The 144,179-nt window shown below is 39.2% G+C and overlaps 8 protein-coding genes and 1 long non-coding RNA gene across 14 annotated transcripts in view; 5 read left to right on the forward strand and 4 right to left on the reverse strand.

Moving 5' to 3' along the window:
- LOC122661452 (tubulin beta chain-like) overlaps positions 1-232 on the forward strand; it is a 4,389-nt gene extending 4,157 nt beyond the window's left edge. The window contains exon 3 of the mRNA XM_043856838.1: positions 1-232. This exon is cut by the window's left edge and continues 634 nt beyond it. Within this exon, the coding sequence (XP_043712773.1) occupies positions 1-49 (49 nt within the window). The 3' untranslated portion in view covers positions 50-232.
- A 10,047-nt stretch (positions 233-10,279) lies between these two features.
- On the forward strand, positions 10,280-11,211 carry LOC122662812 (transcription factor MYB1-like). The gene is made up of 2 exons (XM_043858526.1): positions 10,280-10,415; positions 10,520-11,211. The coding sequence occupies exons 1-2, from the start codon at positions 10,280-10,282 to the stop codon at positions 11,209-11,211; spliced, it is 828 nt and encodes a 275-aa protein (XP_043714461.1).
- Positions 11,212-21,474: 10,263 nt separating this feature from the next.
- LOC122661099 lies at positions 21,475-22,995 on the forward strand. 4 transcript variants are annotated; one of them, XM_043856419.1, is made up of 5 exons: positions 21,475-21,868; positions 22,058-22,120; positions 22,226-22,300; positions 22,407-22,642; positions 22,673-22,995. In XM_043856419.1, the coding sequence occupies exons 1-5, from the start codon at positions 21,500-21,502 to the stop codon at positions 22,893-22,895; spliced, it is 966 nt and encodes a 321-aa protein (XP_043712354.1). In that variant the 5' UTR covers positions 21,475-21,499; the 3' UTR covers positions 22,896-22,995. The 4 variants fall into 4 exon arrangements, with proteins under 4 accessions (XP_043712354.1, XP_043712351.1, XP_043712353.1 ...); XM_043856416.1 differs by having other exon boundaries at positions 22,407-22,995; XM_043856418.1 differs by having other exon boundaries at positions 22,428-22,995.
- Positions 22,996-35,117: 12,122 nt separating this feature from the next.
- On the reverse strand, positions 35,118-68,268 carry LOC122660810 (translocon-associated protein subunit alpha-like). 2 transcript variants are annotated; one of them, XM_043856044.1, is made up of 8 exons: positions 68,098-68,268; positions 67,333-67,497; positions 67,201-67,251; positions 66,777-66,865; positions 38,008-38,085; positions 37,672-37,875; positions 35,773-35,844; positions 35,118-35,532 (listed from the first exon to the last, which is right to left on the reverse strand). In XM_043856044.1, exons 1-8 carry the CDS (start codon positions 68,153-68,155, stop codon positions 35,479-35,481), a joined length of 771 nt encoding a protein of 256 aa, XP_043711979.1. In that variant the 5' UTR covers positions 68,156-68,268; the 3' UTR covers positions 35,118-35,478. The 2 variants fall into 2 exon arrangements, with proteins under 2 accessions (XP_043711979.1, XP_043711980.1); XM_043856045.1 differs by lacking the exon at positions 35,773-35,844.
- Positions 68,269-70,747: 2,479 nt separating this feature from the next.
- Positions 70,748-87,384, reverse strand: LOC122662605 (E3 ubiquitin ligase BIG BROTHER-related-like). Its single transcript, XM_043858283.1, has 7 exons — positions 87,039-87,384; positions 86,566-86,851; positions 86,250-86,290; positions 73,510-73,551; positions 72,175-72,299; positions 71,975-72,083; positions 70,748-70,912 (listed from the first exon to the last, which is right to left on the reverse strand). The coding sequence occupies exons 1-7, from the start codon at positions 87,222-87,224 to the stop codon at positions 70,865-70,867; spliced, it is 837 nt and encodes a 278-aa protein (XP_043714218.1). The 5' UTR covers positions 87,225-87,384; the 3' UTR covers positions 70,748-70,864.
- Positions 87,385-104,750: 17,366 nt separating this feature from the next.
- On the forward strand, positions 104,751-118,088 carry LOC122661285 (triosephosphate isomerase, chloroplastic-like). The gene is made up of 9 exons (XM_043856642.1): positions 104,751-105,067; positions 108,623-108,649; positions 110,436-110,505; positions 110,866-110,989; positions 113,159-113,243; positions 114,850-114,982; positions 115,072-115,245; positions 116,441-116,523; positions 117,908-118,088. Exons 1-9 carry the CDS (start codon positions 104,828-104,830, stop codon positions 117,962-117,964), a joined length of 993 nt encoding a protein of 330 aa, XP_043712577.1. The 5' UTR covers positions 104,751-104,827; the 3' UTR covers positions 117,965-118,088.
- On the forward strand, positions 116,567-117,419 carry LOC122661286. Its single transcript, XR_006332857.1, has 2 exons — positions 116,567-116,967; positions 117,055-117,419. It is a non-coding gene; the product is annotated as an uncharacterized LOC122661286 (long non-coding RNA).
- Positions 118,089-125,997: 7,909 nt separating the features above from the next.
- Positions 125,998-134,054, reverse strand: LOC122661284 (calcium-dependent protein kinase 18-like). Of its 2 annotated transcripts, XM_043856641.1 has the most exons (13): positions 133,666-134,054; positions 133,432-133,629; positions 131,246-131,376; positions 131,000-131,041; positions 130,300-130,411; positions 130,116-130,194; positions 129,827-129,996; positions 128,662-128,788; positions 128,328-128,443; positions 128,103-128,210; positions 127,857-127,919; positions 127,210-127,383; positions 125,998-126,576 (listed from the first exon to the last, which is right to left on the reverse strand). In XM_043856641.1, exons 1-13 carry the CDS (start codon positions 133,792-133,794, stop codon positions 126,430-126,432), a joined length of 1,596 nt encoding a protein of 531 aa, XP_043712576.1. In that variant the 5' UTR covers positions 133,795-134,054; the 3' UTR covers positions 125,998-126,429. The 2 variants fall into 2 exon arrangements, with proteins under 2 accessions (XP_043712576.1, XP_043712574.1); XM_043856639.1 differs by having other exon boundaries at positions 133,432-134,054.
- A 9,168-nt stretch (positions 134,055-143,222) lies between these two features.
- LOC122662471 (translation initiation factor IF-2-like) overlaps positions 143,223-144,179 on the reverse strand; it is a 20,325-nt gene continuing 19,368 nt past the window's right edge. The window contains exon 5 of the mRNA XM_043858104.1: positions 143,223-143,565. Coding sequence (XP_043714039.1) covers positions 143,235-143,565 — 331 coding nt within the window. The 3' untranslated portion in view covers positions 143,223-143,234. The remainder of the gene's footprint in view (positions 143,566-144,179) is intronic.

A 144,179-nucleotide genomic window follows, 5' to 3' on the forward strand; every position in this document is an offset into this window, starting at 1 on the left:
CGAGGAAGGTGAATATGAGGAGGGACTCGAAGATAACTACGAGGGCTGAATGGGATGATGGTAGCAACTATTTTGAAATTGGAATCAGTTCTTTCATATGATGGGCTTCCCTACCCATCAGTGTGGAAGGTGCTTATTCTTTTCCATTGTTCCTTTTCTTCTTGTGCTACTGCTATTTTTCTGCTCTCATATGACAACATAGTGTGCTACATTTTTAAGCTGGCTTTGAATATTTTTAAACCGTCTTTAAATAAGGAATTGTTAGGCTCTCTTTGGTATGATTTACATTTCTATTTATTAATTGTATTTCTATTTTTCCAGGTATTTGGTATGATTTTTGTTCCTTATTCCTGTTTAATTAAATTAAAAGTCATAAATAGTTGAGTTGCTCTTTATGATTTATGATCACAAAATCAATTATTTTGATTTATGCACAAAACCATCAATGAGCACTAGACTCCTTCCCCTCAAGTCGAGGGACATTGCAGTCATTTATTCTTAAAAGAAAAATATCAATCCCCAATTCCCATCTTTAAATTCTTCCACGCAGAATTTTCTTCTTCCCTCTCCCTCCCCTCAAACTGCCATAACCAGGTCCCCCGCTTCCTGACCCTTGCCGACCCCCACTCCTACTTTGGTGATTGCAGCCACCACCACCACTAGAGCCTTAACCATTGTCAGGTCCTACCACCAAGTCTAGAACCATGACCAAAATCAACACAAGGAGAAGAAGCTATATCGATCAATGAGTTGCATGATCAAAGATCGAGAACGAAGAAGTTGTGGCCTGATGCAAGGATCCATAGATGTCTTCCCCTTTCTGGGGAGAGACATAACTCCAAAGAGAAAGCCTTCATTTTGTTCGAAGGTTAGGGTATGTGTCAGGTGATTGACTGGGAAGGTGTTAAGCATCCAGTGTGAAACCGGTCTTCCTAAATTGCAAGCTTTTATAGTATATTATTTACAAATATAAAAGGTGAGAATATATGTATAATTTTACCTGTGTTTGCATTAATGTGATTTTTTTTTTTGCTAAAGGTCAGCAAAATTGTATTAAAATGAAATAATAGTGGTACAAAGAATGGTTGAAAGGGTCCTTAAAGAGTAACCAACGATCCAAAGGATCCTGGCAATCTTACAAAGAAAGCATTACTAAAATCTGTAGTTTGGTCGCCCAGAAGCTTCCCAGTTAACAGAATTAGCAATAAGACTTGGTGCAGTATTCCAAATAGATGTTGTCTTTCTTTCGGCTGCCAAGTTTGTAAGAGCTTTAGCTGTCGAGTTTGCTTCTCTGAAGCAGTGTGTAACCCGCCATTGGATGGAGTCCAAGAAAGACTTGGCTGACCAATTCCTGCATGAGATACCATGGGAATGTCAAAGAGAATGGTCGCAACTGCTGCTTGTGAATCACTCTCGATCCATAGGTTCTCCGGCTTCATCATGCTGGCATGTCTGACGCCAGCGAGAAAAGCTTTCATCTCAGCCATATAATTTGTGCCTATCCCAAGGAAAGCCGCAAAGCAGCTCTTCACAGCTCCATAATGGTCTCTAAACACACCTCCTGCCCTCGTAGCTCCTGGGTTTCCTAAAGAGGACCCATCAATATTCAGTTTCAACCAGCCGAGAGGGGGGTGTCTCCATCTTACTTCAGAAATGATCTTAGGGGGGGGGGGCCTAGAGATCGCAACATTAAGAGCTCTTGCCAAGGAAAGATACTGGACCGACCGAATAATGGTTCCTTTACCTCTAGTGCAATCAGCCATCTCAGCAAAGCAAGCTCTTGCAACTTGAGTGGGAGTTCTCTGCAGGTTATCATAGCGCCACCTATTGCGTTCCAACCAAATATGCTTACAGCTAATAAGGAGCAAAACACGCCAGGCATGCGGCAAAGGAACCACCTTGGTCTTTCTTCGCCACCACGAAAAAAGCCTTTCAATAGAGGGGAATCCGCTCCAAGTCTGATTAAACCCATACAGGATCTCTCTCCATACCTGTGCTGAAAAACCACACTCCAAGAAAACGTGATGGCTTGAATCACTAGCTGCAAGGCAGAGATCACATCGAGATACTACAGGAACTGCTTTGCGTCGCACATTGTGATCAGTTGGAAGGGCATCGGGCACTACACACCAGCCAAATACAGAGGTTCTAGGGAGGAGGTCTCGATCCCAGAGCGTTGAAGTCCAACCCGGCCGAGTCGCCTTGACACTTATGGATTCCCAGGCAAATTTGACGGTGAAGTTTCCAGAGCTGGTGTGCGCCCAAAAACGCCAAGCTTGTTTGCATTAATGTGATTATCCCAGTCAAAATCCTTTAAAAAGTTCCATTCGGGCGACCCTTGATGGCTGTTGACTAACCCAATCATTTTATAGCATTCCATTAAAGCATTCATCAGAATTCATTTTTAGTCCTGTTGTTCAAGGATGTACAGACATCCAGTAGAGCCGAATTCCATCCGGTATGGTCATTTGATTATCTAATGGGATCTTGTGGGAAATCCAGCAGCATAAGGACGTTTTAGGGTTGGATACTTTTGGATGGACCGGAATGATATATAATATATAAATTATGGGAAAATGTTCTCTGCACTGGGGTTGCAGGCTGTGCCTAGACACATGGGGATGGGTGAAATGACGGTCCTGCCCCCTTGAATAGGTGAAATGATGGCCAGACCCCCATGTGTGTAATCCAGTGTGCTGCGGTGCAGAGAACATCCATCCATATATTATACATATGTCTTGAACAACCAGACTATAAAAGTTGTAGATGACAGAATTTCTAGAGATGACCATAATGGTAAATAAAGTTGTAATGCACATTACCTTGAACCCAGGCTATTTTCCTAGATAGCAGTTTCCCATGCTTCCCCATCTGCAGGTAACCAAGCAACCACGCATCATTTGCTCCCGAAAATTTTTGTAGAGTACTTGCAGTGAAATTTACTGTGCTTATTAGTTGATACTGAATAGGGTTCTCTTTCCTTCCTTTCATAGTATTGTATTGAAAGAATCAGTCTGTAAGCGGCAGAATTTGTTGATGGTGGGTGATCGCGGGAGATAGGGTTTCTCCGACTCGCCAGTGCCGACTTTGTCGACATCTTTCTCTCGAAATAGGGTTTCAACGCCGTTGCCTTATAGAACCAGAGAACCGCCCTAAGAGGATTTCGATTTGGCACCTCTGATCAATTTGATCGTTGCAGGGGTGAATTTCAAGGGTGAATGTTTCAAGCTTCTCAATGATTGAAGCATAATTTGATTTCAGCAACACTTGAAGAGTGTGTTCCGTCGTTGTGCGTTTTAAGGTTTCTCCGCTGTTGTGCGTGTTAGGTTTTTCCGCTGTTGTGCGTCTTAGGATTTCTCCACCTTAGTGCGTGTAATTCATACTTCTCTTCTCTTTCTCTACTCCTTTCGTCATGATCCTTGGAACTGCCACCAGTGACGATGTTGATGACGCCGACGACGATGACGACAAACTTGCTTGGATCAGCACCCCCTTCCGCCCTACTTCAACGCCCTCTATGCCCGCCTCCATTCTGCCTTGATCCACCACCCTCTGTGCCCACACCCCTTTCGCTCTACGCCACCGCCCTCCACGCCTGCTTTGGTTCTCCGTCCTCTGCACCCGACCCCCTTTTGCCCTACTTACCATGGCTGTCACCGCCAAAACACCTCCCCTGAAGCTCCCCGTTGTGCCCTATCTAGCCTCAGCTCTGTGGTTGGTTATGGTTTTTAGTCATTGTATTGAGGGGCTCCCAAACAAGGGGGGTTTTTCTTTTTTCTTTGTTTGTGTGTTTGTTGGTGATGTCGACCCAGGTGCTGGTGGCATCGAAACTATCATCGGCTCTGAAGCTCCAGTAGTCGTTCAGCCTTCACCATCCCTCCCCTGTCGCCAGACGAAGCTCCACTCGTCGATCCAGCAGATCCTTGTAGATCTGTTCGGAAGTAGGTTGTGGCAATGCTTTTGGTGGTCTTCTTGTTGTCGGTCGAAGCTCCACTCGTCGATCCAGCAGACCTTTGTCAATCTGGCAAGTCTGTTTGAAAGTAGGTTATGGCAGTGTATCGGCACGCGTGGGCAGTTTGGCGATGGACTGTTCGGCACATATGGGGCTCCCACTATTGGCACGCATGTGTATGCGCTTAATTTTATCTACATCCTTCTTAGTAGCGGGGTCCGGGGAAAGAATAGGAAAAGAGATTTCACTATATTTCTGACCAGGAACGGGACCTGTCACAAGAATATTTTTTTTAGTAGGTCGCATTTATATACATAAAAATTATAGAGGAACAACTTTTGAAAAAATGCAAATGGATTTCTTTGGAGTAATAAGACTATTCCAATTACGATACTCGTAGAGAAAGATTCGCAATAAATGCAAAGAAGGGGCATCTTGTACCCAGATGCGAAGGGCTTGCACTAAGATTTCCGGATGAATGAAACTTGAGTTATTTATTAGTTCTTATCAATGATTGAAGAAATGAAAGGGATTACAAAGTCTTAAATGAAATGAGTGGACTGGATTGAATCAACGGTATATAGATCCAAAACAATAGATAGTATGGTGGCTAACGCGCCGCGCTAGCAGCAAGAAAAGCCTTACCCAGGGTGGTCGTAGATCAGCGGCTTGCACGCCTTACTCAACCAAGCAACTCCAGAGCGCGCTAGCGCGCCAGAACAACAAAGACAAGGCTTTTGTGCCCAATTATTAGTAAGCTGATCTACGAGCACCGTTGCGCGTTAGTGATTTACGACCAACCTTTTCTTGCTGCTGATCTAAGACCACTCTCCCCCAGTGGTCGAGTTGATTTACCGCTGGCGCTCCTATTGAGTTTTGGTTTGGAGTGAGCCGGTTCAATAAATCTTTCCCGTCTGATCTCAGGATCAAATCTTCAGTCTTTATCCCAAAGCTCCGTTCAGTAATATCCCGCCCGCGTCCTTCCATTTTTCCAATTAGGGCAAGGAGTGTTAAGGGTTCTTCCATCTATGGTTTGGCTTCGAAAGGCGCTCGAGTATAAGGACCTTTCATCAGTCGCCACCTGCTTCCCTCAGAGCTATGCTCTGAGCGCCAGTCATTCAACTAACTTGGTATCGCGCCTAGGAAAATCATTTCGATAGAAGAACGCGCGAAGGAGGCCGCTGATATCTTGGCTGATCTTCGCACCAATTCTCGAAACAACGCATTCTTCCAAGAAATCTGGAAGAGGATTTGATTGCATATTTTTTTTCCGGTATGCCGCTCCGCAAGCAAGGAGCGAATGAACATCAATCTTCATATCAACATATGAATATCCTTCACCCATTAACACGTTCGACTCAATATGCCCAATGTGAGATCGGTCACTCGCTTACTAGCTCATTACGCTCCACTCCTTCACCATGCAACATGCCCATATTTGAGTCCATTGAACCAACGATTCTCTCTTCTTAACCGACTTGACATTGTGAATTGCAATATTTGGAAACGTAATTTTTTGCAACTCAAGGTCCGGTGGAATGATGAGAACAGCAGACACCGACGGTTACTCACCGAAATTGCGAAGGGACGGTGCAGTACACAAAATGGTGGCTATAGTTTTTTATCTAAGGAAGTTGTTGTGACCCATCCCCTAGTCTGGATGACCCAGTCAATGGCATATGAGACCGGGTCAATTTTCGCTCTTTGGTTTTGGATACTGTATATCCATACCTTATGTTTATCATGCTCCCTATCTGTTCTATGTCTCTTGTTTTCCTTTGTTTGGCGTTGGGCGCGCATGAATGAATAGCCCTATTTCTACCCAAAAAAAAATGCACATCACCTTGACAGGCATAGCCAACTTCAATCATTCAGATGCTAGTCCAAAAAGAAATATGTATATACAGTAAAAAAGAAAAGTGTATATAGATATAAGGAAAAATGACGTTGTTTGGTCACGTGGTTCCTGTGCTTAGACACATGAGTGTGCAAAATTATGGCCCAATTCTTTCTGAAATAAAAAAAAAAAAATCTCATCTGTGTTAAAATGCCTCTACAAGCATTCTTACTGGCCCCCACGCAATGATCTCTTGCCCATAGATATATTATCATAGTAATCATCGACCTACAATTCTAAGGAATGCCAGAATACGCAATGAGAAAAGAAAGAAAAATGGGGGAGGGAAATGCAAAGTGTAGCCAAGTAGTCATCGACTTATCATACATGGATGTTGTAAAAGAAATGCAAATATTTTCGGTGTAATGTACTTGGGGAAGTTTTCCTTCACCACGGTAAAGGTAGTCACAATCTTAGCTTCATTAATATCTGAACTCCCTATAAACGGGGTGGATTTTCTTATTAATTATTTTGGACAGTAGGGGAGGTACACGTAAATATCCAAAACTTATGGGTGAATCTATAATTAAGCCTTACCTCAGGGGAGGTAGGCATAAATTACCCTTACATTTATGCCATGAACTCATCCATTCTAGTGACATACAATGTTACAAACCATATAAACAGAATGTCCAGTCCTATCCCTAGTCGACCTATAATAAACCCCGTGAAACAATCTTATAAGCCCGCAATTGAATTCATACAATATTATAAATTAAATTTCAAATTCGCCTTTGATGGACATACTCCAAAAATGGCAAGATGGCACATCTCTTCGATAGGCCACCAGTGAAAGGGAATTATTTTTTTCCCAACTATTGCTTTGGAAAAAAGAGGGGAAAATGCACTTTTACTGCACTAAAAAAGAAGTGTTTTTCCTTGTGGACTCTGTTTCTCTTAATCCATGTCAAGAGAGAATCCCTTCATCCACCATATAGACCTTCTTATTGGACTGGAGAAGGGTATTTCGTATCTCCAATTAGGACGAGAGTGAATAATAACATTTACTCTTCCTAGAGTTAAATCATAATATCAAATCACCATTGCTTCTCCTTTTTGGGGCTAATGAGAGCATTGTTTCAATGCACAGTATCTGATTGGGTATTGATCACCTTTAAAACCGTTTTGATACGAATATTGTATCAGCACATATCGATAGTATCGAACAAGTTTACCTCTGGTTTTTCTTAAAAATGTTTTTTTTTTAAATTATTATTTTACCCCTTGTCTATACCATTTTATCGATACGATATCAGCCAGGTATTGATATCGGTCACTTCAAAATCGTTCAGTATCTGCCATATCGAGCGATCCGATACCAATACCTCAAACCATGGGTGGGAAGGGGTGGGTTGTTACCAAAGTCGAATGAATTTATAACTCATCCTCCAAAGGACATGAACTTCTGAATAAAGGGACAAAATCATTTGGGTGACAGTTGTCCCACAGCCCATACACAGCGCGACCCACTCTCTTCTAGATTATGGGCCGGCCCATTTTCCTGTCTTTGAGTAAATTTCACAGAAACCTGAGGAGTGAGCTTTATCTGCACGCAAGGTCTCAAATAATAGTAGTTTAAACACGTAGGGTACATACATAATACTCCCACTCTCTCACCCGTTAACAGTCCAGAGTTAGGTTTTTGTTATAAAGATCTGCACGGTCTCAAATTTTAAGAATCCTTTTTTCTCACTCTTCCCTATTCTTTAAGGAATAATTATCACCTCCAATTCGCGGGCACCTTTAATTCCTTCAATTCCTCTAATAGAGGGAGTGGATCCCACCTTGGGCAGTGTTTTCAAGCAAGGGGTAAGATGATCACTTTCGCTTTAAGAAACCTTTTTTTCTTGCCATAGTTGTGTGGATGCAGCTTGCCTATTTAGTACAAAATTGGCAAAAAGTCATCTCAAAATTAAGGGCAGTGGTTGCCATTGTTTGGTGGATGCACGTATCTTGCCCAGTTCAGTACAAAAAAAATAGGACATAAATAAATTAGATGGATAAGGATCATCTCTTCATGACCTCTAAAAGTGGGACCAATGGTTGCTATTATAGATCTTAATTTCTCACCATTTTTTTGTTATTTAAAGGTTCTCCCGCAATAGTTTGGTGGAAATAGCTTGCTTATTTTACCTAAATTGTCCCAAATAGAGCCAAGATCCTTAGGATAGTTCTTAATTTACCATTCTAAGCCCCTATGTGAAATTTTGTTCAAATCTGGCATTTTTTTATGAAAATAACTAATTTGTCTCCCGTATTTTTTTCTCAATATTCAAACCGCTTGAGACAAAACTCTTTATTTAGTCTCACATGACTATTTCAAACATACATGTAAAATTTCGTTCAAATCCTACATTATTTGGTATTTTTTTTAAGTGCAAAATGATTGTTTTGCCATCGGCATTTTTCTCGATATCCAGACCTCTCGATTTGGCCCTAAACCTTTTCAGGTGACCTTTTTTGTGCTGGGGGGTCTTGTCCCCGGGTTGCTTGAGGTGTTGCCTATTACTTGTATGTATCTTTTAAATTTTTTTTTTCTTCTTTGTAATAAATTGATATGATCTATCCAAAAACAGAAACAAAAAAAAAAAAACTTATTGGAGGGTTCTTGGGTAATTTAGGGCAATCCTTGGAGGGTGTTACCTATTTGCAAAATCTAAGTTTCACTGTCTCTGGTACTGTTGTGTGTTATCCTTCTTTGTTTTCCATTAAAAAAAGTTGTGTTATCTTTACAGGCTTTTTTAACCTTGTAATCTTTTCTCTCTTATCCTTGGGTTTGTTCTCACTTCTCAGTACTCCATGGTACCATGATCATTGGCCTCTCTATTCTATTTAGTTTATGTAGTTTTTGTTGTTTGTGACCAACTGGTCCATCCACATGAATGTGAGAGAGAGAGAGAGAGAGAGAGAGAGAGCACCAGCCATTCAACCTCACGTGGGAAAGGCAGTTAGATAGGGTTAACCTAAAAAAGAAATAAGAATGGTGGATGAATGTGATGGTTTGATTTCACGATGCTGGTATATATAATTGGGTCGTTCCTGCTTCGTGGGCCCTGAGAGTGATGCTGAAGTGTAAGAACCCAACTGGAGCTTTCAAGGGAAAAATAATTATATTATGCATGTACAACCACATCAATCATATATATCTTCATGACTTGTAAGTGTTAGATTATTGTGAAGGAATATTTCTCAACGCTCTAAGTAATCCTCTGCTGTGGCTTGCCCGTGCGGCCAGCGTGCAGTCTCACATAGGCAAGGTGCTCTGGCAGTAGGTAGGCGATCATTTTTGCCCCTACCTGTGTGAGGCGGCACACCAGCCGTACGGCTAGCAGAGGATCCAAATTGGTAGTTACTAGTTAGTCCTCACACCCAAACAATTTGGATCCTCTATGGTCGACGTGCGGCCTCACACAGGCAGGGTGTGGATTCCACCTGGGTAGTGGGTGGGCGGTCATTTCGGCCCTATGTGAGGCCGCACGCTAACCGCTCAACTGCTCGGTAGAGGATCCAAATTGATTGGGTGTGAGAACTAACTACCAATTTGGATCCTCTGCTACCGCTGGCCGTGCAACCTCATATAGGCAGGGGAAAAATGACCGTCCTACCCACTGTCCGAGCATCCTGCCCAGGTGGGATAGGGTAGTCGTTTTGCCCCTGCCTGTGTGAGGCTGCACGTCGGCCGCTCGGGCAGCGACAACAGAGGTTTACTTAAGAGCGTTGAAAAATATTCCCACACCCAAATGGTCACGACGACGAGGAAAATTATCTCCTCTAGTTCTCTACTCGGCCCAGTTCACTAATGCCTCAAATAAAGGGGGGTGGACCCCACCTAGGTAGAGTGTTCGGGCAGGGGTAGGGTGGTCATTGTGCCCCCCGGTATTAGAGGCACTGGGGAACTGGGTCGGGCAGGGAACTAGAGGGGACAAAGATCCCGACCACGACTCCCGCGAGTCGAGAAGCTCGAGTTCCTTGGATCTTTATCTCCTCCAGTTCCTTGCCCAACCCAATTCCCCCAGTGCCTATAATACAGGGGGCGCAATGACCACCCTACCCCTGCCTGAAAACTCTACCTGGGTGGGGTCCACCCCCTGTATTACTGGTATTGGGGAACTGGGCCGGGTAGGGAACTGGAGGAGATAATTTTTTCGAGTTCCTTAATGGGTCTATTGTAATTTTGAAAGTACACAGCCCTGTCACCTAAGGGCAAAGTTGACATTTAATATATTTTTCCTTCTCCTTTTAAAGTATCAACTGTTTTATAGTTTTAATGGGTCACTGGTGGCAGCCACGAAGCCAGAGGCATACAATATTAAATTTTGTACAAATTATAAGGGACACTACTTCCAACTCATGAGTCCTGACTATAAGAATGGCTCCCCCACTAGACATCCACATATGTGAAGCACAATCAGAGAGAGAGAGAGAAAGAGATGGGTAGAAGGCCATGCTGTTCCAAGGAGGAAGGCTTAAACCGAGGAGCTTGGACTACCCCTGAAGACAAAATCCTAGCAAGTTACATTAAAACTCATGGCGAAGGGAAATGGAGAAACCTTCCAAAGAGAGCAGGTGTGAATAAGCTGGCAACACTACCTTCTTCTTTTTCTTTCTTCAATATAACCACCCATGTGAGTTCAATTGAGTCTTGTATGTTTTCAATCTCAAATATGCAGGTCTCAAGAGATGTGGAAAGAGCTGTAGGCTTCGCTGGTTGAACTATTTGAGACCAGGAATCAAGAGAGGAAACATATCCCATGAAGAAGAAGATCTCATCATTAGGCTTCATAAGCTTTTGGGGAACAAGTGGTCCCTTATAGCTGGAAGGCTTCCAGGGCGGACAGATAATGAAATAAAGAACTATTGGAACACTAATTTATCAAAGAAGGTGAAAGGCTACCAACCCAAGGTTTCAACTCAAAAGCATTTGAACCACTCTGAAGAAGAGAAATTGAAGAAGCAGCAGGAGACGAAAATGGTAATGGACCCACGTGTTGTTCGGACCAAGGCTTCAAGGTTCAACCGGGTTTTTCTCACTCCACAACCAACTAGTAATTACCAAGTTAATGAAAATAATAATGAAGCTACATTCTCAGAATCCGAACCCTCCAAGGACAAAACAGTGGAATTAGATCAAGTGGAAGAAGGGGATTCACTCAATCTTATGGTAGATCTCGATTGCTACTTCTCTGATGTTCTCAATTCAGATTTGTTTGAATTTGGTAATGGAAAAGATGGGGAGTCATTGCCATCTTGGGATCAACCGGTCCTGTGCCCTGAGGTCTGGACCGGAGGTCATAGTATCGAACCGGATTTCCAATCCATCAATTCTCTATTGGGTCAAGTAGAGAGTTGGTTAGACGAATAACTGAAATTGAACAAATTCTTTATTTTTTTTATTTGGTAAAGGAAATTGAACGTAGTACTTGCTAGTTAGATATATCCATATTACTTGATTGGATCTTTCTCGTTACGTAAAAAAGGGCTTTTGTGACATGTTCTTCTACTGATGATAATGTTGGGGGTCATATATGTGGTATAGTTCAGTCACATGTGAGTATTTCTTTTGAAAGCAAGTATCCTCTCTCCATTCATACCATCCATGGGGTGTGGGTCTAACATGTTAAAAGTGAATCTCGTATCCTATGAATTAGAATAATGACTGTCTACAACATGAAGAGTGAATCCAAACTCGTGTCACATGACTATTTCTTCTATTGATACAGTAGGTGATCAGCCTATGGCAACCCACACTCACATTTAGTTTTCTCACAGTAGATTCACTCAAAATCTTAGGGTCATTATTACTACCCCTACTAGTTGAAGGTCTAAAAATATCTTTGTTTTTATTATGATACCCATCCCACCCTATCATGACCTATGCAAAGGAATGCTTCCTTCACCGTACATGAAGGAAAACCGCCCCGATTTTATTTTTTCTTGTTTAGAAATACCTGCATTTTCTTTTAACTAGGCTTGGCCATTGATGGTTTGTTTCTAAGATTGAAGGGATTTTTTATGGGTATATATGGTGATCTGCTGCTGCCGGCGTGCAGCCTCGCATAGGTAGGGGCAAAATGACCGCTCTATCCCATCCGGGCAGAGTACTCAGGCAGTGGGTAGGCGATCATTTCACCCTTGCCTATGTGAGGCTACACGCCGACCGCACAATCAAACTACAGCACAGAATCCAAATTGCATCATATACCGTTATACTCCTTATCACTCATATTTAGACATTTTGGATAAAATTTAGCCATGGTTTTTTCTAATTGCACTGAAATTTTACACATGGATAAGGACTGCTAAACTTTACCAGAATTTAAACTTTGAGCATCAAGATGCTATCATTGTGACTGCTTTTAGTATAATTGGCATTTGCAAACCCCTTTCCATATTAAATTACCCCTAAACAATCTTTTCCTCATTGACTGGATAAAGACGTAGGTCCTCTCAATTCCAAGTGGAGAGAGAGAGAGAGAGAGAGAGAGTATAACTGAGTAGGGGTGGGCAGTTTCCGAGGGTTATCAAAACTGGCCCGAGCCCAGACCCCAAAAAACCCTTTTATTTTTCTATAGAACTCTAGTTGGAAGGTTAATGGTTGGGTTAGGCTAGGGATGAAGCCCTGTGTAACCTAAAACCCGCCTAAGCATAAGCTAGAAGTGAACCTTAACCTTTCGTATATATATATACACACACGTATATACATAAATATGGTTAACCTTTCGTATATATATATATACATGTATATATAATGACCTTTTCATCTGCAATTTCAAGATTGAACAAGATATGTTTTTCACTGTCCATAGATGATCTCGATACTAATTTGGCTCTCCTTCTAAGCAGTGGCGGGAGCTGGAGGGTTCAGCTTAGCAAAATAAAGGTGATTTGGTCATTTCACAAGTGGGATTCAACTGGGCCCCCTATAAAATGACCATATCCCCCTGTTTTTGGGTATTTTTGCTGGGCTGGACCCTCTAGCTCCTTCCACATCTGTAGATCATTACATCTAAGGGTAATTTTTTTCCTAAACTCCCATTGTATCTCTAGACTGCTTGGAAGCCTCATTGGAAAAGCTTTTCTATTCAGATGTGTGAACAATATTGGTAGTATTGTCAAGCTTATCTGGAAAATTGCATCTACAAAGAAAAGCAATTGGGTAGACTAGTGTATTCTAGATATCTCAAATATGATTCTATCTAGTTAGTTCCTTGCCCTTTGAATGGGGATATGATTCAGCAGGTTGCTAATCCGTCAAAAATCGACCATGTGGTTAAAAATATATTAGGGAGAATGTTTTCTATACCGGAGGCGTAGGCTGCGCCCAGACACATGGGGGTGGGCGAAATGACCAACCTGCCCCCCTAAATGGTAGGCCCATGTGTCTGGGCGTAGGCTGTGCTGCGACACAGAGAACATCAGACCAAGATATTAATACTTAATTTTAAATCATTGAAAAATATTTTTTAAAAAGAAAAAAAAATCTGACAGCCTGGGGGAAGCGACCCGTGTGGCCGCACCCGCCCGCCTTGCCCATGGACCAGCCCATGCCTTAGTCATTGATTGGACTTGACCCTGCACCATTTTAGACCCCCTTGGCCATTTGTTGCTTGACCCTGACTAAGCCCACGAATCATGGACCTAACCCATGACTTGACCCAACCCATTCCCTTAAAGCCCATGTGTCACAACTCACAACTCTGTATGGCCTAACGGGCCAGCATGCTTTGGAAGCTCATTTTAGGCATAAAATTCAGAGAAAAAATCTCCCTTTTTGGCTATAAAAGAGCCATCTTGTGCAAGCCAAGGGGAGAGCTTAAGAAGCTGAAAAGATTCATGGTTGAAGCCCTCGTTTTTCTCTGCAATATCCAACTCACGGATCTGCAATACCGCTTTCCTGTGATTTTAAAAAAATCCTAGAATACTACCATTTTACCATTTTTGCCACTTGGAGTGTCCACCATTCAAGGCGGTTTTCGGAAGTGATTTCAGGCCATCCAAAGTGAAATATATTGGTCCAATACTTCTCCAAGTCCAGGGTAATTTTCTTGAAATTTTTGAATTTATTATATTTATTGTGATTTTCTTAACGAAAAATTGATGTTTCGGGTTTAAACAAAAAAATCCAATAAATATTTCTGATGTGCTAATGTTCTGAAACAAATATATAACATGTCTCTCACTATTTATAATGTGTACTAATTTTCTTGAGTCCCAAAATCTTTTTATTTCAGATACTTTTGACCCTGTAATTATTTTAACTCCAATGAAATATAGGGTTTTGTGACGTTATTTGGCCTCTGTCTTCTTGCTGATGTTACAGAGCATATTTCATTTAGCATTTATAGGATTTGGTTTGAGCCAATTCGGATTTGATGATATGTGTTTTGTAATTTTCTTTGTGTTACTCCTGTTTTATCATATTAGAAAATTATAAAAAATACATAAAAAGTGAAGAAAAAAAAAATGTGGGATGTTCCCTCACTATACTTGAGCTTATCAGCCCAAAATCCAACAATTTCATGCATGCATTATATCTCACATGCTTCCCAAACCCCCTCTTAAGACATAGATGTCATTTGTTATTTTTTTTTTCTAAAATCAAGAAAAATGCAAAAAAAATATATATCTTTAAAAATTATTTTTGTCATGTTCACTATTTCCAACAGCAGAATACACCAGAAATGTTTTTTTTTTTTTTTTTCTTTCTAAATGTTAGTATGTTTTTTCATTATTTTATATAATTTATGTATATTTGTCAAGCCTATATTTTATTTTTCATAATTAGGGATAATATGCATCATTATAATACCATGCCCATGCCCATGATGTGTTCCGGCCATCCCATTTTTTTTTACATGACATTTCAGAATCTAGGACCATTTTACATATTTTTTTATATTTATGGATGCCTATAATATTTTCTAAAAGTTATTTTTTTATTTTACACTTTATGTGTACTTCACCAAAAAAAATCATGAAAATAGTTATAATATGTTTTGATGTAAGGAAAAAATCAGGGGATGTTCCTTATGACATTTTACACATATCACATTCTCCCCTAATAGGTTGTGCCATCATGCATTGTGTCCAAGAAGTGGAGCCTTTGGGTACCATATTTGACCCCTTGTGGGTCCCCTCATTGCCTCCTTGTGGGGTCCTGTCGAGGTTGATGGCTAGTGGGCCCTTGAATTGCACCCAAAAAAAAAAAAAAAAAATCATGCATTGTGTCCATGCATTTCTTTCTTTTAGGACATAGTGGTAATTTCCATAAACAAAAATCCAAAAAATATAATCTGAGGAAATTATAAAAACAATATTTTTAATGCACTATATATTATTCTAAATGATTTTAAAAAGTTTTCATGTGTATGCATACCCATTCAAAGATTTTATGCATAAAAATGCATTCTCTTGCCCTAAAGGGGTATTTTGGTAATTTTCCCTAGTCGAGGCCAAATGTGGACTGTGATGTTAGTATATTGCATATTTTGTTAAAATAAAATGCTTCACAGCATGCATGGGGCTTTCCATCCCATTTTAAAAAAGACTTGTCATATTTACTATTTTGCCCTTCAGGGAAATTTCTATCACTTTGCATTTGATCTTTTGTTTAAGATCTTTGGGGAGGGGGGGGTTTCATCATGTCATTTCAACATAAGTATGCATGTTTTAATGTAACATTTGTATTTTATGGAGTTTTTGGTACATCTCGTGCATTGTTGCCATATAGGGGCATTTCAATAATCTTTTATTTCTCACTATTTGATTTCCATAAAGTCTGTTATTAGATTAATTATGTGTATTAATTTAATATCGTTAAATAATATTGTGGCCATTTGGGACATCTTAGTATAATTCTATACATTCCCATGTATATTGGCCTTCTAAGGGCAATCTTGTCATGACAAACCTAGATTAGGTGTTTAATTAATCTTTTAGCAGACCTTAGGACTTTGGCCATAGAGTTAGAATTTCTAACTTAAGAAATGCATTAATTAGATTAGTTAGGATTCATAATGTACTTAATAACCTAACCTAGACTTAGTAAATATGATTAAGACATTAATTTTGATTAGTCTAATTAGGTTTATAAATCTTAACCAAGACAGGTTAATCTTTCAAAATCAGTTTAATTAGGTACATAATAAGTACAACCAACAAGTGTATAGCAAATAGTGTGGTCTAAGAAGACCGGCCTTCAGCAGGGGTGGTTGTTGGGTACCTAACACTTGCCCAGTCCGTAACCTAACACTTACCCAGAGATCTGGGGCAGACATGTCATTGAGTCTTGGAGTTAATCTAGTGTCCCTTCTGCCAAAGAGGAGCACCATTCATGGGTTCTAGACCCCAAATCTAGGTAGCGACTCCCTATCACATCATCCCTTCTTCCCCTAATTCAAGTGCATTAGAATCATTTCTGATCCATTGTACCCACAAACTCCATATGTTTTGAATTGACCACTCAATTGCTACTCCTTGTCGTGAAATACTTTAGTCCCACATATGTTGGATATGTGTCCATCAAACTCAGTTTAATAATAAAATATTTATTTCTTTTTACGCATGATATATATTTTTATTGGACTTGTTAGTTGTTCCATGGGTTTCCACCCAAAACGGTTCTCGACTAGGGCAAGATGGACATCTCGTTCATATGGTCGTCACATTGTAGGTTACCAAAAATGAGTTTTCGGTGCATAAATGTGCATTGACATACTGCGTGTATATAGAAAAGAATCTGGTAAGAATCTCGCATGTGCTACTACTAATTGTGTGAGAACAATATTCGAACCTGTCAATTGACCTTTGATCCTATTCATTGCAATGTTAGGTCATTTGTTTTGGTAAGCCAAAGGTTGATGTCCTACAAACTATATATCGGTGCATTAGACATGTGATCACATGTTGTTAATGAAAGAGATTCTCAACAAGGAATCTACTACCGTTAATTCAGGTTCATCAAGGAGAGAGAAAGTCTATGATGGATCAGACATAAATCTGGTACCATTGTCGTTTTTGTAAATTATTTATAAAACTATTTTGTAATATGAAAAATAATTATTTATGTATTTAAATTTATTTGTAATATTTTTTGGGCGTCCAATCACGATCACAAAATCTTTGAAATGGATTTGTATAATGAGTTGGGGGTTGGCAGTATATCTAATTACATGTTCTATAGCTCATTATGGGATATTGGATTAGTGGAGGTTTTGTTTGCAAATTAAAGAGTTTAATTGTGCAAGACAATTTTTAAAAATATTAAATTGATTAATTATTTTTTTTATTTATGAAAATAAATAAAATATACTTAGATTATAAGGTTGGATATAATTAAAGAGATAGCAATCCCATTAAGATTCTACCTCTTCTCACTTTAGAAACCAAAATGCTGAACAATATGAAAAATGGACAAGATCTCACTAAATTGGAAAGTCTATGATTAGGAAACTAGACTTGCACAAGTCAACAACCCAAAAGAGGGTTTATATGAAAAAGGGGAGATGGGAGAACTCTCAACGTTTTTTGGAGCCTTCCGCTCTCTCTCCAACGTTTTCTCTCCCTCCCCCCTCCTTTGTGTGTGTGAGGTGCGAGTGCTTTTGAGGTTTATGAAACTCTAACTGGGTGGTGAGTTGTGTCCCTTCTAATTGTGTCTGATTGGAGCATTCAAAGAATTGAACAAGCCGATCTATCTTCGGTATGAGTGTAGAAGAACAATTATCTAGAGGAGGAGCTTCGATTGTGGCTCTGAGGTAACCAAAACTTTCCCATATTTTTTCATTCACCGTGGTTTTTCAAATATGAATGCAAAAGCAATATTCTTTGATCCATTTCCGTTGTGTTATTAGTTTCAAACCAGCAACATATAATATAGATGAGTATGCAGATATCCTTATTTGAAAGTATATACGTGTCTTTGATAAACCTCTACGTAGAGATATACCCATTCAAAGGGATGTACCTCTGCATAAATATACAACTATATAAAGGGGTGTGTTTATATACCTTTGTGACCTGGAATCATTACTAGACACATCTTAACCATTCATTTTAGAGATATGTACCCATTTCAAACAGGTATATCTAAAGGGGTACATCCCCGAATTTTTATCGTATGCGGTTCCCTAGTGCCTCTCACAAGAGGAGTGTGGACCCCACTCGGGCAGAATGTTCGATCAGGTGCCTCAGGTGGGTCCCACCCCCCTCTTGTGAGAGGCACTAGGGAACCACACCAGTCAGGAAACCATAGACGATAACGATTCGCACACCCCCTCTATAAATAGGCATGGTGGCCAAGCACTTGAACTTACTTCAATCCACTCTACACATCCAAGACTTCTTTTCTCATCCTCTCTTCTTAAAAATCGTGTATACTCTCTCTCTCTCTCTCCTTCAAAGAGGAGTGGTGCTTGGGAGTGTTTCTCAAATGAATGTGTGTTCTCATAGCACAACATTCCATCCTCCCTTCTCATATTCTAAGTATATTAGCCTGATGGTTTGCCAATTGCTTTTAGTTATGCTTTATTTCAATTTGAACACAAGAACGAAGAACAAAATTTTGCAGCTACCAGCAGCCAAGGAAATTGAATCTTAAAAGGTTTTTTTGAAAATACTAAAACCTTGGAGGGTAATTATGAATTCAAAGAGGAAGTGAATTATTCAATTTCTTTGGCTACCCAGGTAGCAACAAAAAATTTTCTTCAAACAAGTGCATGGCACAGTTGGAAGCCAAAGATTAATATACATTGAAGCCACTTTTACATACAACTTGGCTACACCACAAGGGGTAAATACTGACTTTAGGAGAATATCAAGTGACACATCTCAGCCCTCCATCATCGTCTTGGAACAACAATTCAAAGTCGATGCACTCTTCTACTGCATCACTATAGACTGATAAGTTCATGTAATATAAAGTTTTACTCTATTTTAACAACACTTTCTCAAAAAAAATCACTAAACTGGATTATTCTAGATGATTGAGTCGAATAAGTGTGAATCCAAGTGGGACGATGCATCACATAGTTCATATCTATTGTTTCATTTTTTTTTTTGGTAATTTATTGTTTCATCTACTTAGGGGAAAGACCTCTCTCTAAGATCAAGGGTCACCAGAGTAGGGGTGTCAATTTCTGGCCCGGCCCGGCTCGTTTAGTAATCAGGCGGTCTCGATGTGGGGTCCTTATCCGTCAAGTACCTGATCGGTCTGATCGATTTCAGGCTCGACCTAGTATGACCCTTTAGGCTTTTTGGTTTTTCACTCATTCTCAAAGGTCTGTGAACCCAACCATCAAGTTTGGAAAGATAAACATTGTTTGTTCCAACATGATTCATCCCATGGGATCCTATTTCTGATTTCCATCCTACCATTGAAGAAAACTCATCTATTGTTTTAATCTATATACCAACCATTCATGAATCAATATCAACCAAACACATCCATCATCTCGTTCTTATCTACACCAAATTTGTTGCCCTGTTTAAATTTAAACAGGCCCCCCATAACCAAGTTTTACACAAATTAAGGCCCGATTACAGTGGTTCGATTATAGCCCGATCAGACCCGACCCGAATGCTTAAACGGGTGGTCATAGTGTAGGCTTTAAGGACCGTGAGGCCCGGCTAGACTTGACCGAACCTGACCGGTTGACACTCCTACACCAAATTGTACAAGATTTACAGTATTTGATATTCAGTGTGTTCATCAACCGAGAAAAAAAAGGAGAAGATTCTCTGAGCCAACAAGTTAGAGTGGAATCTCCCACATTATTCCACATTAGCATCTTATTGAGTGTTGGATCCCGCTTCTTTCCATCTAAGTCGTTCACTCCCCTGTTGGTACAACCCCTCTCTCTCCATCGACGCTGCATCTTCTCTTTCTTCCTCTCTTTGCTGTTGCACCTTCTCTTCCTCCCAATATCTTCTTTAAATGGTGTAGTTCTTTGGTTATGTCTTTGATTCTATTTCTGGTTCTATCCAATTTCTCGAAAAGAAATGGGTCTATGGTGTTCTTCATCCATCACCATATCTCCTATGTTGAACAAGTACTTGCTTTTCAGTTTTTTTTTTCCCAATCTCTTTCATTAGTGCTTCCCCAGTACTTGGATGAGATTCCAATCTAGAAAACGAGGCTTCAAAGTTACTGTCTGCCCACAATTTTGCTTCCAGGACAGAATCTCGGATTCTCCTCTCCTGCAAGTCCCGTGCACAGGGAATGCCCAGTGAGGCATCTAATGGCACTTGGCTATTGGGCACGTTCGGATGCACACTGAGCCTCACACAGACACATATCCCTACGCACCCAGCAGTCCAGTGCTGTTAGATGCCTCACTGGGCATTCCCTGGGTGCTGGGCTTGCAGGAGAGGAGTCCGATTGCAGAATCCCTCTCAACCTTTTGCCTTCATCAATTTTTTGCCTCATTCCCTCATCACTTGCGCATGCCGGTGATTATATGTTTTCCACTTTATCCTGTCAGCTCAGAAAACCTGATCCCAAAAAAAATGACAATTTTCACCGTGTTCGTGCGGAAGTGGGATCAAGATTTTTAAAACTCAGAATTGGAAATGGAATCAATCAGAGAGGATTCTGATGGATTTTCATCTTTTCAAGTGCGTCGCACTGTCCAGTGCACATTTAAAGTGCATCTGACAACGGCCACTGCATTTGAGAATATAAAAATCCAAGCACATGTTCTTGGCTACCGTTGGATGCAATTATAGGTGCACTTGAGAGGATAAAAATCCGGATTCTGCTCCGAATCGACTTGACAGAAATCAGGAATCTAAACTATTTTATGTCGAAAATCAAATCAGTTTAGGAATCGAGAATTGGCCCATGAATCGGTCTAATTCAAGATGAATTATAAAGAAAATGACTAGAAATCAGCCTATCTAATTCTTAATCAAGTTGCACCGACGGATTTTCCGATTCTGATCCACACCGACGGATTTTCCGATTCGGTTCCTGATTTTTAAAACCATGAGTGAGACTATTCCACCAAAAAAAAAAAAAAAAAAAAAAAAGAGACTAGGAATGGATTATTAGAAATAGAAACTATAAAAAGTTGGTTTTCTCATAGAGTAAATCAACGACCACCAATTCACCAATCGCCGTGTTTTTTCCAGATCCATTAAACCGGAATCAAATAGACAACCCAAAGATCTCACTCGGCCAATCCCGAGTCCCGACTCTCTTTCTCTGAGAGTGAAGAGGAGTAGAAGAAGAGTCAAGAATATAAACCCTAGAGTGAACTCAATATCCATCTGTCTCATAGAGTAAATCAACGACCACCAATTCACCAATCACCGTGTTTTTCCCAGATCCATTAAACCGGAATCAAATAGACAACCCAAAGATCTCACTCGGCCAATCCCGAGTCCCCGACTCTCTTTCTCTGAGAGTGAAGAGGAGTAGAAGAAGAGTCAAGAATATAAACCCTAGAGTGGACTCAATATCCATCTGTGCGACACGTGTCATGAGCCACAAGCGCGCAATAGGATTTCCTATTAGAAAGGGCGACCCCTGTTCTAAAGCACAATTCTTCTGCTCTCAAATCCACTCGTAACCATGATGTCTATCGTCGTTCTTCTTCTCCAATTCTTCTTCTGCTAAAAGTCTTCTTCCTTCTCTGATAAACCTTCTTCACTTCATGACGGTTACGCCGAAGTTATCGAAGCAACAGAAGATGAAGAGGAGCTTTAGCAACAGCAGCTTCTTCGATGATGACGAATTTGAAGCCGCTGAAATCCTGCTTCAACTCCCGCAGCTGATAGTCCAAGAGAAATATGGATTTGGTTCTCCGTTTTCGTTCTCTTGGGGTACTAAAAGAAGGCGATCTGCAGCCGATTCGAACCCATTACCTCCTCATCTTCCTTCATCTCCACCTCTGCTTTCTAACTCCTTCAATAGCAGCAAATCGAGCCTCAAGGTCGAGTCTTCAAGTCCTGTAACCCCTCTTTCCTTCTCGCCTAGCGAATCCGATTCCAAGCCGGTGATGGTATATAACAGAAAGAAAATGGTAAGTTGACTCCTCTTCTCCGTCCCTTTTTTGTTTTTTTTTTTTTATCTTCCCAATCGTTCTTTGCTGCGAACATCCGCCCTCTGGTTCCGCTTCTTTAGTTTCTTGATTTTAAAGGGTTAGGGTTTGCATCCCCCCTGTTTTTATTTCATATATCCTGTACTAACTTGTTTTGGATTTATCTTGCAGACGAAACAGGAGATGCTTGAAATCATACAACATTTAGGAGAGAACGTAAGAATACTAAAACAGGTAAATTTGTCGGTTACCATTACGGAATAGACTCTTTTCTTTGAAGTTCGCTCCTTTTATTCTGTTAAATTCTCCCGAGTTTTCCTTTTCTTGGAATTTCATCAGGAACTGCCAAAGACGATGGCTCACTATGAAATGCTGAAACGTACAAATTCGATGTTAAGACAAATGGAGGGAGAGGTATTTTACCTAATTTCATCTCTCACTCCTTTCTTTCAACCCTTCTTTTTCAATTTTCCATGGTGGTTATCTGAAGGGTCTTCCTCATTTTCTGGGTCATTGACAGCTAAGTTCTTGCGAGAAACAAAAAGAGCATAATTTGAATTCCACCCCAAGATCAATCACGGGTCTTGCGTTGGAAAAAGTTCCCCTTTCAGTTCCAGTTGAAGCAACAGAAGATAAAGAAAATGAGGATAAGGGTGAGCAGCAAGAGGGAGAAGAAGAATTTCCAGTGATGAATCGACAGGCTGAGGTGGTATTGGAACGTTTGACATCCGGATCTGAAACCATGGAGAGTTGCAGTTTCAAGGAACCATGCGAACTGAAATGGGTATCGCCTGTGATGTCATCGGGGATTGGGTTCGTGATGGCGAAGCAGTTGAGCCCGCTTGGTCTTCCTGATCTTAATTTCTCAACAGAGGACTCTTTGGGGATTGATTTTTCTCACTATTATGAGCTTAGCAAGGCAGCCATTGCTGCTCAGGCAAGGAAGAGAAGGATTGAGATTAACAGATACAAAAGCTGCACGGCCTCTGTAAAACCACGTTTCAGATGACGATCTCTCTCTGTCTCTCTCCCTTGCTCTGGTTTCTTTTTCTTTCTTTTTTTCGATTTTTTATTATATAATATTAATTAGCCGCTTAAGCTGATAAAGAGCGCGAATGCTGAAGGTCTCTTCTGAAGAGAAGAGATTATTTCTTTTTTTAGGTTTTTTTTGTTTTTTGGTTGTCTCAAAATTCATGTAAACCTATCAATCAAGAGGTTTTGGTATCTCTTTTGATTCTGTATTAATGAGTACAAATGAAAGAAAGGGATTTATGGGGGTATTTATGTCATTTTAAAGGGATCCCTAATACCTATGTCTTTGAGATTCCAATCTGAGAGTTGACATTAAATCATAATCCATTCAGTGTATAACGTAGAGCCTTGGGCCCCAACTCTTCTTTGTCGCAGTGAGTACATAAGAAAGTGCTTTTGGAATTAAATGAAATTAAATGTAGTGAGGGTAGGTAAGTCAAAATGGGCTCAAGTGAGAAAGACTCTTCTTAAGTACTACCCAAGTTTGGTGGGTTTGTGAATGCGCAATTCCGGGGATTACCTACTCCCTAAGTAAGGAAAGATGATTGGAAGTGAAATAAGTTTTAAAAGGCCAGGGAAAATTTTGTGATCTACTCCAAATTCTTGCCAAATATGGCAATTGACCTAATTGGTAATCTAAATTTTCAAATACAACTTTGGAGAAACTAGTATGGGAATACTCCTTTAACAAAAAAAGTATGGGGAGAATCTCCCATGCTACATCAAACAGGAAACAATTTTGTCAACAAGAGAAGAGATCCACATGGACAAAGGATGTCAACGGATATTCAAAAATCCGTATTCGATCCGTGCTGGTATCTATTTAGGAGAATTCGAATCCGTTCAAAAATTAATCGGATACGAATAGGATAATCCCTCTATTCGACTAATTATTATCTAATTCGTTTAGTAATCCAACAGTAATAAAATGTCTGAAATAATCTTTGTATCCGTCTCTCCGATTAAATTACCTTATTGGATTTTGTTTTCTTATTTTTATGATTTTATAAGTTAAGATAATGTGATTCTTTTTCTAGATTTTTTATTGATTTATATATATTGTTTTATGCGATAAAATCAAAAGTAAAAAATGTAAGAAAATCAAAGATTAAGAAGAGTCGAAGAAAGAGTAGTTACTAAACTCTCAAGTCTCAATCCTAATCCCATATTCAAAAAATCATTAACTGATAATGTGATTCTTTTTCTAGATTTTCTATTGATTTATATATATTGTTTTATGCAATAAAATCAAAAGTAAAAAATGTAAGAAAATCAAAGATTAAGAAGAGTCGAAGAAAGAGTAGTTGCTAAACTCTCAAGTCTCAATCCTAATCCCATATTCAAAAAATCATTAACTGAATATTATCTGGATCCGTCCGAAAACTAATAGGATATTATTCGAATTTGTCCAAATATAATCAGAAACGAATATGATAATGTCACTATCCGATTGTCGATTCGTTTACATCCTTACACATGGTCATAGATGAAAAAAAGTGTCAGTGTGGATCTCGCATGATCATGATGTCAAAAGGGTGCGGGAAAGGATATGCCCACATTATGGCGTGGGATCTTTTTTCCAAAAAAATTATGGGAAAATAAAGTACACACTATCGTTGGTACACCCCCTCTCACAATCTCTCATCTTTAACCATTGTGACCCCCCTAAAATTAACGGTGGTACACATCCTCTCACTCTCTCTCCTCTTTGACCTTTGTGCATCCATTGGCTCATCATGGAAGATGCCAATAAATGCGAGCAATATGCAGATATCTCCCACCCCCCACCTCCTCTAATTTTTATTTACCTTCTTAAATTCATGGATTTTGTTCACATAATGAAGTAAAATTTGAAGGTCAAGGGATAGTTGGTTTACTTAGACCACAATAAGGGGGTATGTTTGGCCTTTTTGGGTGTTTTTGGAACAGAAATCATGGGTTTAGCGTATTTGGGGTGATTCATATACAAGGGCACGAGTTTTATGTGATTTCAATAATTTACTATTTCAGACCACGGATCCCTTCCATTTGTTTCGGCGTAAAATTTTACTCCCTTTAAAAAATAAATTATATGTAAATTTTTAAAAATTATGTATAAAATTTTAAATGTTGATAAGTATTCCAAATATTAGAAAATTTTTCAACAAAGTAAAATTTTATGCCGAAACAAACGGAGCCAACTTTTGTCTAAATTTAAAATGTTTTAGAGTTACACAATAATGATGGGTAATTATTACAAAAATTTCCATTTAATTTTGATTTAATTTCATCTTTCCTTTATTTCCCTCCTTCACATGAGATGGGGAAAGGATCATAAGGGAGTTTTTATCAATTCAATGTGCTTTTATTAACATTGTTGTGATAATCCACATCAATCTGGTTAGAACCATAGTTTCTAATAATAAATTGGACTAGCATTTGAACCAGAAAAAGGCCCAGTTCTGATTCCATCTAGTTTGACAGGTTGACTGATCATCAACTATTTGTAAAATTGATTAGAAATAATTACAATTTTTAAAAATAATAAAACTATTAACTCAAACCGTGTGGTTCTTTTAAAGATAGGAAGTTAATTAGAACATGTTTTAGCATGAAAGTCGAGGGTGTTTTGATTAATTATATATTTTTTTATTTTAATTTTTTGTGGTTGAGAATAGAAAATTTTATTAGACAAAACAAGTTCTGGAGAAGCTAAAGCATGTAAGATTCCTATTCCAAGTATTCCACCACCTCAAACATGGTAGATTGAGTGTTATGCGACTCAATCGATCTAAACCTCTTAAGAAGCTTCCAAATCATGGTTATGACATAAGGAATCATTGTGGATTGGCTTGTTATATCCTAAATAGAAACCCTCATAAAAGGACCAACCTCTTATCTTTTGAAGTTTTGCATGGAAGCCTGGAAGGTAACCTACCTTAAAGTAGTGAAGGTTTGGGGATGTTTAACAAATGCATGTAGGAATACCTAAGCCTACGAAAAGGAAATTAGAATCCAAGACATGTGATTGTGTGTGTTCATTGGGTTTGCACAAAATAGAATAGTTTATAGGTTTTTGGTGATCAAGACCATAGAGCTTTTTTATTCCCAACACCATCATTGAGTCAAGGGATATTGAATTCTTTGAGAATATATTTTCCATGGGAAAGGGTTTGCCTAATGTGGATAAATCTAAATCTTATGAAAATGATAGTCAACCTAGTGTTAAAGATCCTTAAAGCCACTAATTGGGTGATGATATGATTGTCTATTTTATTAACAAAGAGAGGTAGCGATTTCTCCTGATTATATTTTTTAGAAGAAAGCTATTAAAAGTGGATTAGACTCTATAATAATGCTAAGGCAAAGCTTGAAGTCTAATGGTTGAGAAAACTAATGTCAGATATTCACTTATGGCCAAAACTTGTGTCATTTATATCAGTCCAATATGGTGGTCAGGCTGCAATTGCTAAGGCAAAGAGTCAGGTCTATAATAGGAAGATGAGGCATAATCTGGTGAAGCATTATATCCCTGGAATTAGGTTCAAAAGGGATAGTACTACCAATTTTTGGCTTATTCTGGTTGGATGGGAAGATAATACCCACCACAATGAAATGATCATGAGTTTTAAACTCTTAATTAGTTATAGCTTACAAATGGGGAGGTGTGTTAAGTCTGTTGCACAATGGGTTGACCTAAGTGGTGTAGGAACTGTAACTGCTTCCGATGAGAATTTTAAAGGTAAGTTCTCTAAATGATTATGATTTTAATATGGAGACAAGGATAGATAAAAATGTCCACATATTAGAAAAGAGATACAAAAAAGAATGTTATGATATGGATGATAAGTTAGTCGACTACACTGATGAGGAAAGATTCAAGAAGTATAACTTCGGCCATACTTTACAATATAACTTATCAAACTCAGTGTAGATTCAAGTATAAAAGACATCATAACAAAGCATCCTAGTATTTTTATTTGTTCAATTACCACGTTTTTTTTTAATTAGCATGTATTTTGTAACTAATGAGGAAATTGTTGTATTAAATGAATTTACAAAAGGAAAAGAAGTTTCAAAATATTTCTTTTTGGTTTTTCTTGTTTTGTATCTAACAAGTTTTGAATGTAAGATCTCGATGTTGCTTCTTGTAAAGCAAAGTAATAGGAAATCTTTAGTCCCACATTGGTTATTTAAGAGAATAGAGTGATGCTTATATTGTATAATGGGAACTACAAGAGTAAGATTCAAGTATAAAAGACATCACAACAAAGCATCTTAGTATTTTTATTTGTTCAATTACCACATTTGTTTAATTAGCATGTATTTTGTAACTAGTGAGGAAATTGTTGTATTAAATGAATTTACAAAAGGAAAAGAAGTTTCAAAATATTTCTTTTTGGTTTTTCTTGTTTTGTATCTAATAAGTTTTGAATGTAAGATCTCGATGTTGCTTCTTGTAAAGCAAAGTAATAGGAAATCTTTAGTCCCACTTTGGTTATTTAAGAGAATAGAGTGAGGCTTATATTGTATAATGGGAACTACAAGAGTAAGATTCCTTAAAAGAAAGACTCATTATGCTCTCTTGTCTGGGGGGGGAGGGGTTATTTTCACACACGCGTAAGTATTGAACCGAGCTGGGCCAAGTCATGGTGAGGCCTTGTATGTGTGTAGTTTCTTTTTATTGGCAGACAGACTTGTATCCGAAATTCATTTTGCTAACATCAGATAAAATTTTTGACATCAATGGCCTTCTCCCAAGCCGGGTTTTATTCATTAAATGTCAGATAGAGCATTCTATACATCGCAAAATAATCATCTTCAGCGCGAATTGGACGGCTAGAGCTGTCCTTGGGGCATGTGTCGGACAGCTCCAACCATCCGATGTGCACTGCATTCACTGGCGCATTGGAAAGGATCCGGACTCCTATACGTCAGGGTTTGTCAAGAACGGGAGGCTATCCAAATTTGGACACAGGTCAGTGGCATTCCAGACAACTGTTTCAACCCTGGTTTCATTCGGCAAGCCATTTCTTGTGCTGGCACGGCAGTGGATTTCCAACTTAATTTTGAGGAATTGGGGTTGCCTAAGGGAACTGCAAGAGTGAAAATACTGTTCAAAAAGAAGAAACCAGATTGTATTTCCTTGAAAATTAAGGACATCCATGGCATAAACCAACCAGTTTCAATCTCCTATGAAGTGATTCTCTTTTGTACATGTTGTGGTCACATCTGCCATGATCTCCCTCATTGCCCAATGTTGAGAGGCCCACCGGACCCTAACCTCCCTCCGATGGGCTTTTTTAGTAAAGCAGCTATTCCACGTATTCTGATCAACCACATTCCTGCTTTCCCAAGCAGCCTGAGTGTTCCCCATTCTGATTCTAATTCCACATCGGCTATGGATGTCTCTTATGGCTCTGAAGTGAAAATCCCTGGACTCCAACACTTTGCTTCTGAACAAGAATCTGCCACCCCTTGTGCCACCACCTCGGTTCCTGCTTCGGAGATCCATGGGGGTATCGACCCTGGTACTTCCTCTGGTAGTCCAATTTTTTCAAACCTCCCAGATATTAATGTGGCACAACAAACAAGCATGCCCAACCTGTTCCCTTTCCCTGGAGATACAAACTGGAATTTCTCTGACCCATTGGCACCCATGTTCCCATACCCTGAATGCCAAGCCCCCCCCCCTATGCCACCCCTTACCGCCCCCCTTGTCCAACACACTGCAGTAAGCAATACTTTCTCTAGCACAGTCATCTCTGACATGGGAACCTCTGGGCAACATTTCTCTCATCAGGCCTTCACCACCTGTTATACCCGCACCCCGGGAGTATAATTAATTATTAATTCTTCCCTGTGACGTGTAGTTATCACTGCCACGTATGCCGGTGAGTTGTTCTCACCGGTGGTCAAACCCACTATATTGACCATAGTACGAGGTTGCCTGTGGAAACTAGTCGGGACCACGGAGGTTGCACCTTGACGTGTCGGGGTAAGTAGTTGACCAAATTTTGTTGTGTGCTTATCGCCCTCTCAAAGCCCTCGAAGTGTGGTCCAAGGCCCCGACCTCTTATGGTGGGAACCACCTTCCTACTCGCACGGAGGTAAGGTTACCGTGCCTCCGACCCTACATCCAATGCGCTAACAAGGACCCTTGTGGGTGAGACCCCGTGGCTAAGGTGCTATTGGTGCCCCGCCATGTTTGACCCTACCCAAATAGACCCTAGGTTACACTTATGAGGCCTTATCCAAATAGGCCAATAAATGTGATTTCTATATGAGAGAGAGGGGTAAGACTATTCCTTAGTCTTTCTTTTTTTCTTTCTCTTTCCTAACCTAATCGTGAAAGGAGAGGAGAGCTTTGAAGAGAGGAGGCGGCAAGGAGGAGAAGAAGGAGAAGGAAGGGAAGAAGAAGAAGGAAATGGCTGTTGGGTTTGGAGCTTTAAAGAGGGTACATCGTGTGTACCTCAAACCAGGTAAGCCAAGTGCCCTTTTCCCCCATTTTTCTCTCTTCCCCCTTGCTCGTTTGAGCTTGGGTGGTTCGTTGGTTGCAGCCCCAAGATGGGGATTTCTTTTTGGAAACCCAAAGGGTTAGCTCGAGCCATGTGTAGTTTCCCTTGTAGGATGCTATCCCATTTCATTACAATCCTATAAAGACCTCTATTTGACCTCTTGCTGAATCTATTTGATTCTAAAGCTTCAACCACCAAAGAAAACCCCAAATCTGGATTTTTGAGCTTTTGATCCTTTAAACCCCTTAAATCTTTGAATGTTGGGTGTTTCTAAGACCCAAATAGACTCCAAGACACCCCTCCCTTGTCCCTTGAGGCTTAGAGAACCAAATGGGACGACCCGGGCTTTTAAAGACCTTGAAATCACACTTGGGTTGCATCGGAGGCAAGGCTGCGTGAGTCCGATGTTTGCCTCCGATGTGTCCCGAGCTGCAGGAAGGTCGGAGGCAAGGTCGGAGGCGGCTCGCGAGTCCGACGTTGCCTCCGATGCAGCTTTTAAGGCTTATAACTTATGTAAACGGTGGGGTTTCTCTATGAGGCCTCCCTACACTTTCTCACACTCTTATTCACTTCCATAGGCGCCAACATATGTGCAATGGGGTGATTTTGAGCGGAATCGTTGCGCTTATACAAACTCCATTTGAAGTAATTGGTGAGTGGGTTTGGGTGACTGCTTGAGCTTGTTTACTATTGCTTATTCATGCATTTATGAATTATATTGTGACATTATCATTCAAGCATGATTGCATATTTGCATTTATTCTTATTCGATGATGATGATTTGGATGATATGGATTTGTGTTGGGTTACGTGTCGGAAGTATTGGCACGGAACCCCGTGATACGTGGAATTGTATATTGCATCTCATTCTTGCTGTATGCGCCGTGTTTGCTTGGTACCGGGTGTTAGATGGAATGGGACGTTGACACACCCGGATGTACCTCTCAACACGATAGGATTCATGTAGTATATCCGTGGTTAGGCTCAGTCCTATGCTACGACCCTTACCAACGGGGTTTAGGTGTTGGGTAGGCGAGCACTCGCGCTGTGTGGAGAGTTAGAGAGGCCAGGCCGGGGTAGTAATGGTTATCGGGTCCGCCTCGGGTGGTGATGACTACGACCGGCGCGGGCTCCATAGTAATAATTGAGGTTGCATTGTGGTGAGAATGGAAGGATCCACAATGTCTTCCCGAGTTATTGCGTAGCATATACCCATTGACTTAGCATTGTGTGTTAGGTGGTAAATGGCTCAGTCCCTATGCTACGACCCTTACCAACAGGGTTTAGGTGTTGGGTAGCGAGCACCGCCGCTCGTGGAGAGTTAGAGAGGCTAGGCCGGGGTAGTAATGGTTATCGGGTCCGCCCGGGTGGTGATGACTACGACGCGCGGGCTCCATAGTAATAATTGAGGTTACATTGTGGTGAGAATGGAAGGATCCACAATGTCTTCCCGAGTTATTGCAGTAGCATATACCCATTGACTTAGCATTGTGTGTTAGGTGGTAAATGAATTAATAATAGCATGCACCATGGACTATTTGTGATTGTGTGATTGTGCATCCCCTTTTCTCTCTCACTAGCTCGGTGGAGCTAACCCCCGTGTACACATTCTTTTTAGATTTTGATGCAGATGATTACTGTGGAGCCAGAGACCGTGACTGAGGATCATGGCGATGGTTGCCCATGATGATTGTGCCTACGGGCTGTATTGATACTTGGGACTTGTTCCCTTCTTTTGTTTTTTTTTTTGGGGCCACGTGCCTTGTATAAATATTTATTATTATACTTGTTTTGGGGTAGTTATGCTATGGTCATTCGGGATATCCATCCAAACTATTTATGTATCACTTAGCCGTGTGAACATGAGGTAACATCAGAAACGCTTCCGCTTATTTTATGATCGTTGGAAATGTAATATTCCTTTATCTTTCGTGACTCGATATTATTGTATTGTAATATTGGTTTATGACTGTGAGTTGGCCATCTGCATCGAGATCCTGGCGGTGAGGTGGGATGACGCGTGTCACCCCAATCATACCCTGATATTGTATTTTATCCCTTGTCGGGATAGGGGTGTGACACCACCAGTGGACTCTTTGTTGGGAATCCAAGTAGCATTCATGTAGCGAAAAAAAGGAAAGTAACCTACCCTTCTGAACCGTCACCTATCCTCTCTGATTTCGAGAAAATCAAAGCTATCCTCTCCCAATCCCTGAACTCTTCATCCGATCCTCAAGTTCTACTCTCCATGATCCAGAATTGGCTCGCTGCGATCTCAGTTTCCCCTCTAGAAGAATCCTCCTCTCCTCACTTGGAACAGCCCGCCCCAGCACTTTACACTGTGTTTGACCCGGATGAGCCCTATGACGAACCACAGGTTTACCTGTCAAGGCCACTCTCTCAAAATGGATATCGATCGAGCCTACATGTGTTTTCTATGGTGCTCGTGATGAATCCCACTGGCATCTCTTTCTATCTTGTGAATGGACTAAGCGTATCTGGACCTGCGGTCCCCTCGGACTCAGAACCGAGCACCTAAGCAGTTCTAGTCTGACACAGCTTTGTGCTTCCCTCCTTATTTCAAATGCCATGGACAAACAAACAACCTCTTGGTTTTTCTCTATTGTCATTATAACATATTATTTTATTTGGATTGTAAGAAACAAAGTAATTCGTGGTCATGCCACGACGGACCCCACCCCTGTCCTTTTAAATGTTTTTAGATGGATTATAGACCTGAATCTCACACCACCGCACTTCAATAATCAAATTCTAGATTCCCTATCTTGCACACATAGTATAATTGAGCAAATTTCTAACACTAACCATGAAACAAACCTACCTGTCTTATGTTGCGCAGGTCTTTCTGAACCATCCATAGGCCTAATAGGATGGGCTTATTGCTTTTTGCTTGATGGCCAGAGTGTTTTAACATCTGCAGGATTTGCTGCTTCAACCGATGGAGCGGAGGCTGAGCTACTTGGAATCTTGCAGGGGTGGAAACACGCTGTGACTGATAAAATCCAACTCAAAGAAGTATGGATCAATAACCAGAATCTACACAAGTTTTTGGTGACCAAACAGGCTAATATTATTCCTGTTCATATTATCCCCCCCCTTTTTTGAACTAGCTGAACTGACTTCCAACTTCTCAACGGTACAATTTAAGTACAAAAACAATAACATGTTTTAAACTTAGTCTGATTTGCAATAAGATTTTACCTACATCAAATGAGCATCGCCAATGCCAGTGAGTTTGTGTTGCATGCAGTCCCAATTTCATCGAACATTAGTAATGGCTAGTTTTCTATCTTTTCTCTTCGAGAAAGACACCTTTTAGACCCTCTTAGATAGGTGATTCTAAAGGGTATCACTCCTCTATAATTAGAGGACATCCTAAACACTTCATATATGCTTTTCTAAGCGTCTCTATGTCTTTTTGTTTTGCCTCTTGTACTATTTTGAGAGTTTTCTACATTTCATTTCTTTGGTTGATTGACCACACCTAAGTGTATCCCAACATAGCCCAATAAGTGAGTAGAACAACTATTGGAAGGCTTAAGGGGACGTTTCATCTTGGAAGTCGACTCACAAAATCTTGCATTGCACCATATAGGACGACCACGATCTTAAAGAGAGTGACTAGTGGTTCGATTCAACCCCACCAAATATTCATGATTATTTGTTTGTGTATAAAGCTCACCTACAACATGTGATTGCTTCATTTCAAGTGTTAAAGTCATTAAGTATATATTCTCAATTTATTTGGTAGTATTTCCAGCAAAACTGCTGAATGGATTTTTAATTTGGCAGATAAAAGCATCTTGTTAGCAACTGGACCACTGTGGATGTTGCACTGATCATCAGAGAGGGGCACCAAAAGTTGCTGTTTAAAGAGGCCCTGAACCATGGTAATGCAGATTTGTAGGGTCTAAGAAGAGTTGAAGTCTAGGACTCTTAACTGTGAGGTGTTGGTCCTTGCCAACTGAACTACCCCCATGGGCATATGGACCAAGTTTTTCTAAGCCATGCATCTACTTCCATAGCTACTGTTGCATTGCATTAGGAAAGGATATGTTCAATTTGGAGAAATGTTATCTGTGGGAGAGTGTACCCGCTGCACCCAGACATATGACAAGCAAAATGATCACACCGTCCCCCATGAAAAGCAGTTATGATCGTCTTGTTGATGCTGCCCTATGCACTCCCATTGGCCCATGCGGAGTTTCCATTGGCCCCACGCACGCAACGGCCACTCTCTCCCACAAAAGACTCTAGCCCTTTCAATTTTTGTCAATAAAAGATGAGTATAATGGTGATCCAAGAGTCCAATCACATTATGACATTACCAATGGAAAGAGATTCTTTACTCCACAGGTGAAGGAAAACTTTCGCCAATTATTTCATTACCAAAAAAACAAAAAGAATGGATTCTTGTACATAAAACTGTCTTCGAAATGTTAAGGGAGGATTTGGTCGTTACTTATACTTACCATAGATGGAGCACCTTGGATTGCCAACATGTCTAAATCAATGACCAGTATGAACCTTATGGGTTTCTCATTAAAACAAAAAAGTATGAACCTTATGGGTGCACCATGGCTATTTCTCTTATTTATCTAATGGTCCAACTTATCTTTAGAAAACAGAGAAAGTCTTCTTGAAAGAATTACATAAATTAGATTTTAAGAATAACCTTATATCATTGGAAAATTTACCAAATGATTCGTTGCTCAGAATCGAACTGAGAAGGGGAAAACTTCCCTGCAAAAGAAGGTGGAAAAATATTACAAGCTGCTATTATACAACATCTGCTATTTCCGGATTCAGGGTTTTAAAAGAGAATAGGCATGGTTTACTGAAGAGGAGGAAGCAGAGGACGAATCACTGCAGCAGGGAAGAAGAAGAAGAGGTAGCAGGTACTCACTGAAGCAGATGAAGACAACGGTAGCAATGAAGTTCAAGTTCATCGCTCCTCTTCAAACCAGCCTCCATGCCTTGTGCGATGAGATGGGTTGTGTTCTACAAAAATGCCGGGCTTCCTTCAATTATTTGTTTCATCATTTATGATTCTAAATCATGAAATCATTTTACAAATGTTCTGTAAATAGAGCATATATATTTGGAACCAATTTAATTCATGGGAGCATGGAATCAGACCGGACATATGCGGCATTCCGCTCCCAAACCGCTCCCCGAATTAAAAAATAAAATAAAAAAAAACCTCTGAAATCACTTTTTGAGAGTGTTACCAATCAGCCCCTTAACCAGCATTATCCCTGACCATACAACACTGATAACGGGATTATTATCCTCTGCAATTCCTTAAGTTCCTAAAGTGTGGCATTACGGCAGTGCTAGGTGGAGATGTCGACACTTGGCAACTGTTGCATCCAACGATCCATATCAATGAGATCGGACTGTTGGATGCAGCAGCTGCCAGGTGTTGACATCTCCACCTAGCACTGCCGCACTGCCACACTTTAAGGACACTTTAAGGAATTGGAGAGGATAATTTTCCCACTGTTAACACGGCCACTACTGTCTTTATTTTCCATTTCCTCATTTTCTGTGTAAAACCCAATTGTAGCCCCATAAGATCATGTAGACTTGTGGGGCATTCTGAAATGGGCTATCTTGAAGTTGCCAGCTAGCACACTGGCAAGGGCCTTGACGGTAAATGAATAGTAATCATCATCAAATGGAAAGAATAAACCAGGAGCTCCATTAGATTGAATTGAGCACCATTCTAGGCAGGGAAGAAATACCATGAGGAATCATCTAAACAGAGAAAAGACTAAATACCTAACATGCATTAACTTTAACAAAATTGTCATATTCCTCCTAAACCTTTGTGTGCTTTAGAAGCCCTACTCTAAGCAGTACAGACAACTACTCCAAGGGAAGCCCAGGAACTTCCTCCACATGCAACAAATGCCAGGCGGGCCTCATCAGCCATTTTGCCTCAAAATTACCTCTATTAAGAGCACAAAAATGGCAGAGCCTAGCACGAGTTAAGAGTTCATGCATCTTCCTCGGATCTAAATGCATGTCAAACTAACATCAGTTCTTCTTGTTGTTTACTTTCCTGGGCCGTGACTGAGTAAAGGCAGTTCCCTGTCAAAAAAAGGACAGAAAATTTTGGGGGGGGGGGGGGATAGGACAGTCAGCCAAGTGTATCAAAAGAATATTTTAATTGAACCTAGGATTTCATGCACTAGCAGGGGCAGAATTAACCAAACATCAGAACATCATAAAGGTCTGGTTGTTGGAATTCTGGAAGGAAAAGGATGGTGCACAAGCGCAAATTGAAATAATCATGCAAGATTTTTTGTCTGCAAGGTACAAATTACAAACCTGCAACCATTCATCCATGGAGGCATCTGTAGTCCCAGTACCCACTTCAACCTTTGATGCCCTCTTTGTTTTCTGGAAAAAGAGTTATATTAGAATGGTTATATTTTGTTTATGGAAGAATGCATGGAAAAGGTCAAGCCTGTAGAAAACTAACTTCCTATTCATCACAGAAGAGAAATCTTTACAGTAAAGTAATATTTGATACACAAATAAACTCCAATTTCAAAAGAGGGGGGGGGGGGGGGATCAATCCCACGGGTCTCCTTTTTTTCGATTAACAAATTTTATTAAGAAAACAATCAACCTAGTGTACAACAGAGGGAGAAAACTCCCGAAAGCCCAAAAAACTGAAAACACAATTCCAAAGTCAACAATCCCCAAGCCCCAGCTACAACCTCAGAGAAAATTCCTGGGATCTTTTTGAGATGCAGGGGGTTCAGCTCTGCAACTTATTTGTAATTGTCTAGCATGTGAAAACAATCAAGCTACTGTACAACAGAGGGAGAAAACTACCAAAAGCCCAAAAAACTGAAAACACAATTCCAAAGTCAACAATCCCCAAGCCCCTAGCTACAACCTCAGAGAAAGATGCAGGGGTTCAGCTCTGCAACTTATTTGTATAAGTCTAGCATGTGAAAGCTTTCAGCCCTTGGAGCCATATTGTACGAAAAATTTTACATGGCTTGATCCTTCATTTTGATCCACAAAACTAGTGGGATACAAAAGTCCCCCCCACCCTGCCATGTGATAGCAGTTCCAACATAGTTCTTTCACTGCATAGCTAGAGTTCACTCAAAATCATGCTAAAAATATCTGTTGTAGAAGAGATTCCTAAATATACAGAAGTCCCCCCTAGCCATTTTAGTAAAGAGATGTCACCAACCTAAGAGCAAGGATTTAAGTATCGGTAAAAGATGTATCGTATAGGAGAGATGCAAGAAATGCTAAAGATACATATGGAAACGGTCAAGAAATAAATGGATGTAATTCTGGTACATATAAAATACAGTTCTGAAGTATAAAACACTTTATTTTGCAATATGTAAATATATATCAGCTTGATGCAAGGATTTGAGTCGTTTTTCCCTAATATAATGAAGCACAACAAAAACAAGCGAAAGAAAGAGAGATTTGAGCACCAAATAAAAAAGAGATCTACAATTTTACCTCTTTTTAGCCCAAATATGTGTTAATCTGGTATTTGAGCATTGTAACACACTAACACCCCAATATTTGTTGAAATGGTGAAGATTAGGGTCGTTATTCTATGTTAGATGATTTCTCCCAACTCAGATCAAAGAGAAACAAGTTTCCAAGGCCCTTCAGTTGCTCTCAGTTTCGTATCTCACTCACACTTTCTGTTTTACAGGTTTAAAGGAGGTGTATCATGTGTATCTTACTTGTATCGGTCTTGTATCAGACCGAATCGGTACCATAGGGCTGTATCGATCCCTGTCAGTCAATCCGAATTTTTTTTTGAAAATAAAGTATCATATCAATACCCACCAATACGTAGATACGATATACACCGATACTTAAAGCCCTGCCTAAGAGCACACTGAGCAACTATGCAATAACATATTACAGGGTACACAATGCTCTGGGAACACCCTAAGGCCATAAGAATTAAAGACAAATACAGCCCAGTACTCTAGAGCAAGAAATATATGCAGGCAGCCATCATCAGAAAATGAAGTGGAAACACCAAAAGAGGGAAATATTATATGCTAGGATCTGATTAAACATGAAAGTAGCATAAAGAATCCACAAAGTTCAATTCATCACAACTAAACAAAGATCAAACCAATTGCATCTCCACAGATATATATATACAAAAATTTATCACAAGAAATAAATTAACAAAAATGCAACAAGCAATGCATAACATAGTTAACTAACCTTTGAGAGGTGTTGGACTTGACCATATATCCACAACCCACAAAGGCCAAGAAGAGCAATTCCAAGGGTAACAAGGAAAACAGACTCAATGCTGAGAAATCCATTGGCCTCAATAACTTCAATAGTTCCATTATAGAATGTGCTCTGGTACGGTTGCTCATCAATCTCATAAGTAATTGTACCCACAAGATCAAATGATCCAGGCTGCAGCCAAAAAAACATATCATGCTTAAAATCAAGCTGAGTATGAACGTAGAATAAAGGTCAATGCTGATCATGGAACACAAGAACGGACTAATTGAAAAATGTAAATGCCCCAACGCCACTGGCACATACCTGCAAGTACTTGTTAACAGCGAAACTATATGGAAAAGTAGCCTGAGCTGAACGTGGTACAGATGCATTGTTGAAAACCTGAAATAACAATGAAAATGTATATTTTAAAAAAGGAACCATGCCAACCAAGATCTTAGAATCACCTAACCAGATTGAATTTCTAAAGTGAGACCTCTTACAAAGGATCTCCCCCCCCCCCCCCCAAGTGAGATAAATCTCTTACGCCACAAGTAAGATAAATCTCTTAACCAGAGTGAATTTCTAAAGTGAGACCTCTTACAAGGGATCTCCCCCCCCCCCCCCTTCAAGTGAGATAAATCTCTTATGCCACACAATTTTACTCGTGTGCAGCAAGAATATCCAAATTTGAGCATACCATGAATATTCGAGAGACATATCATCTCCCACAGAATGTAGTACTTGTCAGAATAAAGTGAAGGTTTACCAGAGGTAGAAAAGTCATTTTACAAATAATAAAAGGAGATGAATGCAGAGGATGCAGGTGTAAATTCATCAACCATCATTGACCATTTCATGATGAGGACGAATTGGCCTACACCAGATATTCACCCTAAGACTACAAAGATACCCTTTTATTGTCTATTACTTTTAGGATGGTCTTGGATGGTCAGGATGGGCACCTGGGATGCTAAACGATTACCCAGAGCGTCCAGAATTAAAAAATGTTTTTAGAAACAGAAAATCTAAGTTAGGAAGATGAAGGACACCCTTAATGAATTAATATGTACCGCAATAAAGCCCAAGTATTAACTCCAAGGAAGGGATAGAAAAACATAAATGGAGAATGATTCTAGAAAACAAATCCCAAGTCTCTTAAAATACTATTGATGTGGACCAGAGGTTCCAGCAGAAATATGTCTGCAGGAAGAAGGGACCAGTCCTTTTTTTGAGTGAGTGATTTAGTTTGTTCTCCTTTTCGGGTTGGGGTAAGGTGGGAATGCCACCCCCCTTGTATTTATTCTATTTGATTGATTCTGATTTTAATAAAATTTTAAGGGCCAGCCCGGGTCCTAGAGAATGTTCGGGATTTTTTTTTAAAACAAAAAAACAAGGGACCAGTCATCATAAGCCCAGGTTTAGTGGTTTTCTTGGGCCAGGCCTAGGTCAAATATTTAGTCCATGCGTGGGAGGAGTTTCTAGATGCAACCAGCATATACCTTGCATGGAGATCTAAGATATAGCTTATATTTTGCTAGTTTCTATTGTGTGCTTTACTTTTATTTTGTAGTTTCTACTTTCATTACCTTGGCTAGCGAGTTAGTTGTTATTAGTAAAGTTTCTATTTTTCTTTACATCTTTATTTTAGTAACTCTCCCTTAGCCATTGAGTTACTAATTCTTGTAATACCTCTACATTGTTATAAATAAAGAAGAGGCCTCCATAGTGGCCACGATTTTTTTCGGCCAAAAAGAATGTGCTATGTGCATGTGTGTGTGAAAGACATTCCTGCTGTATGGGAAAGCAACCCTTGGTGAGATCCCAATGTGAAGACTGGTGAGAGGCCTAATGATATTCTCCAAGATCCTGATATCCACCACATCATGGAGAACCACGAGGATTTCCAGACACACCATTATCTTGATGGGTCCTACGACAGCGACACTGGTCCAGATACTGATTAAGATGGTTTGGTATAGTTTGTAAAAGTAACTATGGTTGTTGTGTGTGGTAGTTGTAATAGTAACTATAGTTGGTGGTTGTAATAGTTATTATGGTGGTTGTAATAGTGCTCAGGTATTTGGCTATTTATAGCCATCTTTCCTTCATTGTAAATCATCACTTGGCTATCAATACAAATTCCTGGTATCAGAGCCATGTTAGCTTAAACTCCTCTTTTGCCTTATCCAAGGGAGCTCTGCTCTTCTAGTTAGATTTTGGAGTTCTTTAGTCATCCGGTGAGTATGCTCTGAGATTGCCTCTCTGAGGATCCTCCTCATCAACAAACTCTGGATTGACAGACCTGGTTAACTAGGATTCTTGCCGATAAAGTTCCTTGAGATTCGGTGGGTTTTCAGGCGAAGGGCCGTCCTATACCCTGTTTATCTCGTGAAACCTTCAGCAAGGATACTATCTACTATAAAATGTTCAAACTCAGTTATCTACCCTTTTAAGCATCTCTCAAGGATATGGCTCCTCTTCCATCATGTTACAGTCACCACGACCAAGCAATGCTTCCTCAAGTACAGAGGTTACCCTCAAAACTTCCAAGTCCACTAAGGTTGATTATCTATATGAAATCAACTACACTCCAGATTCAGAGATTTACCCGACAAACTTCCCTGTTGTCAACCCATAGAGTGTTTTTCCGAAGAACCAAACTTCCCTCACCCAAAAAAATCAGGTCTATCATTTCTCCTTCGAAGACTCCAGATCTGAAGGAATATGTGCAGGATTCTCCTTTCTCTCAGAATCAAGTCACTGTTTCGGGAAAAGAGCAATATTTTCCCATTGACATAGCCCCAGACCTCATCCGCCAGTGGATAGCTCTTGGCTATACCCATCTGCACTTTGGTGCCATTAGAATAGCCCTCACCTTTCATGGCGGAAAGGGTTACCTATTGCCTCTAAAATTGATCTTCTTGATACCCGATTCAAGTTATACCCTCATGCCACCATCACCAATATTCAGACCACCCTCACTCCAAAACAGTATTCTTCATGTTTTACCCAAATTACAACATCGCCCTAAGTGATCTTAAGCTTCCAGATGCATTGCAGTTTTTGGTGCAAATCACGGGTGCACCACAGGTAGCAGGAGATTGTATTGATTTCCAAGTGATGATCTTACAATGAAGGAGAGATGGCTATTTATAGCCAAATACCTTGACACTATTACAACCACTATAGTAACCACCATAGTAACTATTACAACAACAACCACCAACTATAGTTACTATTACAACTACCACACACAACAAACCATAGTTACTTTTACAAACTATAGTTACTTTTCAAACCATAGTTACTTTTTCAAACCATAGTTACTTTTACAAAACATAGTTACTTTTTCATATCAAACTAAGCCAAACCAAACCAAACCAACTTAACCAGTATCTGGACCAGTGTCGTAGTCGTAGGACCCATCAATATAATGGTGTGTCAGGAAATCCTCATGGTTCTCCATGATGCGGTGGATATCAGGATCTTGGAGAATATCATTAGTCTCCCATGCATTGAAGGTGGTGGTAATGAGGCATTCCGACAGGCAGATAGGGTCCACCTGGTTGTGAGAACACATGTTGCACATGAATCGAAGCCATTCTTCTTTTCGTTCTGTGCGCTGGTCAAACAGGTAATATGTCGCAGTGCATAGCAGCTAGAAGGCGGGGGAGAAGACCATGTAATGGTTCGAGGAGATATTAGGCTCAACAAAGGTGGGGTGAATATGATCTGGGGGTTTGTGAACAAGGATGGTGACAAAGGTGTCATCATCAGAGAGAGTAGACAGGATATTAATCCACCGGGAGATAAGAGCAAATAAAGTAAGAAGCTTAGCAAAATAAGGAGATACCTGGAGACCAGGGTAATCTCCACGGCCAGGAGGAAGTAGACTACTATTGTACCTCACTAGAGAGTGATGAAGGATAGAAATGGGAAGGCACAATGCTATATGGTGAACAACAAGGAGGTGCCAGAAGAAGACATAAAATTCTTTTTCAAAGAGATAAAACTGGTTGATGGTAAAGGGGTGAGGTATGGATAAGAAGGGTGACATACCATCCATTTGTATCGTATACTGTATTGGTACACTAAGAGAGGGAGGAGGTCCTAGTAGGTTTGTCTATTGTATTCAATCATGGTGCAACCAGAAATGTCGTTGTAGATTTCTGGGGGAAGTGCAGGTAGGAAAGGAGCTGTATCGAGTTCTTCTAGATCTTCATCATCAGGGGGAAAGAGGAGGATGAGGATGCTCCAGGAGTGAGGGGCATACAGAGGGGAATGACAGGGATAAAGGACTAAATTGATTTTTTGGGTCAGGATAGGAAATCTGCTGGCACATTATCTTTTCCTTTGATATGTTTGACCTTAAATGACCATTTGGAAAACCAATTTGCCCACCTAAGAAGTTCTGGCTCTGGGAGAGTCTTCTTTTTGAACTGAAGCATTAGGAGGAATGATGACATGTCCATTTCCACCTGCAAAGTGTGACCAATAAGGTAGAATGGAACTTTTCGATGCCTCTTCGGATTACAAGAATTTCTTTGAATGTGGAGTGGTAGTGTTGTTCAGAAGGTTTGAATTGGGCACTGCGGTATCCACAAACATGTCTCTTTCCCTGCTTTTCTTCAAGTAGGACTGTCGCCCAATGTGTATCACTGGCATCTGTTTGGAGAATCCGAAGACTGGTTGATGGGATCTGATGAGGAGGAAGCTTCTAAGCAATAGCTTTGAGATGATTGACTGCTGTTGTATGCTGTAATGACCATGTCGGGGGGTTCTTCTTGAGGAGGGCATTCAAAGGGCCTGTATACTGAGTTTGATTGGGGATGAATTCAGTCATATAATTTATAATCCCAAGGAATTGTTGGAGTTGTTGAACGGAAAATGGTCCATCAGAGAATTATAACAAAGATTTTCCAATATGAGGTTGGAGCTCATATTTTCTTTGGTTAATGGTGACGCCGAGAAAGTCTATTTTGGGGACCCCGACTTGCATCTTTGAGGAAGAGAGCATGATTCCATATTTCAGAGTGATTTCATGGAACTGATGGAGTAATTGTTGATGCTCTTCTTCTGTTTTGGAGAACAATAAGATGTCATCGATGTAAATCAAAGCCTAAGACTGAATTGGCTCATAAATCTTCATCATTGCTTTCTGAAAGAGTGAGGGAGCTACCTTCAATCCAAAAGGCACTACCGTCCAATGGAAGTGGTATCTTGAGATGCAAAAGGCTTTCTTTGCCCTATCTTCCGGATGAATTGCCAATTGCCAAAATCCTTCTTTTAAATCAAATTTGCTGAAGATGGCAGCTTCTGAAAGCTGCAACATCAGTGAGGGTCTGGTAGGTAGGGAAAATTTATCATCAGCAAGGAATGCGTTAAGGGGTTGGTAGTTGATAACCAGACGCATTTTTCCTCAGTCTTTCTCAGCTCTTTTGTTGACATAGAAAGCTTCACATGCCCACTGAGAAGAGGTATGTTCAATAAGTCCTTGACTTTGAAGTTGTAATACTTCTTCTCTTGAGAGGAGGGAGGATTCAGGAATGACTCGCTTTGGAGGTTTGCATCTTGATTCTTAATGGTAGCGAATGAAAATTTGAGAATTCGCCATAAAGGGTGATCACATTTGTCCAAAAATTCAATATGAGAATTTGCACATGATCTTGAAAATATCCGCAATGCGAAAAAGATCAAGAAAAGATTAGAAATGGTTGTCCATGGCAAGAATTGTTTCTTGTAGGTCAAGCCTTCGAACTCCATCTGAGAGAGTGAAGTTGGCTGAGAAGGTCAAAACCAAGAAGAAGATCTCTACCTGAGAGAATTGATTCTAAAACTCTATGGCTGACCACAAGGGTGGGAAAAAGTTTTATCAGGATGGGTTCTTTAGAAATGAGGTCAACCGTAAAAACTTGACCATTTGCCACTTGGAAGTGCTGCTTGTGGGGTTTCCAACAATAAGAAGGAAGGATTTGACGGGCTAATATGGTAAGCTCCCGTGTCAAAATATCCAATTACTTTAATCAAGCGGTCATATGAGGTTGGGACAATGTACACAGGGGCTAACGGAAGGGTAAGGTTAGAGGTGGATAAAGCTGGCAATGGCAGGGCTATGGGTGGTGGAGAAGGTAGATGAGAGGTAAGTTGGTAGAGGGGTTCAAAATCCTCGTACTCATCTGATGTTTCTGATTCTCCTTCTTCTGGGACTTCAATTGCGAACAACGTATTAGAGGAGAAGTTATCATCAATGGAGTAGAGGGACTCAATATCTCCATCATCATCTGAGGAGTGAATGGATCAATCATGGAGATAAACTTCTTCCGTTTAGATTGATCAGGGCAACTTTTTGCAAAGTGTCCTTTTTTTCCACAAACATAACAGCGGTCAGAAGTATTTCCTCTAAATTTCTTCTTCTTCAGATATTTCCATTTCTTCCGATATCCCTGCTGGTGCTTGCCTTTTCTCTGAAATCTTAAATGATGCTTATGGTGCCTGCTTACCGGTGAGAAATGTGACTTCTTTTTAGTAGGACAACTGCAGTTATTGTCCTTACATTTGATCTTCAGATAAGAAGTGTTGCAGACATTGCTTAGTTTTCTGGTGGTCTTTTCCCAATTTTTCCAGAATTCTTGCTGGCTGCATAACTTGGACAAGGAAGTCAAAACTTCTTGGTACAAGCATCCAAGAGAAGCCTGTTGGATCTGGATACCTTGGCCCGTTAAGAGTTTTGCTGCTTCTTTACCAAGTGGTTCTGGAAAAGAGTTGAGAAAAACCTGCTTCATGTTGACATTCCACCAAGAACGTAGAAACGTTCAGACATACACACATAGTGCTTGTCAAGATCTTTTCGTTGAAATGAACATTTCATTTGAAAATTTTCTTCTCTGGCCTTGGTTCTGCTATTTTCCACCGGGCCTAGAAATTCATTGTAGAAGGCAACAATGAATGCTGAAATTTCCATCTGTACCTATTGCATTTGCCTATAGGGACCCAAACTCATGTACCATTCTCTCAAGTTTCCTTGAGTACGGTCCAAGAATTTAGTCAATGCAATCTGGGAGGAAGACCCTTCTTGGGATTCTTCGGTTGTGAGTCAGGCATGGAATTCTGAGAATTTTTGGGGCCATTTTGAATAAGGAACATCATCTAAAGTAAAAAATTGCCTCGGTTCTTGGTTAAAAAACTGTTGAGTTGGAGGATAATCAACCACTGGAGGAAGATTTTCAGCCATTTCTTCTTCATCAGTGAGATTCTCAGTTTGTTGAGTATGCTCACTCTGTTTCAGGGTTGCAAAGAGAGGAGCTAGGTTTGGTGTGTCTGATTCAGTCTCAGAATAGAGAGAAAGGAATGGGAGTGATCCATGAGAACTTTGAGAGGAATGGATAGTCAGATTTCTGAGGAAAGTACTGAGGGGATTCAGATTTTCTGCTGCATGGAAGGGATTACATGGTGGCAAGGAGGTAGCGGTTGTTGTAGTAACCGTTGTGGTAGTAGCTAGTGGCAAATAAGGCTGAAACGGAGGGCGGCCTTTGCTGAGGAGACAAAGACTGGTGTCTGTGTTGCCTTGATTTAGCCTTAGACAGAGCCAACTTGCGTTGGTTCTGCTGTAGATTCTTCAGCATTTCTGTGGGAAATGTGTAGAGCGTATCTGGTGCAGGAGAGATTGGAATCTGGATGGTTCCCGGAAAGTCCAGAAAGAATAGAGTGTAGGTAGTCATGGCTGGTGTTTGGGTTGGGGAAGGTTTTGGAATAGGGGCCTGCAATTTTGAAGCTGATTTTCAAGCTATTTCTTTTCTTTTTCTCGAACAGAGAAAAGAAGAGAAGCATGTGCCATATCTTTCACAGTAGTAGCAATGTGCAGTAATTCATGATGTAAGACTTCAATCCTTTGCTTGAGATAGCTGATGTTCAGACTAGATTCTTGGAGCTGCAATGTCGTGTGCTCCTGATATGAGGCAATCTTTTGCAAATATTGATTCTGAATAATAGCATTCTCTGCTTGCCAGTTGAGTGCTGCTTCAAGTGAAGAATTGACTGGCCTATTTCCATCTTGATCAACAGTGTTTGGTGGTGTTATTTTCTATTTATGCATTCTCTGATCATGATCAAGATAATCAACGGCAGGCGGAAAGTTCTTACTGACGAAGGAGGAGGAACTGGATCTTGAGGTTGATGAAGACGATTGATTCATCATGCAACAAGGAATGGGTTGTGCCATCGGGAAGGCTACTACTGATGGTGGCACAGGTGGTATTGGAGGAGATGGAGGCGGAGATGGAGGAGACTACCCGCCACTTCTATCCTTCATCAGTATCTAGTAAGGTACAATAGTAGTCTACTTCCTCCTAGCCGTAGAGACTACCCTGGTCTCCAGGTATCTCCTTATTTTGCTAAGCTTCTTACTTTATTTGCTCCTATCTCCCAGTGGATTAATATCCTGTCTACTCTCTCTGATGATGACACCTTTGTCACCATCCTTTTTCACAGACCCCTAGATCATATTCACCCCACCTTTGTTGAGCCTAATATCTCCTCCAACCATTACATGGTCTTCTCCCTCACCTTCCAGCTGCTATGCACCACGACATATAACCTGTTTGACCAGCGCACAGAACGAAAAGAAGAATGGCTTCGATTCATGCGCAACATGTGTTCTCACAACCAGGTGGACCCTATCTACCTACCGGAATGCCTCATTACCACCACCTTCAATGCATGGGAGACTAATGATATTCTCCAAGGTCCTGATATCTACCGCATCATGGAGAACCATGAGGATTTCCTGACACACCATTATATTGATGGGTCCTACGACGGCGACACTGGTCCAGATACTGGTTAAGTTGGTTTGGTTTGATTTGGTTTGATATGAAAAAGTAACTATGGTTTGTTAAAGTAACTATGGTTTGTAAAAGTAACTATGGTTTGTTGTGTGTAGTAGTTGTAATAGTAACTATAGTTGGTGGTTGTTGTTGTAATAGTTATCATGGTGGTTGTAACAGTGTCAAGGTATTTGGCTATAAATAGTCATCTCTCCTTCATTGTAAGATCATCACTTGAAAATCAATACAATCTCCTGCTACCTGTGGGCACCCGTGATTTGCACCAAAAACTACAATGCATCTAGAAGCTTAGGATCACTTAGGGCAATGTTGTAATTTAGGTACAACATAAAGAATACTGTTCCGGAGTTGAGGGTGGTCTGAATATTGGTGATGGTGGCATGAGGGTATAACTTGAACTGGGTATCAAGAAGATCAATTTTAGAGGCAATTGGTAACCCTTTCCAGCCATGAAAGGTGAGGGCTATTCTGATGGCACCAAAGTGCAGATGGGTATAGCCAAGAGTTATCCACTGGCGGATGAGGTCTGGGGCTATTTCAATGGGAAAATACTGCTCTTTTCCCACAGCAGTGACTTGATTCTAAAAGAAAGGAGAAGCCTGCACATATTCCTTCAGATCTGGAGTCTTCGAAGGAGAAATGATAGACCTGATTCTTTTGATGAGAGAAGTTTGGTCTTCGGAAAAACACGGTATGGGTTGACAACAGGGAAGTTCGTCGGGTAGATCTTCTCTGAATCTGGAGTGTAGTTGATTTCATACAGATAATCAACCTTAGTAGACTTGGAAGTTCTTAGGGTAATCTCTGTGCTTGAGGAAGCATTGCTTGGTCGTGGTGACTCTAACATGATGGAAGAGGAGCCGTATCCTTGAGAGATGCTCAAGAGGGTAGATAACTAAGTTTGAACATTTTATAGTAAATAGTATCGTTGCTGAAGGTTTCCCGAGATAAACAGGGTATAGGACAGCCCTTCGCCTGAAAACCCAACGAATCTCAAGGGACTTTATCCACAAGAATCCTAGTTAACCAAGTCTGTCAATCCAGAGTTTTCTGATGAGGATCTTCAGAGAGGCAACCTCAGAGCATACTCACCGGATGACTAAAGAACTCAGAAATCTAACTAGAAGAGCAGAGCTCCCTTGGTTAAGGCAAAAGAGGAGTTTAAGCTAACATGACTCTGATATCAGGAATTTGTATTGATAGCCAAGTGATGATTTACAATGAAGGAAAGATGGCTATAAAATAGCCAAATACCTGAACACTATTACAACCACACAACCACCAACTATAGTTACTATTACAATTACCCACACATGACACAACAACCACCGAGTTGGTGGGAGACCAACATATCCCTGTTCTTATCTTCAGTTCCTCATCTTCAACTGCAGAACTCAATCCAGCCAGTGTTTGATACTTCCTTCAATTAGTAAGTTACTTCTTTATCAGTTTCTCTCATTAGAAACTGATTTCTATTTTCCATAGATCAGTTCTCTTCCTTCTTTTGTCGATTGTTATTCCAGAGTCTTTATTTCATTGTTGATTGAATCCAGCTTACTAAAGTTACATATCTGTGCATGTTGCTACAGGACTGAAATCAACAGCTACTCTTTTGTCCAACCCTCTTCAAATTTAGAAACTTTCTAATTTCTCAAATCTTCTACTCGGATGTTGCATGAGTCTTTAAGATTTCTAGGATCTATCATCCTTGAGGCTAATAATCTCTGATTGCAGTTCAATTTCTGACTTTCTAGTTTTGTTTTGGATAGTTTCTATTTTCTATCATAGGCCGTATCTCTTAATCCGACAATTTGATTATTCTGAAACTTTGAGACTTTATTCCAGACCCTAGACAAGCACTTCGACCAGAGTTTCTGGTCCATCTGATCTTACGATTGAGAGAGAGGTTTTCTCCCTAATCTAGTCTTTACTTGTCCCTGCGGTTCTGGGTTTTCCTTTGGATTCCTAGTCACTATTGTTAGTGTTAAAGTTATTAGTTCTCATGTCCTAGGGGTATTTCTGGAACTAGATCTTAACTAGTTTCCTTATTATGTAATTTCTTCTTTTTCTTTCTTTTTACCTTTTACCTCCCTAGGGAGGTTGGATGTAATATGTCAAGAGTTTATATTTGAGTAATATAGGTGTGGAGAGATAATCTCCAACACACAACTTTACAACCGAAACATTCTCTCCTTCTTCTCTTCTTCTTCTCCTTCGTCCTCCATCATCTTCCCTTTCTTCTACTTGCTCTCCTAACCTAAATCTTAACTTGGTATCAGAGATAAGGGTTTGAGAGTCGTATCCATCCTCCTTGTCCCTATTTTTTCCTCTCTTTGGAATCCGAGAACATAAGGGATTCCAAGGAAGAGGCTCTTATGTAAACTGCTTGTTGAAGGAGTCTGAAATAGGTTCTTTTCAACCTATTCAAGTGATTGATGCTGTTCCTTGAGCTACATTGAAGCCCTTATGAAGTTTTGGAGCTCACCCAGCCTTATCTAGGTTTTCCGCCAAGTTCCTGCTGCAGGCCTTGTATCTCCTTCTCTCGGGCTGTGTTTGGATCATGGAGTAGCTCTTTAAGATCGTATCTGAGTCCTATTTATGCCTCTGATGCTTGCACTTGATGGATATGAAGCTGGTTGGAGTATAACTCATTCTCGTGTGACCTCTGTTTCTGCCCAGGTAAAGCTGAGACTGATATTTGGCCCTTTTTCTCGCATTTGGAGTACAATAGGCTCCCCTCTTAGTTGAGAAATAATTATGGACATCTTGTTTGAAGTCTTGCAACAGTATTAAGTGTTTTTTTTTTTTTTTGTTGCTTGGAAAGTGTTTGGGTAAAGGCTGTTCCAGCTTATACTACTTTTCTTCTTGCTGGAATTTCTTTTTTTCTGTGTTGGAATCATTTCTTGGGTTGAGTGTGTACTCCCCACTTGCTGTTGGGACTCTTGTTTATGGTCAAGTGTTCCTTTCCTTATACTATGGTTGATTCAGCAACATCTGGCCTTGGTTCGGCTGATTCACAGCCCACTCCAACAGCTCCTCGGTTGGTTTATGAGAACACCCATCTACAGATTTCCTTTGTGCAGCTTGATGGCACTAATTACTTGGACTGGTCACACTCTGTGAAGCTTTCCCTTCGAAGCAAAGGGAAGCTTGGGTATATTACAGGTGCTATTAAAGCCCCAGAGCCTAGTTCACCTACCTATGAGAAATGGGAGACAGAAAACTCTACAGTGATGACCTGGTTAATCTTCTCCATGAAACCCGAGATTGGGAGAAGGTTTATAAGAAAAGAAACTGCCAAGGCAATCTGGGACAGTGTCGCCCTGACCTTTGACAGAGTGGGTGACTCTGCCAAGGTTTATCAGCTCCATCAGAAAATTAACTCAATGAGACAGGGTGACAGGACCATTTCTGAGTACTACAGTGCTTTTCTTGGTCTTTTGGAGGAGTATGACCACTACAGGGACCTTCAATTGACTAACCCAGAGGATGAAGCCAAGGTACATCGGACTCTTGAAAAGGAGCGTGTCTTCTCCTTACTTGGTGGTTTGAATCCTGACTATGAGCCAATTAGGCTTCAGATCTTAGGCCGGTTTCCCTTTCCATCTCTTAGTGAGGTCTGTAGTTACTTACAGAGTGAGGAGACTCGGCGTGCTGCTATGGCACCAACATCTGTTCCATCTCTTGAATGGTCAGCCCTCAATATGAGTTCCTTCCGAGACACCAGTGGAGGTGGTGGAGGCCAAGGGCCTAACCATACAGAAGATAGAGCAGTGGAGCCAATTGGTGCCAGTGGAGTTGGTCGCGACAGGTTTACATGTAATCATTGTGGGAGGACAGGACACACCAAGGATAGGTATTGGTCTCTTCATGGTCACCCTCCTGGCACTCGTGATCATGGTAGCCGTAGAGGGGGAGCTAGAGCACATTCTGTGATGACCAAGACAGATGTTCCACAGGATGACTCCACTTTGGCAGATGCGGTGTTTCTCAGGGTTATGTCACAGCCAAGGAATTAAGTCTCGGAGCGTATCGTATCGTCTTGGCCGATACGTCTCGATATCAGTCGAGGTCAATACGATACAGGTCGAGACGTATTTTTTTTTTAAAAAATGTTAATGTCTCGACTGTATCGAGACGTACCGAGGCGATACGATACGATCGATACGTATCGATATAGAGGAGAGTTTTAAAAAATTTTATTTTATTATATTTTTAAAAACGATACGACGAGACGACTCGACACGTATCGTTAACTTAAAAACACATGGCCATTTCATTCTTGTCACCCAAACTCGATTTCTAGCAGTCCTGGCGGAAAAAGCTCTTCCTAGCTTTGAGAAAACCTTCCAAAAACACATTTAAACTTGCTTTTTGGGTAAGATTTCTTGAGTGCTTTCAATTCTTTGCCAAAAACGAACTTAGAGGAGCTGAAATCACATCATTTGGTGGATCTAACAGCCCACATTCGAATTCAAAAGCTGTTCTTGAAGGGTTAGCTAAGTTTTTTGAAAAAAACTTGAATCTTTTGCTTTAATCTTTGATTTTTGGTATGTTTTTTGGTATGAATCAAAGAGAATATGTTAAACTAACATAGAAATTGCATTCATTGTATGCATTTACAAAGATTTGGTTTCAAATCCATGTTTCTTTGGCCATTTTTACCCAAAACTGAAAATTCCTTCTTTAAAATGATTTTTTTTTTTTTTCTTCTTAACTTTAAAACAAATGGTAATGTTTATAATATATGGAGTACATTATGTATAGATGTATGACATCCCAAGAAGATTATACATTTACCCTAAAATCTGTATTTTTTTTTATTTTTTGGGTATTTTCTGAATTTATAAAATACTTTAAAAAATGTAAAAAATTTGATTTTTCCATCTATACTCTTTCATTATAGTTTGATAAAATGTATAATTGGCTGAAATAGAATCAAAGACTTAGATTCATATATGTAGTACATTATGTCATTTTTTTCATTATTTAAAAAATTAAATAATGTGTAACTAGTTGTAGAAAATATAAAAATGTTTAAATATTGTTTAGGGCAACTTTGCTAGGTAGTAAATACATGAAAATGATGCAATGCATGACATGCATCATAATGTCTGTCTATACTTGTATAAATAATAAATTATTGATGTGTGGATTTGAATATTGTTTAATATATATCTTATATAGTTATCTACTTTTGTTTGGTATTTAGGACGATGCCGCGACAACAAGACATTGGGTGATCTTATTGTACCAAGATAAACAATAATAGATTGCATACACAGTCAACTTCGTGACACCCAACATCTGGAGGTAGGGTAACTCGGCAAAAAGAGCACATGGCAGAGGATATGGAAATATTGCCAAGTGTACAAAGTGCCCCGTAGAGTTAAGCAGGCAATGCAAAAACACCTTAGAGATTCCAAAAAAATCCAAACAAGCACATGATGATGATGATGCATTGGTGGAAAATTTGATGGAAGATTTTGAAGATTATGAAGGATCGGATATGGAAGCAGAGGAGGACCCAGAGTTGGCATGGGCGATGAAATAATCAAGAAATGAAGCAAAAGAGCAACAATGCAGAGCCGAGCAATTGATTAGAAGTCAATCAGCTCGAACCAGCCAGGCCTCGCAGATATTGGTGTTGGCTCCTCTTGTCGTCCATCTCTAAGTAAGGGTAAGTAGCCCGTTGGCCTTAGTAGAGCAACCAGTGAAGGGGATGTTTGACCGGTTTACAAAGAGTGGTAAGGGTAAGAGAAAGAAGAACCCGGATATCGAGACATGGATCCTAATGTCTATAGACCAAGGGATCGCCACGAGGATTGAAGAAAGCTTTCAACCCAAAACACTTAGTAAAAGGATAGGCAGAGCAATCTCCGGATGGTTCCACAGTTCTATGATTCCACCACATAAGGCCAAAGATCCCCACTTCAAGGCCATGGTAAAGGAGATTCATGGTGTGGGAAAATGTTAAGCCACCCACACCTTATGAGATTGTTGGGCCTTACTTGGATGATATTGTCCAAGAGGTGCATGAGTATGTGGAGAGGTTCAAGGAGAAATGGCCACTATATGGAGTGACCATCAGTGTGATGGATGGATGGACCAACAAGATTATCCATCATCAATTTTCTTATCCACTGTGATGGAAGGACGATCTTCCACAAGTCGGTCAATGCATCTAGTGAAATCAAAGATGCTAATTACTTGTACAAGTTAATGGATGTAGTTGTGGAGGACATAGGAGAAGAAAATGTTGTCCAAGTAGTAACTGACAATGCAGCAAATTTCAAGAAGGCTGGTCAGTTGCTTATGTTAAAGAGGCAACATCTATTTTGGACACCATGTGCAACTCATTGCATAGATTTGATGTTCAAGGACATAGGAGAATTGCCCAAGGTCCAAAAGTTGGTTGGTAATGCAAGGAAAATCACCAACTTTATTTACAACCATAGTTGGGTTTTGGCATTAATGAGGAGTTACACACAAAGGGATTTAGTGAGGCCTGCAACAAGAAGATTTGCAACAAATTACATTGCAATTGATAGCCTCATTTCCCGAAAGCATGGGCTGCTAAAGATGTTCACTCTCTACCGAGTGGTTGACTAACAATTATGCAAGGTCCGAAATGGGAGATTTGTTCAAGATCTTGTCACCTCCTCAAAGTTTTGGGCTGCGATGGGCCGACTTTATAATGTTATGATTCCACTCTTTTGTCGCTTCGAGAGGTTGATGGGGATAAAGAGCACTATGGTAAGATGGTAGAGGCCATGGGATGTGTGAAGAGAAAAATATAAGAGAATAACCTAACATCAAACAAGAAGTATTTGAAGATTATATCCGATCGATGGGAAAATATGTTGGTTCAAGATGTTCATTGGGCAGGTAATCTTATAAGTATATGACTTTGGTTTCATTTTAAATACTTAGTAGTTAGTAAGTTACTATTTATTTATTTATTATTAGAATTTCTAGGTTTCTAACCATCCATTACAAACCATGTGCAGCATATTATTTGAATCCGGATATCCAATACTCCAATGATATAGGGTGTAAACCGGATCTATTGCGTGCCCTAAGGAATGTTGTAAACAGATGTAGCGAAGGCCACACTTGCCATGGATGAGGTTAGAGCTAAATTAATTGTATAAATGATTGAAACCAAGAATAGAGTGATTGGTGGAAGTGGAACTAATATTTTAATTTTTTTAATACCTCTCTAGGCTAAGTATTTTCGGGAGGCCACTCGTGGTTTTGCTTATAGAATGGCTATCCATGCTAGGAGCACACAACGCCCAGGTAAGTTAGGTTTACCTAATTTATTATATCATTTAAAATTTGTTTTAAGGTTTTGTCTTTTAATATTTCATTTATTATTGTGCAAACTGATTGGTGGCTCAATTAGGGGGTACTAGTGCTCCACACTTAACCCGAATTGCAATTCAAGTGTTATCCCCGACGGCATCCTCTAGTGGCTGCGAACGTAACTAGAGTACATTCGGTTGATACACACCAAACCCCGAAATCGTCTCGCTTATTCAAAGTTGGAGAAGCTAGTGTATATCCATTACAACATGAAGAGCTTAAATATTTAGAGCTGGAAAGAGAAGGAGATGATGTAGATGTCAACCCAATCGACATCAACCACCTACTTGATGATGAAGATCCGGTTAGAGCATGGATAGAGGATACCGATAAGGTATTGGTGATGGATCAATTAAGTGAGGATCGCCGACAACCAAACCCGATCCAGTGATAGAGAGCATCATTCAACAGATGGATGAGGATGCAACACGCCCACCATCACAAGATCCTTGTCCTAATGTTAAAGAAAATGAAAGTAGCTCTGAAGAAGGTTTAGTTAGGAGGACAAGGTCAGGTCATCCGTATGGAGGAACTCAACAACATGTTGATGATGAGGATGAAGACGACGATGGTGATGATGATGATGATGGTGATGGTGATGGTAATGGTGATGGTGATGGTGATGGCGATGGTGATGGTGGTGGTTTTGTTGATGGTGATGATGTTGATGATGATGGTAGTGGTGGTGGTGGTGGTGGCCCTGGTGCCGAGGTAGTGGTGGTGGCCATGAGGCTTCACAACATCGTGCTTGGGTTGCTTACATGTGAGGCAGATACACACATACTACCCAAAATATGGATCATGGTCCGGCCGCCATAAGACTTACTGGAAGCCGCATAAGGGCAAGTCCGCAAGCGCTCCCACAATCCATATGATAGTGATGTGCTTATGAGTGGCATGGAGTCACTTAGCATTAGTTCTCGATTATGCTAGTGCTTCATCAGGCCATGGGCATTATGCATCAGGTTCTTCTTCAGACTATGGACATGGGGCTTCTGTAGGGTATGGAAGTTATGGATACGGAGAGAATCAAGCACAAGCACAACCTAGTGCTTTCGTGACATTAGCCACTCCAAAGCAAGACACACGATTCTACTATGAGTGGGAGAGTCACTACCATCGATTTTTGACCGGGCTCGTATTGTGCTTATGTTGGACAAGACACAACATCATCCTAGTCGCTCCTATTGTTCAAGACCCTTACAGACATGACTTTGATCTACCCCGACATTCTTCATGGCAATAGAGTGACTCTACATATAAGGAATTTCATCTTTTAATCTTTTATAACAAGTAAAAGTGTCGCACTTGTCTGGTTATTGATTATTCACAATTCTTAGTATATATGCATGATATATGACACAAATTGCTTGTTTATATTGTTTTTTGTGTCCAAAAGTGTATTTTCATGTGTATTTTGATCATTTTCATACGTTTCTACACCGATCGATATGTATCTCCGATACGATACGATACGTCTCTTAAAATCGCCTAACCGATACGATACCTGATACCGATACTTAAATCCTTGGTCACAGCTGAGCACATCTCCTGCACCCACAGTGGCCAGTTCTTCCTCATCCTCAGCTTTGCAGGTCTCCACCTCAGCTTCTACTGCAGCCCAGTCTTGGGTCATTGATTCCGGTGCCACCGACCACATGACTGGTACGTCCCATTACTATGATTCCTATACCATTTGTTCTGGTAAGGACAAGGTTAGGGTAACCGATGGTTCCCTTTCCTTTATCTCTAGTAAGGGCAATATCCCTGTTACACCGTCTATTTCCCTTACTTCTATTCTCCATGTCCCTAACCTTACTCTTAATCTTTTATCTGTGAGTCATTTGACTAAATCTCTGAATTGTTGTGTCACCTTTTATCCTTCTCATTGTCTTTTTCAGGATTTGGTGACTAAGAGGATTATTGGTAGTGGACGTGAGGAGCAAGGCCTTTATCTCTTTGACCCTTTTTTGCCCACAGCTCAGTCCTATGTGTGTGGACGTGATGATAGTAGTTTTGTGGAGTTTATTATGTTATGGCACCGCTATCTTGGCCATCCATCTTTTGTTGTAATGAGGAAACAATTGCCTCACTTATTTTCTTCTGTTGCTTCTTCTCATGTTTTTCAATATGAACCATGTATGTTTGCCAAACATTGTCGTTCCCCTTATCCATATCATGGTAATAGAACTGTTGTTCCCTTTCATATTGTGCATACTGATGTTTGGGGACCTTCTCCTACTACCTCCTTATTTGGCTATCGTTACTTTGGGTCATTTATTGATGATTTTTCTTGTGCTACTTGGACTGTTCTTATGAAGCATAAGACTGATGTTTGTGATGCATTTAAAATCTTTTATCAAATGATTCTTACTCAGTTTGACACTCGGATCAAAATTGTTCGGTCCGATAAAGGGGGAGAATACATGTTTGGTGGCCTCCAAACCTTCTTTTCTAATAATGGCATTATCCATCAGCTAGCATGTGTTGACACACCCCAACAAAATGGGGTTGCTGAGAGGAAAAATCGCCATTTATTGGAGGTCACCCGTAGTCTCTTGTTTGGCATGAATGTCCCCAAGACCTTCTGGTCTGCTGCTCTTCTCACAGCTTCTTTTCTCATCAACGCATGCCTACCAAGCTTCTTGATTTCAAATCTCCCTTGGACATTTTATCTCCCAAAGTTTCTGCTTTCTCTCTTCTTCCTAAAGTCTTTGGTTGTGTCTGTTATGTGCATGTTAACAAATCTGCTCGCACTAAACTTGATCCTAAAGCCCTCAAGTGTCTCTTCCATGGGTATCCTTCTACTACCAAGGGTTAAAAGTGATATCACCCTTCTTCTCGTCAGTGCATTATCTCCAAGGATGTCACCTTCCTTGAATCTATCCCTTTCTTTGCTCCTTCTCAACATCCTCTTCAAGGGGAGCATTGTGGAAGTGGACAGGCTGCTGATTACCTTTACTCCCCTCTCCCTATCTCCCCATTTATGTTTGATATTGGAACACACAAGACTGTGGAGACTGTGGATGTGGGTAATATTGGTGATCAATTAGGTGTGAATACAGAATTGGTGGTTGAGAGTGGTTCTGGTAAGGAGAAGGATTACCACATTACCTACAAAAAGGGTAAAGGCTTGCATAACAGAGAAAAGCAGACCTACCAAGAGTCCTCTTTGGATCCAAATCCACATCCTGAGATTCATCCTCCTCAATCAGGTGACATTCCTTCTCCTCCATCTGATTTAGACCTTCCTATTGCTGTTAGAAAAGGGAAAAGAGCTTGTACTAATCCTATAGCCCAGTTTGTCTCCTATAATGCTCTTTCTTCTACAAGTATTGCCTTTATTACTGCTCTCTCTACAGCTTCTATTCCCAGGAATGTTATTGATGCTATGTCTGACCCAAAGTAGAGACAAGCTATGTTTGAGGAGATGATGGCTCTTGAGAAGAATGGCACTTGGCAGTTGGTAGATCTTCCCAGGGGACGTGTCCCAGTTGGATGCAGAATGGTCTATACAATCAAGTATAAATCTGATGGTACTGTTGAGAGATACAAAGCAAGGTTAGTAGCCAAAGGGTATAGTCAAGTCTATGGGATTGACTATGAGACATTCGCTCCAGTAGCTAAGCACAACTCCATAAGAGTTCTTTTATCTCTGGCTGCCAATAAAGATTGGCCATTGTATCAGTTAGATGTGAAGAATGTCTTTCTTCATGGTGACTTGGAAGAGGAAGTGTACATGCAACCCCCACCGGGCTTCAAAATACCCTCAGCTGAAGGGAAGGTGTGCCTCCTCAAGAAGGCACTATATGGACTCAAACAATCTCCAAAGGCATGGTTTGAGCGCTTTCGACAAGCTATTCTTCAGAATGGATATTCCCAGAGTCAAGCAGATCACACTCTCTTTACCAAGCGGGGCAATGGTACCATCACAGCTCTCATTGTCTATGTTGATGATATTGTAGTCACTGGAGATGATATGGCTGAGATAGATAAACTGAAAAGCTACTTGGCTAAACAGTTTGAAATCAAAGATCTGGGCCCCTTGAAGTATTTCTTAGGCATTGAAGTATCAAGGACCAAGAAAGGAATCAATATATGTCAACGAAAGTTTGTGCTTGATTTGCTGACAGAGACAGGGATGTTAGGTTGTAAACCAGCAAGTTCTCCTATTGAGCAGAATCACAAACTAGGAAAAGATTGTGGTTCTCCTCTTGTTGATGCGGGAAAATACTAGAGGCTAGTTGGGAAGCTTATTTACCTTTCTATGACACGCCCAGATATCTCCTATGCAGTGGGAGTAGTGAGCCAATTTATGCATGCCCTCAAGAGTGGTCACTTAGATGCTGTGTATCGTATTCTTCGGTATTTGAAATCATGCCCAGGGAAAGGATTGTTGTATGCCAGGCACAACCACCTGAGAGTGGAAGGTTTTACTGATGCTGATTGGGCTGGATGCATCACAGACAAGAGGTCTACCTCCGGCTATTGTACCTTTGTGGGAGGTAACTTGGTTACATGGAGAAGCAAAAAACAGCCGGTTGTAGCTAGATGCAGTACCGAGGCAGAATTTAGAGCTATGGCTCATGGAGTGTGTGAACTCATATGGTTGAAAAGACTTGTTCAGGAATTGGGTTTTGACACTGAAGGTCCTATGAGGCTCTACTGTGACAAGGTTGCCATCAGTATTGCCCACAATCCTGTACAACATGACAGAACCAAGCACATTGAAGTAGATCGACACTTCATCAAGGAGAAGATTGACTCTGGCTGTATTTGCACTCCTTTTGTTAAGACTGGTGATCAACTGGCTGACATCTTCACCAAGCCCTTGCCTCTCCTCAGTTTGGAACTCTTCTATGCAAGCTAGGAATGCATGATATTTATTCTCCATCTTGAGGGGGAGTGTTAGAGTTATTAGTTCTCAAGTCCTAGGGGTATTTCTGGAACTAGATCTTAACTAGTTTCCTTATTATGTAATTTCTTCTTTTTCTTTCTTTTTACCTTTTACCTCCCTAGGGAGGTTGGATGTAATATGTCAAGAGTTCATATTTGAGTAATATAGGTGTGGAGAGATAATCTCCAACACACAACTTTACAACCGAAACATTCTCTCCTTCTTCTTCTCTTCTTCTTCTCTTCTTCTTCTCCTTCTTCCTCCTCCATCATCTTCCCTTTCTTCTACTTGCTCTCCTAACCTAAATCTTAACTGTTAGGTGATTAGATACCATCAATTTGGTATCAAAGCCACCGCCAGCATTGGCTCTAGGACCCCTGAGCACCCACCTGAATCTTATGCACAACTGTTTGAGATCATACAACATATGCCTCACAATATGCAAGCAATGACTCAAGAGATAACTGCCCCATGGCCACGTATGGAACTGTGGATACTCTCTCTCACACACCAACACCTGAAACTAATGATGATTTGAGGATAGGTGAGAGATTACCAGCCCCACTCCACCACCAAAATCCTATCCCTGGAGTGATAAAAGGGACCACAAAGACCCCCAATTCCCCAACCCCCATTGGAAGATGCCCTTTGTAGCCTTCTTACTACTGGTGGTACTAACAGATTTAATGATGACTCCCAACGAGTGAGGCTTGAGTTGAAAGAATATGGCAGGAAATTTGATCCCTAAGTGTTCCAAAACTAGCTGAACTGTTTGGAGAACAATTTTGAATGGTTCGATTTGTTAGAGGCTCAAAAGATATGCCTTGCTCGGGCCAAGTTAGCAGAACCAGCAAAAGAGTTGTCGGATCATCATGAATGACAGATGCAAATACGAGGAACAGTCATCACCACATGGGCTGAGATGAAAGGAGATATGACGAGCAAGTAGATGCCCACTAATTACAAAGCTCGTTTGAATGACAAGCTCAACACTTTCCGTCAAGGTAGCTTGTCTGTGGAAGATTATATGGAGCAGTTTGATGCTCTCGTTGCAAGCACAGGACTCTACGAGGATGACACACAATTGATATTACAACTTTTAAATCTGGTTTGAATCCTGAGATACGCAAAGAATTGAATGTACATAATATTTAGGGAAAATTTCACAGACACCCCGTATAAGTATATCATATATCACCGACACCCAAACATATCACAAAATGTCACAGACAACCCTTACTTTATGAGTTTATTTCAACTTAGTCCACTTTGTTACGTCAGTGCAGTTAAGTCGCTGTTAACTCTTTTATAATGGCGAAATTACCCTTGCCACAGGGTGAACATCCCATAATACCCTTAAGGGTAAAACCCCAAATACAAACCATTCTCTTCATCGTTGGAGACCTGCAACTCAGAGGGAGGCGACCATCACGCACCATCGACGACCTGCACCCTCCCTCCTCCACCTGCGGCAAACTCATGCCGAATATATTGACAGATAGATAAATATACTCTAGAGAGAGAGAGAGAGAGAGAGAGAGAGACTGGATTTGTCGGAGAGGCATCAGAGGAAGCTCAGAGAGAGAGAGAGAGAGAGAGGTGCAGAGATGGAGAAGGATCGGAAGGAGGAAGACAAGTTCGACGAACAGCCGGAGGAAGAGGAGCTGGGTTCAAGTCTCACCAGGGAAAGAGTGGCCACGGCCAAGCAGTTCATTGAGAACCACTAACGATCGCATATGAAGAAAATACAAGATCGCAAGTATTAAATTTAGTTCAATTTCTAAATTTGAGCACCCAATAGTACTAGATTCATTTCTTTGGAGAGAGAGATTCATATTTGAGTGGCTGACAGGGGCAATGACTACGAAGTTTAATCAGAGGGCACTATTTTAGTCAAACTGTGTATTTGCTATGTCAATCCTGCATGCAGCAGAACGCTTCAACACCTGCAAGGACTGAACAGAACATAAAATATTGTCATTTTTCCGTGCTTCCACTTGTAATTACAAACATCAAGAAGTGCCAATAAACAATTCCTAGGGTGCACACGATGTCTATATAGAATCAACTGTTTAGTTCTAACACATTTGAATGAGGAGATTAGTGGATGCTGGGATAATGTTAGATTTTTAAGGCTCCACAATTATCAAAATAATTGATGAAATGGTAGGCCAACATGTAAGAATGCATTTTTTTTCTCCAAGGAATTGCTTCTGATGGGCAGGCATATAGTTAAATAGGACTACATAATCATCAGATTGAAGAAATTCAACATTCCAAAGATTAACCATGTTAGAACAAATTTCAGATAGCCATGACTCATGAGATCCCAGCTTTTTTCAATGGTTAACTTAAAATTGATAAGTGTTGCTTTTAATGACAAATTCATTGATAAATTCCTTGGTGGAGAGGTGTATGAAGCTTCTTACAGTTCTGGACTACGATACTTATAGGATATACTTGAGTATGGAGTATCTAAACTGAAGCTCACAAAGAAAGTACATTGATTGAACAACAGAATAGGGAAAGAAGTTTAATGGAACCCTAGGTCACTTACATTTTTTTGTTTCACTTTCTGCAGATGGATGATGATGAATTGCCACAGGTAATGGTCGCCGGAGATGGAATTGCCGCAGGTAATGGTCGCCGGAGCTGGAGCTGGCGCAGGTGATGGTCGCCCAAAATGGACTTGCAGCAGTTCTCCAACGGTAAGAAGATGCTCCAACGGTAAGAATAAGGAAGAAGATGAAATGAGAGTTTTTTATTTAAATAACTAAGGGGGTTAAAATGGACATTTCAACTTTGGGTGCTAACTTTGCTTAACGTCAGGGAGAAGGTTGATATTTTGTGATATGTTTGGGTGTCGGTGCTATACGATATACTCATAGGGGGTGTCCATGAACCTTTCCCTAATATTTATAACTTGCAAGATTGCTTCCAGAAGGCATTGCAAGCTGAGGAGGTTCACATCTCAAGCCGGGGAGTACCGGAGGAACCCTACCACTACTAGACCACCTATCCAGCAGCCATACACACCTCCTACTACTGATAAGGCAAGACCCCTATGGGTAGCAGCGGCAAGACGAAACGTTATCATTATCATCAGTATGGGCACTTTGCAAAATTTTGCCCTAAGCGACAAAGGAGTACCAACACTATTGTGGCAGCTTATGAGACTAATGAGGAGACCCAATTTTATGATTGAGTTCCACTTGATGAAGAGTTAGAAGAGCTACTAGACAATGATATTGATGAGACGGAGGAACAGACCGCTGAAACAAAAGGGGAGGATTGGCGACATAATTGTATTTTTTTTGCACCCGGATGAATAGCGGGACCTAAAGTGGCTCAAGTGATCATGGACAGCTGCAGCTGCATCAATGTGATATCAAATGCCTTTGTCAAAAGGGCCAGGGGCCAGCCTTCAGCCCGAGAAGCATCCACAACCTTACTGTGTCTCTCTTCTTAATGAAAACATCCTTGAGGTTGACCAGCAGCGTTCAGTACCACTCAAGTTGGGAGAGTATGAAGAGCTTGTTTAGTGCGATGTTATTCCCATGCAATTGATAGATGTGTTGTTGGGATGGCCTTGGCTTTTTGATAATAATGTTGGGAGGTGGAACAAAGAACCAGTATATATTCACCTTTCACGAGAAACCAATGATTTTCAACCCCATCAATATTCCATCCGAGAGAGCACAACAGAAGGTCAAAACCAGCATCTATAAGTAGGTGATGAAACCAAAAGATAAAGAGAGAGCACAACAGAAGGTCAAAACCAGCATCTATAAGTAGGTGATGAAACCAAAAGATAAAGAGCACCCTAGTGGCAAAATAGTGTTGTCATTATCCCACAAGCAGATCATTGAAACCAGCAAGGAGTCAGGTCTTATATTGGCTCTTGTCACACGGAAGGTGGCCCCTCAACCCCAAGTCAAGCTTATACAAGACCTGATTTCTGATTTTTCAGACTTGGTACCTGACGATGTGCCGGACAAGTTATCGCTTATACCAGGTTCAATGTTGCCCAACCTTTGAGCTTATTAGTCCAACTGAGCATGCCGAGTTGAAAAGGCAAGTTGATGACCTACAGAGACAAGGGTTCATACAAGAAAGCTGGAGTCCATGTGCAGTCCCTGCTTTGCTCACTCCAAAGAAAGATGGTACATGGTGGGTGTGTATCAATAGTATATCCATTAATAAAATCACCATCAAATACCTGTTTCCCATTCCCCGATTGGATGATATGCCAGACATGTTGTCCGGTGCTAAGGTCTTCTCCAAAATAAACCTTAAGAGTGGCTACCACCAAATACGCATTCGGTCAGGGGACGAATGAAAGACGACATTCAAAACAAAATATGGATTGTTCAAGTAGAAGGTTATGTCATTCGGTTTAACCAATGCACCTAGTACCTTTCTGCGTGGTGCGACATAAATTCGGGGTTGGTGCTCCTGATCGTGGTTGCAGTCGAATCATTGTATTGTGCATTCTACTAGGGTAGGATTTAGGTAATAGCCCAAGCTACCATTTGTACTGTGGACATAGACACATTGTCTAACCACGTAAGACCTGTCTTGTGGGTATGTTATTGTGTATTGCTCGTACATTATGACCCTTCCTAGACCTCGCGGTGGCGGGAGCCTCGTGCACTAAGTACATCCTTTTTTTCTTGTGGTTGTGTAGATGTTTGCATATCTGTTGCAGGATGGTTTGTGGAGGATGGGCTATATGATGTATGACTGGTGATAGCCGTATATTTGTATATGCATGCGGTCGAGTGACAGTAACCCCAACGAGTGAGTTGTAGAGACGAGCATCTGGGACCGATAATTGGTATCAGAGCCTCGATGGAAGTGGATAGCTTAATAATAGCTTTGGCTAATATAGTGAACTTAGATGGAGTCAGAGTATGATGAAGAGATTAAGGCAGCGGTTGACTTAGAGGGCGAGCTAATTTCAGATCTTGATGAACTGCGGTCCGAAAGAAGAAACAACAAGAAAACCTCTAAAAATTTGAGAGATGTAACAGAGCTCATAATGGAGCTGAGAGGACCGGTGAAAGAACCCAAGGTCATCATGGAAGCACTAGAAGCCCAACTCATTTTAAAGAATGAGAAATGTTGTAAATATGAAGAAGAGAGCACAAGCTTGAGAGTGCAAGTAGAAAAGTCTAAGAAGATTGTTGAAGATTTGGAAGCACAACTCACCTCAAGTGTCGAGAGCTACAGTAGATTTGAAGAAGAAATAACAATATTGAGAGCACAATTGGCACTATTAGTAAGACAAAGTCAGATGAGCTAGTGAAGATAAGGCAGAAGGTCAAAGGCACAATTGAGGATACTGTGAGAGTTGCAAAGAAGAGAAGACAGCAAAGACAAGGGAGAAAGACAAGTTCATGGCAGACAAAGACTAATAGTGCATGGCAAGGAAAAATGGTAGACCATACTGATTACAACAGGGTCACCCCTCAAAGACCAGAGAGATAAAAGTCACCACCAAGGGCTAACTCTCACTTTTATGGTTATTGCTTTAAATGCAATACCTTTGATCACTAGAGTGTCAATTGCAAGTACAACGTGAGAAATGAAGAGAAGAGAGCTCAGCACGGCATGTGAAGAAGGCAGAAATGCAAGGCAAGCAAAGAGGGTAAACCACAGTGGCTACAAAAATTGGCATAGTCAGGAGCCAAGGAGGTGCATGTCCCCCCCCCCCCCCATAACATTGCAGAGACCATAACCCAGTTTCAGCAATTACTATTTCTCGGGTTATTGCTTCACAGGAGCACAACATGAGGTTATGGGGTTTTGGAAGGAAAAATATTATTTCACCTCCAATGGAGCATTCTATTGAATGCTATGCATGTCACAAGCATGGGCACATGGCCATAGACTGCAAGAGAGTGGCTCTACGCAAGCAATGACAAGGCAGCAGGAAACAACATCATGTGGCCAGTCAAAGCAAGAGGACTTCTAAGTGGCAGCCTCAACAGAAACATAAGCAGAGGCCTCCGACAATTGGACAGAGGATGTGGAGAGTGAAGCATACAGAAGAGCATGTAGCGCACATCACTACCCAATCATTACCCAAGTTGGGATGTGGCGGGGCATTTCTCCCACGCATTGAGACGCGTATGATAAGGGGAACATTTTTTTATTGTTATATTTCTTGCTCCCAATTGGACTTAGAAGGAGTCACTTGAAGTGTTCTTTAGTACTGATCCCAAAGAAGGAGTTATCATATACAGTGGGAAGAAAAACCTCGAGAGTAGAGACATCTTGACAATGGCAAGATAATCAAGAAAGGGGAAGAATGCTCAGAGAAGATATGTGTTGCAGGGGGTTTTGGAGATATCACATCCTAGCTCCAGATGAACTCAGGGGGGAGTTCACTTGAGCCTTTTGGTGTTGTTGTCAAGGAGGAGAAATATATGAGTGATTGAAGGGCAGTAGATATATTGCTCATCGTGTGTTGACAGCAATTCCAAAGGGGAAGTGTTGGGGGTACAATGTCTTGTATTCCGTTGCTTGGTTTGTGGGTTGATTCTGAAGGGCCGTTAAGAGGACTATATGGGGATTTCAGTAAAATTCTTGTATAGGGTTTTCGCTATAAATATGTAGCGAGGGTTCTTTCTCTGTAACGCAATTTGAGAGAGGTGTGAGGACGAGCGGCTGTAACCTTATTCTCCATCGATAGTGAAACAGATCTCACCTCACCGTGGATGTAAGCAATCTTGCCGAACCATGTAATCCTTGTGTTCATTTGTGTGATTGTTGTTTGTGATTTCCATTCTTTTTTGCATCATTTTAGGATTCGTTTTCAACAAGAAGAATGTTGGGCATACCAGCAGCTGTTGTTGTCAACACACCGAGTCAGCAATGTTAGATGGTTGTGTGGAGTATACAGTTCAATGGGCAGCAGCAGACAATGTCAGTGAGATGGTTTGAGGATTGGTCAGCGAGGCATAAAGATTGCAGAAGCTATGAAGATGTTGCAATCATCATGGATGGTATGAGCAGCTACATGAGGGAGCCTACAGATTAGTTGGACTGTCATCTTGGCAGTGAGCAAAACTTCCATAAGAGTTTTGAGTTGTCTTTGATGGAGAATCAGTTGAAGCTAAAAACTGAAAGACTAGATCTATGAGTAAGCTTCGTAATGCCCCAAGAATCAAGTCAATCTGACTTTGGACAAGGAAGCTACGATCTTGAACGCAATTGTCACGCATGGTGCCCAGAATCCTGTTTCTGCACAAAACGTAACTATATGATAACGTCAAGGAATTTCTGCTCAACAAATAACTGATATTATCAGTCAAACAATCTAGGTAAACAAAAAGTTGTTGTATATTGTTGGAAATCCCCCACATTTTAAGGAGGTAGTTGTTAATGTATTAATCACCCACTAATCCAAACCCTGTTTCCGATATTACCTCTATTAGTTTGGCTTATGTAATAGAGGGAAACACTATGACAAGTGAATACAACAAAAGTATGGATAATTAAATAGGGTTATTATGAGGAATCCAACAAAACTTCATATCTTGGTTTTTAAAATGGACAAACATTTTGGGGCAGTAAAAAATCTCAAACAGGACTATCTTTGTGGGATGGAGGGAGAAATAGTATTCTCCACATCATTTGAGAATACAGCCAAAAACACTTTCCTACCCTTTAGGATTTCACAAATCCAACACTCCACAGTCAAGTGAATGTGATACTTGCATCCAAAAATTTCCAACAAACTGAACTACACGAATGGCACCTTCAAAATTGACCACATGCACCTTTTAAGGTACACAATGAGCAAGATTCTACACCCACAATCTTTCATGTAAAACCAAGGTGTCTAGGTACTCCAAATTAGAAATACATAATATGCTTTAAAAAGTAACCATTAGTAGACAAATGTAGCATGTCAAGGAGTTTGTATGTAAATGAAAATGTACAGAAAACTCATGTAAAAGAAAGCCTAATTTTACCTGTCCAGTCAAATTTTGGACCAGCAAATGATGATCATAAGGAAGATGAACACTGGCCCGAATAGCAATAACATTCACATTTGAATCCCCTGTGTTTCCACACACAAAGCAATCATTATTGAGTTAAATAATACCACAAAGTGGATCAATGCAATAGCACTAAAAGATAAAAAAAACAAGATTGCTAGCTACATACAAACAGAAGCACCAAAATAAACAAAGGGAACATGAAGATTGGGATAAGAAACAGGAAACGTGCATATGATAAATTTGTAACACAGAGAAAGAACGATCATTGGGACATGGGATCGGACATTAACATAAATACAACCTCAAGGAAACTAAACACATCAATACCACCAAGATAATAACATATCCAGAACTCGACAATACAAAATTGACTAATAAAAGCATTGTCTTGTACCTTCATTATTCACGCCAACAAGTACTTCAGTCTCTTCCCCGGCAAGCACCACTGCAGAACACAAAATAAAGTTTAAAAAAGATCAAAAGGTTAATGTCCACGAAAGGAATGAAAAGTTATACTAAATCTTACACTTTGCCGCATTTTTGGGGAAAACGCAGACAGTGTCAATTCCTGGAGCTGGACTAAAACTTCCATCGCCATAGTCGTGTATGTCATCACCGACAATCCCAAGATCACCTCCTCCTTCAGCAGCTTCGGCAACTTCGACTTCTGAATCCAACTGACACCTAACAGCTACCCAGCAAAACAGGAGAACAGTATATGCTTAGAAAATATAAAGAATGGTCGAAATGAAACCACATGCAACCAATTAACTCGATTGATTTCCCCAAAACATTCCAGATAAAAACATGCAAACATGCAGTTATCAAAATTAAAAACATAACAAGCTCAACAAGATTTAACGGAGCCAAATTATTGAACGATTGCACAACTGAGATCCGACCACAAAGATATCAAACGCAGTGGCAACTCGTTGAGACAATAACTACATAAAGAAGAACCTCACCTCCATAAAGATTTTTGTGGGGAAGAGGGAGGGAAAATTACATACACAAAGCATCATCAATATGTTCTGCTAAAATTGAGTTTTTGTTTAAAACTATACCGAATTCTAACAAGAAAGAAAGGCAAAACCCTGCTAAATTAGTCTAGGAACAGCGTGTCTCACTTCAGGAGACCGACACAATGAAAGATAGTCTTTCCTCGTCGCCAACTGCAATGAAACTGGAATTGATCGATCCAAAAACGCCCGACCAATTCGGTAAGTTCATGCGAAATGAAGCTCTACATGCAGATCCAGATCTAAAGATCGGGAAAAAGGAGAGTAAATACCATGAAGAAAAGGAGAAGCCAGGAGAAGAAATGCGAATATGAAATCCCTAATCGCCATGAGCCCGATCAGATGGAGAAGAAGCAGGTAGTCGAAATCGAGATACAACACTGAAAACCCAAAGACAACTGCAGGAGCTTCGTTTCGATACTACCAAACAGTGCAACAACGATAGTGATTCGGTGACCGTTAATTTCAGAGCCATCTAAGTACGGCGTCTTTGACTTAAAAAAGACTTTCGTAGTTTTGGACTTTTGGGTGTCCCATGGGAATAGTGTAGGATTGGTACAAGCCCACCCATTATCATTGAATGGACATCCTTCCGTGCTAAGGGTTATTACTGAAACACCCATCTCCACTTTTCTTGTAATAGACAAATCAACATCCTCTAATGTTTTGAAAATAAAATGGGAAGAAGCGTGCTGCCCGGTTGCGTGGCCCCTGCACCAGTGTGGGAGCCAATGAGGGGACACACAAAGATATTGATAAGGGGATTTTTCATTTTATACGGGGTAGGACGATAATTTCAGAGGAGGTTGTGTTTGGGCGTAGGGGCCACATGAACATGTTAGGAAAAAATATATATTAATATTTATTTCTAATAAGAAAGCTCAAGGGTATTTTCAAAAATTACCTAAACTCTGTGTATGGCCTCTCTCACTCTCTCTCTTTACCAATTTGAGTGAGTGATAAGGTTTTAAGAAAACCTCGTTGATCGTGGAGGAGCTTGCATTCAAAAGAACGCAAAGCTATACGTGTGCATTAGACTCATTTCCAAAGGGTTAAAATCGTGTGGAGGTTTTTTGTCTGTGAAGTTTCAGGTAATGATCGAAACCCTATGCATTCGCTTATGAGATTGAATGGTTTTTCCCAATGATTGCTTCGATCCGTTTCGTTTCTGTGGAATCCTTTTAGTGGTATCAAAGCTCACGTGGGAAAATCTCCAATGATTCATTTCCGTAATGCATGTGATCCTCTGTTTTCATTCCAATTTTTTTTTTAAAAAAAATTTGCACATGGGAAAGCTACCACCCGCCAGCCATGGCCAGTAGGCATCAATCTTCACCATAGTAGCAAACACCACCCACAGCCTGTAACCATGCTCCCGTGTACCCACAAGAGAATAGTATGCGCTAGCTAATCTTGAATTATGAATACAATATAGTTTAGACACGTGGCATGCTAAGTGGAATCCCAATGGGATCCTACCCCTTTCCTTAAGTTCAACCCATATTAACAACACTTTTGTTCATGAATTCTTTTTCATGATCTAACATTTTAGATCCTCATATGAGATAAGACCTCATATTAGGATGGAGGAGATTGGTAGAAAAAAATCATATTGATATCTATTCCTAATAGGAAGCCCAAGGTTTATTTCAGAAATTACCAAAACCCTGTGTGCAAGGATTAAGCCCTTTTTATAAATACGTTGTGAAATCCTGGCAGACAAAAGAACACGAAAAATCGTGGCCTCCCACCAGGAGCCAAATCGATAAGATGTGCCATATGCAGAGCCAAAATCGACATCGTAGACCCTCAGCATCCCTCTTCCTCCCCACCATCCCTGTGACCTCCATTCTTCCCTAGCCTATGCCACATCAACTGGCTCCCTCTCCCTTCTTCATAAACAAAATCAGTTTCCCCCGAATCCTCCATCCTGGTGCTCACCAGTACAATACCAGTTCGCTTTGGGTTGCTCTGCTATGTTAATTTAATGGTGGAAACAAATTCAGTTTGGGAAGTAACGGAGTAACTCTAAGTAAGGCAATCACACAAACCATACACCAATCCCAAAACAGTAAATGTGCATTACCCCACATTTCAGACCTTTTTCTATACTAACAGCATGACGGTTAAGGGTTCGGATCGATTGGATGAGTTGTGGAAAGTGGGGGGTAAAATTGTCCTTTTACATTTCAAGTTTAACACCATCAGCCGGACATAGACGGATGCAGTCTCTCGCATCATTAGGATGCATTCAAGGTATAGTACAGGGTAGGTACATGTAATTTCCTATTATGCATCACATTTCAAAAAATCTGAATTTTCCGCAGGCTTTTACAATGGTTTCAAACTTTCAGAAGAGGTTCTTTATGGGTCTGTTTAAGGACTGGTATAAAAACAATTTGAAATCCCTATCATTGTTCATGATCTCGGTATCCCCTGGATCGGATCGGGATCGCCCAAACTCAGGCAAATATGACACTTTTGCCTCTGTTTTCTTATAAAAAAGCTAATTTTTTTACATTTTTGCCTCATCCGTACAGCTGGATCAGATCGGTATCGAGACCGATCCAATCCGATACCTCAAACCATGATCCCCATACATCATGGGACATCTGGTTGAGAAATGTCAACCCTAACCTAGGAAGCTCCTCACCTATCCAACAGTCATCGTGAAATTATGTAATCCATGTGGCAAAAGGTAGAGAGGCTGAAATACATCACAGAACAAATGCGTAGAGGACGGGTTGTGTTGACTGTTGAGCTATTATTACCAAGGGTGGCTGATGCATCTTAATATAACTCTGGTTATATCGTCTGGCATTGTATTGGCAATGACTAACACACAAGTAGTGAAGTAGACCAGCCAGAGATCTTTTTCCGGAGGGTTTGTGTTGTGCTACTACCAAGGATGGGAATAAAGAATTGCACATATTACATAATTCCATAAGAGAGTAGAGTATCCAAAACTAAAAGCCATGCCCTGCAAGTTTAGTAAAGCCCAGGTACATAAAATGAGGTGGCCCTTGACTTCTGTCATCCCTACCTGCTTTCAGAAATGGAGACCTCGGCACTGCAAACAGGGCATACCTGCAAAATCAACAGCACTATTGTTGAGATTTGAACATTGAGCAAAACCCAGACTTTAAAATACCAAATCATATGGCAGATGATGTGGTACTGAAATAAAGAGCTGATACTTCTGGAATGAATTCAAACCTGATGCTGACGATAAGACTTTAGTGGAATTTATTTAAAAGATGTTCTAAAAATTTCTTTCATCATATTTATAAATTACCTCGGCTTTAGAGGATGTCAATGGGGTGTTCCTCACAAATTAAAAAGAAAAAAAAATATTAATAATAATGTAGGAGACCAGCAATTATGTAAGCGTGAGTCCACCTGCCCAGAGTCCTATCAACTGCCATTTTAAAATCATGGACAAGAGAATGAATCTTCATTCAGAGCATATAATCTTCGGCGAAACTCTGGGCTGGATGGGTGATTTTCTTCCATAAGTATTGTCAAACGTATTGTCCAACACTAGGCAGAATGAGGCATGATATAGTACAGCTTGAATAGGTTAATTATTAGAGTATAAAAGGATGTACCCAGTGCACGAGGCTCCCGCCACTCCGCGGTCTGGGGCGGGTCATGATGTACGCAGCCTTACCCCTGCTTTGCAGAGAGGCTGTTTCGAACCCATGATCACTTGGTCAACAATGGAGAATGCCCCCACATTTCCTACTAGCCTAGGAGAAGCTAGTCTAAATCCAAGTAACCAACTCCTCATCCCTCCCCATCCCCACCACTCCAAAAGAACAAAAGGAAAAGAGAGGAACGTAAAGCACATCAGTGAAATTACACCAATGGACAGAAAACTATCAAGTATCAACTTTCATTTCTGAGACGAAAAAACCCTAGGGCAAGGAATTTCCAAACCTAAAAGCGGTACAAACATCCTACAGAAGCAAAAGTAGGAATACAACAATAATAATGACTTGAAAACTGGAAAGAGCATAGCGACTAATTTTGATGAAAATACAAGCTCTTTAAATAAAACACCTCAACACAAACAATGGGAAAACATATTTAAGACCATTTACTAGAAAATTAAATTGAAAATACTAGAAACAGAACAAAGAATGATACCTTATTTATTTGAAGCCAATTATTTATGCATTCTGAGTGGTATGAATGCTTGCATGAAAGCACAGTCAAGGTGTCACCATCCTCATAGTCCAAACGGCAAATTACACACCTGAAACATTCCATCAGCAATTTTTTCACCAGATAATTACCAGCACTCAAAAAATAGAAAATTGAGAAAGGTGAATGTGCTTAGTCCTTACTGATCTGTATTACTTCCATCCGGACTGCTTTGTGCTTTGTAATTAACTGAAGGCAAAGAGGCAATGGTTTCAGCAGAAAGTCCTCTGCTCTCAGTTCCAACTACTTCACCCAATGCAAGCAATTCCTGGGATAAAAAAAAACACGATAAATAAATCAAAAGAAGCCCTCATAAATGCAGGACCAGTCCAAAAATTGGTCCTATTTTAATATCTATGAGATATGGGGTTTTAATTCTTTGGATTTTATTTGTAATTGGGTGGATGATAAAGGCCCAAACGTGAGGGTCTAAAGGAATGCACGAAAAATAAATTTTTTAATAGTGGTTGTGCCCATTAGAGATTAGTTTAGAATTTATCTAATAATAGTTGCTAGGGGGAAGGATGGGTAAGCAGCCGCATCCCCTGACATCATATAAGCCAGAGAGGGAGAAAGAGAGCCAATGGCTGTCTGTTCGTCAAAAGGGGGGCCTACATCATTAATGAGGGAGGAAGGATAAATTGTGAGGGGGTGTAGATCATAATTGTCAAGGTGTCGTCTAGGGGTTTTTTTGCTTTATTAAGATAAGAATTCTAATAGTAATGTCTAAGTTAGTTTACTTATTTTAGGAAAGTAGAAATCATGAAGATTTTATTTCTTATTATTTTTGGATCTTTAAATACACGTAATCACCCCTCCCTTATATAAATGAAATATAGAATAGGGATTTGAACTATGTAGCCAAGAAGGCTTCCTCTCTTCTCTCTTCTCCCCTATCCTTCCGTTCTCTTTCTTGTACTGTTTATGGTACTGTTCACTCACTCTCTTCTCCGCAGATCGCACCTATCCTCTCATGAGCTTCTCCCATATCCTTCTATTCTCTTTCTTGTACTGTTCATAGTGATTTTACGGTACTGTTCACTTTCCCTACTATCAATCTGCTTTCTTCCCCAGGCACCATAATGGCTATCTAATTACCCAAAGCTGGGAACCAATAGCGCACAAAGATGTAAAATAGCAGGTCTCTCAATAACCCTCCAAAAGAGCAATATCAGCAACCTTGTCAAAGGATGATCAGATCTGGTTGCATCTCTGGTCACAAGGACTTTTAGATGTATGGAATGGGTTGCCAAAATTAGGAATGAATCCGACAGTTAGATTGGAAGATATCTGGAAGATCCAAGAGTTATGAAAATAAAAAGTAGCTAAAATTTAGAAAACTAAGGTTAGAAACAGCAACTGAAGTGAAGAAATAGCAAGTGTAAGAAAAATTTTCATTGATTCCTAATAATCTAGGATTGGGGTTAGCTGGCTGCATTACTCATAGTGAGAATGTCATTATTGAGTTATCAAGGTACCTCATATGAAAGCTCGTCTGGATCAACCTCTTCCCAGGTATCCTGAACAAGAAAAAAAAAAAGAAGCTGGATAAGTACAGGTCATTTATATCAAATAAACACTACATGTATATTTTCAGGGCACAAAATACATCTCACTAATTTTCTGCATCCATCAATTCAACAGATGAATAATGTAATGAACACAATACCTGAACAAAGAAAAAATATAGGGTATGGTCTGCCTGTACAGGAAAGAAAGAACAGTGGGGGGAAGGAAATAAGAGTGGGGATGTTACATGCACTTTCCATTTCAGCAAAGAAACCAAATTAAGGATAGCCATCTCCCTCTTCCCCTACCATAACCCATGTTTTCTAATTTCCAATCGTTACTTGCTTGACAAATATAATAATTAGAAGTACATTAAAAAAATTTAAAAATTAAGCTTAGATCAGATATAATAATCTAAGGATGGAGTTCCACATGCATGTACAAAGGCTCGACACAAAGACAACTTTTAAAACTAATACAATGGTTTTCTAATCACTCATTCTCTATTGGGTAAAGAGTTTTTTTTATTTTAATTACTATACTACCTGCTGAGAGGTCGACATGCAATTCTGTCTAGTATATGTTCATTCAAAGATTCTCCTCCATCTCCATGTGAATTAGGGGAGCAATGGCTACACTAGAAATGAAAATAACTACAAAAGCCCAATCCAAAAATGATGTGTAACAGATGTTGACTGCGTGATGGTCCTGCTGCCAGGGAGGGGGTATTTAAAACGTTGAGTATATTGAGACAGAATTTCGAGAGCAAAAAATATAAAATTTCATTTGTCTGTCAAGTCTGCTTGAAGTTTGAAGCTTCCTACTCAAGGATAATATGGAGATCCCTCATTTGGGGAAGTGGGGGAAATGAGAGGAAAAAGGAGGATGAAACTGCAGAAAACTTGAGGGTATGATTACCAGTGTACAAGAGCTTCAACCTTCAAAGGGAAAAGGAAGCATCTTCTGTAAATCAGGTTGTTTTGCTTACATAGGCCAAGAACATAAGTTATGAAATGCAGGCATAACAATTACAAAAAAAGGCATACCCAGTGCATTAGGGCCCCACCACTACGGGGGCCTGGGAAGGGTCATAGCATACACAGCCTTACCTCGACTTTGAAGAGAGACTGTTTCTCGACTCGAACCCACTACCACTAGATCGCAATGAAGCAGCCTTACCATTGTGCCAAGGCCCACCCCCCTCAGGCATAACAATTAAAAACGGAACATAAGATTTCTCCCATGCTCATTGAGCAATGATCTAGAGACAAAAAGTTAATGCTACAAATTTGAGTCTCTACAAGAAAGGACTGCATTTTTAAGTAATACAAAAAATGCTTGTATTGTAACATAGAGTTTAAGAGTATTATGGTCATTATATTGTAACCCTAATTTCTACCCATTCTACTATAAATAAAGAGGGCTTGTGTCAGCCAAGACACAAGTAACAACTTCCCAAATCCCAACATGGTATCAGAGCAGAGCATAGTTGTCAAGGCGTCGCCTAGGAGAGACGCCATAGTTATCAAGGCGTCGCCATGGCGGGCGCCTTGGACACTGTGGCGGGAGCCTTGCCGCCATGGCGGTGTCGCCTTGATTTTTGACCCTCTAAAACGCCATGGTCGCCTTCCCACCTTGATAACTATGAGAGACGCCTAGGCGTCCAGGCGCCTTGGTCGCCTTGGTGGCCTACTTGTTGTCACCTTGATTTTTTACCCTCACCAACGCCTAACCGCCATAACAACTATAGAGTAAAGATCCACCTTGGGATCTTCCCCATGACACCTCTCTCTCCGCCATTTCCTGGCTCAGCCATATCCATCTCTCTTTCTCCTCTCGGTTTCTCCCTCTCTCTTTACACCGCCACAGCCCAGTGCCGCCACCACCTTCCGCCTTCAGCCTGTCTCTCGGTTCCTTCCTTGGAACCTTAAGCCTTGTTTCACCCTTGCTGGTGAATTTTGCTCCCACCAAGGGATCCTTTTTTGTTTGTTTACCTATAATTTAAACTTGATCTGATGGTTCAATCCCAGATCTGTTTTTTTGCTTGTTCAAGCAACACTTTCCCTTGTAGCATGCATTGGTGTTTTTTTTCCTGACATTGTTCGTGCAGTTTTTTTTAGATCAGCAACTATGTCGAAGGGTTCCACCGTATCAACCGTAATGATTTCCATACACAGCCTGTCAGCTCTGTTAAACTTGACAAGAGTAATTATTTGATGTGGTCGAAGTCTTGCCTCCTTTCGATCGATTTCCATGGTTTTTCGAAATATCTCACAGGTGATTTGGTGAAGCCTACGATGGCCAATTCTTCTCAATGGAAGTGGAGTTCTGACAAATCCCTTTGTGATGGCCTTTCTGGTGAATTCGATGCACCCCAATATTGCTAGGGGATATCTTTTACTTGATATTGCTGGCAAGATTTGGCAGGCTGCAAAGGAAACTTATTCTTAGGTTGGGAATGCCTCCCAGGTGTACGAACTGCGACAACAAATCAGCGGCATCAAGCAGAAGGAGATGACACTCTCCCAGAATTACTCTGAGTTACGAGGTATGTGGAAGGAACTTGATTTTTATGAAACAAGAAGACAAGCTCTGGTGATGCATCTGCCTTTCAGAAACGAGAAGACAAGCTCAGAGCTGGACTCTACTTACTTGACAGTGGTTCCTCTACTCAGGCTCATCACACGGATTCTTCTATTGTTGCTTTTATAGTTGTCAGGCAGCACCTTCAGCGCCTTGTTGGTGTCGCCTTGATTTTGGACCCTCTTCAACGCCTTCGTCACTAAGATGCCGTGACAACTATGGCTGCTTTGGCCGAGTTGCGTTTATGGCACCAGCGTTTGGGATATCCTACGTTTGGCACTTTATCTACTGTTGTTCCTACTTTGTTTTCTAAATGTAACCCGAATCAGTTTTCTTGTGATGCTTGTGTTTTTGCAAAGCAAACTAGAAATACTTATTCCAGTTCGGGAAATAAAAGTTTGGTTCCATTCTCATTAATTCATTTTGATGTATGGGGCCCAACCTGTTGTGTCTTTGTATCTGGTTATCGCTGGTTCGTATCATTTATTGATTGTCATAATCGGCTCAATTGGATCTACTTGACGCATCAGAGGAGTGAGGTGTCTCATTGTGTTAGGTGTTTCCATCAATCAGTGCAGACTCAGTATGATGCTTGGGTTCAGATCCTTCGTACTGACAAGAGGTGACTCATTCTCTTATATTCAAGATGTATGTCCCTGCCAAATATTGGAGTAAAGTTGTTCTTTCTGCTACTTATTGATAAACCAGATGCCGTCTCGCATATTGGCTTCCCGCTGCCTCAATGGTTCCTCTTCATTTATTGTTCCTCCCAAGGTCTTTAGTTGCGTATGTTTTGCACGTGATAATCACCTTCATGGGAAACTTGATCCACAAGGCCTACGGTGTATTTTATTGGGTATTCAGCTACCCAGAAGGGGTTCAAATGTTATCACCCTCCTCGTCGTATGGTGGTCACGATGGATGTTGTGTTTCATGAGACAAAGGCCTATTATTCTTTATCGGCACCTCTTTAGGGGGAGTCTGTTGCTTTACGGGAAGATGTGCTATTGGTTGTACCCCTTGAAGTTGGTCTAGTACTTCCACGAGAGGAGTGTTTGGTTGAGATGGTGACGACAAACAATGTGGTTGCGCCTAAGCCTAAGCCTCCTGTTCGGGGGGAGCCCAAATAATCACGGGTTTTTTCTTGAACAAAGACAAAGCAAGTTGATAACACCACAACTAAGCCATTCCAATTGCCTACCCCTGATCCAGGGTCCACCTCCCCATCTGGTAATCTCCCTCCTCCTACTGATACTGATGAGTCTCTTGATTTACCTATTGCTCTCCATAAGGGAACTAGGAGTCTCGGACCTACACACAGCATCCTATCTCCCATGTAGTGTCATATGATTCTTTGTCTCCTTCATATCAAACTTTGTACCTCCCTTGTACTCTGTTTCTATTCCTTCGAACTGGCAGGAGGCTTTTACAGATTCTAGGTGGAAGGATGCTATGCTTGAAGAAATGAGAGCTCTTCAGGAAAATGACACATAGGATCTAGTACCCCTTTCTCCTACTAAGAAGCATGTAAGGTGCAAGTTGGTACAAACCGTTAAACAACATGCAGACGGGACTGTAGATCAACAAGGCCAAAGGCTTTACTCAGAATTATGGCATCGACTACCAGGACACATTTGCACTTGTCACCAAGATGAACACATCCGAGTAATTCTTTCACGTGCAGTGAATTTCTGAAGGGAGAAGCAGCAACTTGATGTCAAGAATGTCTTTCTTCATGGTGAGCTGCAGGAAGACGTGTACATGGATATCCCTCTAGGTTTCTCTTGTCAAAAGACACAAGAAAAGGTGTGCAAGTTGAAAACGGCATTGTATGGGTTGAAGCAATCTCTACGTGCTTGGTTTGGTCGGTTCCATAAGGCTATGGTATAAGTGGGGATTCAAACAGAGTAATGTTGATCACACCTTATTTGTTAAACAGGTTGGTGATCATATTACTATCTTAATTGTGTATGTTGATGACATCGTTGTCATTGGGAATGATCCTATTGATATAGCTACTCTAAAAGCCTACTTAGGCAGGGAGTTTGAAATTAACGACATGGGCAAGTTGTGGTATTTCCATTGGAAGTTTTATTTATTTGTCTCACACTAGGCCTGACAAAGCCTATGTTGTGAGTTTGATGATTCAGTACATGCATGACCCTTGCTTTTCTCATATGGAGGTGGTGTATCCGATTCTATGGTACCTTAAGTCAGCTCCAGAAAAAGGTGCCCTCTTTTCGCCTTATGATCACATGCACGTAGAGGCCTTCACTAATGGAAATTGTGCTGGTTCACCAGATGATAGGAGGTCCACATCTGGATATTGCACTTTTGTTGGTGGTAATCTTGTTACCCAACGTAGCAAGAAGCAGGTTGTGGTAGTTTGGTCTAATGCAAAGGCTGAGTTTCGTGCTATAGCACAGGGTATTTGTGAGTTGTTACGGCTTCAGGGTCGTCTCCATGATTTGGGCTTGCCTATTCGTGTTCCGATGATGTTGTACTGTGACAGCAAGGCTGCGATTAGCATTGCACAAAACCCGGTTCAGCATGATCGCACCAAGAATGTTGAAATTGATCATCACTTCATCCAAGAGAAGCTGGAGCAAGGACTTATTTGCATCCCTTCTGTGAAATCTAGTAAGCAATTAGCTGATGTCCTCACAGAAGGACTTAGTAGTAAGATGTTTCATCCAATTTTGTGCAAGTTGGGCATGTGTGATATCTATGCACCAACTTAAGGGGGAGTATTGCAATATAGATTTTAGGAGTATTATGGTTATTATATCGTAATCCTAATTTCTACTCATTCTATTATAAATAAAGAGGGCTAGTGTCAGTCTAGACACAAGTCACAATTTCCCAAATTCCAATAGCTTGATTGATTTTGGAGGCAGGATAAAAAACAAACTCAGCCATATCCCAACTTAATGGGGTCGGCTACATGGATCCAAACAAAACAAAGTAGGGAAAACAGAGTTCTAACCAAAAAGGGAAACAAAGATGGAAAAAGAAAAAAGATGAAGGATAGTAAGAGGAAGGAGAAGTGATATGATTCAAATTGAAGGAGCTAAAAGAGCTAGGGGCAAACCTAAAATGACCACAGGAGAAGTGGTAAGGAAGGACATGCAAAGTCTAGGTCTAGTACCAAGTATGACCTTGGACAGAGCCTATTGGAGAGCAAAGATCCATGTCGCAGACCCCATTTAGCATGGAATATATCATTTTAAATATGAATAACATTTATTAAATGGTTTCTTGTTCACAGAGGCACTCAACATAGCTATATAATCCTGAAAGAGGGGAAACTGACATGATTACTCCACAACAAATTTCATAGAAAATCCGTAACTTAATTACAACTGCTCGTATCTAATACATTAAGAAAGCATTGGTCCCATTCCATAACCGGAACTTGTGCGGTCCAAGACAGAAAGTAACACAAAATGACAAAAGGCAAATAGACATAATTGTAAGTCATACCAAGAAGCATCCCAGCATGCAGGATCCAAATTGTTAGTTCAGTACCACACACACCATAAAGCCAATCAGGCATACATGAAAAGCTAGATATTTGAGGCATCTACGTGACTCCGTCATCATTCATGCTTGTGTTTGTAAGTTCCTTGATGCAGTTGCATTGGACTGGTTGGATCCAGTATGGAGGTCTAGACGCAAGCTTGGGAGGCCCAAAAGGTGCTAGTAGCAGTCCAATTGGCCAAAAACACGCTTTGAGTAGTTATGTTATAGATTGGACTCTCTTTTTTTTTGAGTTTCATTGTAACAAGCCTAATTTATAAGTATGGGTGAAGTTAGTACCCGGGATTACGAGTAAAGTGTTTTGAGATAGATGTACTTTTAAGTCAGTATAAGATATTGATTTGGAGTCCTTATGCATCAGTTTAGGAAAATTAAAAGGTTATATATATGTATACCTCCCCCTACCCATCAGTTAAGCATGATTTAAATAATAGACTAGAAGTATTTTTAATAGTTTTGGAGCTGTTGAGTCTGCATTTAGGATTGGTATCCCAAACCTGATTTCTTCTTTCTTCTTATTCTGATACGCTCTTATCAGGTGTGATCTTTTACCCTCTTCCCTTCTACTATTCTTCTTCTTACTTCATAAGGGGGTACCCAGTGCATGAGGCTCCCACCACTGCAGGGTCTGTGACTCTGGGGAGGGTAATAATGTACACAGCCTCACCCCTTCTTCTTACTTCATATTTCTCTTAATTCCACACCAGCTTAAACCCTTGTTTCTGGTTCAATTTTCAGGTTGCTAAATTTGGTCATCTTTCTTATTCTAGTTCTTACTAAGTCCTATCGGTTCTACATAGATCCTAGTATAATTATAGTTTTTATTTCTAGAATCTTTCTAGAACCCTTAACTGCTTTATTCCCACTAATAAAATATCCAACCACACAATTTGATGTGGAAGGCTAATAAATAACATTCACACTTCTTAAAATCCAAAAGTACAGAAAATTTTATCCATGGTTAGCATGGTTCGATATCGATTGTGAACCTCTACCAAATATGACAAGAAATCTTCAGGCTCTTAACAGAAAATGTTGAGTTAGCTTCATGTATTAAGTAAATATATAATCAACCCCAAAGCCCTCCAACTCTATCACGAATCATATCTTTTAACAATTGTAAGTTGTCAAATCCTTTCTCACTATCCTAGACCAGATACTTTCAAGCCCTAGTTCTTTAGTGCTTCAACCTGTATCAAATCACTTTGCTGTCATTATTCTCTGATGTGGTGCAAAAGACCAAATCCTCTACTATATAACTCAGATCTACATGATGCATATGACTAGATGCTAATATTTGTTGTTGTTCTAATATATTGTCAAAAAATTACAGTTTCACTTGACTTCTGCCTAGTTCCCGATATTCATGGTTACATCACTAAAACACCAAAACGATATACCTAGGTCACAACTAAAATTTTGACCACTTCCATAGACTTTTCTCTTTTCATGGACCCAAACTATAATAAACCAAAGTAATAGAGAATATGGGATAACCTTTGATGAGTCCAATGCATCAAAATTCACAGTTAAAAAGCCACAAACGTTGAACATTTTTATATTGTACCATCATCAAATGTATATTACTATGAAAATAGTACCTGAACTTTCAATCACATACCAATGGAAAGCATCAAAGTTACAAAAGGAGCCTAAGTATACAGTATCAACAATATAGGACATTATCGTGATAAGTATGATACCAACCACAAGAACATATGGCCATTTTGTAATATGAAGTGCAATCTTTAATAATTCAACATACGTCTAGAGCACACTTAATTCAAAAATAAAATCTAAACTTCGACTTTTAATTTAAAACAGAAGAAAAAAAATTGAATTTTATCTACAGATTTCCATCTTCTATTGGCCATCTCTCGTTTCTAAAAATAACTGCGCTGAGTTACAAGTCAATAGGGTCAACTTTAAGTCAAAGGGGCTCCCAAAGGGTATTTTCATGTCCCAGGTGGTCCTTCGGTGGTGGAGGGCTGTTTGGAAAGAGGAAAAATCTGAGAAGGGGTTATTAAAGTTGCAAGGGAGAGGGGAAATCGCATAAGAAGAGGGGGGGGGGAAGGAACACACAAAACCAGCCACGCAGTCTCTTCACAAATACAAACTCAATTCATCTTTTTCAATCTATTCAATGATGGGAAAATACACCATATATAAAGAGAAATAAAAGACTCCTAAAAATAAAGACTAACTCTCTAACAAGGAAACTAAGAACAATTGGGAAACCAAATACCCTACGTAGCTAACTTCTAAAATAAACAGAATAAAATAAACTAAAAGACATTATTTCCCCAAATAACATAAATTCAAAAAATCCTACTAGATCCAAAAACTCAAACAGGATTTGGTTCATCTCCATCTAGATACACAAATGGGTTTGGGTCGGTTCAAGGTAGATAACTTGCATCAATTCCCCCAGTGTTGAGAAAAACTCGCCCACGAGTTTTGTAAAACAAGAGAATCAGCACCACTCGATTGGAATCCACAAATATAAACTTTGATGGGGCGATGATGCAATGCATCTCATGATCAACTGTCATGATCTTCTGATGATCGTTAACAAACGACATCTCTTCGACGGGAATTTGATCGTTGGGTTTCACAAATGAAATCGGATTGTCGATCAATTCTTCAATTGCAACCTTGATCTGACCATTAGCTTGATTGTCATGTTCGTTGGCCACCACTGATCCGCCTTTTGAAGATTCTATCATGATTGACACCTTATCATAGAAGCGATTATTATTGTCGGCAAGCTCCCAACAACCTATCTTGAAATCAAGAAGGCAAGAAGCCATGTATGAAGATTACAAAGTTGTTTTTGCAATTTATGAAAACTATCTCTGATCAAAAGGAGTAACTCGTACCGATCAACCTCCATGATATAGCCTCAGGTTCGGCTTTGCTGTAAATAAATCTTTAAGGGCTATTGGGACATCAGAATAAGGATATGAAATAAGGTTAAGAATTATAGATGGAGGGCAAACTAGGAATTGAGGCTAAAATAAGGAAAGGTGGAATAAAATGGCACGGGTATAAAAGGAAAATATTTATTTTTTTAACACAATGTGGATGACATAGGAAGGGGGTAAATCTGGAAAAGAAAAATAAGGCTAAAGTGTAAGTGGGGCTTACAGGGGGATAGTTTGGGAAATAAAAAGGAAAAACTTAAAGATAAAGGAGCAAAAGGGAATTGGGAGAGGGATATCATGTTTGAGAGGAACTCACTCTCAGAAGACCGAGAAGGAAGGGAGCTCCGCGACTTCAGAAGACGGCAAAGAGGCGAGGGAGCCGACCAATCTAGAGAATGGGAATCAACTCGCAGCGGGAAGAAGGAAAAATCAGGTACGATTTCTCTTTCTTTCTTTTTTTTAGATTCCTCTTCTGGGTCGATCAAGGTCAGGGTAATGAGGGAATAGGGGGCGCTCCAGACGGTGAAAGTGGTTCTGTGGAATCGAAGGAGGTGGTTCTGGGTTTCTGGTTAGGGTTGGATTTGATATTAGGGTATGCAGTTTCAGCGGAAGATGGCCTTTTTTTTTTTTGAGGGAGTCAAAGGGTTAGGGTTGCCGTCGGTTGGAGTTTCAATGGAGTCGAAGGAATGGGGTGGGGTTACTGGATGCAGTGGGAATCAATGGAGAGGTAGGGTTGTGTAGTATTTGTGGGATGCGGCTGGGGATTGTTGTGGATTTCAATGGGGGGTTTTTTTTTTGGGGGGGGGGGGGTGGGATGGAGCTGGGGATTGTTGTGGATTTCAGTGGGGTTTTTTTTTTTTTTTTGGGGGGGGGGGTAGATCCTAAATGGTTGCAGCGGTAAGGGAAGAAGATAGGATTAGTTTTCTAGTCTGGAGAGGGGGGTTGTGATAATCAGAGGATTGGGTTGGGGGTTTGGCTGATGTCGTAGGGTTGGGGTTTGCTGCCCCTTTTTTTCAATGCTGATGGCAGAAACAGAACAGGACAAAATTTTGGGGAAGGAGATGGATCCTTCGACTCAGATACCAAATTGGTGGAGGGCCAGTTAGGAGAGGGGAAGAAATCTGAGAAAGGAATATCAAAGTTGCAGGGAGAGGGGAAATCGTATAAGAAGAAGGGGGAAGGAACGTACAAAACCAGCCATGCAGTTTCTTCACAAACACAAACTTAATTCATCTTTTTCAATCTATTCAACAATGGGAAATTACACCATATATAAAGAGAAATAAAAGACTCCTAAAAATAAAGACCAACTCTCTAACTAGGAAACTTATTCATATAAGGAAACTAATAACAATTGGGAAACCAAATACCCTACGTAGCGAACTTCTAAAATAAACTAAAAGACATTATTTCCCAAATAATCTAAATTCCTAAAGTTTGAGAAATAAAAGACTCCTAAAAATAAAGACCAACTCTCTAACTAGGAAACTTATTTATATAAGGCCATCTTTGGTATAGTTTTTATTTTTGATTTTTGCCTTAAAAACGTTTTTGGTTGCGTTTGGTATGGTTTATGGAGCCTGTTTCTATTTAAAAAAGAGTGAAAAAAATCAAAAACCAAAAATAGATCGAAAGCCGTTTATGGTTTTTGGCCAAAAATCACTTTTGACCATTTATGCGGGACTTTAATGAGCACGTGCTCATAGCTCTCAAAATCGAAGGGTGAAAGCGTCTTTTCATCGTTTAATTAGAATTATCAAACCTCCTGCTCCTTTTCCTCGTCATCCTCCTCTTTCTTCTTCTTCTTCTTCTTCTTCTTCTTCTTTCTGCAACCCATCCGCCATCGGTACCCAATAGTTGTTTACCCCTTTATGATGACGGATACGACGGAGGATTTGATCTTTGTCGAGGGTCTCTAAAGTTTGAGAAGGTTTCAGGTAAAGGCAGCTGCTCACTGTGTTTAGGGTTTCTGCTTCTTCTCTTTCCTTTGAGTTGGATTTTCCACTTGTGAGTGTACACTTTGAAGCTAAAGAGGGTTTATTTCTTTATAGGACTCGAGGGGAGTGTGTCTCTGTGATCTCTGCGTCTTAGTGTCACTGCGATTAATAGATCTAAGGCCTAATGGAACATTTTTATAGGGTTGGTTGATCGGTGGCTTTGGGCTTTTTTCTGAGTGGAAGTACACTTCCAAAGAATAGCCTAAAGATAATACTGGAGGGTTGTAAAGACCTGATTCTATTGGATGCAAGGAATTGCAGTGGTTTTGAAGAGGATGAGGAAGAGATATTGAAGATGGCATCTCAAATCAAGACATCCATTTTTTGATGGTTCAGTATCTTTCTGTTTGGACCCTTTCAAATCATACTATTACTCCCATTTATTCTATCAAACCATGAAAAATAGCTACTTCGTGTCCAGAATCCTTCAGTCTTTAGCCTCCTGTAACCCCTTCTTTGAACTATCTGAGTATCTGAACACTTTAGCCCTAACCATAACCACCTCAGAAGCTAGTGAAATCCTCCAAGCCCTCGAATTCTTCCGCTTCTGTTCCTCTTCAATCCCCGGTTATCGACATGATTGCTTCACCGACAATCGACTTCTTACCATTTTGGCCAAGTCGTCTGCACCCGATTCTATCCAACTTGTTCATGGGATTGTTGATGAGTTGGAACAATTGGGTATGAGGGGTAGCATTTCCACGGTCAATATCTTTATTTCAATTATTTTTCTATTCTTTTAATTGAATTGACTGTATCAATTTGATTAATCTGGGCTTCTTCTCATTCCTTTCTGTTTTCGCAGGAAGGAAGATGGGTGAAGAGGGAATCTCTTCATCCACCATTTCTTCAAAAAATTATTCTACACATAGACATACCAATCCATTTATCATTCCACACTCTATTATGTCTAATGTTTACCAAACGATTTTTAGTTTTTGATCAAAAATAGTTTTCATTAATGATTTTTGTTAAATAGACAAAAATCAAAAATAAAAACTATACCAAAGAGAGCCTAAGGAAACTAATAACAATTGGGAAACCAAATACCCTACGTAGAGAACTTCTAAAATCAACATAATAAAATAACCTAAAAGACATTATTTCCCAAATAACCTAAATTCCTATTATCCTACTAGATCCAAAAACTCAAACATAACCCAGTTCATCTCCATCAGGATACCCGAATGGGTTTGGGTTGGTCGAAGGTAGTGCACCTGCATCATTCGGACATTCCATTCTAGGTTCTATTGGATTGTAGGAGATATTTAGGGATTAAGCATTGACAGATTTTCACAAGTAGCAGTAGATCTAGTGCTTGGAGCTGTAATTCTCTTTGCTATTCTGTCTTTTTTTTAACCTTTTCTTACTAAATTTACATGTTAATCAAAAAGATTGTAATAATGCTAACAAAGATGACCTTTAACATAGATACAAACAGATAAGACAGATTGAAATAGAGATAAAAAGCTGGTAATGAAGGAAAAACTTATACTCACAATGATATTTAAGTAGGCGAGTATAATGTGTTTTAAGAATCAAACATCTTCTGCCTAAAGCTAAGAATTTCATGTCTATATTTTAAAACATGTGACAATGATCAGATGACGGTGATGACATATAATAGCCACAACCTGATGTTTAAACCAAGGGAAAGCAAACTACCTGAGAGTTACTACCATGGTCTTCAGTGTCTTCTGCCTCCCCTAAAATGAACAATAAATGGAAGAAACTCCAATGAGCAACCAAAAGAGCAAAAGGGAAAAAGAAGACAGTGCTATTGACACAGCAATTTAACTAGAAATCAGAACACTCAATCGCACCTTTTACCCAAATGTTTTCATATAAGGCAGATAGAGGGTTCAGAGTGAATAACAAAGATAAAAAATAAAAAATAAAAAATAAATCTGGCAATGAAGCAACTGGTGAGCATTAAAATAGTATCAATATGTCCGTTAAGGATAATTGCTAAACCACTCACAGTCATTTATCCCAGCGAGTGACATTAAATGAACAGCCAATTCTCTCTCTTCAGCTTCTTGGAGGGCTCTTGCATAGGCTTCATCATTATCGAATTCATTACCCTGATCATCATCCGCTTCATCAGCATGGGCATGCACATCAAACGCATCTTCTTCAGCATCAGTCCCAGCATTTTCATCCTCGTCCTGATCATCATCCTCATCTTCATCAACAAAACTACCAGCATCCGAACTTCCATAATCACTTGCTTCACCGTTCATTCTCAACATCATATAAGCCCTTTCCTGTCCAAGAAAAACCATCCCCAGTCAAACTTTTTTCATGTCCTCAATTAAAGATACAATTAAAACCACTATCAATCAAATTGAACGTGCAGATTAGAGCAATTAACTACACAGATAACTTATTAAAAGATTCACCTTGGGAGGGTTCGAATTGAAAATCAAACAAATACAGAAGTTCTGAAAGAACCTGTTCCTGTAAAGCCCTTGCAAGAGCAAGGTCCGCATCGACCTGGCTGAGGCTTGTGAATGGCGTCCTTGAAGCCTGCCGAGACGCAGGCAAATCTGATTCGGGTTCGACTTCAGCTTCCGTCGCAGGATTAGGGTTTTCTTCGTTAGTTTTTGCTTCACCGCCAGCTTCCTTGGCATTGTCCATAATCTCAGAGCAAGAGGGAGCAGGGAACCCTAGAATATAGCAGGCAAAAGTGATGAAAAAGAGAAATACAGAGCATTCAAATCGAGAGACTTGGGATGTTCAATTGTATTGTATCAGAAATATATATATAGGTATCAAGAAATTTAGAAGAAACACTCTAAACAGAGAGAGAGAGAGAGTTGAATCGAAGGAGTACTATTTGATTTCGTGTAGGAATCCACAACCACAATGGTGATATATACGAGAATTAGAGTCTGTAATCTGTACACGATTAGTTTAATTAATTGCTTTTGCGGAAATAATCCATAATGTGAGCTTGACTGGTAAGAGTCGTGAGACGGTGCTGTGTTCTGAAAAGTTGGATTCGAATCCGACGGTACTAAACGTATTTGCATAAACTGCCTTAGATACCTATCCAGCTGTTGATAGCTCGGCAGCGGCTATACTTCCATTAAAATGAAAATTATGAATTAACCCCTAAATTAGAAAGGAGAATATGAGAAAGCATCATAGGGAGATTCCAACGGGTATCATGGGCCGATTTCTGCAGACTTAGGCCCACGAGCACCGTGTGGACTGGTAGTCTGGTATAGCCCATTGTAGTTTTAAGCACCTACAAAATTTCTTCCCATTGGCATTGTCTAGTATAAGAGCAGAAAGAGCCTCCAGAAGACTAATATACACAGATGGATCTTCTAGTAAGAGTGTAGAAACCCAACCAGAAAATCTGCACAATTATTGATCTCTCTAACATGATGTATGAAGACACAGCTCGTGAATATCATCAACCAATCCAATAATGTGCCATGGAATCTAGAATCGACCTATGAGCATTTGCACCGCCACTATGGAGTCTGATCGTATATGAATCTGACGGAGGTTCAACAACTAATGGAATGCTAAGCAGGGCACGCACGAATCCTGATGCTATGAATGTTTGAAGTCTAATAGGACTTGGACATGGATCGGCATTGGCCTCTTCCAATTTCATCCTGAATTGAGTCTGCCAAGTTTGAGCATATAAAGGAATATGGAAAATCAAGTTTTCTAACTTGACTCATTTGTTCAAAAACCTAGTGGGTCGACTCAGTTAAATCTAGTCAGGACGAGTCATGTTTTAATTTTTTTTATATGGTACTTTTGGAGAGCCAGGAACGATCTCATCTACAATAAATTTTCTTGGTCTCCCATGGATGTTATTAAAGCTACTAATTAAGCTTTTCAAGAATTCCAGCAGGTTAATTTACATCCATCCATCACTTCTATTCCTACAGAGTCTTCTCTATCTCCTATTCAGTCATTGGCTGCTAAATGGACTCCTCCCTTGGCTCCTTGGGTTAAATTGAATGTTGATGCTGGCTGAAACAAAGGTTCGAATAATGGTGATCATCCGAGATCACTTTGGCCTTCCTCTCTCGACGTATTCATTTGGGGTTCAATGCGACTCAACCTTTATTGGGGAAGCTATAGCCATTTGTTCTGGGCTCTTGCCTGCAATTAGGGGTGGCCTCAAGAAGGTTTTGGTGGAATTTGACTGCTCCAGTTTAATCAACCAAATCGCTTCTTCTAATCCAGATATTGCTATTAGCAGCATTTTCCATGATATTGTTCTTTTACAAAAATCTTTTGATGATTGTTCTTTCTCCTTTGTTCCAAGGTCTGTCAATTCTGTGGCTGATTCCTTGGCCAGGTCGGCCCTTTCGGTGGAGTCCCTGAAAGTTTGGCCTCTTACCACTCCTTGGCTTCTACGTCTGTGTGAAGCAGAAGCCATTGGTTGTACTAGCTCCTTTTGTCAATGAAATTTCTCTTTACCCAAAAAAAAAAAAAAAAAGAGTATTTAAATTTAAATGTAATTAAATAATAAAGATCATAGCAAATATAAAAAAAGAAAAAAAGAAAATCACATATCAATGATTTATGAATTTATTTTTTTTTCATTTACCAAGAAGAGTAGTTGAGAGGATATACGAGGCAGGGAACGTCATGTGTCCTCCACCTCACCTCTTTAGGGAGAGAGAGAGAGAGAGAAACAAATAAAGAGTTGCCTAAGACCCACATAAAACATAAAATTGACTCCATGACCACTCACCGGGGAAATTGGTCGAACCGTCAATCTGATTGTGGTTCAATGTTTGGTCTTGAGAAGGTGTCAACCCGGTCCCCCCGGTTAAAATGGTCTCCTTATTACTTGGCCAAACTAAATATAGCACATGCAACTAAATAAGCCAAATAAAATACAAGAAATAAAAGATAGGGTTTATGGCACATACCTGGAGCTTTTGGCTATATAACAAGGGTTAAATGAGCATGCACCCCCGAAATCGTCCCAATATTCCACATGCCCCCTAAGATTCTGATAATTTCACACACACCCCTTGAAAATATCATGGGCACCCCCTACTTTTCAAATTAATCTCATTTAAATCCACGCCATTAATATCAGGCGTTATACGTTAAAAATTTATTTTATTGGCCAAACTACCCTTTCTTCTAACCACCCTATAATTTGAAAAGACATTTTTGCCCAACCCTCATCTTCTTCTTTTACAATCCCACACAATCAAACCCTAAAATTATCCAATCACCCACAGTAACAATGCTTATTAAAACGAGCATCATCATCATCATAAAAAAGTTCCAAAAAAAAAAAAAAAAAGTGGAACAGGCACTCTAAAATCCCATCTCCATTCTAAAATTTGATGCTAAATCTAGGGTTTTAAAAATCATTGTGCTCCACAAACGATGAGTGGAGGAGGGTCTGAACACCTTAATCGTCGGGAATCGGGGGAACAAGCCATGAGAAAGGACAAACAACCGGCGGCCGTCATCGGCAAATTCTTTGTATGCTTCGAGACCAAACCCTTGGTGGCTACATGGGTGGTGGTGACGATGGTCATGATGATTTGGAACCTCCAGCCCTACTACGACAACTTTCTCTCCTGCACCAGCCACTGATCTTCCTCCGCCACATCCACCGCCACGTCTTTTCACCCAATTTCTCCATTAAACCTTCGGATGAAAAGAAGAAGTTGTTGTCCACCGCCCTCAGCCCGAAACCCTCCCCACCGAAAGCGGCCGACCCAAACAAGTGTCTCTTCTACTCTTACGGCAACGCCGCCTCTTTGTTCGTCCAAATGGGTGCTTACCATGGCGGTCCCCAAACCTTCGCCATCGTTGGCACACAGCAATTAGAGCTAGGTAATTCCAATAAATCCAATGATCATAATTCAGAACCGAACAAGATATCAAAAATCTGAGACCCTAAACACACTTAGAAACAAATAGAACAAAGATGAAAGTAAAATCAATAAAACAGAGCAGAGCACAAAGTCCAATCTGCTCCATACTTGGTGAAAGATGAGGTTACTGTCGAATTCACCAGCAAGTTCTTTCACTCTTTGAATGGCCACCTCGGAGGATTTATGGAGATTATCTATAACTGTGGCTTTAAATCCACCTGACAAGAGTTGAAGAACCATGTGGCTGCCGATATATTCAGCACCACCAGTGACCAGAATGGTTTTCATCATGGACAAAAGTGATTTTTTAAGCTGAAAAAGCAGTGAAGGAAGACTGAATACTAAGATCTAAGCAACGGAGAGAAGTGAAGTTAGTTGTAAAGAAACCAGAGAGTTCGAATCGATTCTAGAGCACAAAAGAGATTTAAAAACTCGATTGGACTTCCCACCATTTTTTATACTTAGCAACTTTTGGAGATTCGCATTACGTTCCACGATGCCGATGGAGTGACGCTCGCGGTAAGGGCTGCTCTGGAGCCGTGGGTGAGAGATGGGAGGGCGATGGTTCAGGACATTAGAGGTCAGGCAGAGTTTGGGGTAAGATTTGGGGAAGAAGATGATGATTTGGGGAAGATGAGGGTCTTTTGGTCTTTCCTCCAATCTACTCATAAGGGCATTGTGGTAATAATGCCCTAGTGAGTGTATAATTGTACATTACAGTCTTCGATTTCAGATCTGTTAGCTTTTAATGCCTAATATTAACAACGTGGACTTAAATGGGATTAATTTGAAAAGTAGGAGGTGATCGTGGAATTTTTAAGGGGTGTGTGTGGAATTGTCAGAATCTTAGGGTGTATGCGGAATATTGGGACGATTTTAGGGGGGCATGTGTATTTAACCTGTTAAAAGTGAGTCTTCGACACCAAGAGCTGATTAACAGTAATTCATATAAAGCAATGGTTAAATCAAATCGTTTTTGCCCCATTATTTAGGACATAGTCTGTAATGGTATGCAAAGTTTGGGATCAATTTGAAAAAGTTTGGAGGTTATATACATTATAACGGCATTATGGTCATTTTCTTAGAGAACCTCTTACATCTTTTTATATTGAGATTTTCGATGAAATTCTAGAACACTCTAATCATCATTGTTGATACAATTCCCGGGGTGACAAAGGTCAATGTCTATAGGTGGTGGTTTGATTTTGTGAAAATCTTTTAAACGATCATATGGGAGTATGGGACAATGCCTATGAATTGCGGGGGTATGTTAATTGTGGTACATGCTATGAGCTTACCTAAGTGGATGTAGGGGTGAGGCCATCTCTGATGAGATTTGTATGGAAAATTTCTTTAAACATTTATGATCTAAGATGGAGACATCCACTCAAATATATAGGGTACATTGAAGGGTCAGATGATAAGAGATTAGTGGTAGGTCAGCCGGCTACTCCAATGAGAAAAGGTTCAATAAGTCTGACTTCACATGTGCTCTGTAACATAGCCTATCAAACTTAGTGTAGATTCAAATATGGAAGATTTCTAACTATAATGTGTCTTATCTTTCTAATTTGCTCAAACTATTCTGTTTTGCCAATATTTTGTATTTTGTGGGGGGAGAGTACTGTTTGTTTTAAAATAAATTTAAATCAAAAATTCAAAATACCTGTTTTTGTTTTGCTTGGTTTCCTTCATCATGCCATGTTGTATTGCGGCACTATGAGATGAGGTGCAGGTTTGTGAGTATTTTCTTCTTGGGTGGTATAGTATTTATAATGGAGAGAAGGGGTATCTATGTATAGACACACCCCTTATAGGCAAGAAATATATCTCTTGGATGAGATACACTCTTACATATACAAAGAGGTATAAATCATACCCCCTACAATCCTACATATGAGGATAGACATCTCTACATACTTGAAAAAAGTATGAAGATGTGCCTCAATGTAAAAGAGACATGTCCATACATAGTGTTGAGCCGTTACTAAAAGGAAGCTATATTTGGAGGCGTGATCATAATCAAGGATTTAGAATCCTAGTTGTATAAACCAGATAGACACAACCCTTCAAACAGGTGCCGTTGAAAAGATGTCTTTCCTCTATAAATGGAGGGAGTAGCCAGCATCTCAATTCACTCAATTTGTGTTATTCTCCTCAGACCCATTTGAATGTAGCAGACAATAGTGGGGCTCGAGAATTGATGTGTATTCAAATCATAAGAGCTAGTGATCTTTGTTGTATATTTACGTACATATACATAAATCAAACGTGACAACGACTTGATACCAATGCAGCAGTTGTCATTGATCAAGAAGGAAATCAAAAAGGAATAAGACAAGCTCTCCTTCTTTCTCTCTCTTCCAATGTTGTGAGTAAGAAAGTATGTGCTTTAGTAGCACTATAATTTTGTCCTCCAAGGTCCATCATTGTGAGTTTTATAATGCAGTTTATAAATAGGTCTTTATTTGTTGGATTGAACATAACTCCATCGTACTCGAAAGGGTGCAATAATCGTGTGCACATCTACTGTCGCAAGCCAACATACTATTATATCATAGATACCATTTTGTATTTATCTAGTTGCAACATAGAAAGGAAATATGGTATATAGGAGAGTTTCAAATGGCATGTGTATACCTTTTGCGATATTTACTAGCAAGTTCAATGAAACACTCTCCTACCCACGCAAAAAGAACACTTAAGGCAAATAAGTTCATTCTCTCATTAAGTTTGATTGCCATTTTTTACAACTTAAACATTTTTAACTTTTTATTCTATTACTTTCCGAGTATTTGAAAACTTGAATGGTAAAAAATCTACAAATAAATAAATCCAAATTGACTGAGTATCATCGCACTTAAATACGAGCAATGGTGCAAGAGAATAGTGAGTTTCATTGGGTCAAGACAAAGATTGCACTAACATGATCAATGGGGCCGTGGCGATTTGAAAGAAAAAATTTTGTCATTGTAATAATTTATAGGTATCTTGTCAAAATGCACAAAGTCTCTCTCTCTCTCTCTCTCTGATATGTATATTGCTTAAAACGATGGTGCATATTTTTTTGATCAGACAAGTTTTTCATAGGAACCGTTCTCTGCATGGGAGCAGAGGGTCACATGCGTACAACAGCCAATGAGAGCATGCACTAGCAAATTGGGGGCAAAAATTCTGTCATTCGTGGGGGTGGGACGATCATTTCCACCCCCAATGTGTTTGGGCGTGACCCCTACGTCCCATGCTGGGAACTTTTCTCCTAAATTATAATTGTTTATTGGTTGTGATAATTAACTGGTTACTCAATTTTTTCCTATTCTCTATTTTACCCTTGTAAATAATTATTGTTAAAAATCTACTTCTTCTATTTCTTATTTTGCCATAATAAATAATCTTTTATTTTTCTAATAATATAAAATTCTAGTGAGACCCACATCACCAACCCCTCCTCTTCTTCTCCTGTAACCCCACCAGCCCCCACCCCCTGCTGCAATCCAACTTAATCCCACACGGCCCTAACCCCTGCTGCAATGTAACGCACCGGCCACCATGCCCCACCCTCCCTGTCTTCCCCTTCCCTCTGATCTTTCCCACCATCCCACCCTACCCCATCCCATGCTGCGATATCAGCCCCATTGCGACCCCAAACCCCCACCCCCTGACTCCATCCGGCCACAGAGTCTCCCTCCGCGATCCTACCCCTTTACGATCTCAAGCAGCTCAGCTGCGACGACTTCGGCTGATGTCAGATGAGAAAAGCTCGGTATATATCAGCGGGTCTAAAGAAGGGCAATACAGGAAGTGAAGCAGAGGGGGGGGGGGAGAAAAAGAGAAGATAGCAGAAGGAAGACAAGGGATCATGCATCGTTTTCATCCCATGAATAAGAAACCGTCATGGGCTTTGGAGAAGCGCAGATCATGTCAGCAGCGAACTTGGGCTCTAGGGAACCAGTTCCAATGAAAGGTGCAGTAGTAGAAGAGAACAAAGAAGAGTGATTGAAGAAGACTCTGTCGTCACCACCATCATTCATGGTAGAAATTGAAATCCCAAATAAGCCTTATAGACGCAATGAACTCAACACCATTATCTCTGCACTTCTTCTTCCCCTCCTTTTCTTTAGGTACAAGTCTTCGATACCTTCAGGCATACCAGGGGATCATCACTAGTCCTCTCTATTTGATCAATTCTAAGTCAAGATTCAATATATTCTATTGCAAATGATTTATTATATGTGATTATTTTTTAATTAAAATGTTGGTTTTTTAAAGATGAAATCAAAAGTTTCAGAGAGGTGGTGGTGCTTCCTAGTTATTTGTATTTTCTTGAGAGAGGTAAGAGCCCATTTGAAGTATACACTGAACAAGAATGTTCTTTGATAAAGACTGCAGTAGAGGATCATAACCGTTCATTTAATGATCTAAATACTGTCTTTTTGTTTCTGCCAAAGCAGCAAACAGGAACACAAGTGGAGTCGTACAAAGAGTACTTCCTTAAGGTGTGGAACGCCCCCTATATGTGCAGATCCGGGTTAACCTTGGCGTTCTACCTCAAAGATAAATCACTTCAATCGCAATTGGCAGCACCCAAAAGTGATTACAATATGGAGTACCCAAAGGTAATTGCTCAGTAATCAGAAAGGAAGAAGAAGAAGAAAGGAAACAAACAGAATGCAGAGAGCACACTGTTTGAAGAGAACAGGAAACACTTGCACGAATTGTATTTGAAACCCAAAGCCCATTAGCACGAATTGTATTTGAAACCCAAAGCCCATTTGTATTTATAGGCCTACCAGTACCTGTACGTATGGGATGTGTCTCTACACACTTGTACATGTACAGACATGTACACTTTCATATACAAACCCCTCTACGTATAGGTATGTATACATACTAAGTCCCTACGTATGGGTGCATGTATATGCATGTGCCTATCCTTGCCTCAGGGCACGCGTGTGTGAAAAGCACCCTGGACCCCAACCTCACACAAGGAACAAGGAAGACTTCCCCTAGAACCCTGTGTCCCTTGTAAGCTACATGAGCTCATATTAGCTCACTTTTCTACTTGTCCCTAAGCAATGTGGGACTAAACTTGAAGAGGTACTCAAGCCTTTTCAAGTTTCCTAATGTTGGATTTTGTGTTTTCAAAAAATAGTTTCAAAGCTTTCATTTTTCAAATGCTATTTTTGAAATATAAGTTTCAAATATGAAAAACCATTTCCCTCCACTTTGTTTTGATTTTGTTGGAACACTTGTATATGTGTGTGCATGGTGGTTTGAACCAAGGACCTCTAGTGTAACCTTGTAAGGAAACTTGAAAAGGCTTGAGTACCTCTTCAAGTTTCCATACAAGGTTACACTAGAGGTCCTTGGTTCAAACAACCATGCACACACATATACAAGTGTTTCCAACAAAATCAAAACAAAGTGGAGGGAAAGAGTTTTTCATATTTGAAACTTATATTTCAAAAACAACATTTCAAAAAATGAAAGCTTTGAAACTATTTTTTGAAAACACAAAATCCAACATTAGGCCATTTGATCTCTCATATTGGAGACGTGGAAGGTGTTGACTTTTGATAGAACACAACTACCCAACAACATTGTGGGGGGTTTGGGGTCGCAGCGGGCCTGAGATCGCTGCAGGGGGTGGGAGGTTGGGAAAGGAACAGAGGAAGGGGGGAGACGAGGGAGGGTGAGGCATGGTGGTAGCTGGCTGCAGTAGGGGTTAAGGTTGGGTGAGATTGGGTTGGGTTGTAGTAGAGGGTGGGGCCGGTGGGGTTGAAGGAAGAAGAAGAAGAAAATAAGAAGAAGAAAAGAAGAAAAAAAGGAGAGGGGACTGGTATACCAAAAAAAAATATCTACAAGGGTTAAATAGGAATTAGGAAAAAAAAATTGAGTAATCGGTTAATTATAATCTAGTTTAGGTATCCAAACATAATATATGAAACATTAGGTACCTAAGTTAGAGTATATCAAAATGTTAGATACCTTGAATGCCATTTACCCCAAAAATAATGAGTACAACTAATAAGATAGATGTTTTCAATGAAATGTTGTAGACCGGTAGCAAACACCCGGGAAACCTAACGTATTGATATATTGTAGCTTAGGTACCCAACGTTTTATATATTGTGTTTGGGATACCTAAATTCGAATATAATTAATCCAATTATTTATTATTATTTTTTTTCCAAATGTACCTGTGAATAATTATTTTTATTTTTTAATATAAAAACCTAAGGACCCACGTCATCGTCTCCCCCACCCCTTCTTCTTCCTTTTCCTACAACATCGCCATTTCGCTCCCTATTGCAATCCAACCCAACCCCACCGTCATGCCCCACTCTCTCCGTCTCCCCCTCCCTCTGTTCCATAACATCTCTCCCACGTTCTTCGTACTTCCTTCTCTCTCTCTCTCTCTATGTAACCAATTTTTCTCCCAATGCTATTCTTCTTTTTTTGCTTTTTCGATGATGCCCATCCCTTGTTACCTTCCCTCGCTTCAAAGCGAAATTTATGAGAAATTTTAGTTTGCATGGTGTTCGGTCCTTTGAAGCATTTTATAGGAAGGAGAATAGAACAACGGAGGAAGAATGACGGATATCGCTCTTCCGATCATAGAGGAGTATGAGAGGAGGACCAAGATCTCTGATGAAAGAATAGGTGGTCGCCGAGAGAAAGTCTACATGATATCTTGTGTCCCTCTTCTTTCTTGGAGGCTCGATGGGGTCTCTTGGGTTAAGAAAGCTCAACAAAAAATTGACTTCGCTAAGACGGTTCTTGATCTCAAGTCTGAGCTCGTTCTCGCTGCCATTAACGGCTTCTTCTCAACCTGACTAATATCCAATTTTACGATTGCTGATTAGTCGATTTTCTTATGTAATTTTGTAACTCTCTTTTTTTAATGAAAGTGTAATCACACAAACCACACACCAATCCCAAAAGGTTAACCGTAATTTTGTAACTCTTGTACATAGAGTTTTTTTTATTTATTTATGGGGGGTGGGGGTAGGACTCTGTACATAAAGATTGTTAGCAAATGGTTTACAAACTTAAACTGAGTCTCTCTCAACCCTCCTCCCTTCAGTGTTGTTGTTGGATTTTTGTCTATGAGACTATAAGAGCCTAAACAATGAATATTTCTTTTCTGATTTTTTTGGGGGTCCCATTGTATAGAAGCGCCTACAAACTTTCTTTGCACCAAGATCATTCATTTAATCCAAATGAGTCATGGTATGTATTTCAGCTCATAAGAAAATTGGTGCCCAGGTTCTGCAGGTTCTTAATTTTCATGGTAGTGGGTTTAGGTTGGAGGGGTAGGGGCTGGTGGAGTTGGGTTGGGTTGTTGCAAGTAGCAAGGGCAGTGGTGTTGCAAAAAGAAGAATAAGGGGTTGGGGAGACAGTGATGTGGGTCCCTAGGGTCATATACTAAAAAATAAAAATAATTATTTACCAAGGTAAATGTAGAAAAGAGAAAAAAAAAATTCAATAATTGAGTTAATTATAATCCAATTTAGATACCTCAAATACAATATGTGAAACGTTGGGTACCTAAGCTAATATAAGTCAAAACATTTGGTACCCTGGGTATCATTTACCCTTCTTTTTTATAAAAATTTTTGTTTGGTTTTAACAAATTAATCTAGAAGGTTGAACCGGTGGTCGCTTCTTGGTCAACCTTTTGGGTCTGGGATGGGCCTCAAACAAGTGTTGACAGACACCATGGTTCATAATACCGGGATCGATCAGGGCCGATACCTATCCAGATTGGTCAAATCGGTCTGTATCGGTAAAAAATGATCAAAAATGGATTTCACTAGATCGGTTCTTGTATCGGCCAGTATCAGTTAGAAAAATAATAAAAAATTACAAAGAGTAAAAGTAAATCAAAAAATCACGACTGATACTGATTTGATCTGAGTGAATCGACTGATCTGGTCCTGGGATTATGAACTATTTTAGAATTATAATGAACGATACCAACCAATCCGATCCTGAGATTCGAGCGATCCAATCGAGTTGACTGATTCAGGAAACAATCCACTTATCCACTAATATCGGGCATGATTGATCATTATTCAAGATTGGTCTAAGCCAATACCGATCCGATTTGGATGATTTGGAGGGTGTGCACGTCACCATCACAAGAGACAAGAGTCACAAAACTCACAAAGAGACAAAAACACTGGAGCTGAATAATAATAACTAATTATAATTATTCCTATTTTTAATTAAAAAAAATTAAATATTAATTTTTCCGCCATTAAAGGTGATGTCGTGCGCTACCCTCATGGATACCACAAGTCTGATGGAAAATTATCTCCTCCAGCTTTCTGCCCCGCCCAGTTCCCCAATTCCTCTAATAGGGGGTGGTGGACCCCACCCAGGCAGAGTGTTTGGGCAGGGGTAGGGTGGTCATTCCAGTCCCCCCTTGTTAGAGGAGCTGGGGAACTGGGCCGAGCAGGGAACTAGAGGTGATAAAGGTCTGATTGCATAAGATTACCTGTCACCCTAAACTTGTAGTTGTAGAGATGATGGGTCAGTGGAAGTCGAAGCATTTCTGTCAATCCATTCAAGCAAATATTGGGAATAGAGGCGTGAATGCAATGAACAGTAGTGTTGTAGATCAGTGCGAAATCCCCTTGTTGACTCGCTCCCCCTCTTCCTCTTGGAATGCGCTGGACCACCTTAAGGGCGAGCGAAGTCTTTGATCTTCGAACCTACTCTCCTGTTTGTTGAGTTTCTTGTCCCGTCAACGAACAGAGTACACCACACAAAAAAGGGCAATAGCGTGAAGCAAAGGCATAGAGGCTAGCGCGTACTAAGTATTTATAGCAACCTACTCTAAATCTTTGTATATCGTCTATTGGATTGTAGAACTTGCACCCCGAATTCTAGGTTTGTCCTTATGTCTTTTCGGAAAGATTTTCCTCTTTTCTTTTTAATTTATTCTTTGAGCCCTTAATGTCTCACTACTTTTTTTGCGGATTATGAATTTGATTTTACAAGTTCTCATTTCATGTGGCATATAAAGCTATGTGGTTTAGAATCAGTCTTTATCCATTAAAAAATTTAACCTGAAACCTCTTGGCTTCTCTCTTTTCACCTCTAGAAAAGTTCATGCAGAAAATGAAATCATTATTATGTTATTCATCTTTTATAATTGCTTTTTGAACTCTTAAAGTCTGGTGGAGGCTCTTAAGAATAAGGTTCCATTAACCAATGCTACGATCGCTAAAGATGTGCAAGTATTCTCAAAGCTTTGGAGTTGCTTGGCTCACTAATATTCTCCCCATCCGTTCCCCTGGTAGTGGTGTTTTCCCTAGCATTGTAGATTCAATATAAAGCAGGAAATAATAATTTGGATTTTGGAATGTTTGGGATCATAATAGTACCTGGCACCAGGGAAATCTTTACTCTCGAAACTGTAAATGCTTGTGAAAAATGCTGGAAAAGAAGATGAAGGAATATTGTGAGATGCGCGATTTTATAGGTTTCAACTTTTAAGAAAAATTTTAGTATAAAATGGCCCAATCTAGGGGAGAAGGTTTGATGATAAATGTCATTGTCTTTTCTGATACCAAAGCTATGATTGTAATTATGAGACCTTCTTAGAATGTAGAAGACATATTAGAACCAAACTCTCTTTCAAAAGAAAACGAAACACCTCTTGAGTAGTAATGACTCCAATCCTAGAAAAGGGACAAAACCAACTAGAAGAGAACAATGATTGATTAATAGGAATTTGAACAATGGTCTTTCCAAGATGGGAGAGAAAAATTGAAAAGATCAAACTATGATTTCATTCCCCTTTCCACAACAACTCATTCACTTAACTAAAACATTGAATTCGAGGACAAGATTGAGAAAACATGAATCCCTTAAGAGAAGACACCCATTGGTCATCCCAAATGGATAGTGTGGAGCCTTCGACTACCCTAAGACATACTAAGTTTTCAACAAAGAAAGGGTTGAGATAATACTTGATCAAATAAGAGAACCATTTTTCTTCAAAGTATGGGGATCAAGAAGAGAGAAATTATTAACATATCCAGCTTTTAAAATTTGTGCCCATAAATCATCAGGATTAATTAACAACCACCAAGCTAACTTAACCAATAAAGTCTTGTTGTGGAGTTCCCTCCCTCTAAACCCCAACCCCCTATAGGTACTAGCAACCTAATGATGACATTTTAGGTGGTGTCGTCCCCCCTCCCCTGTGCTGCCACTGGCAAGATGAGAAGGGGGATTGGAAAAACATGATGAGGAGTCGTCACCTAGGAGGAGGGCCTTGGACACATGGGGGGGAAGCTCAATTCCTGGTCTAGGAAGGGAGTTGGGTTAGATTCCATATTGTCTGGTCAGAATCTAGGTAAGGGTTAGGTTACGGAGGTGGGAAGATGTTAGGTACCCACTTTGGCCGACGTATGTCGGTCTTTCTATTAGATGCTAAGATTCAGACATTCTCCCAAATTATTAGTCCCCTCCCCACATGTATGACTAACTTCGATTGATTATTGTTCATTACTATACAAAAAAAGAACTACATATCACCACCAAACATGCATGTCTATTTTATTCTAATTTACACTACCCCCTTGCTACTATATTGATCTACATCGTATTAAATTAAATAGAGAAAAGGTGGTTATACCTGAGTTCGACCCTTGATGAGGTCAAAAGGGGAAGGCCCCTTTGCTCCAAACGTGCACTTTTTGTTGGCTCTCGGCTTATGGGGAGGGGACTAACCGGTTTTTTTTTTTCTCTCTTTTGAAAGACTACACTCCTTAAGAAACTAAGGGTTTTTTGGTATTCTAGGGGCGTTTGGGCAACGGGAAAGCTTCAAAACGTACTTCGAGTCCCAAGGAGGGGTGGCTTGGGGAGTATGAGGGGTCCCCTACTTTTAGGGGACTCAAATGGGAGTTGGGGGGCAAAGCAGTAATTCATGAATCCGTGGAGAGGTTCAACGGATCAGTTTTGTGGATTCCTATGCGCCACTGATTCTTCCGTATATCAATGGAAAGCCCGGTTCCCACCTTCCCACAAATCATTTCTTCTAAACCCAATTCCATTTTTCGGTTTGAAATCAATCAAATCATGATTAAAAAGGTTAGACATGGGGAAATATTTTGTCTTTAGAATCTTACTCCAAAGTGAAGACGGATTATTTAAGAGCCCCCAACCCAACTGAATGAACAAAGATTTATTATGCACTAAACTTAATCGAAAACCCACACCTTCTCAACTCTTAGGTTTACACATTTTAAACCATGATATTAATGACAGTTTCTTATTGTCTTTTGTTTCCCTTCTCTAAAATTGAGCATTTATAGAGTCGAAGGTAGAGCAAATACTCTTTGTAATTGAGAAGCAAGGCTTTAATTAAGTTGTAATATGCTTTTATTTATCCGTGGTCTTATTCTCCAAAGTTTCTTAAATCAAAGGCAAGAAAAAGTTTTCAAAATAATTTAAAAATGATTTGCGATTATGTCATTTTCCTTGCATGTCTTTTGAGTATACTTGTGAAATAGTATTTTACCCCCATTGAAAGAAGAAATGTGTTATATTAAAAAGACAAAAATTAATAGGTCTAACTTATTTTTCACCAACTTTGATTACAACTAGATTTCACATTAGAAAATTGTTTAGGTAGGTTTGAACTTTGAAACATTTTAACTTAGTGACCATTTACCAACTATCCCAAAATAAATAAATAAATAAAAAATAATAATACTATTGAACAAGTGCTCCTCAAATGAACCTAAGTAATTAAAAAAGAGATTTAAAAAGCCAATGTAATGCTTCACCCGGAAGTGATCGTTCGTCACAGGTTTCACCTTCCAAAGGCGCTCACATAACTACACCTAAACAGCTTCAAAGGAAAGTGATTAACTAACTAACCTTTGAAAATGTCCTATTTCTCTCTCATGATTGGAAAGGCTACTTCTACCCAAAAAAAAAACCAAAGAAGATTGGAAAGGCTACCAATATCTTTAAAACTAGTGGTCTTTAAAATTTCCATGTTTCTTTTGTAATTTCCTTGACGAGCAAAAGTATTAATGATTTGTGACATCATCTTCTGCCAATTTCCAAGCACTTGGAGTGCATCAAATGCCTATTTGTTTTTCATATGTAGTAGTACTGAGTATCAAACAAACAAAATATCAAGGATATCTTTGTGTTTGTGGTTCAACATTAGTGTGAAGGATTATCCATCTCCAAAATAAAAAGAGCTAAGAAAAGGTCTCACACATACACCATGTCTAACTTAGCGAACTCCTTGTGTTTGTGGTTTAATATTTGGACCGGCGCGGGGAGGATTATCTATCTCTAAAATCTAAAAAACTAATCATAACCACTCATATAGTCCTTACACTAGCACATGACCAATGAGAGTATGCACAAAGGCGTTGGTTTGGATGGAATTTTCGATTTCACTAGGGATTAAACAGCCTTTTTACTCACTTTTGTGTCTAAACTTAAGAACCATGCGATTGATTAGCGTTCATTTTCAAAAGGAATATAGAAAATTTTAGGGGAGAAAGAATGCTACCTAGTCGCGTGGCCTAGGTGGCTATTACACGGAATCCCACCTAGGGCGATACTTGCCCACACGTTCCCATTGACTAACCAGCACACACATGCAGGCTCTAGAGGACTAGGCAACGTTCTAAAACCCTAAATTTTATTAGTTTTATTGAGAATTTTTATATATATATATATTTTCTAATTTCAATGCAAACGGTTATTTGATCGATCTTTTAAAGATAAAAATTAATATCAAACCAATAAATTCAATCTGATCAATTCCATTGACACAATCCCACTTTTCCAGTCCCTGGCCACCTGTTTGTAGGTCAACTTTAACCTTTTGGTTGGGATCTTATTTAGATGGGTTGTGATGAGTCTGATTCAGGGTTTTAGTAATTGGTATTGATATGGAACCGGATTAATTTACCCCTCTTTTTTTCTTAAAATTTTAGAATTTTTAACATTTTTATCCCTATTTGTATCGATTCACCGATATTAGATCAGTCAAGAATTAGTATTAATCACGGATACCGATACAAATAGGCTATAATACCGATTCCTCAAACCATGGTTTGATTGCGTGATACAGTGTACGACGTGGTAAGCCCTAAGCCACCAACGCGATTAGGTTCCATGTCCATCAATTCTTTCTTAAATCCAATTAACTCCACTGATCCTAAGACACGTGGCGGATGCATACGACCTCATATTATCTATACTAAAAAAAAGAAAAAAAAACCCTTTTTTTTAAACAGAAAATAAAGAAATTCAAATAAAGTAAACTTCTATACTCAAAGTAGAGGAGCACAACTAGAAAAGTACATATCACGGGCCATAGTAAGAAAACAAAGGGATTGCACTTTTGGACTTTCCCTTTTCTTGACCATTTCAGACGTCACTACGCCAAGTGAAGTATAACCCTTTATTATTCGTCATTTGATTTTACATGGATTAGTCTAAAGTCCTTGCTGGAATGACCACTAGACCCCATGTATGGTGGAAATTCTGCTCCTTTTGTGCCACCTCGTGCGCTCTCTCATTGACTAGTGCACGATATGACCCCTGAGTTCCACCTAGAAAAACAACGCCCCAATCCTCATATACACCCAAGTTTTTAAGAATCGGGATTGATTGATTCGTATCGAAATCAACGGTGATCGATTCCAATTTCGACTGATCCGACATGATTGATTCCCCTAAAAATTTTATTGTTTTTGGATATATGGACCGATTCTAGGGTTCTTGAAGATTGATTTCATTTTATTTCGATTTAATTGGTTACTATCCTATTCTGTCTTCAATTCTATATTTTATAACCTTGTATACATCTCAATGGTCAAATATTAATTCATAATAAAGATAGACAATTACTCAAACTATGATTCAAAATCCAAAGTAAAGATGGATAGTTGTTCAAACTCCGATTCAAATTTTAATAATAGGATTGAGTTTCCCTCCACCCATGGTGAATGAGATCCCATTCATCGAGGTGCGAGAGAGCAGGGAATGAGTATCAGAAAGGTATTTTGAAATATACAAAACCTTGGAGGGATTTGTGAATCTTAGAATGGTAGGTGAATCATTAGGTGGAGAAAAACTTAGTCCTTAATAAAATTATTAAAATGCAATCAACATAGATCAATATAAAATACAAAATGAATCTTTTGTAAATATTATACTTCACTAGGCATAGTGAAGGAAAGAAAATATATATTTTAGCTTAATTTATTCTTAGTCTGCCTCTATTATACTGTTTACCTGCTTGTGTTGTTTGTGGCTTTAGCCTTTTAGGTGTGTGAGGTAAGGTCAGGTGAGGTGAGCGTTAGAGTTGCAATGGCAGTGGTGTCCACATCTCTCGCATCTCAATTGTCAGGCCCGAAGTCCGCAATCTCTTCTTCTTCTTCCTGTCCACCATCACAATTCAGTGGATTGCGTCGCTCATCCCTGAACTTGAAGTTGGATCAGTCTCAGTGTCTCTCTTCCTCCTTCTTTAAACAGGTTGATTCTCATCTTCGTCTCTCCGCCGGTCGACGACCTTGCAGAGGTGTTGTTACAATGGGTGCTTCTGGAAAGGTATATTCCTTTCCTGATCTTCATTTTCATTTTCAAGTTTGTAATTCAGACTGAATAGGGAGCTCCATAAGGTCCCTCTCTCACAGTGTTGGGGCAATATATATATATATATTTACGATCTCGTACTTATTTTTTATTTCGTGGGTTATTGTTGAGTGATAATCTCTGGTTGCATTCGTGTCTTATGAATGAGTGAGGATTGATGTCACTAGCGGATGGATTTTTGTTTCCTGTAACATTTTATATGGGATTCCTTCCTTCGGAGTAATATTTTTTTTTTATTTTAATTTCCATTTGTTTCGGATCGTTAGCTTATGACGTGGTTCTAACTGATTTAAAATTGATCTAGAAATATGTATGAGAACTGCGAGACATTCTCATCTCTCTTTACTATTTGAAATTAACCCTAAAATCATAGGATCCTGGAAATGGTTTATAGGAAGGATGCAGAGCAGACTTTGCCGGTTCAATAGGCTGTAAGAAATGGGTTTTTGGCATAGAAGGCGCTGGGGTATTCTTGAAGTAATGTTGCCTGTTTTCTGAATGTGTAGTCCCAAGAGACATGATGTGTTGTTTCACTTCTCTCTGCACTAGGTTATTGGGTTAGAGATGGCAAAGATGATCTAAAAATTATATTTCATTTATATGTTTAAGATGCGTAGTGCAGGTCACTGAACTCATCAATAGATCTAGTTGGTGCAAATAAAAAAGGTAAAGAACTAAAGGAGGATTTCACTTAGAGTTGGGTCTTGAGAAAGGTATCTGGCAAGAATTCTTTCTACCTTTGGGTATCTGGATCCAGTCCTGGAGTTGGTCTTAGACATAGTTATCAAGGCGGGAAGGTGACCATGGCGTTTTAGAGGGTCAAAAATTCAAGGCGACACAGCCATGGCGGCAAGGCGCCCGCCTAGGCGCTCAAGGATCCTGGACGCCATGGTGACGCCTTGATAACTATGGTCTTAGATCATATCGTTGCCTTTAAATATGCCAAAACAGAAGTTTAAAGCATTAAGAGAATATGGAACTTTGGCTGGTGGGAGACCAAACCCAAATTTATGATAATTATGGTTGGATTTGGTTGATGAAAAATGTTTGATGGCATTGGGCCCTGTGCAATGGTATGATGTTTCTGTGACCTATCTTGAGGAATCTGGCTACTGAGAGCAACAGGAAGTGGGGCTGGGTCAGAGAACTAAAGCAGCATGATTAATGGAAATGAGCTATTCAGGAGAAAATCAAACAACTCTGCAATTCCAAAGGTTCAGTCTGACATGAAGAATGGTACATAGAAGATCAAAGAATAGTTGAAGAACCGTATTCTCATATCATAGTTATGATACAAACGAGTTTCTCTCTTCAAGTGTATTAAGTCCATTGAAGTTTGATTGAATATCTGTATATTACAGTATTCATAACTCCAAATGTCTAATGCAATCAATGAAAATAGTTTATCTTTACGTAGAGTTCTGCTTTCTGAAGTCATAGCCACATAATCAAGTTTTTATTTTTGTCAGGTTCTGAATTTTTTCCCTTTTTTTGGGGGGAGGGGGTTGGGGTTTATCTGTATTTCCATAGTATTTGTTTCTGAAGTCATAGCCAATACATAATCAAGTTTTTATTTTTGCCAGGTTCTGAGTTTGTTCCCTTTTTTTTTTTTGGGTGGGGGTGGGGTGGGGTGGGGTTGGGGTTGGGGTTTAACTGTATTGCCATATTATTTATAATTACAAAGAGAAAATACTGAAATGCCCATAGCAACAATTTTCACCATCTTGGTTCAATCACAATGAGGAGAGTGAATTTGAAGAGGATGCTGTGCAAAAAATTAGAGCTGGGGTGGCTGAAGTAGAGAGCAGATTTGGGGTGTAGTGCGATTAATGCATTCCATTAAATCTGGAGCTTACCTTTTTAGAAGGTAGACATGCTTCTTTTTTATTTTAATTTCTTTTAAGGAACTTTCAAATTTTTGTGCTGTTAAATATTGAGGTAATAAATAATATATGCCTTAAGTTAATGTGGCTGGGATGGAACATTAACATATACATTAATGGATGAATCATGCTGATACGTGCATGAGAGAGGGAGGAGAGAAAATAGGGAAGAAAGAGAAAACAAGAAAAGAGATAGAAGAAATAGGAGAGAAAATAGGAAGTATATGGAGGAAGCATACCTCATCTCTTAACAGATAAATTTGGGATTTCAAGATTATATTCTATTACGTTGGCCTTCTTTAAATGAGTAGTACAATCTAACTGAAACAACTCCATAAGCCCACGATCTACTTGTTATGGTAACTTACCATGGCAACTCCTAATAACTTCTTCCATCACCACCGTAACTATCCCAACTCCTAATAACTCCATAACTACGTACATAATCCTACTTACAACTTTACACGTCTCATGCACATAACCTACTTAATACTTTACACATTCCATCCCATGCATATAACACACGCATAGTGACATGGTGCAAAGTAAAGATATTTGAAGGATGGAAAGAGGAAAACTGTAAATGACATTGGTTGAAGTGGCAAGAAAAGAAATGAGTGCTCGTGTTAACAGAAGATATTGCCTTCAGTAGTTTGGAGCATTGGAATAGAATATTTATTCAAAAAAAAAAGTGGAGCAAATTTTGTGCACCCAACCTGGAGTAGTTGGAACTTGTGAAAAGGCTTAGTGAGTTGGGAAAAGGGATAAGTACAATTACAATGAAAGGATGCATGCAGAATAGAACCCTCTCTCCCGGCCGAAAAGAAGGCTAGAAAAAGAAAAGAAAAACAGAATGCAAATCCTCACCACAAAAACATGGGAACTGCAACCTCCAAAATCATCCACAGCTCCACGACTACCTCTGGGAAACTCCTACTACCACCTCAAAAGTCTGGTTGAACTCTGTGACCTTTTGTTTTGGTAGCAGCATGCTTTCCTATATCACAATTATCACTAATTGGTTCACTAGTATGGCCTCAGCTCTTTCGATTGCCTTCTACCCATCATATCATGTTCATTATGAGCCTAGCTCATTTCTTGCCTTTCTTAAGTAACTAATGCAGACTGTTCATGCCAAGGAAGTTTTAGCTTGTGGGTGTGATCACTGAAACTGTGTTCAGCCTGGTCATCCATGAGTCAAGGCTGCTTGGGGATCTCTATTTCTGGTTTGAATTAATTGAACCTGAATTTGAAGTAAACCAGTCAAACCTGAAAGACTTTTTATTTTACTGTTTCAGCTATGATACCTGAATCTCTGCTGCTGTGTTAGCAACTGTGAAACTTCCATCGTTCTCTCTTTTTCTCAGACATGCATGCAGACACAGGACACACACAAAATATTCAGTTCTGCTATAAGTTTAAAGTTGGATAATTTTGTTTCTTTGTGACTGTGTTGCATGCTATGAACTCAGCTCCCGTCCAGGCAATGAAACTTCATTTCCTGATGAAATTTTAAAGATCAGAATCTCAAACTTATTTAGCATACATTTATAATTTTGTCTGTAAATGGACCATTTCAATTTGTCTTTTCAGTGCTTGATCCTTCTTTTTTCTCTTGTGATTGCAGTTTTTCGTTGGTGGTAACTGGAAGTGTGTAAGTATCTGTTATGATCTATGTTATATTCTTATCCTTCTTTTCATTCTTCTTCTTATTTTTTAAAATCTGGATTCATTGTTGTCATGTCCAATATCTCTATGATCAACTTTGTAAAGATTGTTTCTTTTGGTAGTTATGCATGTAGTAACATGTTGTTTCCTTGGGTACCTAAATAACTACCTACATGATGCATGAATGGAAGAGGCATTGGCTTCAATCCAGCATGGTAGACATGGGTTGGTCCATGTGATAGAGGACATCTCATCCATCACACTTTTCAAGTTTCTGCCTCCTATTTTAGCAGGGGAAGTGGCCCCAAGGTTAATCCAAGTTTTCATGAAATCATATAAATGCCATTTTGTTTCAATGGAAGCTAGTGGCATTTTTGTATTTCTTGCCACTTTTCTCTCTCTCTTTGGGCTGCCTTTCCTGCTTTCTTGGGGCTGAAACTTGGTCAACAAAATGGATGTGTACTCTGTCACGTGATTAAGTAAGTTGGAGAAGAGCATCTCCATGATAGCATGTCCATCCTGATGTCTGTTCTTCCTTCCCAGAAACCCTGGATACAAATCTTCACAAACAACTATGATCTAAGGTCATTAGAATTGAGGTCTGATCATGACAGCCCATAATTTTCAAACATTTCTGTCCTGGACCTTTGCCTACTTGCTTTTCCATCACAAGCTTGATTTCTGCCTAGCCCTCGAAATAAGTTTTCATGTGAGTAAATTTTATTATCATTGTTTTGTGTTTTGAGATGGTCAATATTAATGCCCATTTTACTGGCTTCTCAAATATGTTTATGGATGTCTTTTTTTAAATTCATTGATAAACAGATGTGAATATTACTTGTGCACTTCACTAGAACTTTGAATGGTTATTGTCCTAATCTTGCTGTCTCTTAAACTTGTATGATGTACTTCTTATTTACTTTTGTGCCAACAGTTCTATGTTTTTTGTTAACAAATATTTTAACCCTTGCATATTTCATAATTTTGTGAACTTTTTTCCCCCCTGGAGGTGGGAGGGGGGGGGGTATGTGATGCCTCCTTCATTGCTCCGTTTTATCTTATCAGAAGGATTTTTCATTTTTTCTGCGCTTTTATACTTTCACTTCACTTCTTTTACACCTACTTTCTGGATTTACTCTTACGTATGTGACTAGTATTCTCCACTTCTGTGATCTGGTGGATGCATGGCAATACTTCTTTAGACATCAAAGAAATGCTTTCAGACTATAGTTATTGTCTGCCACTTGTTTGTGATAATGATTGGTGCAAGATTAATAATTTTCCATGTATTTCTATCTTTATATATATTGCATACTGTAATGAACTAAAAGTACTGTGGTTGAACCAAATTGTGGGAAAAAATTGTTGCTGTTGCTGTTTTTTTACACCTACTTTCTGGATTTACTCTTACGTATGTGACTAGTATTCTCCACTTCTGTGATCTGGTGGATGCATGGCAATACTTCTTTAGACATCAAAGAAATGCTTTCAGACTATAGTTATTGTCTGCCACTTGTTTGTGATAATGATTGATGCAAGATTAATAATTTTCCATGTATTTCTTCTATCTTTGTATATATTGCATAATTTAATGAACTAAAAGTACTGTGGTTGAACCAAATTGTGGGAAATTTTTTTTGCTGTTGCTGTTTTTTTTTTGGTTGAGATTTACATATTAAGTTGCATTTCCCCCTCCCCCTGGGCAGCTCCCCAAATGGATTGTAGTCTTGTCTAATTTCATCTGTTATATCTTCTGCCTTCGCTTTCTGTAGAATGGGACTAAAGACGCTATCAGCAAACTTGTTGCTGACTTGAATAGTGCAAAAATGGAGGCTGATGTTGGTGAGATAACTTCATTTTTCTTACATAACACTTTTGTCATAATATAACTGTTTCTAAACTTGGACACTTCTGCTAAACAGCTTCTTCTTCTTTTCCCTGTTCCTTTGGGCATATCTAAAGTATTATCCTTGGCCCTACGCCCCTACTGCCCTACAAATACTCAGTTGGTGCTAGGTTTTTTGGCCTTTTACAATTAAATGCTTCCATGTTCGCTCTCAATCGAGGGTTTTTCTGGGATTTCTTTTCTAGCATGTTCTTACTTCTTAGAGAACTGTTAAAATATGCTTATAGTTATTGTTTTTCTAGCTGTTTTAAAGAAGAAAGTCTCATAGTTGTTCTTTCATTCTCTGAATGCTGCAGATGTTGTTGTATCACCTCCCTTTGTATACATTGACCAGGTCAAGAGCTCATTAACAGATCGAATTGAGATATCTGCTCAGAATTCTTGGGTTGGTAAGGGTGGAGCCTTCACAGGAGAAATCAGGTTGTTTGCTTCTCTTAATTGAATTAAAGAACTATAGTTTTTTCTCCTCCCACCCCGACTCCCATTGTCTTTACTTAGCCAAGAAGGCAAATAACTTTGGCTGGAAGGTCCCTGATACAGTCTTCAAACTATTTAGTTTATATTTTCTTAAGTTACTATTTTTGTAACCTTGACTTAATTAGAAGTTTCTTTTTTTATTTCAGTCCTTTGTTTCCTTTTAGTTGGTCTAGACTAAGTTAGGATTTTATTACTTAGGGATCAAGTCTTAATTATTTCCTTGTAAGAGACTTTCTAGATACTTTCTATTTTTGTAATCCATGCATCAATATAAATGTAGAGAAGGGGCTGGACAGAAGGCCACGATTTTGAGATTAGAGAAACAAGTTTGTTGCAAACTTTGGCTGTGAGATGCAGTGAGGTGAGAGGCCCAGGGAAGAGTGAGCCATTCAATCCCCCTCCCAATCGATATCTCTTTCTACTCTTCTTCTGAGTTTTATCCTGGTTACAACTGAGACCATCGAACACCATTAGAAATGCTGGTATTGGTCATTGAAGAATCCACTTAGAAGGCCAACCTACTGCTGCCTTTGCTGCTGACCAGAGAAGACATTTCCAGACCCTGCGGTTTGGGTTTTCTCCTTGTTTCTCTGCTGCAACTTCAAACTTGTATATCTCAGCAATCCACTGCTGGAATTGAGTGATTTTTGAAGCACTGATTCACAACACCAAGACCTTCACTTGACCTAACTTGGGTGGTCTTCGGATCTTGCTGTGACTGATATTGGAGTTCTCCTATTGTGTGCTAATTTAGGAAAGTTCAATACTACAGATCCGGCCATTAACTTGGGCCGCTCTTTGGAGGTCTGACTCCTACAACAATCTTCTATTTGATGGTAATATCTCCCCTATCCATGGTTGTTGCTGTGTTAAGTAATTACAAGAGTATTTTTGAAGTTTAGCCTCTGTTTTGAGTCTGCGATAGAGGATAAAGGCTGCTTCCTTGTGTACCTATTAGTAGGAGTTGTTCCCTTTATATGTTGGGTGTTGTGAGAAGTCTTAAGGGCTGATATCAGTGTGTTATCTACTGATTGAGTCAAGCTTGTATACTGTTACATTTCTGAAATCTTAAATCAGTACCTATATTTGGTTGAACTTGTGATCATAGTTGGCAAGGCATCTAGGCGACCCAAGGCGTTGGAGAGGGTCCAAAATCAAGGTGACACCAAGTCACCAACTAGGCGACTAAGGTGCCTGGACTCCTAGGCAACGCCTTGACAACTATGCTTGTGATCCTATCTGGGGTTAAGATGTTCCAACCTAGCCTACTTTAGTTTCAGTTTTCCAGAAAACATAGCAGTTTGTAGAATTTTCTTTTTCTGTTGCGAAATTTAAAAATGCATAGTTCGTCCCCTAAAAGTGTTGAAGATATGGAAAATGGGGGAACATATGATAAATAGAAAAAGGGTGTTTTTCCCAGCTACAATTGAGGGGCAGGAGTTCTATTTTGTTTTCTTTGATTTTTCATATGACAATCCAGAGCATTTTTTATGACATATATATATTAGTTTGGTCATATTGGAAGTTATGACTTACTGAGAGTCTTCTGACATCTGAAAAATTTTAAGCATGCCTGACTCATGTATATGTGAGATGGAAACCCTTTTTCTGTCCCCTGTGATCAAATTGTGAATGGATTAGTGTGGGTTTTCATCGACACACACTCATACTCATTGATTTTTGGACATTGTTTTGATGCTGCACCCACAAGAGTTCATTGACAATAACTATTTCATGTTGGTGCCAACTGCCAAAGAATCAACCAAAGATGTTGCCGGAATGCCATCATTGCATAGTAGCTTTGCTAAAAAGTTCATTCTTTTTTTAAAATTCTTGGTTTATGTTTAAAGTTTAAACTCTATTTTCATGTGGTGATTCTTCTGGATGTTAAAAATATCCTTCAATTGGGGTGCAAAGTTCAAGACTAAAACATTAACCTTTTCACTCATACTTGAAGTGGATCATTAAATTCATATATCATATGCAATTCATTCTCCTCAGTTTTTTGTTGGTTATTGTTCAAGTGATCCCACTTATTCCTGTTTTATGAACTTTTTTTCTTTGAATCTAACAGCTTCACTTAATAACTAAATCTGTCTTTTGCCTTTGTAGTGTGGAACAGTTGAAGGATATTGGCTGCAAGTGGGTAATTCTTGGTCATTCTGAGCGGAGGCATGTTATTGGTGAAGATGATCAGGTATAAGTGCCAAACCTATTCCCTGGAAGCTCTTCAGAAAACACTCAGTCATTGTTTCATGCTGGAGTGAGTATATGGTGCAACAAGCTATGGGCCCACCTAGGTGATAAAATATCAAATAAAGTGGACAGTGGCAATTTCCTAATTTTCAGAACCATTTGGGACCCTTTTGGATAAGGCACACAGAAACTGGGGACAAATGGTAATTTAATTTGAAGGGACCTTCTTGGAAATTCAAAATAGAGTGGGGGTAAGGTAAAAAGGAAACAACTTTTGAAAAGAGGTGAAACTGTAATTTCTGAACACTTTAGGACTTCTCTGGAAGATACAATAGACTTGGGACTAAAAGAGAAATTATGACTAGAGTGGATCTGAAATTTAAAATCAGTACTGGACTAAATATAAACAAAGTTTAGGAAAGGACCCCCTTTTAAGAAATAGCAGAAGATTTTGTCCTTATGTGTAATAATAATACTCTTCTTCGTCTACCTCCTGATTTCACAGAACAGCACTTATGTTAAACCCAACTGAAGAATGAGCTGTATCTTTATTAGATCAGTCTCAAGCAGTTCTGAAACTCAGACCAGAATTTCCTAGGTCTACTGAGCAGATCCTATCAAGAAAATAATATGTTAATGGGGTTGGAGATGGTGTGATGTGTTTATGGCAGAGAAAACCAGAAACAGAGCAGCTTCTATATTCAGTCAACTCAGAGATATATAAACTGGAAATAAAAACAGATTCTGGCAGAAAATGGAATAATAGCTCCTGAATCAGTCTCAAGCAGTTCTGAAACTTCAGACCAGAATCGCCTAGGACTACTGAGCAGATCCTATCCAGAAAATAATATTTTAATGGGGTTGGATATGGTGTGATGTGTTTACGGCAGAGAAAACCAGAAACAGAGCAGCTTCTATATTCAGTAAACTTAGATATATATAAACTGGTAATAAAACAGATTCTATCAGAGAATGGAATGATAGCTCCTGAATTTTTTTATCATATTATGGACTAACAGAGAAGTTATGAGTGAAAATAGCAATCTGAAATTGGTTCAGAAAACAGGGGTACCGCCTAGACTAAAAGAAGAAGAGGAAGAACGAAAAAAAATAGAAGAGGGAAGGAAGGAAGGTTCACACTTGTGTTTCGAGCATGAAACAGAATCGAAGCCAGGAAGGAGGTGAAATCACTCAACCAGCCTGTGGTCTCCAGTGCAGGAACCAGCAACTATAAAAGGAAGTTAATTCTTTTAAATTTCTGAATAGTCGATCGATACAGGTATGCATATAAATAGACTCAAAGATAATCCTATTGAAACAAAATTGAAACTAACTTGGACTCCTATGTCCAATCAACGACAGCCAACTCTATCATATAATAACAATATGAGTTTCCAAAAATAACCCCAAACTGATAAATAAATTCCCTATAGCTATCCGTATGGAACTGAAAACCAAGTTTAAGCTCCTTTCTCCATGGCCTGGGTTTACAAATTGGGTCATGTCGGTCCAACCAGGCTAGTGCTACTGCATTATTATATCTTTAACTTCACATTATGATATCAACTGCAAGTTCAGAGTTTGACTTAAAGTCCTACCACATTCAGTTTATAGGGAAGAAAGCTGCATATGCATTGAGCCAGGATCTCAAGGTAATAGCTTGCATTGGAGAGAAACTTGAAGAACGAGAAGCTGGAAAAACTTTTGATGTCTGCTTCCAACATATGAAGGCTTTTGCAGGTTGGCCTTTAGCTTCTCGTTAAGTTTCTTTTCTTGAGGATCACTTTAGATAGACATGTCCTAATTTTGGATCTGTTCATGGTGTCCAGATAATATTCCCAGCTGGGATGGTGTAGTTATTGCATATGAGCCTGTATGGGCTATTGGGACTGGCAAAGTGGCCACTCCCCAGCAGGCTCAGGAAGTACATGTAGCTGTTCGTGATTGGCTTAAGAAGAATGTCTCAGAAGAAGTTGCTTCGAAAACACGTATCATCTATGGAGGTATTCCATTTTCAACTGTAAAATTTAAAGATATCAATGTTACATGTCCTTATGTGGTTGTAAACTTGTAATTTATTTGTGTTCCTACCAGAGTAACTGCATTGTACATTTTTTTCTTTAATTATCAGGGCTCTATATTCGTTGTTTCTGTTTCCATTTTATAGGTATGGTATATAATGCTGTCAGATTGTATGGTAAGAATTAGTTTTGACATTTGCATTCATTATTTAGTTGATTGTAAAAGCATCATCTAGAATTTTTAGGTGCCAAGTTCATTTGACAGATTATGTTACACATGAAGGCAGAAAGCCAGAAACTGTATGTTGCACTTATCCAAAGAGAATGCATGAAATAATTAAATGTATCTGGTGAAAGTATTTAATCATCCAGTTAGATCACAATCCATTCCATGATTTCCATCACTTTCACTTAATGGGCTTTCATCTGTGACTGGAAGTAAAATTTAAGGGGGGATGGAGACAAAACCCTGGGGAACTGCTTGGCTATTGTGAGATTCTTCCTGGAGCTGCTTATCTATCTCTTTTAGACAAGATCACTTGAGAGACAGCCGTTTGTTTAGTTCTAACTAGTAGATGAGACTGTTTTCTTGAACTGCAGTTATCTAACACTGATTGATTTTGTCAACATTGGATTGTGATCTTTGTCTCTTGATATGCACTCTACAGTGTTGTTATGTTGCAGTACACACATTATTGATCTTTGTACTCTCTTCTCTAATGGTGGGATTTATCTTTTCAATTAGCATCACAGGCCTGAGCTGTACTGGCTTAATAGTGAGCCAGTGAGCTAGTTCTTTGGTGTGACATTGAGCTTCTGACTATTGACAATGAGACCTCAAGCACTTGGGCTTGCTGCAAGCGGACAATATTAGATTTAGTATTTACTGAAAGGTTGTTCCATTTATGCATCTGGATGCTTTTGGCTTCTTCAGTTCAGTCACTTATTACAAGCTGATTGAACTCCATTATGGAAGAAGCTTTATGGTTACCCTGAATTAAAGTAGTTATCTTTACTTAATCTCTTGCCCTAAAATTTTGTTATTGTGTATTAGTACTATCTCTTTCAATACCCTTGGAATGAGCTAATTTAATTTGGTTTGGGTGAATCCTCTAACTTCAATGTTGGTTGACTACCTATGCTCTTTTCATTAAAACGCATCTGTTTTTTTTGGAAGGGTCTGTAAATGGGAGCAATTGTGCTGAACTTGCAAAACAAGAGGATATTGATGGATTTCTTGTTGGTGGTGCTTCCCTGAAGGTATTAATAACAGTCTGTTAGTTTGGTTCTCTCTTCCTGTGTGTGTGTGTGTGTGTGTGTGTGTGATGCATGCATGTCATTACTATATATGAGAAGAACTTCATGTCACAAAAAAGAGTAAACTAGCTGGCCATGAAATAAAAGTAATCTTCAACAGTAGAGAAGGGTTCCAATTTTGACCAGACAAACTCAAGAAGACACACCAGCTGAAACCATTACTTCCAGAATGAAAATATGTGCTCTCTTGGTTCTTCCTTTCTTAATCACTTAAGACACGCATTTTCTTCAATTAATCCAATGCCAACACTTCTTTCATTGCAAGAATACAAACAAAAATTTCAACTCTAGGTGGATCACCCATAACCTAAAATTTCCCCCTTTTGTCCACATATTTCCAAATTCAATCCTCACATAAAGATTCATAATATGACTTCATTGTAAGCAGTTCCTTGGCTTCATCTTTCAAAATCCTACTTATCTGCCACAAGAGGATTAATATGCTGTTCGTAGATCAATTGTGATGGTAATAAGCATCCTTTTCTTCCCCTGATAAATGATAATAGTTAGATTTCTCCTAAAATATGTCACCATTGATACCTACTCACTCATTCACAATTTCATACAATTGGTTGATAGTTGAGACCTTTTAAGAGACTGCATCATGAAGTCTTGGAAACCGATCACATAACTGCCCATACCTCCAGCTAGTTATCTTTTTCCAGAACCAAACTCTATCCTGGTTCCCACTTCAATAGCCACCTGCCAAAAAAAAAATAGCGTCTCCTATTATTACATTCTTCTGCAATCTACTTCTACAAACACAAGGTACCCTAAATGCTTTAGAATACCCATTCCCCCCTCCAATCCCCCAAAATGAGAAAGGCGGGTACAGAAAAGGGGAGGGGAGGGGAGGGGAGGGGAGGGGAGGGAGGAACTCTTTTCCATGAGAGCCTTAGTTGAGGATTTACCTCAACTGTCTTGTCAGTTATTTTCATCTGGATGCCCATAAAATACAGATCCACCAGTAGGCCATTCATTTACCCTTGACAATCTTTTCATGGGAATTGATTCTTTAGATTGCAGTTTCTCCTAAGATAGCCCACTGGTGCTCTTGACCTCACTGTAATTTATTTATGTTTAAGAGCTGGCATGATTTTACTAATAAAACTAGGGTAATAAATAGCCCATAATTCTGTTCACCAAAAAATAAAATAGCCCATAATTCTGCCTTTGTTTAAGCACAAACTATAATATTCAGTGCTGCATGAAGAAAATATTAATATATGTTACTGTGATTTTAGAAGATTCGTTCTTTTCTTGCTCTTATGGAAATGTCTACCAGTTCAGTAATTTTTTTCAACTGTTTTAAATCTCTATACTGCAGGGTCCTGAGTTCGCAACTATTGTCAATTCTGTAACGTCCAAGAAAGTAGCTGCTTGATTATTCTTGTAGTTTCAGCGCAGAAGGAAGGTCTAATAACCGCAATCTATGATCAGCAGGGTTTTGATTGTGCCCAGTTTTCCCCTTCATGAGTAAAGCAGTTGCTTTAGCTTTTATGTTGTAACTTTTATCTGTGTTGGACGTACTATACTAATTTTCTTGGTTGAAATTGAATTAATAAAAGATTATTTAGTTAAAATTGAATTAATAAAAGATTATTTAGTGACATGGCATGCATTTGCGTTTTTTTTGAATGAAATCTCAATCGTACCAGTCACATTATGATGAAAGTCGAGCGCTAGTCACATTTTAGGCTATGTTTGGAAGCCAAGAAAAGAAAAGAAAAGAAGAAGAAACATTATAGCTTTAGTGTTAGATTCCTGGCTGTGTCAATTGATGGTGGTATATTGCAGCAGTTGAATACAATTGCAGATTGTTTCATTAATTTTAAATTTGATCAGATTTATGGCAGTTTCTATGTGCTTATTTTTGAACTGATTTTATTTTATTTTATTTTATTATTTTTTTTGCTAAAGGTCAGCAAAGTGTATATTAAAATGAAATAAAGTGGTACAGAGCGGCTACATAAATCTATAGGAAGGCCGTTCTAGCGCTTCCTAGTTAACAGCATGTTGAATAAAAGGTAGGGGGGGGGGTAGTCCAACAAGTGCTGATCTTCCTTTTCGACGCATAATTTGCAAGGGCATCAGCTGCAGAATTAGCCTCTCGATAGCAATGTGTGAAACTAGGAAATCAAATTATTTTATTTTTTATTCATTTTGCTTAGAGTATATTAAATTGTCATGTATTTCCATCTTGGTCGGCCTACCCTGACAAGAGAAGATGCATATTTAGGGGCCTAGGAGAAGGCCAATGTGGATCTCGGGCATGGTCTGAGTCTCACCAATTGACGAACAAGAGATGTTGCACAGTGGTGTGGTTTCATGGTGAAGGATGGCACGGTACCGAATAAAAAATTTTCCAATCCGATACAAGGAATCGATGCCCTCATAGTATAGGGTAATCGAAACAAATAATATAATACAAGTTAAAAGTTACTTATTTAGTGTCGCAAGTGAAGCATTTCCAACAATTCACCACACTCGAATACCGAATTTTGCAAATGTAGGAATTAATCTCCACTCAATGCTTTGATGGAGAATAGAAATCACCAACTCTTGGAGAAAATAGAGAGTGTTATTATTTGCATTTTGCTCGCCTTAAGGCTATTAGATTTGTTAGTGAAAAGTGGCATGATCCTATTCAGCAGTACACCAAGGTAGCTTACAATGAGTCATACTCAATTGGTTAATTAAATTAATTGTATTTTAATTTTGATATTAAATTAATTGCACAATTTAATTAGTTTTCGTTAAAATAAATTAATTACACAAAAGCAAAGGTTAACGTCAAGTTGGAGTTATGAAGATCAACTTTGGAATCAAAAGGTTTCAAAATAAATAAAATGAAAAATAGAGTATTTGGTGTGTAACTTAGTTGCACTAGGATGGATAATGATAGTGTAAATATTGATGATGGAGATTCTATGAAGTGATTATTTAGGTATATAAGTTCAATCATAATAAAGAAGGTGACATAGAGGATGATGTTTCATAAAGAATTGAAATAGAATGGATGATGTGGAGAAGAATATCCGAAGTATTGTGTAACCGACGTATTCCTTTAAAACTTTTAAAAACAAATTGTAGGACTTCATACGACTGACTATGATGTATGGTGAGAAATGTTGAGCAGTTAAAAAACACCATGTAGATAAACTCAGTGTAGATGAGATAATGATGTTGAGATAGATGTGTGACAAAATAGGTAAGGATAAATTTAAAAATGATTAAATTAGAGCTAATTGGGAGTAACTTCATGATAAGCTACGAGAAAGTCGTTTGAGGTGACATGACCTTGTTCAACGAAGGCCTTTAGATGGTCCAATAGAGAAGTGATTTGATTCATATTGAATGAGCTAAAAGAGCCAAGGGCAGACCTAAATTAATTCTAAAAGAAATGTTGAGAAAAAACATGCATAGATTAGGCCTTGTAGTGTGGCTAGCAATTGGATCTGATCACTGCCCCATTATGGTTGATACTGATGGTGCTTTTGTTAGAGGTTGACGACCATTTCATTTCGAAGCCATGTAGCTCTGCCACCAAGATTGTAAAAATGCAACTTCGAAAGGATGGGCAGCTCGTCCACATTGTTCAGCAGCCCACATTCTTCACCAAAAGCTCCTACATTGTAAATCCACTTTTCAGAAGTGGAATTCTAATGTTTTTGTTAAAGTGTAGGTGAGCCTTTGGAAATTAAAGCAAAAATTGGAGGACATTCAAGGTCTTCCTCAATCAGAGTTTAATCAACATCAGGAGTTTGATCTTTTAAATCAATTGGATGAAGAATTACTACGTGACGAGGACCTATGGAGACAAAAGTCTCGCATCAGTTGGCTTCAAAGTGGGGACCAAGATACTGGCTTTTTTCATGTTTCAACGATTCAATGGCGTCATAATAATCGCATCATTTAGTTGAAGCTACCTTCAGGTACCTGGTCTTCATCAGAGGGCGATATCAGTAATGCATTCCAGGAGCATTTTCAAAATATTTATTCATCTGAACCGTTTGATATGGAAGCATTATCTTAGACTATTGCAATGGTCAATCATGTTGTGCCTTCAGATCTAAATAATATTTTATGCCGTGTTCCCACTGTTGATGAGGTGCATCAGACGCTGTTCTCTATGGGGTCTTTAAAATCACCTGGACCAGATGGTTTTCCTCCAGTGTTCTTTCAGAATTTTTGGGAGTTTACAAAGTTTGACCTACGTCACTTTATCACAAAGTTTTTTGTTTCAAGTTCAATGGCAAAGGAGATGAATAGGACATATATTTGTTTGAAACAGTGGACCAATTTCGCCCAATAAGTCTGTGCGGTGTATGCTTTAAGGTCATTACTAAGATTATTGCATACAGGTTAAAAGGTGCTCTTGATGATATAATTTTTCCAACTCAGTCGGCCTTCATACCAAATCGGGCGATTTCTAATAATATTCTTATGGCTCATGAGGCTTTCAACTATATTCAGAAGAAAAAAGAAAGGCAAGGCAAAATTCATGGCGCTAAAGTTGAACATGCAAAAGGCATATGACAGGCTCGAGTGGACTTTTATCCAGAGTATGCTTCTCAAACTCGATTTTTGTAACCGTTTTGTTGATATTGTTATAGAATGCCTCAAATCTATCTCATATATTATGCTTATAAATGGTGTTGAAAAAGGACACAGTACCCCTACTCGTGGTATTCACCAAGGTGATCCTCTATTAGTTGTACTATTTATCCTTGCTCACAGGCATTATCATCTATTATTAAAAATGCTGAAGACAGGAAAATTACATGGAATTCGGATACGCAATAGGACAATTCCGTTAACACATCTCTTGTTTGCGGATGATTGTCTTTGTTTTCACATGTCAAACTAAATGAAATTACTACTTTGAAAGGATGTCTAGATTTGTATTGTAGAGCTACTAGTCAAGCCATCAATTTTAGTAAATCCAGTCTCACTTTTAGTCCAAACACTGAAGCTCGTTTCAAGCGATGGTTTTCACGAGTACTTAAAGTACCATATGGAGACGGACCTTCCAAATACTTGGGGCTGCCTACGGAGTTTAGGGTTTCTAAGAAGGCTTTATTCAATGATATTAAAGATCGTACCCTCAAATGTCTCCAAGGGTGGAAGAAAAATCTCTTATCGCATGCAGGAAAGGAGGTAATGTTGAAATCGGACTTTTTCAATGTCAAATTTTGCATGCTCACATTTTAAAATGCCAACATCATATCATGATGATATAAGGAAGGCAACAACAAATTTTTATTGAGGGGATGATACAAAATCAGTGCATAATCACGCCCTTCTTGCAAAGTTGGCCTGACGGATTTGGTCCTCCCCAGACTCCCCATGGGCACGATTTTTCAAAGCTATTTATTTTCCTCGAACTAATTTTCTAAATGCATAATTTGGAAATCATCTTTCATGGGTGTGGAGAAGTATTATGGAAGACCGATCTGTTTTGCTTGCAGATCTTGTTTGGCAAGTAAGAAATGGGGAAAACATTAAAATTTGGGAAGACAATTGGATCCTTCGGTAAAAGGCTTTCGTCCCACCAATCCAAAACCAATTGGGTGCACTCTTGAACGTGTAGTGGATCTCATTGATCATTCATGTAGATGGAATCCAATTGAAGATTTGTTAGGCACTATCTTTCATCCTTGTGACAAAGCGATGATTATGCAAATCCAATTGAGCTTGTATCACTTGGACGATAAGCTCGTATGGAGCGGATAAAAAAATGGTGTTTTCACGATTGAATCGGCATACCAATTTTTTTAAACCAACAACATAATTTGGAAGTTCAACAACCATCTTCTTCTTAAACAAAACCTTGGGATATTGTCCCAAAAGTGTTTTGGAAAAGGATCTGGGGGTACCGAACTCTTCCAAAGATACGATTTTTCATGTGGCATGTTTGTGCACAAGGAGTTGCTTCAGGAGAAGGACTTCATCATCGAAGTATTCCCATTGATCCATCCTGTTGGCGTTATGGTGCGGTGATGGAATCAACAGATCATATCCTTTTAGATTGCCCTTTTGCTAGGGCAATGTGGTTTGGTTCAAGGCTCACCTATGTAGTTCCATCCTCATTGAATCCAAAGATTTATGTATTGTTGCAGGAATGAGACTCAAGCTTCAAAACCTCCAAATCGGTGGGAAGAGACTCATTATCTTTTGGCTTTCTTCATTTGTCGGTATATTTGGAAGGCGAGAAAAGATATGATTTTCAACGCCAAAAGTTGGACACTGGTTGAGGTTTTCGGTCAAGCTAAGAAGGCATTCCATGAATTCAAAAATGCTAACACTCCCACGACGTCTTCACCTCCTATTTCAGGACCAGCTACAACTTCTCCTTGTGACATTTGTAAGTACTGCGGTCCTCGGGACGAGGGTTCCTCAACCTTATGGCGACAAGGATTGGTTTCGATGAGTAACGACATATCGTTCCGACATATCATCATAGGGATTAGGATCATACTTCATAAAGAAATGGAGTCACCACCTAGGATTAGGGCCTAGGACTCAATAGGTGTAGCCCCATCCGGGATCAACGGAAATGGCTACGTGATTTCATATGGTCTGATCAGAAATTCAGGATAAGTAGTCAAGTTACGAGAGTGGGAAGGTATTAGGCACCCACCTCGTCCGGATAAACCAGTCTTTCTACTAAATGCTTGTTTTCGAATATTCTCCCTTAATAATACATCATATATCAACATGCAAAGCTAGATTTTGATGTACTAAACATGACAAAGAAAGAAAAAAATAATTTACTATGTACACTAAAGCAAGTTACTTTAATGGTCTACATTATGCCAAAAATAATAAGAAGGAAAGAGACAGATACCTGTCAAGAAATACAAGAAATAAATGAAAATGTACCAAATACGAAATATGCGATGTCCCACGGTTCAGGTGGAGACGGACGATCGACTTGCCTCTCTCTTGTCGGACAGAGTAAGGACTATATGAGATGAGTTTCGTTACTCAGAGTTCGGACAGAGCAACGGCTGTATAAGGGATTCTCGTTATCTGTATAAAGACAGAATAACGACTATAAAATGAGGCTTTTGTTATCTATATGCAAACGGAATAACCTCTTGACTAGGAGGTGAACGCTCTTCACTCAAGCGAGTAATCAATGGATCTACCTACAACTCAGAATATTGCTCAAAACTCACTTACAAAGGCTTAAAAGAGGGCAAAAATCGGACTGGGAGGGTTTCCCTAGGCTTGGAATCCATGAAATGAGGGGAGGGGGACTCTCCTATTTATAGGGGGTACCCCTCTTCTCACGGTGCCGGATAGGCACTCCACGGCGCAGTGGATGATGTCAACAGGCTAACGTCGCAGCCCCCCACAGCGGCGTGGTTTTTGGCCACGCTGTCGGGCGTCGTGGTTGGGAAAGGTGAGCAGTACCTCCTTCAACATTTGGTAAAAGGGTCTTATAAGTCATTTTAGGGATGTTCGGGTGATTTGGCTTAGATGTAGGGATAAGAGTTCTTCTTGAAGAGATACCGATGTCTGTCCGTGTCCTGTTGTCATCATCGCCGGGGGGGGGGGATTGACAAAATTCAATATCTACAACATTCTAACCTGGCAACCTCCGTCATTTGGCAAATTCAAAATCAATACTGATGCATCCCTTCCTAAGGGTGAAAGTAGCGGTGGTATTGGTTTTATCATTTGGGACCATCATGCTGCTCAAATGGTAGCGGTCTCAGAGAAATTAGTTTTTAATTCAGCTATAGTGGGAGAAGCACTTGCAGTAAGATATGTGCTTAAAGCAACAGTGGAAGAAGGGTATTTGCAAATTCAAGTGGAGTCGTATTATGCATAACTGATAAACTGTATTATCAATCAAGAGCACGCTTGTGTCCTTGAAATTGGTCCACTTCTCAAAGACATTAAGCATTTATCCACCTTTTCTGGTTGCTCTTTTTCTTTTACCCCAAGGGGAGCAAATTGTGTAGCTCATTCTCTTGTCAGGAAGGACCTGTCATTAGTGCGTGTGACAGTTTGACCAAATTCCATTCCCTGGCTTCATGAATTGTGTGTAAATAAAGCCATGGCTATTACACACTCCATCAATAGATTTTCTCATTACCCAAAAAAAAAGAAAAAAGATTAAGCCTTGTATCAAGTATAATCTCGAGTAGAGTTGATTAGAGGGTAAGAATCCTTGTAGCCAAGCTAAGATTTATTTCTTTGAAAAAAATATCGGGATACCCAAATAAATTGCCCCATCATTAATTATATTATCCATCAAGCTACAATGCATTATGTTTTTAATTTCAAAAGAAGCATGTTTACTAAAAAGAAACATGTTTACTAAACACAACACCAGGTTTATCAAAAAAAACTAAACACAACACCACTTTTTTTTTTTAAATTGATTTGCAGCCCAGAGCATATGAACGAATTTGGTAATTAAAATGTCCATGTGAATTATTTATTATCTTATTGAAATTAAGATATTTGGTTAAAAGTAAAATAAATTCATTCCCCTTCTTCCCATGTTACTTTCAGCCAGACGAAAAAAAGGGTGGGTATAACATGATTATTTGATCACAATGAAACAGGAACCATGAACGGTTAACTCTCGCCGGAAAGAAACTCCATAAACCACAACATGAAACATAAAACCTTGCTGGAATCCCCATGAAATCTTCATGCTGGGAAAAGGCAAAGTCAACCTTAAAGCCTTAGTCTGTGAAACCCTAACCATTAATCCTTAATCCATCAAACTCTAAACCATTAAACCTTTCCATGAATGGAAACTTAAAACAGTGAAAAAGCCATCGGAAAGAGGAAGATCTGACTAATCATCTCTCCACATCCGATAGATTACGATTTGTAATCATTGTCGATGACACTGTCATTGATGTTTCTGTAACTGTCTGAAGCCGTTGATTGATGAGATGAACGAGAGAGGAGTGTCTGATATGAGAGGAGTTGCAGAGGTTATTCCTGAGATGGGCATTGGTGATAGAGGAGAAGATCTACCAGAATCATATGTCCATGTCCATGCTGCAAAAAAGATGTCATTTATTGTCCCCATCGATGATACCGTTGCCATCAACATCGCTGTCACCGTTCTATGTAGTTGACTAATGAGATAAGCAACAAGGAGAGAAGAGAGTTTGTGACATGAGGACTTGCAGAGGTTCATCACAAGAAGGGAAATGTGCAAATAGAGGAGAAAGGGATAGATGGAATTATGGTTCTATCCCTTATGAAAGTTTATAGTACGGGGTGCACGCGTGGATAGCAACAAAGTAAGGTCACAATCTGGTTGGCAGTTGATACCCCTGCAAAATGTCATTAAGAATTTCCCTAAAAAGAAATATCATGTTTCACCTATATTAAGCAAACTTGACACTGAAAGACCATGTCAACTGCATTATCAAAATGGAAAAAGGAAAAAAATCCTGTTATTCAAGTATGTGATAAAAGAATTCTAGGACACCAATTTTGCATTAGTAATTTCTACTCTCACACATTACAATTGTAGGGGAACAACTTATGAGCCCTATTATGATTAAGGATGTACAGTTTCATAAGGGAACAAAGTTCACCAAAGCCATCTTCGTGTGAAGTCCCACCAACTATTGATCAAACAAGCTTTCTCCTCGTGTGATCCATCTTCACAATCCAATGTGGATCATCAATACAAGCTCACTTTTCCACAGGCCTTCAGGTTAGCGATGGAGCCAGAAGCAGTTAGGGCTGTCTAGGATTACAATCTTCTAGTACATAGATCACAAGAGGTGTATCACACCACCTCTAACATGCCCTTGTCACCTCTCTCTCCTGCTGTCACTCTTTAAAACTATAACCTGTGACTTATATCTTCCGAGAATTTGGTGCATTGCGTGAACTGATGCTAGCAGTTCTTAAAAGTCGACGGAACTCTGGCAAGCTTATCTTCCCATCTTTGTCGATGTCAGCCTCCTCAAGAAGTACGTCAATAGAGCCCTTGAGTCCAGTGTGCTAAAACAGTGGACCGACTTTAGTAACCAAAGCATTGATTTCTTTTTTTAGCATAAAGGACATGTAGATAGTTCAAATACATATGCAAGTTGAGTCACAATAATAATTTGGGTCAAAGGCTGAAATGCATTAAATCTTACACCCGCTGTAACATTGTGGTATAATAGGTTTTCTCTGAATAAACTTCACATCTGGGTATTTTTATCCTACCAAATAGACAAGTTTGGTGCTTTGTATATTTATTTCACTAAACTACTGTGGATGTCAGACAAAACTGTTGAAATAGTACTGGCAGGAAAAACAAAGTATTTATTAAAAGGAAGATCCTATCTTTCAGACCAACTCTTTGGGTTGAGGTGAAGTAGGGCTAACTTCTGAGAGACTTGGTTATTTACAAGAAAACAAGAAGGGGCTTATTCTTTCAGGGAAAAGGGGGTGGGGGAAAGAAGAAGATGCTGTGGGTAGAAATTCTTTTGAGGTTTTGAGTTCGTGGATTCTGTAATCTTTAACAAATCAAATAAAATAAAACAGAAAGTTAAAAAAAAAATAAGGGAGAAAGGACTGTCCGGGAGCATGGCTCCTGCACCCAGACACATTATGGGGCGAAACAGAGAGAGAAGTTTTAGAACTCACCATCCTCAGTTCCTCTGGTGTGATAAATCCATTCCTGTCAATGTCGAATTTCTCAAAAGCAGCCTGAGATCGCTGTTGCCACTTCTCAGAATCATGTTCCTCCAATTGATGCACATGAAGGGTGGCTGCAACAAATTCTGAGAAATCTACAAGCCCATCTGTGTTGCTGTCTATCTGCCTCACAGAAACAGGCACCAACAGTGATTGTTTCAAAAGCTTGGAGTTAAGAGAAAGTTTTAACAAGTTACACAAGTGAAAATACAAGTTACAGGGTCAAAAAATGTGAACGGTTGCCAGGTCTACAAGGCAAAGAATGCAAAACAAAGACTGACAAGATGGGTCATCACGGTGTTCGATTTGTAACAAAATCCTAATTGATTAAGTACTTCATCTTCCAGAACAAGATGCAGTTCAAAGATGCAAGTAGAAAGCAGTGCAAGAAATGGTTCTGATCATTGGTCCATAAAAGCCACAATCTTTTTACAAACATCGCAATGCAAAGTCACTCCAGTTTGTTACTAAAAAAAGAACTAGAGGGAATTCAGAATATTATAACAGAAACCAATTTGAGGAACTTGAAGACATGGAATCACACGGAAGACGAAATATATACACTACTGAGATTAAATTCAAGGGAACAAGCATACCGCTTGAAGGATCTCTAGAACACGTGGCTCCTTCATTCTCCATGGAAGATCTTTTGCAAGGGCCTGCTCAGAGACCAGCCACAATTTGAGAAAAAATTGCAAGGGACTAAATTCAAACACATAATCAGAGAGAGAGAGAGAGAGGGGACATTCTTGTCAATACACTGATATGAATTCATAGAAAGGACTATGGCTATACACATAAAAGTTCTGTAAGTCCTCATTAAGAATTTCAGGAAAACAAACCTGTCTCATTTCTTCAAGACTAATAGCTCCATTTTTATCCACATCAATCGCATCAAACTGATCCCGGAGATCAGCCAGCTCCTCTTCATCAAGTGTGCTAGCCAATGCCTGCAAGATGCAGTAAATGTAGACCATAACCCATAATTGCTATTAAAAGTAGGTCGAAGTGAAAACTATTTTATACCTCTGACTGAAAGGACTACAACCAGAATAAGAAATGCTTACCCTAAGAGCAAACTGCTTCAATCGGCTATATTTCACAAACTGCCGCATGTTGGACAGCACAGATATGTCTACAGGGATCTCCGAGGCATCACCTCCTTCTCTAACCCATGGGTGTGCTGGAAAGATGGCACAGGGAGGATATAGGGTCAATTTTTAGATCAAACAAAATGAAAGAAATCTATTCATAAAGCAGTTCCAATGCGAAAACAGAACCTGGAAAAAACAGCCAGCAAATCCTATATGCTATAAAAATCATTAAAGATTTTACAACAAAATGCATATCAAAATATTTTAAAAGAATTTAATTTTTTATAGAGAGGAAACTAATACATACACAAGGCTTGAGCGGCAGTCAGTCTAGCACGAGGATCCTTCACCAATAATTTCTTAATAAAATCTTTAGCACTGTTGCTTATGCTTGGCCATGGCTTCCGACGAAAATCGGGCTTGTTCTTTAAGACCTATGAACATAAATGTTGAAACATGAAACTTCAGAGACTTGAAAATTACAAAAATGGAATGGCAAAAGATTGAAATTTTATCAGCACTGGAAGAACATAAAATCATGTTTAAAGTTCTATATCATCATCAATGAGAATAAATAAGAAACACAGAGTTCACTGATCAATGGAGTTCACAATAAGGACTCCAGCTACCGGCCAGTATGTTTGACCAGTTCCCCTTAGTCCCTTAGATTTGAATTACAGATATTATGGAGTACTAAAAATGGAAGAAAAAGTGTCGCAGGATTTCTGTGTCATCCACTTGTGGTGTCTTTAGGGTTGGATATTGTTTTGAGGTCATCGCATATGATAATATGTAGGGTCCAGCCAGAGTAGCTTATTAGAAAAGTCAGTCTTTAAGAAATATTTACTGATCTAGTATTTTGTATGCATTAGGTTTTCAGTAACCATGGTCATTAGGGGCATGATTTTGGTAGTGGGTTTAGTGTCTAAGCGCAACGTGGTTTCCAAAAGCTTTTGATATTGGTTGTAGTGTTGGACTATGCAGTAGAAGGTAATGACATAAAGAAGAAAACCTAGAAATCCTCCTTCACGACTGAAAACCTACAGAAAGAAAAGGAACAATTGAGCAGATTTCTGAAAATATTCGTCAATCATAAACATGTCTATACCTGCATATTGGCATAAGATACCAACTACAGGCTTGGACCATGTGCTTACATATGACTGCAACTAACTACTGCCCAAAGTTAGTATGGATGCAGCTTGGGTGATACAAACCCCAACAGATCCAATTTCTTTTAAGAAAAGAAACCAAGGATAAATAGAAATGGATGCATAAATAATGAACCCACCAACAAAAAGAAATTGGGGGGCTCAATAGTACACGATGGTAATCAAATAGTCAAGCATGATTAGAAAACCTTGTGGGAAAAAAGGTCATTAAGATATTAAGTTCAAGCAATTAACGTAAATGTTAAAAAAGCAAATACCAGAGAACATGCAGAGACAGATTTAATTTAGAAATTACCATACCTCCTTGAATATACCATCCTCAGTCTTATCCCAAAATGGGCGTCTTCCACAAAGCAAAATGTATGTAATGACACCAATACTCCAGACATCTGATTCAGGCCCTGACTTGCGCTTTAGTACTTCTGGCGCAACATAGTAAGCACTGCCAACAATATCTTGGAATTTCCTCCCTGCATTATATGAACAGAAATTTCAAACAGATAGCAAAAAGTCAAATTACTCGATAAAAATTACATTTTCTTATGATAATATCAGGAAAATATTGGGAGATCATATAACCTATACTGACCTGGTTTTATGAAGTCAGAGAGACCAAAATCTGTGGCCTTCAGGGGTGAATCTTCTTTGGTCGACTTGAAAAGAAAATTCTAAAAACCAGAAGAAATATAATGGAACAGAAGTTTTGTCAAGTTGCAAGGAACTACAAAGCAGAAATGTAAGATGTACTGTATGTTTATGCAGTCTGACTGTACCTCTGGTTTCATGTCACGGTGTACCAAACCGTGCAAATGACACTCAGCTGCAACTTTGAGCATCTGGCTTACAATAATTGCTGCATCTTTCTCAGTGTAACGGCTATCTTTTCTAAAGAAAGAGATTAATATACAACATTAGCAAGTCTATCATTAACTTCATTATCATCAAGGAGCTGCCACCAGAGCCCATGGGGACAAAACTAAATCATACTAAATAGATTAGAAATACAAATGGAGCTCTTGGCTCCTGCACGGCCCACCTAGGAAGGGCTTCTTGCGCAGCCCAAAATGGGGTTTACCAAGTGGCAAAGTAGAGCATTGAAAAATCCAGGAGTTGGGAGAATGCAAAGTAATGGTCGGAGTACCAGAACGCATGCATGGATATACACGGGGATTCATGCCAATACACATGGGTTATTTCATTAAATTAAACTGAAATATGAAACATGGCTAATCCAGACGATTTCCTCTATATCCAACAGCCAGAATTGCCACATCATCTGTCCATGTGGCACAATAAGAGAGGCCAGTGCAGGAAGCCCTTCCTATTTGGGCTGTACAAAAGCCTTTTGCCAAATGGAAATAGTTAACAGAAAGTAGCTTGAAGAAAATAAAAGAGCATAATGGAATTTTAAAAAAATCACCCAGAAAGGACAGAATCAAAACACCAATTAACAAAAAAAAAGTTGAGTCATACTTTGCCAATATTCTGTCCAGTAATTCACCACCCTCGCATAACCTAACAAAAGATGTATGAAGAAACCATCATTTCAAACTGGTAAAATAATAATTCTTACAATTGATGCAAAATTAATACAAGCTTAGCATGAGGGACAAACCCAAGAAGAAAACTTAAAGACAAAGAGCAACAACAACATTAAAAAACAACCGATAGGGTAAAAATAAAAGAATTTCAAAGTCAGGTACAAGAGAAAGAGCATACTCCATAACTATGTAGACATAAGATTCATCCTCAAATGCATTATAAAATTGAACAACATTCTCATGGCCTGTGAGGGCTTGTAATATCTTGACCTCTCGCTTAACATCCTCGACAGCAATAGGAAGGATCATCTGCCAACAAAGGTAAGAACTTCCCTCAGAAGTTTCCCAAAAATAAGTTACATTCTCCAATCGAGATCAAGAATTAGAGATTGAATACAAACTTCAGTGGCTACTAGCACCACTGAGAAAACAATACTTAGTCATCACAGTTACCACCCTCAATAATTAGATGACAGATAACAGAGTATTATCCCCCTGGTGGGAATTGGAATGCATTGTTGTCTTTTTCTTCAGATTCTAAAATGAAAAAAATTAGCAGAAAAACTCACGACACATTGTCAACATGTAGTTAGTTGGAAGCTAACAATATTACCATATGAGTCTCCAGTTATGAAAAGCCAAACTACAGAACCATAACGAATTTCTCCAGGGATGGTCCAATAGGAGAAGTAGATTTGAAGATAAGGCTTTACACTGCTAAAAGAGCTACAAACTTGTAGCAGGCTTCAATTCTCAAAAGTAACTATGGGAGAGGAGACCATTTCATGGCATCTCTTATATACAGTTTTTTCATAGTTTTTAAAACAAAGAATGATCCCATGGACTCTGTTTCCAAAAGACAATTTTATGGTTGAGTTTTACAGTAGAGTTTGGCTTCTAAAGTCAGCATATGAAGACAACTTAATTTAGCAGGGTTGCGGAGTGCAGACTAGAGTCTGATCCCTACATTTGACAACTGTATTCCAGGAACTTCTTCTCTGAAGTAATCACAGTCTTACATGTTAATTTCAGAAAATTCATCAGGAAAGCACACTATGTTCTACAACCGAGATGCATAAAAGTCCTAAGTTACAGAATTTCATCAGAGTTTCTTTATTTTCATCATAGTTAACAAGGCATCGCCTAGGCACCTTGTTTTTTCTCTCCAACACCTAGGGTCGTCAGATGCCGTGACACTTATGATTTTCATTGGAAAAAATTAAAGTTATAGCATCTCTACAAGAACTTGGAGTTTCTTGCCTCCCAACTCTGTCACCATATGGAAATTGATTCCCAACCTACAGCCCAGAGGTCACCAAATAAACATTAGGTCTGGCAGATCTTTGTGCATCTTTTCTCCATCGATCCCTCTCTTACATTTTGCTAGGATAGGCTTCTCATAGTAATAGGATGTTTGGAACCCTATGGCCATCATAAATTTCCTCTTTTTCGTAACTACACCAAGACTCTTATCATTTATCTCTCTTCAGTTATTCATGCAATCAACCCTGAAAAGTTACAGATATGTAGGAACAGAAACAGTTATAGTTACATAAGGTCCGAGTCCCATGAACAAAACGAAGAAAACTCCAACAGTTGGTTATTGTGGCAACAATTAGAATTGTTATTCTGTGTGACAATCCAACTCAATAACTGCTTAAAACGCAGATTCCATGAAATATCTGCTAGATCCCATGAACAAAACGAAGAAAACTCCAACAGTTGGTTATTGTGGCAACAATTAGATTTGATATTCTGTGTGACAATCCAACTCAATAACTGCTTAAAATGCAGATTCCATGAAATATCTGCTAGATCCCCCTCAAAAAAGCTTAAAGCTTTACTTTGACAGTGGTAATAAACTAAAATAATCTGCACAAGGTTTGGAAGCACGCTTCGTACAACTAAGAAACATGGTTCTCCGTTATCAGAAACTTTTAATTGATCCAAAATGTGCTGATTACCGAACACAATGTTCACGAATCATGAGAAAGAGGAAATATTGCCTAAGCAGAGGTATCGATGGGTCAAACTGAAGCAAAGAGTGAAGAAAACAAAAGTTCAGGGAAAATAAGGTAGGGAATCTGTCTATAATTCTAAATCTTAATAAAGGTAAAGTTTTCGAATGATTTTGGAATCAAAGCTCGTGAAAATAAATTATATTAAATCCATCAACCCGAACAAAACCTGAATCGTGGAAGCGAAAAAGCCAAATGTGATGAAAGAACAAAACATTCATGTGAATGCCACATGGTGGCGTAAAATAACCAAGAATTTCGCAGAAACAACACCAAGAACTACCATCACCCAATACCCAGAAGAAGAAGAAGAACCAAAATGGAAAAGACCCAATTCAGAAAATACCTTATTCTTCTCGATCCTCTTGACGGCGACACGCTCCCCATTAGACTTATCGGTGGCAACAAAAGTGTAACCAAACTGCCCATGACCCAACAATTTCCCGGTCGAATACTTCTTATCGAAATCCTTGGCGTATCCAAAATCCGTTCGCTTCCCACATGGAATAACCCCGTTAGGATGCCTCGAATGCCCTTTACCCTTCGGGTGTGGCTGCTGTGATCGATTCTTATGACTCTCTTGTGGCGCTGTTGAAGAGGGTTTGGTGCTCTCTTTCTGGTTGTTATTCTTTTTATTGTTGTTGTTGTCGCTGTTGTTATTAGAATTTGCGCCATTGACCTTCTTGGTCGTTGAAATACAGATGCCCATGATTTGCAGAATAGCCTCCCGTGTTTGCAGACGAGAGAACCATCAAATTGATATATAAAGAGTGCTGTTAATCATCAAGACAGATGAGATGGGATTATGGGAAGGGAAGGCTTAAAGCAAAGGGAAGGAAGAAGAGAAGAAAGAGGGGGTGGTCAAAGGAGGAGACTTTTTTGAAGCCACGACGGTGAGACAGGAGAGAGAAGAGGGAGAAGGGCGGTGATTGCTGGAGCTCCTCTCCCTGAGTTGAAATTTGGACGTGGACCGTGAAAGGGGAAAAAAACAGAAGAAAAAGAGATACAACCAAGGATTAACACAAATCGTTTTTGATTTGGTTTTATTGGTTTTCTTAATTCTCTGTTTTGTGACTTTTTCAAGAATTTGCATTATTTTTCTATAGAGACAATTTCCAAGTTAGTCTCTTTAAAATCATGATTTACCCCATTAATCTTGTTTATGATTTAATTGGTGGCCTTAATTTGTGAGATGTGAATTTGTGATCTAGTGATCTTTTGTAAGTTGGCAACTAGTGATTCTCAATTTCACAGTGGATTCCTCATTCCATTAGTAGTTTCTTGTTAGAATTTGCAAAGATGGGTTGGGTTAGTTACTTAGTTAGGCTCTTTATTATAACCAAAACAAAAAATTTAGGGGGAGAGTTTCACACAGGTGCCCGTGTAAGAAGGAATCTGCTCGTTATACCAATGAGGTCTAGAGAATGATATCATTCATATGAGCTAACATGGTCAAAATAAGAGAGATAGTATCAGTATGGAACCCACTATTTATTTTGTGAGAGTTGTATATCATAATCTACACAAGGGCAGTGCGTACTTTCTTTCCCCAAAAAAAATAGAAACAAATATGGGGCGTTGTTCTCTATGTTGTAGCATAGGCTGCACCCAAGCACATGGGGGTAGGCACAATGATCACCTTGCCCCCCTTGAGTGGCAGGCCCATGTGCCTCGGTGCAGCCTGCATTGCAGCACAGAGAACATTCTCTCAATAAATATTGTCTCCAATGAAAAAGGAAAAGAAACTACCACTCATCTAGGGTTATTATCACTTCCCTTCCATTCCCAGTGTGGGTATTTCTATCCCAATCAATGATGACTTTGGTGGCGAAAGAATTCTTCACCATGGCTTTAGGAATGATATGTCTTTGTTTCAATACTGTTGTGTACCTTTCATGTTCTTTCCCTTCCAATCAAATATCAGTTTTCTCATGTCTTTGTCACCTTGTCTTAACTTTCTTTCTACTATTTTTGCACTCATTTTCATAAGCCCAAACCCATAACTAGCGCAGGGACCACTGTGAGCACACATGGAAACATCAATTGAGGCGATTATTTTGCTCCATCATGTGTCTAGGTGTAGGAGCCGCGTCCGGACAAAGTATTTTTATAAATTAAAAAAAAAAAGAACAGGTATTCAAAAATGAGTGATCGAGGATCTGGGCTGTCCACAATATGAGGGGGATGTTTAGATATGATCAGGGCTGAACTGGTCTTTTTTTAGTCTCTTTCTCTCCAAAGTGAATGAGATCACGTTCTTCATGAAAAATAAAGTCACATAAAATAATGCGACCATGGTTCAAGGTATGAGTCTTCGCCCTAGGCCGATTCTGATGATTAGAATCGGTTGGAAATCGGTCTTATCACTCTAGAATAGGCTTGAAAATCCGATTCCAATCAGCCAAAACCGAATTTGGCACCGATTCCGCTGCCAATCATAGACTTGAACAAATCCTTGTGTCTATCGAAATTCTAATAGAATTTCACTAGAGAAGCTTCTCCTCCATGTGAAGGATTAAGAACTTTCAAACTCTTCTTACCATAGAATGAGGCTTCTACTGATTGCTAAAATGTTTCAAATGTTCAGTAAAATCCATTGTTTGGTAAGTACATGAACCGGTTGCCCAATTTGTCAAGAAGTTTCTACCCAAAAAAAAAATTGCCAAGAAGTAGAGTTTTTGTTTAGAACATTCACGTTTCTTAAGTGAGATATGTTCAAAGAAGAATGTTGTATTTATGTGTTTTGAAATTTCAAAACATATTATTTTACATTTTTATCCAAATTTTTTTTTTTTTCAAAACAATATTTTAAAATATTCCTCTTATTTGTTGCCTTCAAGGTTCAAACTCATAACCACCATGGACTTGTTTTTAAGAAAGCAAAAAAGCTGCAACAACAATTTAATCCCACATTACTTATGAAGAAGGGGGATGACATGATTATATATATTTACAGGAATAAAAAGGTAGCGGTAGCGTTCTCATTCCCTACATCTTTCCTCTCCTGTGTCCTGACCTCTACAACCTTAAGGAGAGTGACCTTCTAGCACGACTTAATCCTACAAGATAAGACTCTCCTATAATTGGTGGGTTTTACTACAACAATAAAGATAAGTTTTTATATTTTTGTTATCCAGTATTATATTTTGCCCCTACGTATCGCACTTGTCCGGGTAACGTTCTCTTTCCCTATATTTTATTACAAAAGATCTTTTACTTTATTAGATCACATTAGCACTCAAATCATTTTGATTTGGTATCAGGACTTGTAACAAATAAAATTAACTTCTTTTGAAAAGGTCGGTTAGGAGATAATATCAACCTCTCCCTCTCCCTTATCACTTGCCATCTTTTTAAGGTAGGGTATTTTTTGTAATTTCTCCCTCCACTACCACTCCTTAAACCCTAAACCCTAAATAAAAAATATTTTTTTGTGAAATATTACATAAAATGAAAACTTAATTACAATAAGTGTAGAAAGATATTTTTATTATGGAATTTTGCACAAAAAATTCAACATTAAGTAAAATATGTGTGTACTAAAATTGAAATAATTTCTAGAAATTATGATGATGTATAAAAATTGAAAAACAAATCCTAGAATTATGCGGGTGAGCAAAAGTGAAAGTCAATTAATATTGTAATCTACTCCCACTGAATATGTAATTAAATAATGATAAATTTAAATGATAGTAAATAAAACCTCTACACCACTCCCCGCCTCCCAAAATGATCTTCATTGCTTGATATATAGGATTTTTCCCACAAAGACAATAAAAAAATCTTAATAAACCTAATCCTTACATAACTACAATTCTATCCTTGTACATGTAATGAATCGTTATCCCCGAGGCTCACACTTTACATTAAAAAAAAAATTCTACTATTTTACCTTCTTTTGTTCTCCTTATGCATCTCCCCCGTTTCTTAGATCTCCATGCACACAGCGCCGGGTGGGATCCACCCCCTTTTATTAGAGGCACTTAGGGAACCATACTGGGCAGGAGAACCGTAGGTGATAAAAATTCTACATGTAATGGACCCCTAATCCGATCCAAATCCATACAAGCCACCCAATAATAATTATGTGGACCAGAATAAAATACAAAACATACCATCCAATATTATTTATGATCCATCGCCCCTCATTGGTGCAGTCCTCTATGACACCTACATAGAGAATCCTCTCCAATAAAAGTTTCATTGGAAACCAAAAGGAAAGAACTACATCATGGTAAAAACATCCATCAACCAATATGAAAAAATCCACTCAAACAAAATTATTTGGGAAAAAGTACTAAGAAATCACTCTCATACTTTTGAGATTTTTTTTAATCAATATACAAATATTCTGAGAAACTCTCACCCTCATCTCAAAACTCATAGATAAAAATATCCCAAAGCTAGGTTAACTAATGCCACTTCACTAATTTACCATGTTACCAAGAATTCATTTCTAAGGCAAATAGTTAATATACATCCCATTATAAGAAGATTTCCTCACATTCCCTTTATACTTTGGTATATGAACAACATAATTTGGCATTTTAACTGTTGGATAGATAATAAATCCTATCATCACAAATTAAATTTAGTGGCACATATCAACCATGAGTCTCACCATGTATAGGGGTTATTCCTCTTGATTTTTCAAGGGTCCTTATTATTCAAACAACCCTTATTTTTTTTTTTTCATAATTTTCATAGCATTATAAGGACACACGAGGAAGTCATATATATTGTTATGAAGTTTAGTATCTAAGTAGGTAAACCAACTACCACATGGCAATTGCAGCGGTGGATAGGAACCCCTTTACGTATTTTTAATATCCCCCTCAACATGTTTATCATAGTGCATATCTATTACACTAGTGAAATAACAAATGTTTTTTTATTTAAAAATTTTGAGAAGTGAGAAATCATATATAATAATGTGAAATTTAGTACGTGACTAAATAATGATGTGGACAACATATCTACTGAATGTAGGTAAACCCGCTAACACATGACAATTATTACGATCTACGATGTGTAGAACTCATCTACCCCATTTTTTATTTTCCCTCAACATATTTATCAGAGTGCATCCTTGTAGATGTGGCAAAATAGTAGATGTTGAATTGGTCAATCTAGATATTAAAAAGTTTTGAAAAGTGGATAAACTCTAGATGAAAAAAATCCTTTTAAGTATGATCAAAATTAAATTAATAAATACTTTTCCTAGTTCTTAGGAATGGACTGATCAACCTTCCAAACACATACACACGGTCACGTTACTAGAAACAATTCTACCAAAAAACAAAAAACAAAAGTTACTAGAAACAATGACATACCTCTGCTCACGATTGTGTTGTAGTGCTTAGAGCCTATGTGGCTTTTAATTAGAAATAGAATATTAACCAAACATAAAAGAAAGTGTAGTTGATCATATGTATTAATATATATTAATCATTACATAACATATCTATATTAGTGGGTGGCATGTGGATTTGGCATGAGCAAGTACAAATATATAAGATTAAATATGTAATGGTTGAAAACTAATTAAATAAAACAGTTTTCAAAAGCATTTCAAATTGGGTTGCGTATTGGTAATTGCTTATAAATACCTAATTTTAGGTGATTTGACTTACATGACTAATATCATTAAAAGAGCACCATTAAATTCAACTTAAATTAAAAAATAATAATAAAAAAATGAACAAGGATAAACTTTTTATGTGAGTTTGTCATACAGGGGAACCCACATCTTTAATGAGGAAGGAGGGAAGGAGAGGAGCAAGAAGAGAGAGATTGAATAAGGGTGTTAATTGGTTCGATTCAAGATATGAAGGATAGAAACTGGAATCGAATTGTTTATTAAATGGTTCCAATATCCTAAATCGAAACCGGTTAATAAATGATTTTGGAAGAATGATTTTTTTTTAATGGTTCCGATGAAACAGTTTTTAGTGATTTTCCTAGTTATAGGGAGAAGTGTGGTTGGATGGCCCTCAAGTTGGATATATCTATAGCCTTTGATAGGCTGGAGTGGGATTAGGTCTCTGCTATTTTTGAGTTCTTGTAATTTAATTAGCATTAGTGTGATATGATATGTTATCTTTCTTCTTGTTTTTATTTCATCAAATTGTAAAGTAGTAGTTGTAGTTTCATTGAGCCTTCAGGGGTATTCGTCAAGGTTTTCCACTTGGCCATTACTTGTTTATTCTGGCTATAAAAAGGGTTGTCTAGGCTTCTTAAGATTCACCGTAAATTAATATTTTTTTTAGTTATACAAGTTTATAGGGAGACTCCAGAGATTTCTCATTTGTTTTTTGTCAATGATACATTGATTTTTTGTCATGCCTTAAAAAATGATGTTTGTTGCATTTAAGCTATCTTGAACCTGTTCCAAGCATTGTCCGGACAACAGATTAATTTTTTTAAGAGTGAGGTCTTGTTTAATGAGGGTACCTCGTCTAGTAATAGAAATAAGGTGTATACTTTTCTTGGAGTGTCTCCTATGGAGGAGGGTTCCCTTTATTCAGGACTCGTCTAGTAATAGAAATAGTGAATGGGATCTCATTCACCGAGGGGTAGGAGAGAGTGGTAATGGGTATCAATAGGGTATTTTGGAATATACAAAAACCTTAGGTGGGGTTTGTGAACCCTAGGATGGTAGGTGAACCGTCGTCCTCTATGAGTGGAGGAAAATTTTGTCCAAAAAAATAATCCAAGCCTTGCTCTTGCCCCACTTCAGTTAAAATTTTAAAATTAAACCCAACCCATCCCTTTCCTTTCCTTTGCCACTCAACACAACCCCCGACCTTGACCTGTTCATTGGAATCAGAAGAGTCCTAGAGTTTGCTTCAGTTTATATCTTTCAATTCTAAATGCCAAATGATTTCAATTATAAATATAAATTTAAAATGGGAGAGAGATTATGACAACACTATATTACAGTTTTCCATGAATGAAAGGGTGGAAAATTGAATCATCTGGTAGAGATAGTGTGAGATCTACAGGTGGGATGTGAGAAGGCGTGTATTTTTTTTTTTTTCGGTGAAAAGATATAAATTAAAATTTGTAGATGAAGAGAATCTAACCACTAAGATTTTCTCTTCACTGTAGAAGAAAAATATAATATTTTTTTTCAATTAAGGATTCCATTGAATTGACTGAATGGTCAGAGAAATAGAAACCATGAAGGTCAAGAGTTTGAATCCTCTACTTCCACCTGCCCGTATTTTCATGTGCGTCCTACACACAACAGAGTGCATAAAGACTGTCTTACCCTTGCCCGAGCGCCTTGCCCAAGCAGGGGTAAGGCGGTCTTAGCATGCCCCATTATGTGTAGGGCGTACATGGAATTAGGGGCAGGCAGAAGTAGAGAATGTGGATTTTGAAGGTCAATGGCATAAGAAAAAGAAAAAAGAAAATGCTGTGAATCAAGACCATTACAACGGATAAATAAAATGAAGTTGCCAAAGCATATGCATATGACAGATCATTGTTGCATTATTGATAAAATTTAGATCTGCACAAATCTGAATGTCTCTTTAGTCTTACCCACATTTTCTCTTTCTATGTTGCATATGCAGCTTTCTCTCGTTTTGCGGAAGGTTGTTTTTTTATTTGAACTCGTGAGTCTTGATTATTAAATCACAGTAGAGCAACCTTACCATTGCACCGAGGTCCATCTTTTTATTGTTTTTTTTCAAATATAATCCAGAGAATGAATAACACCCAATGAGAAATGACAGCATAGAGAGACAGTTATAGAGAATGAATTGAATGGTATCCTCAAATTTGCCTATGGTAGCAAGCAAATATCTTTCTTCAGGCTTTTTTCCTCCTTAAAGGGTTACATGTGTATTTTTGGAGAAACACAATTTTATATAAATAAATTTAGGCCAAATGCTCTCTGTGCGGTGGGCGTAGGCTGCGCTGCGGTACAAAGAACATCAATCCATAAATTTATTTCTTAATTTTAAAATAAGGGTGTTGCTTTATGTGACCATGATAGGTTACATTGAATTTGCCCTTTTCCCTCCATGTGTATGAAGAAGCTTGTGTCATTTATAAAAATAAACAAAAAATAAACAAAAAAACCAATAATGGTATAAAGATTCTCACATTGACAGTGTAGGGATACTTTCCCACACCCTCTCATGGCCTAATCATGTAGATCCCACATTGATACTTTCTCATTCCTTGAGTATATAAATCCTATTAACGAAATCATTCCCATACCTTGATTGATGTTGTCAGAAAAACAACACAGCATAATGGTAATTTTGTAGAAAAAAACAAAGAGAGAAATTAAGCACACAAGACAATTTTACACGGTTTATCCCTAAGAAAGAAGGCTACATCTACGGACGAGCGATAGTCCGAATCCACTATTTCTATGAAGAAAATATAAACCCTCTCATGCCTTTCTCAAAGTGATAACCACTATATAGAAGATAACCCTAACCCATGAAAATACAATACCACCCCTGAAAATCCACATGGTCTAGTCCGAACCAACATAGGGTAAAATACATGTTAAATCGAAACTCTCAAAGGTGCAATAGCCTGCCGAAAGAAAACACCACAGTACTTTTTGGATTAGAATTGAAATCAGACTTCACCAATAACAGATGTGACATGAGAGATTCCCCCTACAACATTGGCATGGAGAACATTCTACCAACTATATCTATAAATGGTACTAGCTAAATGATGTAAATGGCTAGGAACAGGAAGAGGGTTCGTATAACCTACTGAGATTAGCGTGTGGTTTGTGTGATTGCCAAAAAAAAAACACAAGGAAGAGGGTTCATAGTCTCTGCCATCGCAAGTCCTCCTCCTACCTAAGATGGCCCTCTTCCCTTTTTGGTTTTGTCTGTTCACCACGGCATGAAATCATGGAGCAGCTAGAATAACTCGAAAAGAGAGTGGTGTCTAGCACTTGAGAGCGTATAGGTGTATTTAGAACTTTACATCTTCTTTTGATTGGCCCTTGTCTAATTACTAAAACTTTTTTGAATCGAAGGTAAAAAAAAAAGTTTTCAAAAATAATTTTATTATTTCATTATTTCTACACCTTTTTCATGTATACATATGAAATGACATGATTTATCCACACTAAAAAAATGTGTTACATTTAATAAAATATTTGACAACTTAAAGAATGCCAATCAGAATTTTACATCCCTTTATGTATCCCATGGAGGATTCAGATCTGTCCCCACCCGTCCCCATGTGAGTAACAGATTTGAACTCGTATATAATAGCCTTTTTCTTTTATTTGTGCCACATGGAGAGAATGTGAAAAGCAAATGGAAGGTGGTAACAAAATCTTTTCTTACAATTAAATAAAATCAAGGATTAGAAACATAAAATGAGAACTAGACAGAGGGAGGACCTTTTCTGGCCCCTATTACGCATTATTCCTCAATCCTCAGTTTTCCCACTGACTTTCCACACCCATGAGAGAGACCAATTACAGACAGATACCTCTTTGACTGTTGTTGATACTTTGGATAAATGGATTAAATTCAAAGTATACAATGATTTCTCACACCAATTCTTTCAGCCAAATAATAATAACAATAATTATTTATAATAATAAATTTAAAATTTCCTTCAAGTCAAGTCAATACTCCATAGTCAAACAGTCCACACACAGTAACATGCCTTGCCCCATAAGTTCTTCCTACTCCCTATTGTTATTAAAATTCCACATGATTAAATGATTTATTATTTTTATAATTTTCAATTTTATTTTATTGCTTTACCGGACTTATCCCTAACCATCCACTAAATGGAGTAAAATAAATGATCTTGTTTATATAATCCACTTTCTTCATTCAATATCTGATATTTAATTCATCAAATAGTGATTCAAACGAGAAGAATAATTAATCACTCTTTTCCTTTGGGGTTTTCTTCTGGGTTTGGAAGAAGAGAAAACTAATGAACATCAATCAATATTCAGTATTCACTCACTAGTGTCAATGAAGGCGGCACAAATTTTCCAATAGAATGTGATTTTCCAACCAATAGCAAAGCACAGGGAACAACAGTAAATAGAGTAAAAATACAGAAATAAAGAACAGAGTATCCTAATGGAAGTGAGTGTATCTCAGTATCTGTATCCTAATATTTTTGTCTTTCCAGCTTTTATGTGGCTCTGGGCTTCTTTTTCTTCTTAGCCAAAACAAAGTCATCATCTGAGATGTCACTGTCGTCGTCCCTACTCTTGCGCTTATTGGACTTCTTTGACACGGTTGTTGTGCTCACGGTTTTCGACTCCACCACTGACTTCTTCTTTGCCGATGAGGCCGGAGATGTTGAGGCCTTGGCCTTTTTAACGGTCACACTATTCACGGTTTTCTTCACTGAGGCAATCGCTTTCACTGGAGACCTCAGCTTCTGTTCCTGGTTCCTCTTCAGTTTCTTCTCATAAACTTTCTTTGCCTCCTGTAGAGGTAGAAGCCCACTCTCCATCATCCTGTCATCACATCATGACTTATTTTAGAACATCACTGGCTGATAACAATTAAACAAGCGCACTAAATGTTTTACAACCAATGAAATAGTAAAATGGCATTTGAGCTTGAAGAGAATTTAAATGACTGAGATTTTACCTATTTTACAGAGAATATAATTGTTGTGTTCTTAGATTGTATGGTGAAGCAATTTAACTGACGTGTTCACACACATTTGCCAGTCTAAACATTAAAGTCCTATCATAATTGCTAAGAGAATCTTTCTAGGGGTTTCAAGGGCAACAAAACAGGAAAGACTCATGACTATCATTACTCAATGTGTCTGTCACGATCATTTTTTACAGGCAGCATTGTGCTATGTACCACCGTTGCTTGGTCCGTCAGTTCCATGTATACGGCAACATCAATCTGTGTGCTTCTACGTTTGAATGATACTATACAAATCTATTTACCATGGACTTTCAAGAGAAGATTCCTCAAACTAAACATCACACATTCGCAAACATGCAGAAAAAACATGGAAGATGACTTTCATGTAGAGAGTGAAGTCAGATATGGTTTCCAAGACCCACTTGATATGGAGAATACATAGAACTTGGACAAGTTGCAAAAACCA

This window comes from Telopea speciosissima, chromosome 5, assembly GCF_018873765.1.
Source record: "Telopea speciosissima isolate NSW1024214 ecotype Mountain lineage chromosome 5, Tspe_v1, whole genome shotgun sequence".
Lineage (NCBI taxonomy): Eukaryota > Viridiplantae > Streptophyta > Magnoliopsida > Proteales > Proteaceae > Telopea > Telopea speciosissima.

Excerpts from the sequence above, each read along its gene's own strand:
- LOC122662812 (XM_043858526.1), top strand. The coding sequence starts at position 10,280 with ATGGGTAGAAGGCCATGCTGTTCCAAGGAGGAAGGCTTAAACCGAGGA. Across the intron at positions 10,416-10,519 it reads AAACCTTCCAAAGAGAGCAG|GTCTCAAGAGATGTGGAAAG; the intron begins GTGTGAATAAGC and ends TCAAATATGCAG.
- LOC122661099 (XM_043856416.1), top strand. The coding sequence starts at position 21,500 with ATGACGGTTACGCCGAAGTTATCGAAGCAACAGAAGATGAAGAGGAGC. Across the intron at positions 21,869-22,057 it reads TATATAACAGAAAGAAAATG|ACGAAACAGGAGATGCTTGA; the intron begins GTAAGTTGACTC and ends TTTATCTTGCAG. Across the intron at positions 22,301-22,406 it reads TAAGACAAATGGAGGGAGAG|CTAAGTTCTTGCGAGAAACA; the intron begins GTATTTTACCTA and ends GGTCATTGACAG.
- LOC122660810 (XM_043856044.1), bottom strand. The coding sequence starts at position 68,155 with ATGGCGATTAGGGATTTCATATTCGCATTTCTTCTCCTGGCTTCTCCT. Across the intron at positions 66,866-67,200 it reads TGTTGGCGTGAATAATGAAG|GGGATTCAAATGTGAATGTT; the intron begins GTACAAGACAAT and ends GTGGAAACACAG. Across the intron at positions 37,876-38,007 it reads CTGTTAACAAGTACTTGCAG|CCTGGATCATTTGATCTTGT; the intron begins GTATGTGCCAGT and ends TTTTGGCTGCAG.
- LOC122662605 (XM_043858283.1), bottom strand. The coding sequence starts at position 87,224 with ATGGACAATGCCAAGGAAGCTGGCGGTGAAGCAAAAACTAACGAAGAA. Across the intron at positions 72,300-73,509 it reads CAGACGAGCTTTCATATGAG|GAATTGCTTGCATTGGGTGA; the intron begins GTACCTTGATAA and ends TTTTTATCCCAG. Across the intron at positions 70,913-71,974 it reads ATTGGCTTCAAATAAATAAG|GTATGCCCTGTTTGCAGTGC; the intron begins GTATCATTCTTT and ends TTGATTTTGCAG.
- LOC122661285 (XM_043856642.1), top strand. The coding sequence starts at position 104,828 with ATGGCAGTGGTGTCCACATCTCTCGCATCTCAATTGTCAGGCCCGAAG. Across the intron at positions 108,650-110,435 it reads TTGGTGGTAACTGGAAGTGT|AATGGGACTAAAGACGCTAT; the intron begins GTAAGTATCTGT and ends CGCTTTCTGTAG. Across the intron at positions 115,246-116,440 it reads AACACGTATCATCTATGGAG|GGTCTGTAAATGGGAGCAAT; the intron begins GTATTCCATTTT and ends TTTTTTTGGAAG.
- LOC122661284 (XM_043856639.1), bottom strand. The coding sequence starts at position 133,794 with ATGGGCATCTGTATTTCAACGACCAAGAAGGTCAATGGCGCAAATTCT. Across the intron at positions 131,377-133,431 it reads AGAGGATCGAGAAGAATAAG|ATGATCCTTCCTATTGCTGT; the intron begins GTATTTTCTGAA and ends CTTTGTTGGCAG. Across the intron at positions 130,195-130,299 it reads ACCGTGACATGAAACCAGAG|AATTTTCTTTTCAAGTCGAC; the intron begins GTACAGTCAGAC and ends TCTGGTTTTTAG.